Below are 113,776 nucleotides of genomic sequence, written 5' to 3'. Positions count from 1 at the left end.
AACCTTGCTTTTAGTGTTTTTTTTTTTCCTCTTCTTTATACACAACTCTAGACTCTCCAGAACACAGTGAACACTCATCTCTCTCTCTCAACCTCTCTTTTCCAGAGACTTGTTCACTTTGCTACAACAGAAGACACACGTTCGGTACCCAACATCGCAACGTCCTCCTCATGGGTACTCTGGCTCCCCCCCACATCTGGCATCTGACTCTCACCGGAAAGTGGCACCTGGCTCTCACCAGATAAAGGCATCTGGCTCTCTACATGCCCCGGGCCCTGACTCGCCCCCAAAATCTGGCCCTGCATCGCCGCCTGTGCCGGTATCTGTCCCAACCCCATAGCCGGCATTTGCATGTCTCCGGTCTGTGACAGTGGAAATCTACAATCCTGCGTCTCACTATCAGGGTTACATGTCATAGGTACACTATACGGATACGGAAAGTATGGCGCATAACCCTGTGGCCCCATCCCCTCTCGCACCCACCATCGAGCCACGTTACCCAGTTGGGTGAACCCTATCTGAGACAATGTCGGGAGCTCCGACAATGGAGAACTGAAAGGTCCGGCTGTGCTGGTCTGCCCGTGATCTAACGTGGGCACGGCCACCGTACCCGGCAACAATGGTCTATAAGCCCCGTCTGGGTGATGTGGCCACGCCGCAGTATATAACGCCATCGAATCATTGGGCGTGGTCATGGGGGGCACGGGTGGGCGAGGTGCCCGATATGCAGAAGAAGGGGGTCTCTGGTCCATGAATACCTGCGAACAAATTTAGACAGATTAATTATAATATGTTCAAATAATATATTTTTAATGAATATGCAAATTATACAACGAAATTTATTCAAAAAATTAAAATTTGTATTGAGTTCAAGCGAATTGTACAAACAATATATATATCAGTCAAGTGTATTGAGTTCAAGCTAATTGTACTCACACGACATACATCGGTCATTGTATCACGGGAGCTTCAATCGGATCAATGTCGGGCCTATCGTACTCGAATTCATCATTCGTACCGGGTAGGTCATCAGTGGCTAGTACGAGCGGTACGCACTCATGGTAGGTTGTACCATCCTCATTACTCCAATCCCCCTGGCCAACGTCGTACACGTTGCGCGGTTTGGTCCTAACCGCACAAACCCAATTTGGGTTCCTTCCATCTTCTACGTAGAATACTTGATCCACCTGAGATATAAGCACGTACGGCTCGTCCTGAATCAGTTCTCCCCTGTGGACGAGGTGATTGAAGTTGACAAACACTAGGCCATACTCGTTTATTGTGAATCCTCTGTCCATCGTGGGGTCTGCCCAATTGCACTTAAATAGGACGTACGTAGTCCTGTCATGGTACTCGACCTCAACTATATCGGTTAACTGCCCGTAGTACGTTTCGCCTTCAACGGTAGGAACACATACGTCGCTGTTCTGAGTCCTCCTTCCCACATCATGGGCAAGCGTGCGAAACAATTTTCCATTTACCACGTTGTTGTGCAAATTTTAATATTTATATTACTCGCAAGTGCACGAATCGTTTTGCAATATAGTATTATGCAAGTGCGAGGTCGATCCCACAGGGAATTGTGTTGCGAAAATTAATTTCTATTTAAACTAATCCTATTTTAACCTAGTTCCAAATTTAGGGGTTTTTGATAAAAGAAAACATAAACAAGAATAATGAAAATAAAGGGGTCTAGGGTTTTGGAATCCACACTCACCAAATCACAACAACCTAATCTCATGCTCATCACACATATTTTGAGGTTCTCACATACAAATCTTAGGTATGCTCTACATTGCTTCAAAAATCATTTAAATCATTCAATGAATCCGTTCATTGCACAAATAACAAAAGATATTAGGATTAAACCAAATCATCAAATGTATTAGTCGAACGAAACACAATGAATATCCAATGTTTTGATAGATGAAAAACCAAGCAATCAATTTAATGAAACTTATTCCACATCATCACTTGTATCCGGAAACCACAAGAGATATCAAAACATCATCTCAAAAAATCGAAGTAGAACAATGAGAAATCAAAACCCATAAACTCAAATAGCATAAACAAGCATGAAACTCAGTTTCTCTTCAATGGTGAGGTTTCATCCTCAACCCTAAATGAAATTTAGCTACACATGATAAAATAACTACAACCTAAAACATTAAATTAAAAGCATAAAAATTAAACACTTACAAATAAAAAATGGAAGAACTGTTAGAAATAATTAAATAACAATTATTTCTTTAACCTAACATGCGCAGCGGAAAACAAATAAGACAGGATTCAGGCTTACCTCTAGCCATATTTGCTCAAGCTTTTCCACGATCCATCTGAAGAACAAGAAAAAGATTATTTGAGGGATCTTCTAACCTATGCCTATTGCTTGATGGCTGTACTGATGGTGTACACAGGCACTCTATTTATAGGCTAGGTTAGGAACCCTCAAATGGTAAACACCGTATTGTTTCCTTCCATCAAGGAAACAATATCGTTAATTGATTTTTAAAATCAATTAACCGATTCCATATTTACGGTAATCTAAATTAATAGAAATAACCATAATACCGATTCCATATTTACGGTAATCTAAATTAATAGAAATATCCATAATACCGTATATGTTTATTAAAAAATAATAAACATAGTAAACACCGTAAATGTGATATAAAGACCACAATCAAAAAGGAATAATATATTACATTCTCCCACTTGGACTTTATAACACATGACCATATGGTATTAGGTTCTTTAGTTTTGGCCAATCCTTTTATGGAATCCTCCCACTCAGATAAGAAATGTTTCACACGAATCATGGCGGTAAAACCATTATAAAATTAGGTCGTCCCTTCCATGTATCACAATGTAAAACACTCATTATATGAGTAACTTATGGATAATTAAGCTTTATGAATGAACTTCCTATAAGTCATTCGGGTCCAACTTTATTTATCCTCATGGATAAAATAACAAATGTGCACAAAATCTTTATTATAATAACTTTATGTCTATAGACCAAAAAGAGACAAATCAAGCAAAAAAAATGAATTAATGAGTCTCATATATTCCGCATGACTTTATTCTTTATTTACCGGTAAACTTTAAGTCATGGGATCCGCAATCATTAATTCAGTACTTATATGCTCAATAGACCCTTTATGTCTCTTAATGTTATCTCTCGTACTGAGATACTTGATGTCGATTTACTTCTGCTTCTACTCTTTATTCTTATAAAAGAAGATTATAGTAGAATTACCGCAGAGTATCTTTATGGTCTAACTGTAAAATCGACAATATTAAGACTTTCAACAAAATGTCTCAACCATCATGCCTGTGTACTAAATTCATAGCACGCTATAATTTTAGCTTTCTTGGTAGACGTAGCAACCATAGTCTCCATACTGCATCTTTAAGATATATCTCTCAATAAAAAGATATATATCCTAAATAGACTTTCTACTATCTACACAATCAGCAAAACTCAAATCTGAACAACTAACCACCTTCAAATGAAAAGTGTATCCTTAGGTTAAGTTGTACTTCTTGGTTCCTTGCATATACCGCAAGACTTTATTTGCAGCACTTTATTGACTCAATATACTTATTGTCAGTCATATGGTTATGTATAATGCAGACACTTAAAACTTTTCATCTGCCCTTATTCCAATACATTTTGGGACATTAATCTGTATATAATTGGTCCCTCTTAATTGCTACTGAAGATGCAAATCCTTCATTCTAAATTTTTCCAAAACATTTTCAATGTAGGCCTTCCGAGACAATGCTAATATTCTTTATGTCTCTGTGAATCTCTATGTCAAAAGATATAAGAGGTTTCACCCAAATCCTTCATTTCAAAGTTTTGTGAAATGAACCTTATGTAGCAAACCTAAATCACCACTTGCAAAAACAATATCTACATATAGGACTAGAAAGATTACTGTACTCCCACTGACCTTAAGGTATATATGCTAATTAACAAGGTTTTCAGTAAACAATAAAACAATTACCTTGTAAAAAGTATATCACCGGTGAGAGATCTATCACAGCCCATAAATAGAATTCTTTAATTCGCAAGCTTTCTGACTGTTATTTATAAAACCTTTTGATTGTTTCATGTAAACTTCATCTTTAAGATCCCCATTCAAGAAAGTTGTTTTCACATCCATTTGATGTAGCTCTAGTTCAAAATGAACTACTAATGCTATGATTATCTTGATGAATCATTCTTAGACACCGGAGAGAATGTTTCATGATAGTCAATGCCTCCTTTGTGAGTAAAACCATTGGCTACGAGTTTAGCTCGACTTTTGAGCAATGGATTTATCTCTTACTTCATGGCACTGAATCACAATGTGGAGTTTTTCTCTACTCATAGCATGTGAAAACAATTTTGGATCATCTTTATGTCCAATGTCAACATCAGACTCTGGGAAATATACAATATAATCACTAAGAATTGTTGATCTCCTTATTCTATATGATTTTCTTAATTCTACTTCCTCTGCATTTTGCAATGGGAGAATAGACTTTTGAACCTGGTCTGTATGAGTTGGTTGTTCTATAAATGATTGTGGCTCAGGATAATCAATCTGATTTTCCCTGAATACAATCAATCATCCTCTATGAGGAGGAGATTTAGCCAACTCTAGTGCTTCCTCAAATTCTAATTTGTGTGAATGAGCACTCCAACTAGGTTCCGCATCCTCTAGAAATTTTACAATCAACAACTCTAGGCTTATATGAAGGATAATAGAACTTTAAAACCCTTTAAAGTTTACTAGATAGTTTATAAAGGATCCGCTAGTTGTCCTTGAATCTAATTTCCTTAGGTGAGGATTATAAATCCCCTCTTTAGCAAGGCAACCCTACATGTGTAAATAATTTAAACTTAGCTTCCATCTATTTCATAAAAGGTGTCTCAAGGACAACCTTAAATGGAATCCAGTTCAACATATACACAACGGTCTTCAAAGCTTTACTCTATAAGGGTAATAACATATTAGTATTAGTAATCATTCCCCTTTGTGTGTACCTACCTTAATACTCTATGCCTATATTAGATCTTATGATCTTCATATTGTTTCTCTTCTTCTTCCTTATAGATATTGAAAGCATTCAATACCCTAGCTTTAATATTTAAAAGATAGAGATACATAAACTTTATATGGTCATCACTAAAAGAGATAAAAAATATCTCTGACCATTTAGGCAATGAGTATGAAAAGGTCAACACCTTTCAATATACATGATCTCAAGAATCTCAAAATGCTATCTTTGGCACCTCTAGTGGTCTTGTTGGTATGCTTTCCCTTATGCAGCCCACACAAGAACCAAAATCAGTAAATTACCGACTTTTATTTTCTGTATAGAGATATATTTCAATCTCCAAAGCCATAACAAGAGCATTTTTAAATTCTCAAAGACTCTACTTTATGTCAACATCAATATGCAGAAACAAACAAATAATTTTGTTTCAAAAATTGGGATTTAGGTCAATTTTAAATAGACTTTAAATAAACCCCAACCAATATTCCACCAAAAATAAGAAAATTTTCAAGTTTAAAAATAAAATTGAAATTTTTAACAAGCCAAACTAGAAAATAAATTTCTAAAGGATTATGGAATATAAATCATTTTTTGAGGTAAAAAATATAACTGATTTTTAAAATTAACCTATAGATCCCAACAACCTCAAGTTATAAACACGTGTTATTTAAAAAAGACTCTGCATTTGTGTTGACAACGTGGATTGTTAAACCACAATCAATCCACAACATATTTGAATGAGTCACTAAAAGTGATTCACGACATATTAGATATATGAGATTATATGCCCTTAATTTTCCTTATTGTATGAGAAACAGGTATCTTGATTGCCATAATACTTTATTGGCATCTTATTCTTATGCTTTAATTGTTGGGCATGATTGCACTTATCGGTCTTTCCCTTAACATAAGTAATCATGTGAACACTTTATGGATTCTCTCATATTCTTGAACACACATGGTTAGAAGTTTGTTTACTAACCATTTATCCTTATGTGTATTAAAAGATAAAATTCTACACTTAGAAGAGAGAATTCAAAAAATGAAATAGACCAACAATGACTCAAAAATCTTAATCTTTAGGGGCTTAGGCTAAGCTATAATATCCTTCATTCCCATAATGAGATTATAAACACTTTATAAACTGTAAAAGGTTTGTCTTTAAAGCTTTTTTTCTATTAGGGTGCTGGCCAAGTTTTGTTTGAACTTACTAAATGTTCATAAACAACCTTTATAAAACCTTGGCTTTAAAACATTCAGGAATAAATCCCTGATGATTTTAGTGACATGAGATTTCATGAACATCTAACTTAAGTGATTAAATCACTCCCACCGTTCATGCTTAATAATCTCACGTGGCGTACTAAATTCCGCGGGAGTAGGTGGTTTGTCCACACGGAGCACCAAATTTTTAACACCCCAAATAAAAAAGCATATTAATATTTTTCAGTCAGAAAAAATATTGCCTTAAAGTATTGGAATATAAAACTACCAAAGTAGAGTAATATGAACAGCTGCAATAACCAAGAAAATAAATACTTTAATGCTATGAATTAACCTTATTTTAAATTAGCCAATGCCAATTTAAATAGTAAATTTCAACCTACCTGTGGGCAAAGGTTGCATCACGCATGAAATTTACTCTTCATCAATAAGACTAATAAATTTAAATATTGAAAAATAAAATTCTCTGTACCTGTGGGCAACTGAGAGAAATTTTACTTTCAATACCAAATTTGTTATCTTATTCTAATTAAGTCATAAAAATAAAAACTTCCCTGTGGGGATAAGTAATTAAATTTATGAATTAATAACAAGACGATGTTAATTTTTCTATATGAAGTTCACGTGTACGATCTTTATGCAATTATTATAAAATCGAGATGCTGTGACTCTCCCAAAATCATAATAATCACTCTGCAGTTTATGAACATCTAATAAAATTCTTTATGATGTTCTTATGTGTAATCCTGATGTAATTATCATTAAAAACCGGGATGCTGTGGCTCCCCAAAATCATAATGATAATTACGTGTGTGTAATCTTGATGCAATTGTCATTCAAAATTGGGATGCTGTGGCTCTCCCAAAATTATCATGATAATTGCTACTTCATTAACATCTAACAACTTTATAGATGCCCCTTTAATAGCCTCAGGAATATAACAAACCAATACTTAAATGGGGTAAACAGCATTTTCTAAGGTGCAAGCAGATGAGCTCCCAGGAAAGTGAGGGGGGTCACACCGGACACACTTAAATCCCAAGACTTTCCTTGCCAGAACTTTCCCCGACATTGCATTCTTAGATATTACTGTAAACACACCAGTATATATGGTATTGTTAATTATTCTTAGGTCTAGGCATCAAGCAATTTATATTTAAACAATATAAATTCAACAATTAAAAATGTATTTCTCAATTCATGTATTAAATAAACAATAATTTTAATACACAGTACTGTAAATAATAAAGGGAATAATACCTTAATGTGAAAGCATAAAACTAGGCTTAGCTCAATGGTTTGAATCTTGTCACTTTATGGACATGAAGGTCCCAAGTTCGAACCCCATATGAGCCAAATCTTTTATTTTATTTAAATGCTACTGTAATGGGCTACTATATTGGGTTGGGCTTCTGGGTCACAAGATTGCAAATGGGCTACTGTATTGGGCAATTAGGTTAACCCACTTAATCGGGTCAGGCCTCTAGGTCTATGTATAGTGCTGGCCCAAACTAGGTCAGCCCACTTAAATGGCCCAAAACTACATGAGTTTTAAAAAACCCTACCCGAAAAATATATCTAACCCAGAAACTTTAATGGGTCGAAACCCTACCCAGTCACCAACCAACCCGACCCGTAATGTTCCAGATGGGTTGAAAACCCTAAAAATGGAACCCTAGCCGCCACCCCTTTATGAAAATACCCATATCAAGATTACAACAACTCAAAATTAGGCAGTATATCACAATACACAGAATAGTGATAAAACAAAAATAGTTATATCAAATTTATGAGTTTTCACAAACAGTACGTGAACAACAAATATTCACAAAATAATCGCTAATGCGTTTCTATCATGTCAAAAAAAGACGAAATATTGCTCAAACAATATTGACAAACAGAAGTGAACAATACCAAATAGAATATACTTGATTCAATATTGAAAACGCATAGTAAAATTATACGCTAAACAAAATAGCACAGAGGATGGCTCTGATACCACAGGTTAGAAATAATTAAATAACAATTATTTCTTTAACCTAACATGCGCAGCGGAAAACAAATAAGACAGGATTCAGGCTTACCTCTAGCCATATTTGCTCAAGCTTTTCCACGATCCATCTGAAGAACAAGAAAAAGATTATTTGAGGGATCTTCTAACCTATGCCTATTGCTTGATGGCTGTACTGATGGTGTACACAAGCACTCTATTTATAGGCTAGGTTAGGAACCCTCAAATGGTAAACACCGTATTGTTTCCTTCCATCAAGGAAACAATATCGTTAATTGATTTTTAAAATCAATTAACCGATTCCATATTTACGGTAATCTAAATTAATAGAAATAACCATAATACCGATTTCATATTTACGGTAATCTAAATTAATAGAAATATCCATAATACCGTATATGTTTATTAAAAAATAATAAACATAGTAAACACCGTAAATGTGATATAAAGGCCACAACCAAAAAGGAATAATATATTACAAGAACAACTAGAAGAGAGACTTGGTGCGTGAGGGCTTTGCCCCATTCCACACACCCCTTCCTTCTCCCTTTTTTTTCTCTTTTTTCTCCCCTTTTATTTCTCATTCTGCCGGTTGGGGAAGGGAAGCAAACATGCATGTTCCCACGTGATGTTGCTGTCCACTTGCTGCAGGTTGGGGTGAAAGTGCTGCTGTCCAGCAGGTTTGGTGCCAGGTGGCGTGGAGATGAGCTGCAGGTGCTGCTATCCAAGCTGTCAAGTGCTGCAGAATGCTGTCCAAGTGCTGGAGAATGCTGTCCAGAAGTTGCAGGTTGCTGCAGGAGCTGCAGGTGCTGCTGTCCAAGCTGTCAAGTGCTGCAGAGTGCTGTCCAAGTGCTGCAGAATGCTGTCCAGAAGTTGCAGGTCACATGTATGTGCTGCTTTGGAGGATGGTGCAGGTCACATGTATGTGCTGCTAGGCGTGGACTGCTGCATAGAGAGAAGGTGCCGTGTGGTTTGTTGTTTACAGGAGCTGTCTAAGTAGTTGGAGATGTGCTGCCAAGCTTGGAGAATCTGTCCAGCAATTGCAAGTGCTGTCCAGGTGAAAACAAATGTGCTGCCCAGCTTTGGGGAGACAAGGAATGAGGCAAAAAAAATAAAATAAGAGAGATGGACCAACTTCTGGATTTTCGAGATGTTCCAACAACTAAAATTAAAACAACCATATCTTTTTGTATATATCTCCAAACGGGCTGAAACTTGTTGGGTTGGAAAGCTGACATCTTGAACTTCAATTTAGACCTAAGAAACTCTCAAAACGGATAGCATTTGGTCCTGACATGATAAGTCTAAATCTAGTAGTCTGCTGCATCCGAATTTCCTTGTATTTTGCTTGAATTATATCCTTTCTCTCTTATTGTCCTACAAAACATAAAAAACACTAAAACTAACCAAAGCATCAGAAAATAACAAAGCTAAAGGTTTAACTAATGTAAATTAAGGGGTCCAAATATGCACTTTTTGGCACTCATCAAATACCCCCAAACTTACATTTTGCTAGTCCCTTAGCAAAACAAAATGAAAAACAAAATCAAAGCATGAAACATAAGTCCTCTTTCGTGGGAGAAACGATTGCATTTAGCATATGCAACAAGCCTTTTAAACCCCTAGGACTCCCTAGTGGACGAATGAAGTCTCGTGAGGGTTTGCCAGAAATGATACCCACAAACATTGAAACATTGTGTTGTCAATAAGAAAGAATTTTTACCCAAACCATGGTTCATACGTCATTGGTATGCTTAAAAAGACAAACCCCATCATAAACATCAACAGTGGATCCAACATTAAATCACTCATTAATGGACAATAAAGATATCACATTTTCTCAAAAGTGTAGAGTGAAATTAACATGCAATCATGAGGTTTCATTTTAATCTCAGGATAAGTACCTCAAAAATCATTGGAATCCCTATCAAATGAAACAACCAAGGCAAGATATGCAAATTATTTTATTTTATTTTATTATTTTATTTTTTTTATTTTATTTTTATGTGTAGGCTGTGCAATGCTCGGCTCCCTTAAGCTTTCTAATTGACCCATGTAACGAGTGTTGGGCCAGTGGCTCCCAAACCAAATGGTCTTAGGGCACTAGATGTAGAAACATCCCTAAGGGCTTAATTACTCAAGTCAAAAAGGCTACGAAGCCAAACTAGCCATACAATTAACCAAATTGAAATTCTCACCTTTTGACGCGAACACTCAATGCTTAGTGAGGCAAGAGGCCCGGTTACTCAGTGAAAAACTCAAAATGATCCTTTTTTTTTTTTTTTTTAATTAATTTTTTTTTTAAATATCTTGCAAACCAAGGTTATTTATCAATAGGTCTTCTAACAATTCTCAAAATACACAATTAAGCAAAAATTCATACCCCACAAATTACATGCTAACGTGCTCGTGATAGTTCAACTCAAGTGAAATCTTACTAGCCCAAAAATAAGTCAAAAGACTCAGATTCCTAAAGACATGATGTGTTCAAAAACTTAAGCAAGCCGATGAAATGCAAACCACAGCTATGGCTTAACTCAAACTTGACAACATAATTTTTTATTTTTTTTTAATTAAAACATTTTAAGAACAAAAAGACAACTAAAAATAACTAAAAAAAAAAAAAAAAAAAAAATTAAACAAACAAACAAATGGACAGAATGTTTTTCCATACCCCCAAACTTGAATTACACATTGTCCGCAATGTGTAGTGTAGAAATACATTACCAGAAATACGGAAACATGGAGGTGTGAAAGGTCAAGGCGTTCCCCAAACTTAAACACCAAAACACCTGTCAACAAAAACTAACAGCAACATTTCTTATAGAAACAAACATCAAAAGGTTAATTGCTGTTAGAAATAAAAGTAAAATGAAAAGAAATAAAAATGAAAGAAATCAACTGTACAAAAAGGTAAAAGAAAATTTACAGCGCCTTCCCCGATCATGTGGATGTCCAACCAATCCCTTCCACCCTTTCTTCTTTAAGAATTGATATCCCTCGGGAGGAATGATGAAGGAATGAGCTTCAGTACTCATTTCCTTGTCGTTGGACGAATTTGGATTTAACGGGGGCGCTGTGTGCTCAAAGTGCTCCTCTCTTCTTTCCCCTCTGATGCTATCCACAGTTTCTTCACTCTCCAATATGGCAGGGACATGCTCATGATCAGAATGGCTAGCATCATCCTCATCAATCATGTAGTGCCCTTGAGCCATCGGCTGAATTTGAAGCTCTTCTTCCTCTATTCTGGTGACTTCAGCAACCAGATATTCCATCTGTCCTTCTATCCTAGCAATTGCTTGAGTGTTTTCCATAGTAGCATTCTTCATATCACTAATAGCCCGGCCTGTGAGTTCTATGAAGACCTTGAGAGTGTCTTCCAAAATGGACTGTGAAGAAGAGGCTGGATAAACGTAGGATGAAGGATGGGAAGATTGGTTATCAAACTGTGGATAATCAGGATAGTGCAGTTCCTGAAATTGGGGAGCACAATTTCCCATGGCTTGAGCTTGCCACGAGAAATCAGGATGGTCACTCCAGTCCGGGTTGTAAAAATTGGAATTTGAATCAAATCCCGGACTAGAGAGATTGGTGTTCATTTGCTCATAAGACAGATTGCAGAATTGTTCCCAGGAGGGACAACTACTAGCACTATGATAAGGATCAAAGCAATATGAACATGGTTCATGTGGGTTGAAACTGTAAGGGTAGTTGGTTGGAGCAAGTGTCCTACCACTAGGTGAAACATGTTGTGCAGAAGAATCACAATAATTATCAAAGTAAGAATCCATGCTTCACTTGCACCCTATAGCATGCAAATATCCCACAAAAGAAATGAACCAAGTGTTTTTTTTTTTTTTTTTTTTGAAAAATTAAAAATAAACTAACAAACAAAAACAAACAACAAAATAAGGTAAAACAGAAACAAAATATTTAACAAAAATGAACTAAAAACAAGCTGATTATTATTATTTTTTTTTTTGGTTTTCTGCTGCTTAGAAAATTCGCACAATCGAAGTAAGGTTTGATCGATCGAGTTTCGATCGATCGACTTTATGTAGGGCAAATGTTTTCTCGATCGATCGAAAATCGATCGATCGACTTGAGACTCGATCGATCGACTTCGCGGGGCATTCAGAAAGTGCAGAAACAGAACCGGGAACACAAACAATTTTCTCTTTTTTTTTTTTTTTTTTTTTTTTTAATATCAGAACGTAAAACAGAAAACAAGAAACAAAAATCTACCTAAACTAGTAGAAAAATAAAATCAATTCAAACAAAAATCAATTTCCACAAACAAAACAATTCCCCGGCAACGGCGCCAAAAACTTGTTGTGCAAATTTTAATATTTATATTACTCGCAAGTGCACGAATCGTTTTGCAATATAGTGTTATGCAAGTGCGAGGTCGATTCCACAGGGAATTGTGTTGCGAAAATTAATTTCTATTTAAACTAATCCTATTTTAACCTAGTTCCAAATTTAGGGGTTTTTGATAAAAGAAAACATAAACAAGAATAATAAAAATAAAGGAGTCTAGGGTTTTGGAATCCACACTCACCAAATCACAACAACCTAATCTCATGCTCATCACACATATTTTGAGGTTCTCACATACAAATCTTAGGTATGCTCTACATTGCTTCAAAAATCATTTAAATCATTCAATGAATCCGTTCATTGCACAAATCACAAAAGATATTAGGATTAAACCAAATCATCAAATGTAATAGTCGAACGAAACACAATGAATATCCAATGTTTTGATAGATGAAAAACCAAGCAATCAATTTAATGAAACTTATTCCACATCATCACTTGTATCCGGAAACCACAAGAGATATCAAAACATCATCTCAAAAAATCGAAGTAGAACAATAAGAAATCAAAACCCATAAACTCAAATAGCATAAACAAGCATGAAACTCAGTTTCTCTTCAATGGTGAGGTTTCATCCTCAACCCTAAATGAAATTTAGCTACACATGATAAAATAACTACAACCTAAAACATTAAATTAAAAGCATAAAAATTAAACACTTACAAATAAAAAATGGAAGAACAACTAGAAGAGAGACTTGGTGCGTGAGGGCTGTGCTCCATTCCACACACCCCTTCCTTCTCCCTTTTTTTTTTTTTTTCTCTTTTTTCTCCCCTTTTATTTCTCATTCTGCCGGTTGGGGAAGGGAAGCAAACATGCATGTTCCCACGTGATGTTGCTGTCCACTTGCTGCAGGTTGGGGTGAAAGTGCTGCTGTCCAGCAGGTTTGGTGCCAGGTGGCGTGGAGATGAGCTGCAGGTGCTGCTATCCAAGCTGTCAAGTGCTGCAGAATGCTGTCCAAGTGCTGCAGAATGTTGTCCAGAAGTTGCAGGTTGCTGCAGGAGCTGCAGGTGCTGCTGTCCAAGCTGTCAAGTGCTGTCCAAGTGCTGCAGAATGCTGTCCAGAAGTTGCAGGTCACATGTATGTGCTGCTTTGGAGGATGGTGCAGGTCACATGTATGTGCTGCTAGGCGTGGACTGCTGCATAGAGAGAAGGTGCCGTGTGGTTTGTTGTTTACAGGAGCTGTCTAAGTAGTTGGAGATGTGCTGCCAAGCTTGGAGAATCTGTCCAGCAATTGCAAGTGCTGTCCAGGTGAAAACAAATGTGCTGCCCAGCTTTGGGGAGACAAGGAATGAGGCAAAAAAAATAAAATAAGAGAGATGGACCAACTTCTGGATTTTCGAGATGTTCCAACAACTAAAATTAAAACAGCCATATCTTTTTGTATGTATCTCTAAACGGGCTGAAACTTGTTGGGTTGGAAAGCTGACATCTTGAACTTCAATTTAGACTAAGAAACTCTCAAAATGGATAGCATTTGGTCCTGACATGATAAGTCTAAATCTAGTAGTCTGCTGCATCCGAATTTCCTTGTATTTTGCTTGAATTATATCATTTCTCTCTTATTGTCCTACAAAACATAAAAAACACTAAAAGTAACCAAACCATCAGAAAATAACAAAGCTAAAGGTTTAACTAATGTAAATTAAGGGGTCCAAATATGCACTTTTTGGCACTCATCGCACGTACCTGTTGTACTTGACCGCTGTCTCCTTCAGCCCTCTACAACGCATAACCAAGTTGTGGCCCAATTCCTTCCTACGTTGATCGTCCAGGCCATCGACCTATGTTATAATTACAAATATTAAACATCACATTGGGTTATTATATTGAACCCGCATAAATTTATCCAATTTCAAAATTACAACTATTTCCTTACATATGCACGGTACCATTCGCAGAACTGCTCATGATGTTGTGCGTCAATAAGAGCCTCCGTAATGCGACCTCTAGTGCATGATCGCCTAAGCGCGTCTTTGTGCATCCTACATTCAGCGTATACAATTATGTAGTAATTGTTATTAATACTTTTATTCGAAAAGTCTCTGATGCAAAACTCATCAAAAAGATTCTAAGGTCTTTGCTAGAGCATTTCAGGATTAAAGTAACTTCCATTGAAGAAAGCAAGGACTTAGATTCTTTGAAGATTGAAGAGTTGGTGGGATCTCTTCAAACTTATGATATTCCCTACCCCCAGTCAAGAAAGCAAAATGGATGGCCTTCAAAGCAACTAAAAGCAAAGTCTCATCTGATAAAGACTCAGACAATGAAGAAGAGTTAGCCCTGATCACCAACAAGATCAATAAATTGATGAAAACTGATAAATTCATTGAAGGACTAAGGGAAACTCCCAGTGAAGTCGAGCCAGAAGAAGATCCAAAAGGTCAGAGATGTTGTGAGTGCTCCGGCTTTGGACACATGAGAACTGAATGTGCAAATCTTAAACAGGTTAAAGGGAGGGCCTACATTGTAACTCTCAGCAATGAGTCTGAGAAAGAAGAAGAATCTCCTGAAAAGTGTCTAACACGTGTGGCTCCACATGAAAACCAGGACGATCTTTACTACTCTGAGCATGGTGACGAAGAACTAAAAGAGGAATATTGTGTCATGTACATGGAACTCATGAAGCTGAGAGAGTCCAATCATAAGAAGGTGATAAAGCTGAACACGATGAAGACAGAGAGAGACACATTACTTCAAAAGATCACGGACTAGGAAGATAAACTAATGGATGCACAGTTACAGTTGGAGAAGTTCTCAGACAACAAGATAGCTTAGATGTTGACAGGTCAGAAGTGTTCATCTAGCAAAACTGTTCTCGGTTATGTAGCTATTGATTCCTCCAACATTGCTTCTACTTTCAAAACTGTGTTTTTGAAGCCCTCAAGTTCAGAGCCTCAGAATGACAAAGGTAAGACTATTATGGTTTCTTGTGAGAATGATAATACTACTCCTGCAAAGTTTGAGCATTCTACAGAGAGACGCCTACCTACATGTCATCATTGTGGGATGGTGGGACATATTAGACCAAATTGTGGTCAATTAAAATTCCCAAGAACTTGGAATAAGAAGAATGCGCCTAAGAAGGAGAAAGATGTTGAAGAACATTCCAAGACAAAATATGTTCCTCCACATACACTACAAGAAATTCGCCCATTAGGGGCAACACTATCAGTGTCGACTAAAAGTCGACGCTGATAGTCGACTATTAGCGTCGACTTTGGCAGTCGATGCTGATAATCAACTATTAGCGTCAACTATTAACACTATTAGCGTCGACCCCTTAGTTGAAGCTAATTGACCAAAAAAATGCACTATTAGCGTCAACTTTAGTGTTGACGCTAATGTGTCGTTGCTAATAACCTGGCGGAAAATTTTGCCTCGCACGGATGGAAAAATAGCAACAACATTTTAGTATTAGCGTCCACTTTCTTCGACGCTAATAAATAACTATCAGCGTCGACATTGGAGTCGACGCTGATAACCTATGATCAGCGTCGACTTATATGTGTCGACGCTGATAATAGGTCATTAGCATTGACTTTAGGGTCGACGCTAATGATTCTGTATAAATAATTATTTTAGCATCAGCGTCAACCAAAAAGTGGACGCTGATAATAGGTTATCAGCGTCCACTATAGATCGACGCTAATGACTACGTATAAAAAAAATTATTATTTTTTTTAAAAAAAATTGAAATGCATCAGCGTCGACTAAAAGTCGACGTTGATAATAGGTTATTAGTGTTGACGCCTGCAAGTTGACGCTAATAACCTATTATCAGTGTCCGCTTTAGGTCGATGCTAATAACCATATATAATTTTTTTTTTTTTTTTTGAAAAAATTGAAAAGTATTAGCGTCGACCTAAAAGTGAACGCTAATAATAGGTTATCAGCGTCCACTCCTACATGTTGACGCTAATAACATCTTATCAGTGTCCACTTTAGGTCGACACTAATGATCTTGTATAACAAAAAAAAAAAAAAAAAATCATATAAACTTATTGAACTTTAAAAAATAAAAATAAATAAATTTGAAACCTATAGAAAAAAAAAAATACTTCTTTTATATTATTAGTAAAGTTTTTCTATTTTTTTAATTTTTAAGTTTTGGGTTAAATTTTAATCTTTGGGTTTTAACGACTTTATTTTTTTTATAGCTAGCTTTTATTTTGTCTCATAAACGAAACTTCAAGTCAAACCAATCAAAACCTGCCACGTGGTCATATGTGTCATAAAAAAAATGAGGAAAATAAGAAATATATATACATATATACAAATAATAATAATAATAATAATAATAATGATGATGATGATGATGATGATGATGATGATGATGATGATGATGATGATGATGATTTAATAATAATAATAATAATAATAATAATAATAATAATAATAATAATAATAATAATAATAATAATAATAATAATAATAATAATAATAATAATAATAATAATAATAATAATAATAATAATAATAATAATAATAATAATAATAATAATAATAATAATAATAATAATAATAATAATAAGAATAATAATAATAATAATAATAATAATAATAATAATAATAATAATAATAATAATAATAATAATAATAATAAGAATAAGAATAAGAATAATAATAATAATAATAATAATAATAATAATAATAATAATAATAATAATAATAATAATAAGAATAAGAAGAAGAAGAAGAAGGAGGAAGGGGTGGCACAAAAAAAAATAATACTCTTCAAAAAATTAATGATTTTCATGTTATTAGTATTATTATTTTTTTTCTATTTTCTAATCCTATGAATGAATATTTTCTATTTCTATTTCTATTTTTTTAAAAAAAAAAAAAAAAAAAATTATGCTTGAGCATTAGTTTGATCAATAATGATAAGATTAGTCTGATTGATCCTCACACATCAGTTTGATTGATCGAACTTGACATGATAAGATCAATATGATTGATCCTCACGCATTAGTTTGATTGATTGAACTTGACACAATTGAAGGCTCAATCGAACATCCTATCTATCATAGTGCATTAGTCTTATCGATCGAACTATATGGATTTTGTATAATTTATGCTTGTGTATTAGTCCGATTAATCATTATAAGATCAATACTCAAATTACCCAAGTCAATGACTAATCAATGGCTTCTTAAAGTACACTTTTATAGACATGTGAATTAATTGATACGATTGAAGGTTCGATCAAATGTTTTATCAATCATAGTGCATTAGTTTGATCAATCAAACTCTAAGGATTTTGTGTTATCCTATTGTATTAGTCCGATCGACCGTAAGATGATCAAATGATTGATAGAACTTGAGATGATTTAAGGTTCAATTGAACGTTTTATCGATCATAGTGCATTAGTTTGATTGATTGAACTCTAAGGATTTTGTAGTATCATATTGTATTAGCCCGATCGACTATAAAACGATCACAAGGACAATGCAAGATCTATAGAGTTCGATCGAAAATAAAAATGAATTATATATATTTTATATTTTTCCTTATACACGGTGTATGTATATTAAAGGGATATTTACACCATTAGTCCCTGTGATATGCCATAATTACAAATCACTCCCTATAGTTTAAAAAGTTCATAAGAGGTTTTTGTGGTAAACTATAATTACAAATCGATTCCTAAAGTCAAATTCCGTTAAAATTTTTGAGAGATTCTATTAAATGTCATGTCAACGCCACATCAAACTAATAAGATGGCGACACGTGTCCATCTCGATAAAAAAATCTAAATTTATTAAAAAATAAATAAATAAACTTTTTTTAAAAAAAATAAAAAATAAAATAAAATTCAACAAAAAAAAAAAAAAAAAAGAAAAAAAAAAGGGAGGGGTGGCCATCGGGCCACCCATAGTAGGTCCAGGGGTGGCCCAAAGGCCACCCCCAGGCCATTCGCACGCCACCCCCATTCCCAAAGGGGTGGCTAGGCCACCCCTTAATTTTTTATTTTTTTTTAAAAAAATTAAGTTTATTTATTTATTTGTTAATAAATTTATATTTTTTTTTTATTAAGATGGACACGTGTCACCATCTTATTGGTTTGATGTGGTGTTGACATGGCATTTAACAGAATCTGTCAAAAATTTTAACGGAATTTGACTCTAAGGATCGATTTGTAATTATAATTTACCACAATGACCTTCCATGAACTTTTTAAACCATAAGGAGTGATTTATAATTATGGCATACTACAGGGATCAATGGTGCAATCATCCCTATATTAAATATGACTTTTCAATAAGTTTTATTTTTTGAAAATTTCAATAGGATTCTATTATTAAATATATATTAATATTTTTTTTTATTTAAACAAATTTTAAATTGCATAAATTAATAAGTTTTATTTACTATTAGCGTCAACTACAATTAGTCGACCCTGATAGTAGGAGTATCAGTGTCGACTTGAATGTAAAGTACATCATTTTGCAGGGGCGCGCGCGGGACACGAAATTTTCGTGTCCCGCGCGCACGGCCCATTTTTTTGTAAAAATTTTTGAACTTTTTTACTTCTTTTTTTCTCTTCCTTTCTCCCCTGCCCTTTCCATCTTCTTCCTTGTTCTTTTTTTCTTTTTGTCCCAACCAAGAGAGAGATTAGAGAGAGGCCAAGAGAAAGAGAGGCCGAGAGAGATGGAGAGGCCAGACAACGGCGCCTAGGTTGCAGTTAAGGTCCGTGGTCGCTTTGGAAGGTAATGGCTTGTTTTCCTTCTATTGTGTTTTTTTTTCCCCCTATTGGGTTAATTGGTAGCTAAGAAATAAGAAATTTGGGGGATTTTGGATAAATTACTGTTTTTCTTTTTCCCTATTGGGTTGATTGGTAGCTGAGAAAAGAAGAAATTTGGGGAATTTTTGGATAAATTTCTCTACTATAGCTGATTGGGTGTTATGATGTGGTTGTGTTCATCTGGATATTGCTTATTTGATTCTGGGTTTGATTTATTTGACCAAAGCCCTGGCAAAGACCCAGACACGAAAATCACACTATTTTCTGGTGCCTTACAAATTTAAGGTAATTTTAATGTCTTATGTTTTATGTTATTGTTGTTGTTTGTGAAGGTTGTATGTTCGTTTGGGTTGTGGGCAGTTCAGTAATCTCAAGCTTAGGTTCAAGTCGGTGTGGGTTTTAAAAATAGTGAGGTAATTCTTGATGATTTTTTTTTAATTGTTTTTATACAATTTTTGGGCGAAAAAACAAGGGGGCGAGGGGCTTTTTGAGCTTATTTGGGTTGAAATTAAGTGTTTTTAAGATGAGGAAATACTCTTTGTGTGATACTCATAATTTTGTTTTGATTGATTGAGTTGGCTCAGAATGCATAGTATTTTTTTCGTGTAGATTATCTATATATATATTCGTTGTTATATTCCATTTCCTATCATGCAATTGTCAGCTCCTCCTGCTAACCTTGAATATCGAGTTTGTCTGTGTGTGTGTTTTAGGATGAGTCTGAATTTAACTTGTAGGAAACACTACATAGTGAAGTTTGATATTAAATTTGTGTGTGCGCCATAACTTTGTTGCTAAAATGGCACACGCAGGGTGAGATCAATGCTGGGATTAAGGAGAGATCAACGCTGGTGACAGAGTGTGTGAGGATGATCTTGAAGATCAATGACATTGTCACTATGAGGTAGTTCAGTTTGCAATACGAAGAGCATTGAAGGAAAACGGTTGGCCTTGTTATCTTTTCCTATTGTGTGCTGTTTTAGATTGTTATTTAAAGAATTTTGGCATGCTTTTGTTGCTGTCTTTTGCCTTCAATTTGGATATTGTTTGATGTTTTGTGGAGACATTTTTGGTCTTTTATGCATTTAGAGTTGGTATCTAGTTTTGTTGGATATGGATTTGGCATAGTTGGCAATAAATATCTGACTCTGTTTTACATTGAAATGCAACATTGTTATGGTATTGGGGAATGAGAGATTGATGTATTGAGAAGGTCATCATTGGCCTCAATCTTCAGCCCTACTCTTCTTTCTAGTTGGATGCTTTTCATTTAATTTCTAGTGATGCATTATCCTGTTGGGAAGAGGGCTTTTAAAATTTGGACTTGAAATCATATGAATTATCCTAATGTGGTTCATGTGAGACTGAGACTATGAATTATCCTGTTTCTTTTGGTTTTGCAAATTAAAGTTTGGTCACTGTTTCATTCTTCAGGTATTGCCCTTGGATTTTGGGGGATGGGGTGACTTTACTCGAGAGTGGCTCTGTTTGGAAGAAACTAGTCCTTGATGCCAAGGAACGTGGGAGTTTCTATGAGGCCAATGGGGACAAGAGCTTGGCTCAAGCAATTACTGCTGCCTTGGTGGAGCTTGAAGAGCTTGATATTTTATTCAATAATGACTCTACTTTACAAAGAGGCTAAATGGAAGGTACATGGAATGTTTTGGTTGTTCTATGCCTATTTGATGTCGTAAAACATCTTTATCTAATATTTTTTCATCAATGACAGATGAAATTCTCATATAGATTCAAGTGAATCAAAGGATGGAAATATAACTTTATATAAAGATTTAATAACGTGGTTTAAATAGTAGACTCTTGGAATTTTTTATTTTATTTTTTTTTTTTTGTAATGGTTTGAACTGATCTGAATTTTTATGATGACATATTACGTACCTTAATTAAAATGCAGGTTTTCTTCAACAATGATTTCCAGAAATCTATAGCGAGGACTAGCAATGTAGAGACTCGTAAGGAAGTGCTTTTTCTTTTGGCAAAGCTTTCAAGTGGTTGGCGTCGGCCCCATAAGGTTGTCCATGATGATGATGGGACTAGTTCTCAACTTTTAGAGATGTACAAGGTCGATGGGCAGCTGAATCTGGTTTGGACTGTAGATATTCTCAAAGAGGATTCATATCACATTCAGGTTATGAAGGTTTGGGATGTTGTGCTGTTATGATATACCAAGACTAGAAAAGCATATTTGTAAGGATTTTGATTTTTGGAAAATTTTTAAATTACTGAAATTTAAAAATGTAGAATTAATTGAAGCATTGGCAAATCTAGATTTAAGAATCGGAGCCTATACAAATCATGGTTGGTTAAATTTTCGGTTGCACCCATTAGATGAAACTTAGAGACCAACTATAACATGTATATGGATACCTGATTAGCAAAATTTTTGTGGTTCTTGGCTCAATTTCAATTTCTTGACAATAATGAGATTAGTCTAGCTCTAGCTCTTTCACTTCCATATCCTTAATTATAGCAAAATTTAATACCAATGATTACCTTTTGTGTAATCATTACAATTGTTTTTTAATGATATGGTGTTGAAATACTGTATAATGTAAGAGTTTAATGTTAAGTTTGACAGGTAATTATATATATATTGGTACCGAAATCATTTTGACAAGTAATCTTATGTTAAGTTGGAACTGATCTTAAGGCTCCTGGATAATGATTAACCAAGTCCTGAGCAAGTTAATGATGTTAAAGACTTTTTGGAAGATTATGTAGACCGAAATCAAGTCTGTACTGCTTCATATTCAAGTTTATTCATTTTTCATTGTTGTTGTAAGTAATGAATTTACTAAAAGATACACTATTATTAATAAGCTTTCTGTTTAGATCACCTATATCGGATTAATTAACTTTATTTGTTATTTTTGTTTTTCTAGGAAGACTTTGATGAATTTAGTGATGTTGATGAGCTTTAGAACACTTTACCACTAGACAAGGTGGAGTCTCTTGAAGATCTTGTTGTAATTGGTCCTCCCAGTCTTGATTTGGAAGTGCTTTATTCAATTAAGCCTATTATGTTCTTTACATTTCTTTTAACTTGTCATTTTTGTCAGAGCTTTTACTGAGTATCCAAATTTTTTTAAAAATAAATAAATAAATAAATAAAAATAATAAATTTATAGTTCTTTTTTGCAAAATATCTCTCACAATGGTAGGGTTTCTAAAGTATAGGACATGATGTGATGCATTTGGACCCAAGACTTTGAAGGCATATGGTTGAGGATCCCATTTATGTTAATATACTTTTAGTTAATTTCTTTCTTCTGACCCCGAGGAATCCAATATAATTATCTTCGTTCGCAGGGGAACCTGTTCTTAGCTTGAAGACATCTTTGATGGCATCAGCCTCTCAAATTCTTTTAAGTGTTTCTATATATTTTTGACAAAGAAATTGAAATGATATAATGGACAGTGTTGAGCACTTGAGCTCTGAAAATTGTTAACTATATATTGAAGTTATGACTTTGGACCGTTAATAGCATTTTTCATTAGGTTTGATGCGCATAACCTTTTTTTTTTTTTTTGGGATGTTTTCTTTATTGACATGGTGCTTCCTTTCACTTATCACAAATAAAAATCATAATTGTGGGCATAGTTCCACTGATGGGTCCTAGTTGGGAATTATATATATAGACGCTAATGCCCTATTTATTTTTTATTTTTAAAAAAAAAAATTAGGGTATTAGTGTCAACCCAGTCGACACTAATAGCCAATTATTATTAATTTTTTTTTTAAAAAAAATTAGGTTATTAGCGTCAACTAGGTCGACACTAATAGCTTATTATTATTATTATTATTATTATTATTATTATTATTATTATTTTAAAGGTATTAGCGTCGACCTAGTCGACGCTAATAATCTAATAATTTATTTATTTTTAAATATTTTTAGAGTATCAGCATCCACATTAGTCGACGCCGATGATAGGCTATTAGCGTTGACCAAGGTGTCGATGCTAATAGTATACCTATCAGCGTCAACTTATGATATATGTGCTACACGTTTTAGCATCAACCAAATATAGCATTAGCATCGACTTATGTCGACGCTAATAGTCTATCATTAGCTAATGATCGACTGGTGATCATCAGGATCGGTCTTTTAACGTTGACTTTTTAGCGTCCAAAAGTCGATGTTAATACTCATTAGCGTCGACTTTTGGACTTTTAGCGTCCACTAAGAGTTGATGCTAATGAGAGAATTTCTTGTAGTGATAGGAGACAACCCACTCAAAAGTTTGTCCCTATTTGCCATCACTATGGGTTGAGAAGTCACATCCGACCCAAGTGCCCCCACGTACTTGTTCAAAGGTCTAAAGTGAAGAAGGAGTTGCTAAAGAAAGATTCTGCTAGTACCAGACCTCCCAGGAAGCATTAGGCTTAGAGGAAATTATCAAGGTATGCTCCACCAGTGCACAAAACTCCTATATGTCACCAATGTGGAGTTATTAGTCATGTCAAACCTAGGGGTCCTCAGCCTCAGAAGGACCCACCTAGAAAGACTGGACCTCATACAAGATATCCTGCTCCAAGGCGTCAGCGACAACCACAGAGGTTTGTTCCTGTAAAACAGGCCTGGTTGCCAAAGAAGAACAATTCTCAACATCATGAAGAAAAGCCGCAGAAGCCTAAAAAGGATCCATCCTATGAAGAATTACCCATTGTTGGCAGCTTTATGAGGAGCTTGATCAGATATATGGAACTGTAGTCGAAGGATGGTGGACAGTGTTAGTATTATTGGCCTCATTCTGTTTGGACAAAATCACTTGTATGTAAAGATGCTTCTATCAGGGATTCCATTATTCAGAGTGATGTCAGAAGATTCTGCACTGCTTTCAAGATCAAAGATTTTGGTTCCCTGTCAGCCATCCAAACGACAGTGCCATCCCGTCCGGACGTCCATCTATCTACTGTACCATTCGTCCGGACGACGTGCCTTACCGTTCGAATGCCAGTCAAACCAAGCATCATCCGTCCGGATGACGTGTATTTTTCGTCCGGATCTCTACTGTATCGAGAAGTTATTGTTCCAGTTGTATCCGTCCGGACGTCTCAGCAGCCCGTCCGGACGCCTCTCAGTACTCGACCAGCTTCAGATTCTTTCCAAGTTCAAATATGGGAAAACTGACTCAACCGTCCGAACGATGTGATATCCCGTCCGGAAGCACGTCTCCATAAGGCAAGAATCGCAATTCAAATATCATCGTCCGGACGTCAGTAAGCCTTGGTCCGGACGCTCGTGCAACTAATATGGAAATTGCTTATTCGACTTCAACCGTCCGGACACCTGCCTTTCATGGTCCGGACGCGCGCATAGCAGATATGAAAATTGCGTGTGGAAGTTCAGCCGTCCGGACGCTCTTCCCCCATGGTCCGGACGCGCGAAGCCTTATATGAAAATTACTTGCAGCGGACGTGCGACCGTCCGGACGACAGTGTCTCACTGTCCGGACGCAGCTCTCAAACATGAAAGATTTTCAACGAAATTCTCGAAAAATCCTGTAGCACTATTGTCCGTCTGGACGGCCCAGGTTCACCGTCTGGACGGCGTCCGTACATATTACAGCAGTCGCCCATTCTGCACCTCAGCATATAAATAGAGGCCCCTAGGCATTGAGAACTGCAATAATTCGGTATTGAATTCCACAAGTGCTAAGAGAAGTAATTTTGAAGAAGATTGTCGAGCTGATCAGTTTCCTCTGAAGCCATTACAAGTGTGCTATTGCTGTGCTACATCTGAAGTCTATCTTAGAGATTGGCTCTAAAGTAAAGGATTCCATTGAAGACCCCTTTAGGTAGGAGACCTGGTTAGGAGGCGTTCGTGTTGGGCTAAAAGTTAGAAAGCAAGGTACGACCACTACATCAGGGGTATGTGAGTGTTACTACTTTGTATCTAGTCTTATCTTCTGAATAGTGGATATTCTAGGTTTGGCTGCCCCGGAGTGGTTTTTCTCTTAATTGAGTTTCCACTTCGTCAACAAAATATTTGTCTCTTTTAATTCCGCATTTAATATTTTGTTACACAATGTTCACACACACTTGTATAAATTAGAAGTCCATTTATTTTTCAGACAAGATAGGCACACTCACTTCCCTATGGGGAGCAGACCCACCTAGTAGGTGAGGTCACACATGCCTAGGATTGTGGTTCCTAAATCCTAGTGCATGTCAGGTACACTTGCATTGCATCTTTTATATTGTCATATCTTGTTCATGCTTTGCATATTTGTTATGGAACCATTTATTCTATCCCTATAGTTTCTCTTGTTATCTTGAGAAAATTCTGCAGGCATTTTATAGGGATGACAGAAAAAGCACGTCGGACGGCTGTTTTTCTGTCTTGGTATAGGTACACCTCTCTCCCTAAGGTCAGGTTTGTCCTCACCTTACATACTTGGACTAGATTTCTCTTTTCCTATGTAACATGTTTTTGTTGTTTTTCTACTTTTATTTTCAAAATAAAAATTTTTTTAAAAAAAAATAAAATAAGGGATTTGATGCAAGGTTTCTTCTAAAAGTTTTCAGCTATCTCATGTATATTTATTTGTTTTGACAGTTCACTGTGCTTTGATTAAATATACATTCATATGGTTAAGTTTCTAAATCTGATATGTGCTGAATTTTCCTGCTGCATCTTTACTAGATAGTTGCTTTTCTCATACGATGAAAACCATGCACTTTCCAAAGCTCCCCCTAAGGTATTTTTTTCTCTCCTCTGACTTTAAGCTTTTGGAAATTCTAATAAGAGAGATTTTTTTTGTTAAGATGGTCAAACTGACCAACTCGCTAGTTGAACTTAGAACCCATAAATTCTAGTATTCTTTCTAAGTTGCAGCACCAAGTGATAAAAAGCATTCAAATCTGAATAAATATGGATAAAAAGATCCACTGCTTCTATGCTATAAATCTGTTCTTGAACTTGTCCCTATAGAAACAGTCAGTGACAAAATCATTGCGAAAATAGACGGTCACTAAAGGACGAAGTAAAAGAAAAGTGCTGCAACTTAAGGGGAGTGTATCAGATGAGGGTGGCTAGGCCCTAGTAAAATAAGTTTTGAACTTTGACTGATCTAACATTGATTTTCTCTCTTATTTAGAAAATCCGGGTGATTTAAGTCATATTAATGAACTTCTTACCTTATTGAGAAAGCCTTCACACACACACGCATTGCATGAGTTAAGTTTACTATTGAAAAAGTTATGTCTACAGGAAATTTATGCTCATTGATTACTTAACTCTTTTCTCTATGCTTGCGTATTTTTGACCAGCTATCTGACTATTTTCACAGGTTTAGATACATGTGTGCTGATTTCTCGTTGAAGACCTAACCTTGTTCTTTTCTCTTATTTTTTGATTTTGGTTATGGTTTTTCTTTATATTATGTTTACCCTTTGTCCTTTTGTGACAAAAAGGGGGATATTTTTTATTGGACCGGGAATGTATTTCTAAACCGGTTAGTATTTTATATTGGCAACATTCTGGTTGACAAAAACACTTTATGTAATGGTTGCTTCTTAACAAGGTCGGTTCGGTTCAGAGTCTTCATGTTATATGGACAGTGTTTATTTCAAGCCATGTGATTGGTCTCATGTTTCTAGAAGATGTCGATGAAGATTCCGTGTAAATTCCAAGTAAAATCAACCGGTTTCTGTGAAACCGTCCGGACGAGCCTTTGAAGGCGTTTGGACGCCCCGCAGTGTCTTACAAATAAACGTTGAAGATGTCCGGACGACAGAGCAATACTGTCCGGACGCTAAGTCAATCATCATTCAACAAGGAGTTGTATTTCAAAAGTTGACATTGTTTGGGGAGTCTCTGCAATCCGTCCGGATGACTCGGCAACACGTCCGGACGATATCCAGTAATTCAGATAACTCCAGATTTCCATTCGAATACGGAAAGGATTTTAGCAAAGACCGTCCAAGCACTCGGTAAAGTCGTCCGGACGCAAACCTGATAAAGATTGAATTACGCTATTTTTGAAAGGATATTGCAAAAATCCGTCCGGACGAGCCTATCTTCCGTCTGGACGCTTGACAGACAGAGTCCGAATCTCATCCGTTTTTAAGGTCTCTTGAAGCCTATAAATAGGAGGCTCTAGGTCTGTGTTTTGTACAGAATTCGACAGTGAATTCCATATTGCTTAGAGAGGGTGTTTAGGGAGATATTGAAGATCTGCTAACTCTCAAGCCATTGCCAGTGTGTGCTCAAGTGTTCGTGTGAAGTCTATCTTAGGGGTCAGCCCTAAGGTAAAGGAATCCATCAAAAACCCTTCAAGTGGAAGATCTGGTTGGAAAGCTTTCGTGTTGGGCTACACGTCAGAGTTAAAGGTATGACTACTGCATAGGGTTATGTGAGTACGAATGTCTTGTAACTAGCTTTATTTTTGGATAGTGGATTTCCTGGGTTTGGCTGCCCCAGAGTGATTTTTTTCTCTTCATAGAGTTTCCACTTCATAACAAATATCTTGTCTTATTTAAATTCCGCATTTAAGATATTTATTTACACACAAACACGCACACTTGGTTTGTTTTAGAAGTCAATAAATTATTTTCAGAGGCTGCCATTGATATCTCACACAATCCTGTGCAACATGACCGAACCAAACACGTGGAAGTGGATCGACATTTCATCAAGCAAAATCTTGAAAATAAGATAATCCGGTTTCCTTTCATCAAATTTGAAGACCAGTTGGCAGATATTCTCACAAAGGCAGTATGCAGCAAGAACTTTTACAACTCACTAGACAAGTTGGGCATGAAAGACTTGTATGCACCAACTTGAGGGGGAGTGTTGTGTTGGTGTGAGTTGTTATTGAGAGATTATAGGAAGATCCAGAGATTCTAGGAGAGATTATAGGCCGGAAGATCTATGATTTTATATCCCTTGTTACAAGGGTCAGCCGTGATTATAGCCTAAAATCTACGTAGGCTAAAATGGAAACTCTCTTGTATAAAATCACCCCGTAGTCATTGTAAACAATGTAGAGATATATATGAAATACCTTTTCTTCCATGACTGTCATCAGATTGGATGTCGGATATATATTAATTTTGGCTATTTTGAAGTTTGTTTTACAAACACAGGGATTATATTCTCTGGGCTAGGACAATTTTGAGTACAAGGAGAAAGACAATCATAATCTGAATATATAGTATGTGATCGTGATTCAGTATGGGTGGAAAGGCCGGCCTAATCCTCCATCGAATTCTTTTTGGAAAATAATATAATAGACTGGAGATTAAAGGGAAGGGTGTCTTATACAGCTTTTCGGAGTATCATAGATCATCTGAGGGGGTCAGTGCATGCGAGGTCTAATCTTTGTTTATGGCGCCTGATAATTAAGGAAAGTTTAATTGCGGGTTTAGTAAACTATAATCCGTGGAGCTGACACAATCTTTATTGTCTTCGGGACTTCCAGTTCTTGATGTACCTGATAAAGAATGATGCTCTATCCTTACTATCTTATCTCTAAAATCTTTTTCTTGAAAATCTCTAAAATCTTTCAGTATTGTTCTTAGTCTGTTACGTACTTAAATATCAATAACATCATTTAAAGTGGAAAAATGATTCTCTAAAGCATTACATATTTTTAGAGTAGGATGTCGTGGAATATTTTATGTTTCCTTTAGCATTCATTATCCATAAATTATCTAATACGATTTCTTTTAATAGTTTTGTGTGTCAGCATATTCAAAGTTTTATAAAAAGAAATATCTTTTAATATTTTTGTGTTATCGATCTGTTGTGGCTCCTATAAGAAATTCAAAAAAAATATTTTGGTCTAAAATTTTTGTATTGATACCTTTGCTGATACTTCAAATGGATAAAGTGAAGCCAAAAAGGGATTCCCTGATATAACTTTTGAGGTAATTTTTTTACCAATTAATACAAAAGTTGTTTTAATATATATTTGATTTCGATAGATATGAACATTATATTTGAAAGCTTATGGTCTATATGTAATCGTAAACCACTTGCTTGATATAATCTTTCTTGTTTTTTCATAATATTTGGGTGGAATAATTCCCTCTTGTATACAGTTTATATTAGCTCCCGAATCTATTAATGCGATAGTTTTAATTTTGAGTTCTTTATTAACAAGCGTAATTTCTGCATACCATTTCTGAAATATTATTATGTCTATTAAATTAACAAATAATTCATTGTCTTCTTGGACTTTTAAAATGGGAGCACTTCTAAACTTTATTTAATCACGTCATAGAAGATAAGATGTAAAGGTGCCCCAACCCTAAATTAAAGGGCAAAAGTGGATAATTGTAGTAGGAGGTTGATCGGTTTTGAGAGTTTGTTCATGTTAATGATATGAGCTAGTTTAACGGGTGATAAGGACTATATGGTTGATAATGATTTGATTTTGTAGTATTAAGTTAGGTTTTTTGGGATGACCGTGATGTTGGGTTTATGCTTTGATGATTTGATATTTTGGGTATTGATGGATTTAGTTGGTTTAGTTGATTATGTGATTTTAATGAGGAATGCGAAACAAAAGAAAGGAATATGAGTAAGGGTTTACAAGGATAGGGGTAGTAATAATAGTGAATTTGCTAGGATAAGTTAATAAAGGAATCACTTAATAAGCTAGCTAATGGTCAAAGTGATGAGATAGGAGTAAAATCAATGAGAGTTCAAGACTCTCTATCACACTTGAACCAATAAATAAGTTATTCTAGTAAATAGAATATAAGATTATAGTTTGATCTAAGTTATTAACTCATTAAATCATTAAGGTCTTATAGTCTAGATTACTCGGGCATTTATTTACTTAAAGGGTAAAGCATTAAATAAAATGATTTAAGATGATACTGTCGTATGATTAGAATTTGTCCAAAAATAACCTTAAGGCAATAGAGAATAATAATGATAAATTGGTAATGTTATAGAAATACATAATAGGCCGGCTTCAAATCGACTTGGTGAAGTAATTAAATAATTAATGCATTTACTTACGTACAATAAAAGTAGTTAAGTGTGTTAGAATTAAGCTTAGTTTTGATCTAACTAATACAATTGAAACTATATTTATAGAAGATAGAAACAATGAAAAACTTACACGTGTATAACAAAACTCAACTAACTAACTAATCTCTTAACAGACTAACTAATCGAGCATTTGAAAGGCCCTCTCGAGGGGAACGGAATATATTGATTACATTCATCTTGGTTAATAATGCCTGGAAAACAGGTCTGTGAAGAGCTTTAGTTAGAAGATCAACAACTTGATGTGCAGACTTGACATGTAGAGTGCGAATCATTCCTTGAGCAATTTTATCTCTAACAATGTGACAATCTATTTCTATATACTTGGTGCGTTCGTGATAAATTGGGTTTGCTGCAATGTGAATAGCAACTTGACTGTCACAAAAAACCAACGCTTAATGAGAATGAGGAAGCTGGAGGTCTTTAAGTAGAGCAAGGAGCCACAAAAGTTCACAAGTGACTGAAGCCATGGATCGGTACTCTGCCTCAGCAGAGGATCTAGAGACAGTATGTTGATTCTTTGATTTCTAGGAAATCAAAGAATCTCCTAAAAAAACACAGAAACCTGTAACTGAGCGATGAGTGTCAGGACATCAAACTCAATCCGAATCACAAAAAGCTTTCAACTTGAGATTAGAATCAGATGGGAAAAAAAAAAAAAAAAAACCGTGACTAGGAGAAGACTTCAAATATCTTAACACCCAATAAGCTGCATCCATATGTGATTTTCGAGGAGAGTCTATAAATTGGCTTAAAAGTTGAACTGAGAAAAAAAGATCAAGTCTTGTAATGGTTAAGTATACTAATCTACCAACTAGTCGTCGATAATTGGTGGGATCAGACATTAACTCACCATCACTACGAGACACTTTTAGATTTGGATCCATAGGAAAAAGAACTCATTTAGCACCCAACACACCACAATCCTCCAAGATTTCCAAAGCATATTTCCTTTGAGAAACAAATATTCCTTTGGCACTTCGAGCCACCCCCAAACCAAGGAAATACTTTAATGGACCAAGATCTTTAAGACTGAAAACACTATTAAGAAATGCAGTGAGTTCTGAAACAACCTTAACATTGTTACTTGCGATGACAATGGCATCTACATAAACAAGTAGAGCAATAAAAGAGGAAGTTTGTGTACGAGTAAACAGAGAATAGTTAGCCTTTGATTGTGTGAAACCACGAGAAATCAAAGTAGATGAAAACTTAGCAAACCATTACTGAGAAGCCTGCTTGAGTTCATATAAAGATTTTTGCAATTTACTAACTTTGGAAGCTCCTTTGCTGTCAAAAACCAGGTGGAAGCTTCATATAGATTTCTTCATCTAAATCACCATGAAAGAAAGCATTGCTGAAGTCAAATTGATGAAGGTGCCATTGCTTGGCTGCTATAAGTGCAAGGAGACAAATAATAGTAGTAAGTTGAGCTACAGTAGAGAAAAGTGTCATAGTAGTCCAATCCTTCACATTAGGTATACCCTTTTGCCACTAATCGAGCTTTATAACGTTCAACTTCACCATTAGCTTAGTGTTCACACCATTTGCACCCAATAGGATGTTTGTTAGGAGGAAGCTCAATGATGGTCCAAGTATTGTTGGCTTCAAGGGCACTGGAGATAAGAAGGAGATTTAGATAAAAGTATTGATAAGGTGATTTGTTGGAAAGATTTGGAGTAGGTATTCTATTGATTATATGAGCAGAAGTAAGAATACAATCTCCTCAAAATTGTAAAGGCAAGTGAGATTGAAATATTAATGCATGAGCAACATTAAGTAAATGTTGATGTTTCCTCTCCATAACTGAGTTTTGTTGTGGAGTTTCAACACAGCTTAACTGATGCAGGATACCTTTTGAAGAATAAAACTCAGGCATACAAAATTCAGTACCATGAAAGAAAGATTGAATTAAGTTTTGAACTTTTGATTTGGATTGTAATAAGTAAACCCACATGAAACGACTGAATTCATCCACTATTGTAAGAAAGTAGGAGCTGCCATTTATTGATTGAACCGAAAAAGGTCTCCAAATGTTTACATGAATCAATTCAAACATTGAAGTAGAAACAGAGGTGCTAATTTGGAAACTTAGTCTACATTGGCGAGCTAAAGGACAAACTGTACAGATATGAATGGATTTACAAGGAACAGATGAAATCAAATCATGCAACAAAGACATTCTGGACTAAGATAGATGTCCTAAACGAAAATGCTAGACATCGGCAGAACCTGTCTTAATAGAAGTTGAAACTAAAGCCTTGGCAGAATGAAAAACAGAAGATTGCAATGCAGGAAGTAGGCGCCTTGGATAATTGCGTTAAATGGAATAAGTCACCCTGCTCTCTACCTATTCCAATCGTCCTCCAAGTGTGCAAGTTTTGAATGAAACAAAAATCAGCAATGAAATTGAGGCAACATTTGATATCACGGATGAGTTGACTTGCAGATATCAAATTAAATGAAAAGGAAGGCATAGAAAGAACATTTGTGAGAATTAGATTTTCTGAGAGTTGGACTGTACCCATATGTTTATAACTTCAGCAAAATGAACATTAGGTAGTTTAAATTGATGAGAGACAATAGCAGTAATGGAAGTAAACAAAGATACAAACTAATTAACTAACAGACTAACTAATCGAGTATCTGAAACATGGTGGCAGTAGTATCCACTAATTCAGCACAAATAGTTCAAACGGATAAATGTGAGGTCTGTGTTGCTGCCGATTTGTGCTTAGTGGGACCGGTTAACTGATGTAGAGGACAACTGCAAGATTTAGACAGGCATCGAAACCACTTAGCACTCCAAGGAATTGTTTCTTGCCTTATCTTCTTGAGCAAGTACTTGTAAGTTCTTGTCAGAGAGACATAGAGGGGGAGATATGATAGTGCGAAGATACCGACTGGAAAGAAAGAAAGGGAATATAGGGCAATTCTCGTCCAGCTTTCTTTACTACATATCATGAGAACGATTGTTGCTGCAAATGATATCATCATCATCGACACAGAGAGAAACAGAAATGTGACGCCAAAGATCAGCTTATTAGGAAGAGAATACTTGAAGTCGTCCAAACGATAAGGCGCTGTGATGATTGAAAGAAATATAACCACTGACGTCAAAGCGCATGCAAGGGAGAGTACATCAGCTGCAGTGAAAACCACAAAGAAAGGTTCAGAGAGAAGGACTGGGACCCCAGTATTCTGATTTGGACCTCCTGGTATTGTGTAAGCTGCAGCAAAGGCAACTGTTGAAATCAGAACTGCCACGATGGAGCATCCTTCTGCTGTCTTCTTTAGCCATTCTTTGGCATCGTTTCGGAGATCCTTGTAGGTACTAGCAAATAAGCCTTCAGCAGTCAGATTATCGTTGTTCCGATGATCAACAAAATGGACTTTTGTGACCAACTTCACGCGCTGCACACAAAAGCACATACATGACAACCACTTTAATTAATGACCACCCGAAACCACGTACTCTAAAAAGAGGGATCAAGAGCACCTTTAATATGTATATATAAATTTCAGCGGAAACTTCACAAAATCTCTTTAAATTTCTTTCCGTTTTGAAACTATCTCATAAAATTAAAAAATTCTCAATATTCTAATTTGATGCTATATCCCCACTCCGCTATGGTTTTGTGTTAAATCAAACGACAAAATCAGTAAAATAACCTTTATGTTGCTGAAACTTTTATAAAATTTCAAATTTATCCTTAATTTTAAATTAAAAATTAAAAATACTTACGATAATCTCGATAACCTTTCTAAACGTCCTTCTTTGCAGGGCAATAAACAAATTTTTAATTTTGGTTTTTAAAAAGTGACCCAACGTGGGCAATGGCGAACCTACATGGGGGCTAGGGGGGGGAGGGGGGGCCTAGCCCCCCCAACCCCCAGAATTTTTCTCAAAAAAAAAAAAAAATCTAAAATAAATAAAATAAAATAAAATTTTACCCTTAATTTTGTTTACTTTTTTAGGTTTGCCCCTCCAAATTTTTTTTCTTTCAATTTGGCCCTCCCATATTTGCAAGGCTGGTCCGCCACTGAACGTGGGTCAAGTAGAAGTTCATGGGGGTGTTGTGAAGTTTCTCCTAAATTTAATTGTATGAGAAATAATTGAGAATGGAGTTATTGAAAAGAGAGAAAAAAAAAATGCACCTCAAACCAGAGCAGCTCCTCTCGCAATTCAAATGCAGGGCCTCGCAGCTTTTCAGGTATATAATCCTCTCTTTTTATTCCAACCATATGCAGAATGGTGTTCCCATTGCTGTCAATCCTTCGCACCAGCCACCTCATTGCTACTTCCATTTTCGAAACATGGTCGAAAACCTCCAACTGGCGGTACTGGATAGCTACATGCAATATAGTCCGCCGTTCGTTATCTATGTGCTCAATTGCCTGGGGATATATTTCCAGTATTTCTTTGACGATCTCTATGCAGCTTGACTTAGTTGCTAGAAACAATGGTGTAATTCCTCCCACCTCCACCTGTTTTGGAGAAATAGAAGAGGATCGCCCATCTCCACTACCTTCTTTCTTAGTAGATGGACCGACGTCTTTGTGCAGCTTCGTCTTACTCTGTTCAATTGGAGATCTAGTTAACTCCCATGAGGTATCTGTTTTCACTAATAACTTGGCAAGCTCCAAAGCTGATTTCTTGTTTAACTTTTCCTTCCGAACATCACTGCCCCTGGCCGAACTACAGTACATTTCGACTTATGAAGAGTAAAAGTCAGTAGGTTGTTGATACATATTAATTACACAAACACAATTCGCTAGCTGGAACTAAATTGAAAAAATATGGTTAACTCTCCATTTGGGAGTTATTTTAACATCAAAACTTTATTTTATTGCATCTAATGTTGTATATGATATATAATAAGTTATTTAAATTTTTTAAATGTTATGTCAACATATTCACCACATAGCATATATCATATATATCGTAAGACGCAATAAAATAAAATTAAAACCGTCTAGAAAAAAATCGTCCATAAATGTTATTTTTTTTTTGTAGTGATTATATATATCCTAAGATACAACAAAATAAAATCTTGACCATAAAATATCTTAGAATTAATGAAATAAATAGAATTCTGATAGCAAAGCATTCCCTACAAGAAAGGGGATGCCAGGATATCAAATAATTAATTGCTATATATGAACATCAGCCCTGACCAGCAAGTCCATCTCCTTTAATTTAAAGTCAGTAACCTATTACGTACATCTTGCTTTGCTAATTAATTTGTTCACTAAAGGAGTTCAACCGTATGCATAAATAACGAGAATTTCATATGTTAAAATTTTATATTATATATTTTTTTTTTTGTCAAAATAAAAACATTAACAATCCATTTAAACACAAAGCACTCCTAAAAAAATAAAAAATAATAAAAAATAATAATAATTTTCATTTTTATGTCATATCATAATTAACATTTTCTTCAAATAAAAACAAAAAATAATACTCCTCAAAACACATTAACAAATAAAGGCGAGCATCATGATATTTACCTCAATTTTTTTTTTCTCTCAAATTAAATGAAGAATACAACATATATTGTTACGAGAAGATGAAGGTCAAGAAAAGGGAAACACTAGTAATTTTCAAGTAGGTAGAGTTGATCGTACATACCAAAGCCGTAAATTCTCTTGGGGAGTTTGGGCACAGTGTGAAGAGCTGAAGGGATGCATGAGAGGAGCTGAAGAGCAGTCATATCATTACCGTCTCTTTCATCAATTATATGTCCGAATCGTTTAGCTATTTCAAGAGCCGTTTCTGTTTATGCATTTTGTGTGTGAAAAGCATACCGGTCACGCACACAAACTGAAATAAACAAATGAAAAACTCACACCAATAGAAGTAGGACTAACCGAAGTGTTGAGCAAGGATGGCGACGTGAAGAATAGTGGTCTTGTCCGTCCTCTGAATTAGTGGTTGCTGGCTGGCTTCATCATGATGTTCCGAGATTTTATCTGCCAGAAAGTTGAAGATGTCAGTCTTGCCATAGCGGGCTGCCCGAAAGAGTGCAGTTTCTCCAAGTTTGTTGGTCATGGTCAACAACTTCGGGGCTTTCTCTAACATCTTCGTTGCGACATCGACTGAGTTTTCTTGGTCGAGAGTAGCTGCCTCGTGAAGGATAGTGTTGCCGGCTTCGTTTTGGCAGATCATTTTGTTGAGATGGCGGGGAGGCAAGTCTTCGAGAAGGCTAAGTACCAAGTTAGCTTGTTTCGCGTAAGTGGCCTTGTGGAGCACTGTGTCGTTGTGTATGGTCAGTATGTGGAACGCATGCTCATCAAAACGTGCACAGAGCTCCATAACCTTCATCTCCGCGTCTTCGCTCAGCAGAGCGTTGTACAGCTCTCCGTTTAATTGATGATCTTTATCATCCTTCTCTGCTATGGAAGCCATGATCAGTTGAAGTGTTAAAGAGATTGATATATTGGATTTAAACGGCTAGGAATTTGCTCAGAGAAAGCAAAAAAGGCTAAGAATCTATTCTTTTGAAAAACAGAAGAGACTGATGATATATATAGATAATTGGGCCAAAACTTCATAGCTAGATTTCTCAGTAGTCCTCCAGAGTTTTAGAAAAAGAACGAATTCATGTGTGAATATATAGGCAGTACTCGGGGTGATTTTTCTTTCTAAAGTTAGACAACTTTCGCTTTAACATGTTGCTTTAAGAACATTAGAGACTGGAGTGGTGATTGCCTAACGCACTTCAAAAGTATATCATTATCATGTGAAACATGCTAAGACTACACAATTCAAAATTTTTCTCGAATTCGCTACTAATTAGAACGAGTAGCCAGTCAAAGGCATTTATCATGATAATCTTTCGAACGAACAAGTAATTTTGTCCGGACGATCGAGATCGAAACCTTATGTTTAATTTCGAGGTTTACTTGGTATAGGATTTTAGTTACTATATAAACTCTTTTATATATATATATATATATATATATATATATATATATATATATATATATATATATATATATATAGGCGTATTTAGCCCCAGTACCGTACGTATGTTGATTTTGCTTCAGTTCTTTTAATATATAAGAAAGATCGACTCAAAAGTTTTGAGTTTTATTTTTTCTTACCTCAAATCCTCAATTTTACATGAGAAGTGTCATTTGGTGGGCTACTTCTACACGTCTCTTATCTATTTATGAGAAAACTTTACTTGTAATCCTTGATTTTTCATCACTTTTGCAAAAATGTATCCAAATTTTAAAAATGTCAATTTATGGTACGTATCCATCTTTTAATTTTTTTCAATTTCAACTATCCGTTAAAATTTTTCATTAAATTCTACCAAAATTTCTCAAATACCCTTATGTTTATTTAAAAAAAAAAAAAAATAAAATAAAATAAAAAATCAAAGATTCAGGCATGGGTATTTTTGTAAATTTCGTTAAATTTTAACCGACACCTAAATCCTAACAATTTTTTTTCCTAAAAAAAAAAAAAAGAGGGGTATTGTGGAAATTTTGACAGAATTCAACGGAAAATTCTAACTGAAAAAAATTGAAAGATTAATACCCTAAATTGATATTTTTTAAAATTTAGATATTTTTTTACAAAAGTAATAAAAGATCATGAGTTATAAGCGAAGTTCTTCTTCTTTGTTTTTTTCACTATATATAACATCGATCGACAATACTCGACGGCAATAAATTTAAGATGAACATTATCAATTCGATTATGAATTAATTACAGTGAAAACCATCAATTGAAGAGAGAGAGAGAGTCAGAGAGAGAGAGAGGATATTTTGATGAGTTTGATGCATAGAGGCCGGCTTGATATCTAGCAATTTTTTTTTTTTTGTGAGCCCACTAAACCCACATTTTTTTGTCGAAGCCCACTAAGCACACCTTTCTTTTGTCGAAGCCCACCAAGTACCGACTTTACGTTATGAATTAACGAAGAACTCCTCCGGCGATAAGAATACCTCCTTGTCTCTCCTCGGCCCTCAAGTCTCCAGAGGTTTACCTTTTCTTTTATTTTTCCTTTCTCCTTTTATTTTTGTACATCAGCATCTGGAGAGGTTCTTCTTTCTTTTGTTACGGTGGTGTTATGGCTATTATTCCATTGGTTCGAACTTTGAACTTTGCCCCAGAAAAAGAAGAGAAAAGAAGCAGCTAAAGACAGTGCTGGAAAGAGCTTCATCCAGCAAACGTCCTTTACACTTCATTCTCAGCAAACAACGTTAAACACGTTGCTTTAGTTATGTGTGTACTGTGTAGATCAGATCCAAATCCTATAACTGTGAATGTTCTGATCATTTAATTAAAGGCATTTCCTTTAACAGTGCTGGGAATATTTTCTGATGTTCTTCCAAGTTGTTAGAAAAACATGGGATGAGAATATAGGTTGCTCTCCAATGGCCCCAGCGGTGGGGGATATTTTCTTTTTAGAGTTGGACCAGATTCCTTTCGCTTTAACGTCATTATCGATTGAATGAATATTGGTGATTGCTTATCCAAGCTGGGATCGTGAAACATGCCAAGACTTCGCACTTCCTTTTTTCTCCTTTTTTAAGTCATGCGTTATCCATGGATAAGCTGGCTGATCGATCGAGTTGATCAATTAATTGACTGAAAAAAATCTAATTATAAACAGTCATGTGCCTTGTAATTGTACCCTTTTTTGGGGTTGGTGGGAATGAATGGAAACACTTATTGAGTCGTTTCATATGATTGTGGACGGTTTTGGTCCTTTGCCCAAATCGTCTGGAATTAATTCTAGACGATAATTCTAGACAATTTGGTCCAAACTGTCTAGAATCTGAATTTTCTATCAAAAATTTTAGACAATTTTAAACCGTCTAAAATAAACTGTCTGGACTTTATTCCAGACGGTTTTTTACAATTTCTGGACGGTTTCAAACCGTCCAGAAATGGAGAATTTCTTGTAGTGATTAGGTAATATTTTTCAAACCGTTCGATGCAAAGAACGGCCTGGATTCTATATTTTAGAATCTACAATTTCATTTCTAATTGTAGAGGATCCTGCTTTCTTCTTTTATGCCGCATAAATTTTTGTGAAATACAAATAACTTAATTGTAAGGATTATATGATAGAAATACAATAGTGATTAGTTGGCAATGAATTGTACCTAATAATTATGGATTAATGATCGTTACTGCAGATTTGCATATGCAAACGAGGTAAAATATTGAAGACAATTCTAACAAACTGATCAGAATATTGCCATTAATTTGATTTTCACAAGATAACATGATATATTCGTCACAAAACTAACACGCACAAACATGATAACATAGAAATTGGAAAATTTTAGGTTACTTGAATGGGTAAAAGCCCGTTCCAAGTAATCTTAGAAGTATATATATATATATAATACAGTATATTGATCGTTCAAAGGACGATCTGTGACTGATTGAATTAACCTGATATATGGAATTGGAATCTCATTGGGTGTGACAGTTACCTGTCCGAATTTTTGGAGTTAAAAGGTTGAGGTGAGGATAGAAAGGAACATGACTACAGAAGTTAATTATGAGCTTGCAAGGGAGAGAACGTCCATGACAGTGAAAAGTGAAAACCACGAAGAAAGGGTCACACAGGACTCTCAACTGCAACAAACAAACTTTTCCCAAGAAGAAGAGGCGCCAGATGAACAGGCATACAAAAATTAGACATAGTTAGAACAACAAAAGCAAAATGCACACTGGGAAACATAAAAGAGGGGGAGAAGGCATATATATATCGTAGGCATAGCTAAACCTATAAGTACTACTAATGCTCAGTCTAGAGCACTGAACCAGACATTTCCTAGAAAACCTGATCGAGTCAATGCAACCCCCGCAGGATATCACTCACGGTAAACCAAGAAATATTGAGATGGAGCGGGAGGTACTGAAGCGCAAGAAAAATAGTAACTGCACAACAAGCGATTGTGTAAATTGGAATTGCAGCCCAATGTAGCCTCTGCCGTATCACAAGCATGAGTGTAGCAGCAAAAGCAACCATCATAGCCGCTACGGCAAAGAACACTGTAGTTAGGCCCAACACTGCTTCAAGGGAAGAGACCTCCTGAAATCTTGCTCTTGCATTCTCGATGTCATAATGGAGAGGATCACCACCACAGAAGTCAGTGAGAAGCAGAGCAATAACATGTCTGAGGTTGTGAAAGTGCGAAATGCAGTTGCCTTGAGGAGCAAGGGATGACCTGCTTTTGAGTTGGAAGCACCGGGGATGGTGTAGTACTGCATGCCTTTGTTGTTCGCATTAGCCATTCTTGGCCTTTCTCCACCAGTTGCTTATGTTCGATGGTGAATAATTCTTCAGCAGTCTGATTATGCTTATTTTGGTGGTGGAAGAAATATGGAGGCACAAGTTTCCGCACTCGCTGCAATATTAATTAGTTGATGAATGGAAGGAAATAAAAGTTGTGAAAAAGAATAAGAGGAAATACGGTTAGCTCGTGTGGTAAGTCATTTGGCCTTGATGCCTCATAAAATATCATATCTAAAGTTCAACCCTTTTTTAGTACAAATAATTTTTGAGGCCCATGGCGGAAAGCCGGAGTTTTACTCAATCTGTTTAAGGCCTTTTTTAAGGTCCTTTTTGGCCCAGGCCTGTCCCTCAGCTGATGCTTATCCTGGTACGCAGCTTGAAGCAAAATGCTTGATAACTGAGCAGGCGAATATTGAAGATGATCCAAGATTTCTTTCCTTCGATGTCTTGCTGCAATATGAAGTATGTTCTCGTCTTGGTCATTTATGACCTCAATTGCCTGAGGTTTACAATCTGATCTATATATGATCCCATATCTTGCGGCTGAAATTACTGAAGGTTCATAAGAATGCGAGTCCACTTTAACGGATGGATAGGCCGGTTTAATAAATTTTGAGGTCTAAGACGATAAGTTTAAGTGATGTACCTTTTTTATATTTAAATATTAATTAAATTAAATATATTTTAATATTTATATTTTTTTTTATTTAATATGTCAATTAGAGCACTTTCTTTTATTTGTAAAATGTATTTTAAAACTTTTTTTAAATAACTTATTAGATATAGAATGACTTATCATTTGATTCAAAGACATGAAATAATAAGATTTAAAGAAAAATAAAGAAAAAAATGAAAATAAGTTATATATGTAAAGATTGATGTGTAATATTAGAACATAATGCGGAAAAAAAAAAATGTTGGACATTGAAGACTCACCAAGAGTAATTACATTTATTATGCACAACGCAAACAATGAAAATTTATGTACTTTGAAGAATTTTCATGTTTTTCTAAACATTCAATTCAAATAAACATTGGAGAAAAAATTATGCATGTTGAACTAATTTCATGAATATAAAAAATGGTGCTTTTAAAAAAAGTAAATAAGTGAAACTTTTCAAGAATTTATGAATGTTTTTTCTGAATGTGAATAATGAGACTTTTAATTTATAATTACTTTTAATATGATTGAGGACCTTAGTTTGGAACTATTTATTAAATTTTTACCATATTGAGTATTAAAATTTGTTTTGGAAATAATATTTATTGTACAATTATTAAGTGCGGGCCTTTATTGCTCTTGGTCAAATTCACTTGCAAGTGTGTCTATTTGTGCTTATCTAAGACTTGCAATTAAACAAAAAAAAGGTAATGAGGCAACCGCCTCCAACTGAGGGTTAGCAGGCTACGACCTCTACCTGCGATGGTTTAACAAGTTGTAATGTTTAAGACATTTTGTAGTAATTAAAATATGAAATTTGAGTACATAATTAATTAAAATTAATTAAGTGAATTTAAAATGCAAGAGAATATTTTTATGTCCAAAGAAAAAAATTACAAAAAAGAAAAGAATTAAAGAATTTAAATAAGAAAATAAGAAAAATAATAAATAAAAAATAAATAAAAAAGTGGGCCGCACTGCCATAGCAAAATACAAAGGCCAAATGGCCTTTGTTCCAAATAGGCGTACAGCCTTTCAAAAAAATGGTGCAGGTTTGTTTTTTTTTAAAAGAAAAATGAAAACCGGTCCACCACTTTGAAAAAAGAAACTCGACACGCGTGATTTTTTTTAAGAGGCTCCGGAGAGCCTCTTTTCTGTTATTTCCGAAAAACAGGGGGGAGATTTTCTCAAATGCCCCTTTGATTTTTTCACCTTGAAACCTTCGTATAGAAGATCCAACGGTTCGATCTTCAATTCAATTTTGAAAACGTGATTCTTATACTAGGATTTACATCTTTACCGATCATTTTAAGGTAAAACACTAAACTCATGATTTCGTAATTTTAGGTTAAAATATTAAAATGTGAGTTTAATCTAGTGTCTTTTTTAGGTAATAGGTTACTTGAAATTTACTTGAAGCTACCCAAACCATAGATTTGGTTTGGTGAAAATTTGGTAAGTTTTTCTAAAACCCTAACTTTTGAGTATTTAATTTTAGTGGTGTTTTCATGTGATTAACCCTTAGTAAATACTATTGGGTTAATAGTATTGTGATTTGGAGTAGTGTTTTGTAAATTGGGTAAAAATATGGAAACCCTAATTTGATGGGTTAAATTAATTTGAGGTCTTAAAATGTCTAAAACCTAGATTGTTAATTTGTGGATTAATAATTGTGGTTATTGTGATGGTTAATCCCAAATTAGCTATAGGTTTTGTAAAAAGATATTAGTGAATATAATTTTAAGGCTAATATTATTATAGAAGTGTTAGTAAAAATAATTAATGAGTTAGTGAAATTAATTATGGGATTAGTGTTAATGGTATGAGTAAATATTTAAATGGTGATTTTAATGTCTAACCCCAAGTAAATACTTTGAGTTAGTTTTATTTGAGTTTAGTTAGTGTCTAGAATTTACAGGTAGATGTTTGGAACCCTAGAAATTCTATGGATTTTCCATGGGTTAGTGCTTGAGCAGTCTAAGAGCTAAATGTAAGTCTAATATTAGAAAATGTCAAGTAATGTGCAATGTATTATTTTTCAATGATACATTGTAAGGTGGTGTCTAAGGAACCTAGTGCTTAATATCCGCACAGCCAGGTGATATTCTACTCACTGAGAAACTATTATTTTTATATAATGTAGAATTGCAAAATATATATGTTGTTTTATAAATCTGAACCAACTGTATGTTGAATATATCTGTTCTGAATGATTTGAGTACTTTTGAATATATTGAAATTATGATTACGTTTTGAAGTATGTATATGATATGTGGAGTTTGGAATGAATGATGTGATTATATGATATGGTTGAAAACTTTGTAAACTGTGATTGCATGGGACCATAAATGTGATTTCAGTGTTAGTATAAAATTGGGGAATATGATGCATTACGTGCTTAACGGCATAACTTGGTTACTTGTGTGCTTAATTGCACAACCATGAGTGAACGAACTCTATGTTAATATGGGTGAAAGGACCCTATGTTAATGTGAGTGTTCAGACTCTTATATATATTGTGATGTGACGGAATGTGTTGCATGCTTATATACTGTAATTTTGCTAAACGTATTAGTTGCATGATTTAAATGCATTGAGTTTGAGAGTGCGTAGATGATTGCATTGCCCAGAGTTAGAGATGCCATTGTCTATGCAATACCACGTGTGTTGCTGCTTAAAGGCAATACGCTGTTGGCAGTAGGCACGGTGTTATGGGATGCTAATGTCTATGTAAGACCGTCGCGAGTTGTCGTTGTTCTTTAGCTAAGACATGCTTGTATGGTAGAGTCTCACTCTCGTACTCGCATGATCACACTGACATTAAAGGTAATAAGTTTGATGGGAGTAGGCTTAGTGTTGCCTAATTCAGGGAATATAGATGTCTTAGTACAGCTAAACTAAATGTCATGTCTTCCTACTTAAACGTACTTGTATGCTTAAGATTACTCGCATACATGTATGATTGAGCCACTGATCAAAAGTAATATATTGTAGATGAATCGATATGTAGAAGCTTCTAAGGTGGGATGACTGGAACTTCTATATATGTTTACAGCTACATAATATGTTTTAAATGTTTTCTATTAGTCGGTGTTTGGTATATCAACTATTGGGGTTTTTTAAACAAAAGTTTGTAAATTGGTAGCTGTTATAGTTTACGCGAGACTATAAAAGAAAAGTTGATTCTTTGTGAAAACCCAGTTTAATATCACTGAGGTCTCGGTATGTTTTATACTGAGACGGTGAACTCATTATTTCATTTGTGCCGATGGAGCAACCCCCGCAACCGCGCAGATATTGAGGCTTTGGTTGCAGGTTCTGTGGATATAGATAATGACTTGTCCACCTAGCGTATGAGATTCTATGATTGGAGCATATCACGATAGTCATAAGTCACGAACTCATGGGTAGTCCGAATTTTGGGTATTTGGTTCATTGGCTCATGTCCTACGTGGCACATTTATTTTGTGAGCATGTATTTTGAGTATGTAAATTAGAGTTTAATACTTTGTAAGATTTAACTAAATAGACTAATAAATGACTCTTATTGTTGATAACAGTTATGTATTAGATGGATTTTCGTTATTGATATGTGTTTCGCTGCATATTATATTTCTATTACGCTGTGTTAGATGCAACTCTGAACATCAGGTAAATGTTATGGGACGTGTATGTCATGTTGGCTGAGCGACAAGTAGTTGTGCCACTATGAAGATCCGTTTGTATATTTAAAAGGAAAAAAAAAAAATGGGGGGGGGGGGGGGGGCGCGGGGGAGGGTCGTCATAGCAATAAGCCATCCTTTCATTTGGGGTGGCCATCGAGTAAATGGGGTTGCCTGAAAGCCACCCCTTTGATTGGATGAACCGTGCGAGCTACTTATTCGTTGAGAAGTGGCCATTCGAATTGCACCTTTTGTTAGAGCTATCTACACGAGCCACCCCTCAATTTGGGGTGGCTGCACGAGCCATCTCTCAATTTGGAGTGCCCGCATGAACCACCCTCTTGCACCGCCACCCCCTTCCAATTCCTTCTTTTTCTTATTTTTTCTATTTTTTTAATAACTTAAAAATTCTTTTTTTATGTGACGTGAAACTTTTTTTTACGCTGTTAATTCCACTTAAGCAATTTTAGAGATTTTGAAAGAATGAGTGAAATTAGAAAACCTAAAAACTTAAGGAGTTAAAAGTCGAATTTAAAAACACAGTACATTGAAATTGCACGATTTTTAGCGAATAAATTTATATTTTTCCTTTTTTTTTTTTTTGGGAGCTTTTACAATGGTTTCCCATGTATAAAAAGAAAATAATTCTAGCTAGTCAAATATCCATGAAATTTCATTGAAAAAATATATGCAAACGAAGTAAAATATTGAAGACTATTCTAACAAACTGATCCATTAGATTGTCACAAGATAATTAACATTATTCGGCACCAAAATTACATGCACAAACACGATAACATAGAAATGGAAAATTAATATTTAGGTTTCTTAATAGGGTAAAATTAAAGCCCAAGTCATCTTAGAAGTGTATATATATCCCGGTCATATATAAAACTTTCTTGGTTTTTCAAAGGATCGACGATCTCAGACTCATTAATGCATTACCTTGATATATGGAACTGGAATCTCATTGGGACTTGTAAATGGGGAGCGTAGGGTTCTTTCGAAACCGACGGGGGAGACAAAAGTTGGGAAGAACCTTCCTAATTAATTTCCGGGTGAAATTGACAGCACTCAAGGACGCGACATACAAAGGGAACTGTAAGATTGCGAAAATGGAGACTGGAAGGAATGCAGCAGTATATATGAGCGTTCTAGTCAACCGCCTCTTCAAATGAACGATGAGCACAATTGTTGCAGCAAAAGCAAGCATGGTCACCGCCACTGAGAAGAAGAGGAAGGTGAAGCCGAGTGTAAGTTTCCGAGGAAGTGAGTGACGGAAACTTTCGAGCTCGAAGGGTGAGGTGAGGATAGAAAGGAACATGACTACTGAAGTTAATGAGCTTGCAAGGGAGAGAACGTCCATGACAGTGAAAATCAGGAAGAAATAGTCGTACAGGAGGACAGGAACCCCAGTAGATTGATCGGAACCTCCAGGCACGGTGTAAGCAGCAGCAAAGGCGACCGTGGCAATAAGTACCGCCACAGTAGAGCAAGACTCGGAGGTCCGCTTCAGCCATTGTTTTGCCTCCTTGAGAAGTTTTTTATGGGTTCTGTCGAAGAACTCTTGGGCGGTCTCGTCATGTTCCTTGCTAAGGTGCATTTCATAATGGGGGGGCATTATCCTCTTCACACGCTGCATAAAATTAAGTAGAAGGTTATATTTATGACAATAACGCTATCAATAGGCCGAAAGTGAAATATTTAATTGAAATATAATAAAATGGATAGAGATTTAGTTAATTTTCGAATTCAAGACTTCTCATCCAATACCATATTATCTTAAAAACTTAAGATGATATGAATAAATGAATTTAATTATTTAGTTTAATTTATATATTACAATCAATGTCCAGATCAAATCTCATCATATAAAATCAAATCTTGTAATATATTATGACATTATTAAAGTGTTTTGAATAGTATTTTTTTTTTTTCTTTGGAAAATAAATATGAGTAATGTTAGAAGGAGAACTAAAGTCTTTCTTGTGTCCTCTCTTTGAAATGATTATTATTGAATTTTAATCAAATGATGATTTTAAAAGCCATGAAACATTTGAGACAACACAAGAAATACTAGAGAATTACTCACCAAATATTTTAAGAGATGCGCAATTTATACATTCTCCCCAATTTCTCCTCACATCATTCCACTTTTAAAAATTACCGTTAGACATGCAGGGCAAGGGCTCATATGATAAACCCACATGAATCCACATATCTAATGATAATTTTTGAAAGTAAAATGTTAGAAAATGAATAGAAAGAAGAAATGAATCATATTATAATGTACATTGTTAAGGTATTTGTGCCGAATCAACAAAAAATTAAGCTGTAGACATTTATAATGCCAGCCGATATTATTTTGCTGTCATTACTCTTATATATATACCAAATAACCATGATATGGAAAAATCTTTGAAATGTGGCCTAGCTAGTAACGGTAAAGAAAGAGGTGGTTACCTTTAACCAACGCAACTCCTCTTGCAAATGGAAAGCAGGACCAGAGTGGGTACCTCTAGTCTGGAACTTCGTGACTCCAACGTGGTGCAAGACGGTGTAGCCTCTCTGATCAAGCTGCCGGACTAATCTGAACATTGCTATTTCCTTGCTCTTTACAATGCGAAAGATTTTCAATTGACGGTACTGAATGGCCACATGCAATATGTTGTGTCCCATATCGCTTACGTGCTCAACCGCCTGGGGATACAGTTTAAGTATCTCCTCCACAATCTCTACTATTCCTGTGCTCGTTGCTAAGAGCAGCGAAATAGGTTGTCCCTCTTCGGGCGGAGTTCGAGGCAATTCTTCCGGCCATGACCGATCTGGTGTCCCACCACCATCTATTCGATCGAGCTGCCTTTTTTTCTCCTTTAGTTTTTTGGCCGCCTCTTCTTCTTCAGCGCGAGCTGCGGCCTTCCTTATTGAGATCCTATCCTCCACTTCTATGTATTCACTTTGCTCCCACGATAAATCTTTTGGTATTAGCAAGTGGGCCAGTTTGAGAGCTGATTTATGTTTTATCTTTTCTTTGGATATATTCTCCATCACTGGCCATCCTGATTAAGTTCGAGATGAGAGACAGTTGTGAATTTTTATTTTTTTTTAATAGTAATAAAGAGTGATGGGTGTGATATAAAGTATAAAAAATTTGTATGAAAAAATAAATAAGTTTTGTTTTGTAGTGTGTTTTTTTAAAAAAAATAATAAAAAAAATTATTGATGTAATATAAAAAGTGTTTTGAAGTTAAATTTTTTTTTTTTTAATTAAAAAAAAAAAGTGTTTACCAAAAGAGCAAGGGAAAGAACGTACGTACCAAGACAAAGAAATCTCCAAATTGATGCGTAAATCTTTCTTGGTACTGCCAAATATATATATCTCTTATCAAACTTAAATTAAAGAAAGATTAATATACTAGGAAGTAAAAAGGGCACACGCGAGATTGTGACAAGCTATTTTATGATCTTACATTTTACACATATAATGGTATAGAGTAATATTTACATATCACATAAACATTTCATAAATATTTTATAAAATTAATATGACAAGGTTTATTAGTAATTGGATCCTTTAAAAAAAAAAGAAAAAAAAAAAACTTATCAAGTATTAAACCTTTGTCACATCATGTTATGTGTTCGGAAATATTCTCAATAGTGAATAAATAGGCTTATTAAATTTATGTAAACTCGTTAATATATGAAGCCTGAAAGATTAATAATTAAGATTAAGGCTTATCAAGAGACAACTTCAATAGAAGCCCAAAAATATTTCGAAAGTATCAAATTCCGAGATATTAAGGTTGTACGTTGGAGATATGGATCCCGAATATGTTGGGGAGGAATCTTAAAGTTAGAAAATCAGTTCTCACCCAATCCATAACAATAGTTGAGATCTCATCTATAAATAAGTACAAACCACCAAATATGAGACAAATGAATTTTTTATTATAAAAACTTAATCTAAATTCTTTTTTAAAGATTTATTTAGGCATCGGAGTGGGTCCGACTACTATCCTCGACGAGTTCTTTTGTTAATATTTATCATTTTACAAGAGTGAATAAAAGCTTTTACAAAAACTTAATTGTATTGCCGTACCGAAAACTATCCCGTATCATGATATCCATATTAAGTGAAATGAGGAAGCATGAATCTTTTGAATTTTTAATTAAGATTAGTACATCAAATTTTGCTCATAAACGTACGACTCCAGCTTTGTGTACCTGAAATAAGTTTACGCACCACCATGGAGAGGCACTGCACACAAATTAAAAAGTCGTTGCTTGAAGGCTGCTTGGGTTGATGATCAGATTCATGAGTGTCTCGTCGGCAGCTTTCTTTCTTTTCAGTGTCCTGAGTTGGAACGCCTGGATATATAACAGCAACGACACCATCAAGTTGCCAAGAATTTGGCTTGCTTTATTAAGTATAATTGAAATTCTTTAGATGGTTGAAAATATTCAATTGCCGGCCTCACCAAAATGAATAAAATAATATATAATAAATAATATTATTTAGTAGACTAATATACTACGTACTTCCATACAACAAGAATGACGTAGCAATAAAAAATAAATTCTAAATTTTTTTATTTTTTATTTTTACAAATACTAATCTAATGACTGATTTTTACTATTATATCATCAAATTGTATGATAGTATTATACTAAATAGCATTACTCGTTAAAATTATAGCCCCAAAAACATAACAACTCATATATAAAGGCAATGCTAGATACCACACAAACATTTCACAAATATCTCAAAAAGCGGATGTAGTAAAGTCTAGTAGTCATTGGATCAACCATTGTCATCTATATATATATATATATATATATATATATATATATATATATATATATATATATATATAGAGAGAGAGAGAGAGAGAGAGAGAGAGAGAGAGAGAGAGAGAGAGAGAGCTTGTCACGTCAGTTTTGTGAAATGTTTGTATGGTATGTAATATTACCCCATATATAATTATAAACAAGAGGCTAATAGTAGACCGTTATAAAAATAAAATTAAAAAAAAAATACTTAGAATTATAGGACACTGAAATGAATTTAGTTTGGACAACATACATAAAACTACAGAATAGGTGAAATGAAGATCATTCATGCATTTTATAGACCAAATTTTATTTTGTTGCATTTTACGATGTACACGTCAATTAAATAACGTGACAAGATATATATCATATATAATTACTATTAGATCTGTCAAATTTAATATGAACCATGAAATGAATACTTTCGATCAATTTCACTCCTGAATTCCACTTTGAACTTTCATACTATTAGAATGGGCAATTGCAAGAGTTATAGATTTGATGATTTTAGATTCTTTGGGTGAGGCTTTTGATATACATATTTATGCACCATCTTAACCTAGAAGCTTAAACCAGTAAACTGATTTAAAACAAATTATTTATATGTATTATGTATATCAATCTAGCAGATATCACTTGTGACGTCCCACATCGCCTGGGAATGAGGATATGCTTATATGTATAAATGCATCATTTATAACACAACGCGTTTTAAAGTCGTGATGGTCATGAACCTATCAGAACTCCGCAGTTAAGCGTACTTCTGCGAGAGCAATCCCAGGATGGATGACCTCCTGGGAAGTTTGGTATGAAGAGCCAAAAGCGGACAATATTGTGTCATTGGAGGTGGGTCGTTACATCACTCTTTCCACTATTTATCGATGCGATAACAAATTAAAACTCACATTTAACATTCTTTACCTACATAACAAGTACTGTATATACTAAGAGTTGAAGGAAGGATCATACAATGATAAATTAATTTCTTGAAAAATCCACAGTTGCTGCTACTCTTGAATGCTAATGGATTGCTTGAGAGGAGCTGAAGTCCTATCATCCCACGTCGATCTTTGTCGTTGACCAAAACTTTATACCTATGCGCTATATCCAGTGCAATATCTGTACGTTTTTAAAGTTCAAACAGAAAAGAAGTAGTAGGAAAAGAGAATGGATATATAAGAACATTCCCTATTGCAGCAAAATATATATTAAGCATTTTGTTCGAATAAAGAATTGATTCAACGGATGTGGTTAGCAAAAAATACTCACCAAAGAACTCAGCAAGAATTGTTATGTGAAGAATTGTTGTTCCATCGTGCCTTTTCAAATGATCGAGAGCCTCTTTCTGATTCGGTTCCAATTCTTTTTTGTCAAATATATCTGCTAGAAGCTCGAACATCTCACGCTTGCCATAATGGGCTGCTCTGAAAAGAGCTGTTTCCCCAAGCTTGTTACGCATATCCAGCAAATCTGGAGCTAATATTAACAAATCCTTGGCAAGGCACGTCATGTTGGTTGTAGCAGCCTCATGGAGGACGGTGTCCCCCATCGCATTTTGTTTGCTCAGTAGAGGTACTGTTCCTTGTTTACATTTCTTCAGGATTTCTCTCGCGATGCTCTCGTGTCTCATGGAGATTGCCGCGTGCAGGATGGTGTCGCCGCGTGGTGTTACAGGCCTAGAAAGATCTCCCATTATTGCTGGACATAATTGAGTTTTTACTTCTGCCATGTTCCCATGCAGAATGCTTTTATAAAGGGCCCTCATCGTGTCGGGAGTGGTTTCCGCTCGCGCCATGAGAGATAAACACAATTCCTGACTCCTGAGTTTGGCCGCAAGGACTCACTCATTCAAGAATTAATATATATAGTTCCATGTACGGCCTAGCTACTGGATAGTTAGGACCGCATCAGTAATATACTAATTAATATGTATTATTCACTTCTTTGTAATATTCCTGACCTTTTTCTTTTGAAAGCATCAAGCAAAGAATTATTTTTTCTTTTTCTGCTTTCAGAATCTCAATTTTCAATCATTTAAGGGCATCCCGACAATATCTTTTCTTTACCTTTCTTTTCTTTTCTTTTTTTTTTCTTTTTTTTTTTTTTGAGAGTACAGAATATTTTTTGCTTTGTGATCTTTCTGAACTAACACTCAATTTGTAATGTCGTCCCAAACTGCTAAAACTTCTTAACTACACCTTATGTTCAAAAAAAAAAAACTAAAAACTAAAATGATCCTAAATTTTTTTAATAAGACAATAATTTCCCTATAAATTCTATAAATAAAACAAAATAAAAAATTAGGCCAGAAGAGGCGGTGGTTCAAAAACCATTCCCAAATGGCCAAAAAAAAAAAAAAAGAATGAGGGGTGGTTCAGCCACCCCAGATATGTCCGAACCACCATACCCATGCCCATTTGGGGGTGGTTTCGGCCACCCCCTCTTCCGGCAATCCCCTTTTTAAAATTTTTAATTTTTAGTTTTATATTTTTACTAAGGGTATTTTTGTTATTTGAAAAAACTTCGTAAATTTTTTATAGTTTTGATGGACATTGTATATTGAAGGTTGGTTTGAGACTTTCTTTCTTTTTAAGGAATGAAGTACTATTCCCATTGGTAACTCTTAAGAACTTAGGATCATTGATCCATCTTAGTTGATAAGAAATAAAGTGAATTTAATATATATTAATACATAGAAATTATAACATTAAATGAGAGATAAAATTGAGTCATATCTTCAGCGGAACAAGAATTTTAGGCACCCGCTGGGGGGGGGGACAAAAAAAAGAAGGAAAAAAAATAATTAATTTAAAGGACATTTTAAATTTTTTGGGGGGATATTTTTGAATTTTGGTTGAAAAATAAAAGAGAGAAGGAAAGAGAAATAAATAATAATAAAAATAAAATAGATTGAAAAATATTAAATAAATCCAAAAAATAAGTCTCGTTTGAACGAGCCTGCCACGTGTTATATTTAGCGCATCAGATCGTGTGTTGAATCGGAAGAGCTTGATGGTTGGCAGAGAGCCATCAATAAGACCAACCTTATTCTTGGTAGTGAGAGCCGTAACCATTGAGCCGCTCCATGTATGATGTACGGTAATTTTTCAACATTCAATAGTTGATCAGAGACCAATAAAGACCTGGACTATCTCATGAGATGGAGATGGAGATGGAGTGCATGAGAAGAATCATCACTTGTTATTGCAGCGGATTTAGAAAGGGAAAATGTAACACTCCGGTCCCATATTGGGAAGAGATGAATAACTCATATAGAGTGAGTGATTTATATATATACTCATGAATGATAAGTCTCACATTGCCTAATTACAAAGTAAAATTGAGCTTTATAAGTAATTCTAGAAAAAGCTCTAAATTGACTAGTCCTTTTGGGATAATAGTGCAGATATGGCTAGCATTTTTCCTAGGTCGTTACAATTGGTATCAAAATCACTTAGTAACTCCAGGTCATGTGGTACTAAAGCGCCGCATGACATGGCTCTGACGAGGACGTTAGGGGTTTAAGGGGGGGGTTTGTAATACCCCGGTCCCATATTAGGAAAAGATGAATAGTTTATATAAAGTAAGTAGTTTATAAAGATACTCATTGGTGTTAAGTCTCGCATTGCCTGATTACTAGGTGAAATTGGGCTTTATAAGTGATTCTAAGAAAAATTTTAAATTGACTAGTCCTTTTGGGGTAATAGCGCAGATATAACTAACGTTTTTCCTGAGTCGTTACAAAAATGCCATGATTATTAAAAAAAAATGCTCTGATACTATAACTCTATAAGAAATCTATGTTGCAAAAATGAAAACAAAGAAAACAAGTATGGAGGAGAAGGAAGAAGAAGGGTATCAAGATAGATGCATGAAATGAGAGATAAGATTTGATATATATATATATATATATATATATATATATACACGAACCGAGCTTGGGCGATTAGTGCCTGTCCGAGCTCAGCTCGTTTGAGCTGTACAAGAGCTCAAGCTCGACTTGAGCTCGTGATGAACTTTGGAATCCTAGCTCGGCTCGGCTTGCCAAGGGAAAAACCTTGTCCGAGCTCGAGCTCGAGCTTGTCGATTATCCGAGCCGAGTGCCTTATTAAGCACTCGGCTCGGCTCGACTAATGGGATTGAGAGAGAGAGTATTTCGAGATTTCAACGTCGCAGACTCGCAAAGCTTCAATGGCGAACGGCTAGCTTCTCATCTACATCATTAAGGTTTGCATGTACAGCTACTCTCCCAATCTTTATATAAACTATAAAGGAATGGTTTTCTACTTTATGAGTAAAAAGAAGGATAAATCTAATGAAAATAAAGATATGTTCATTAGAAGATAAAATAGACATCGAAAGAAAAAATGAGAAGAGCAAGTAAAGAAAATGGAAGATTCAAGATTGGGAAAATAAAAGGTTAAGAAAAAATGAGAAGAATGAGAGCTCTGCGACTGCCGAGTATGGAAATGGTAAGGAAAATGGAAGATTATATTCAAGATTCAAGATTGGGAAGAAGTGAAAAAAAGCTGCACAATTTGAAGAAAAAATTTCTTACATGCTAATGTAGCAAACATTTATACTAAATGTTATCTTGACCGTTGAATATAATCATCAATTGTTTGGTTGAGTTTAAGCCGTCGAATCATATTAATGATAGTGATCTCATGACCGATTCACACACAATATAATATTGCTTTCAAAATATTGCATTACAGCTGTTTTCCATATTTAGCATTACAAACGGCCACGATTCATGGATAACACGATCCTACGGTCGAGCAAAATTTTTGAAACTCTCAAATCGTCTGACTCACCTCCTAGCCCTCCTCGGTAACATGAAAGAGTAATGATTCACTACCACCTAAATATACAACTTTCCACCACCTTGTCTATGTGGCAAGGTGGTCCCCCACTTTAATTTATTTTTAAAAAATAAAAAAACTCAAAAAGTAGTGGGGGACCACCTTGCCACATAGACAAGGTGGTGGAAAGTTGTATATTTAGGTGGTAGTGAATCATTATTCAACATGAAAAGCCATGCGCCCATGCTGCAACTTGGAATTTGGAAAACAAGAAAAGGCTCAAAATCCATGTTGCTCCTCTGCGAGTGACACTTATTAAAATAAAAATAAAAATAAACTCTGCCAGTGACGCACGTCACGCACGCCAGTCCAAACTGGATAAAATCCTGTACACGCAACTTGTGTTTGATTAGGTACAGCAGAGCGAATCAGACAAATCTTAGGCATTGATATCAATTAACTATTGGATGGTTCAATAATAGTCGTTGAATCTGATGAATAGCATGCATTCAAAACACAAAATAAATTTTAGTGTCAGTCGTGCTCTACAGCTAGAATGCACATTAGCCATCCAACGACTAAAATTGATTAACAAACTAGTCTAACACCTAATTATGATCTTTAATTAGTTAATATGATGAAAATTGATTAACAAACTAATCTAACGATGATCTTTAATTAGTTACTATGATGATTCAAAGTTTTTTAAAAAAAAATAAACAAAATTCTACTAACTCTCTATGCACCGTTTTCTCATTTATGCAGTAATAGCAATAACTTATAACTTTATAAATTATAAGCCTATATTTAGTCAAATTTTTTTTTTTTAGAAGTATAAGCCTATATTTATAAGCTAATTAAAGATTTTAAAGAAATTATTATTTATACTTAAAAATTTTAAAGAAATTATTATTTATACTTAAAAATAATTAATTCTAACTTAAAACTTATAAGTTACATATTGTCATACTGATATAATTATACATTTATACTTAATTAGTTAATTTGTTAGATGTTAATCATAAATCCATAATTACTAATTACACATTTATACAAATTACACTTAATCATAATTCATTAATTCATAGCCTCACGAGTAAAAGCCTACAAATTATTAATTATATTTAAACTAGTACATTAATAATAATAATAATAATAATAATAATAATAATAATAATAATAATAATAATAATAATAATCATACTTAATCATTATTTTATACTTAAGCTAAAAGTATAAAGTATGTATCAAAATTATCTAAGTAATTAGATACTTTTTGTTTTTAACAGATAGCATGTGCTACCATATATTGCTGAAAAAGACTCAAAGGCAATTGCAGATAATAAAGGTACAAGACCAACCTACACTCTAAGCTAGAAACAAATCTGACTTGAAACAGCTGCCTAAACAATACACAAATATTACAAAAACATCGTTTGGGACACTCTTTACAATTAAGCACAAACTAAACAAAGAAAATAGGGCCAATCTAGCTACTAAGCCAACAAATAGTCCAGTAACATTTAACCATTACAAAGATAGACTGTAAACAGAAACAACAAAGAAAAACCTAACATAACACCAAAACGAAAACCAGCGCCGGGAAGAAACCGTCACGGGCGCCAATGTGAATTGTACTAGATACTTAATCATTATAATTTATATTAGTTACTTGGTGTGAATAGTATACTTATGAGTTATGACTTATGTAGTTATGTGACTATGTCATTATGTGACTATAATAATTTATTGTTATAACTTAATTTTTAATTATATATAGTTATGAATTATGATCATATGATATGAAAATTATGAATTATACTTAATTCTTTATCCTAATTTCCTTAGTATCTAATAATAACATTTATATGACATAATATAACTAGATAATCATTATCATTATAATTAAGATACATTAGAGATAGAACCATAGGATTATTATATTCTATAATAAATATACATCATATCACCTATTGTTGTTAGATCATAGTACATTGTTAAAACTTATATCACACTTAATTATACAATGATACAAAATAAGTATTGTTGATATAATTATTACATTATACATTGTGCCATATGACATAAGATTTAATATCATATAAATTGTTAGATTGTACTTAAATTAAATCAAATGAATTGTTAGATCATATCACATATTGTTGTTACATCATAGTACATTGTTAGAACTTAGATCACACTTAATTATACAATGATACAAAATAAGTATTATTGATATGATTATTACTTTATACATTGTGCTATATGACATAAGATTTAATATCATATAAATTGTTAGATTGTACTCAAATTAAATCAAATGAATTGTTAGGTCATATTACCTATTGTTGTTACATCATAGTACATTGTTAGAACTTAGATTACACTTAATTATACAATAATACAAAATAAGTATTGTTGATATGATTATTACATTATACACTATGCCACATGACATGAGATTTAATATCATATAAATTGTTAAATCATGCTTAAATTTAATCAAATGAATTGTTAGATCACATCACCTATTGTTGTTAGATCATGGTACATTGTTAGAACTTAGATCACACTTAATTATACAATGATACAAAATAAGAATTGTTGATATGATTATTACATTATATAATAAAGATATAATGTACCATGTCACCTAAGACTTAATATCATATAAATTGTTAGATCATATGTATTTCATATAAATTCTAGTTATAATACAAATGATCATATAATCTAATAATATGAATTATTAGGATTATACTTAATTTGTGATTATAAGAAACAAATTATTGATTTTAATGCTAATCAGTTGATTTGGAATTATATCAATTACATTGTCATTATATATGATATGATAATTTGAATAATATGATTAAATATCAATATTTTTATTAAATCATACGATTAACAATTTATTGTTAATTCAACAAAAATTAGATACTTAATTATTAGACTTAAAGTCTTAGTCTCTTAGATCATATAATATATAATCATCTTAATTATTTTTTATCTTTAAATTATATATTATATAGATACTTATAGATATAACTAATAATTAAATATTGTATAACAATAATTAATTATTGTTAATTAATAAGTGATATACTAAATATCAATATATATGCATATATTTATTAATAGATATGTATATTAATAAATATATACGAGTCGAGCTAATACGCGAGCCAAGCCTTTTTATGAGTATGTTCGCGAACTTTAAACGAGCGAGCTAGGTTTTATACGGGTATGTATCGTTTAATAATCAAGTATTCATGTCCACGAATAACTCATTTAATAACCGAGTCACGCACGAGCCAAACCTTATCGAGCCGAGCCTGAGCGAGCTCACGGGTAGTTTTGCTTCGTTTACATCCCTAATAATCTTATTTAATGATTGAAACTAATCATACAATGTCTAGAGAGAGAGAGAGAGAGTCCAAAATGAATGCTATCATTTACAAGAATACAACTATCAAACAAAATGTACGTAAGTGCATGCTAGCTCCAAGGAAATGATTTTTCAAAAAAAAAAAAATTGGCATTTGCGCGTGGGATAGAAATTTCTTACAAACTGGTTTGTAAGAAATGACATACAATCCACATATAAGAGTGACATATGTCCTTTAAACATATGAGAATCACATGTTCTTTTATTAATGTTATTAAAAAAACACGTGAGAAATACATGTTATTAAAATACATGTTAATCTTATACGTGGAATTTATAAAACAAATATTTTTAATATATTAATTCCATCATATTAACCTACAAAAATCAATTTTTATTCACAACATAAAAAAATGAACCTAAAAATTTGAGGTCCGGCAATTTGAGAATGAGAAACACAAACTCAAAAAATGGCTTACGGTTAAAAAAAAATAAGAAAAAAGGAAACCATTAATTTTACGGAAATTAAAAAAAAAAAAAAATCAGTCAAATCAAAAATGTTTCCAGTTAACTATTATTTTCCGTCCTACCAAACACCAGAAAATACAAAATATATTTTTTAGAAATAATTTTAGGCTGAAACAAAAGAGCCTAAATGTAAGTTAACTACTTGACTATCTAACTTAATTACCAGCTTAACTAAGGGTATGTTTGGAATTGCGATTTAGTAGACAAAAAGTGTGATTTTAAACTAAATCGCAAAAAATGAACAGTTTGAAAATTGCGCTTTTAAAAAATTACGATTTGAACGCAGAAAGCTACTTTTTCAAATCGCAGGAAAGATAGTATTTTTTTAAAAACACATAATTTTAAAAACTAGCCAAAAATTTTAAAGACCAAACTATAATTTTGCCAAACGCTTAACTGCACTTTTAAAAGGTACTTAACATTCAAAGCTTCGTCAACATTATTCCTACACGCAAGGTAAGCTTTCTTTCTCTGCAAGACGTCGATCAGCCCGGCGGCTAGCGCTTTCTTTTTCTAAATGGCAGTGCCACATTAGTGTGTAAGCTTCACTTTTTAATTGTCTTCGTGAAAAAATGCAGCATAAAACTTTTTCTTTCTGGTTGTAATTGCTTACCTTTGCTACTCAACTAAGCAAAGTAGATACCATTAACTTTCTTTAAACTGCGAGAATTCTATGGAACAAAGCATGCATGATTGCTCTCATAGCTTGAGAGAGAGAGAGAGAGGTTGTTGCAAGAACGTCGAAGCATTGTCAAGCAGCCATGGAGAAAGACTGTGAAGCTTCGGGTGTTTCAAGAATGTCGAAGCATTATCAAGCAGCCATGGAGAAAGACTGGAAAAGGTTGGAGGAAATTTGCTTAAAAACCGGAACCGCGGATTCTCCTATTACAGTCGCCGGGGACACTGCAGTGCATATTGCAGTGCACAGTGGCCGTGTGGACTTGGTCCGTAAGTTGCAAGAAATTATACCGACCGGGATTCGGGTGACAAATAATCGTGGAGATACAGTACTTCATGAGGCGGCTGTAGTTGGAAACGTTCCCATGGCAGAATTCTTACTGAGACATGACAAAGATCTTCTTGATGTTAAAAATAAGAGAGGTGAAACTCCTTTGTTTAGGGCCGCTGCATCAGATCAGATAAAAATGGTCTCTTTTTTAGCTGGGAAAGCCATGGAACGTGGCACCATGAAGAATCACATCAGGAAAGGCGCGACCTCCATTATTCATATAGCTGTCTGCAGCAGATACTTTGGTAGACTTTGTCTCTCTTTCACTTAAAGCTGAACAATAGAATCAAATTTCTTAAATCTCAAAAATTCTCTCTTATCTCTCTCTCTCTCTCTCTCTCTCTCTCTCTCTCTCTCTCTCTCCCCATTACAGGTACAGCTCTGCATTTACTGCAAATCTACCCATCGCTTCAATCTGCGAGGGATCAAAGTGGCATGACATGTCTTCAGCTGCTAGCTAACATGCCATTTGTTTTCCAGAGTGGATGCCCTTTGACCAAATGGGAGTGGCTTCTCTTCCATTGTATGTGATCTGACAACATATGTTACTAGCTAGCTAGACTCAACAACTAATTTGCATATCACGTCGTACGTGGCCAATTAACTGAACTTGCATTTTCAATGCAGGCCTTCCAGTTAATGTCGATGACAATGGGGATGGCAAACATGATGAAACTCCGGAGGTTGGCTGTGGCAGGAGTTGCCCCCGAAAATTCTGCCTTTGGGTTGACAGTAGTACTGGCCAAGGTAACTGATACGGGGGAAACTTTGCTCCTATTATGTATGTTAGCTAAATGTGATTAGAAATATTTACGAAATAATTACCATTAGTATATTAGCTAAAACCTTAATTTCTTAGTAAAATTATCCATATATATACATATACGAACTAGAAATTAACCTAATTTGACCAGAAAACTCCTCAAAGTGCTAAAGAAAAATAAAACCATATTCTAGAAAATTCTGAAAATTACAAAAAAATTAACAAACATCCTATCACAAGCAAGACATCCCATATCAAATATTCAAGATTAAGTATCAATACAATAAAGTTTCTCTTTTATAAATATTTGGAGAAATTTCACAAAACTCTCATTAACTTTTACTCGATTTGAAACAATTTTTCAAAGTTCAAAAACTCTCAATTTCATTCATCAATCTTTGAATTTGTTGCAATGTCCCAATTTCGTTAGAATTTTCTGTTAAATCATAACACGGATGCCTAAAAAATTACTAAAATATCCTCACTTTTTTTTCATTTAATAATAAAAAAAATGGGTTGACCCATGGGCCACAAGGTGACCTAAGGCGGGTCCTTTGACCCACACTGGGTCACAAGGTGACCCAATTGTGGTTCTAACATGACCCACGTTGGGTCAACTTTTTTTTTTTTTTTTTGTAAAATAATAATAATAATTTGAAATTAAGGGTAAATTTAAAAATTTATAAAAGTTTCTTGAGCATAAAGGTCATTTCACCCTTTTTGCCATATGATTTAATGTCAAATCCTAATGTATGGAGAGCATTGCATCAAATTAAAAATTTGAGGAGTGAAATTGAAAGTTTTTAAAGTTTGAAGGAGTAGTTTTAAATCGAGTGAAAATTAATGGGGGTTTTGTCATGAAGTTTTCCCTAAATATTTCTAATAACTGATGCTATTAATTAGGAAATTGTTAGTCACATCAATGTTATACTCGAAAGAACTGGCCAAAGTCTTTGTTAAGGATTACGTCGCACGATGGTGCCTCAATGTCAAATGACATTATTAGGTTGGTTTTGATACTATTTTCATGACCTAAAAAACTGCTAGCTACACCTGCACTCTATTTAACTTAGAGTTAAAGTTTCTTGACATGACTTATAAAAGCTAATTCTACATAGTACGCGTACAATTAAGATTTACTGATTTAGCACTCATGCAATGCCTACATAATAAAATACGTGCACAATTAAGTAAGATTTAGCACTCATGCAATGCCTTCACAATCTCTACCCCGTCAAATATGGGATTTATATTGAACTAATTCTGCTCCTCTTCTTATTTGTATTGATAGTGCTCTTCTTTTTATTAAACGAATTCTGCTTCTCGATCTTCTAGATAGTTTTAAATTTCTCTAATCATGTAAGTTACACTACTTGCAGCAATTTCAACAACATACTCTGCTCTTTGGAGGTGCATAGCTCAAAGTATGTTCACTATTGCTACTCACTTCTGCACATCAAAACTTACACCCCGGCATAAATGTATAAAATGCTAATTATAACCACCATTATACATAAATCAATATTAAATCTATATTTGCTTTGAGTAATGCTAGAAAGAATACTCATACATATATTCCTTGCATCCTCTCAAAATTTATGTGATTTTTAAAATTATCATTGTATTTATAATAAATTATTATTGAATTTTGATCTAATGATAATTCTAAAAATCACATCAATAACCTTGTGTAAGGGGGCGCTCGGATATATAGTCAGATAGGTGTCTAGGCAACCTGAATTCCACTTGCTTGGGCTGGCCGTGTACCTAGCTATCTTAATCTGACCACTATACAGGATCTGGTGGATCTGATATTTGATTCTTGTGGAAAGCTAATTAATCAACATATATATCTTATATATCTTGCTCTCGATCGTGGACTGTTAAAAGGATTTCCAGACATTAGTACGCTCTGGGACAAAAAAAAGCTGCAGAAGAGAGCGGTAAAGCTTGCTGGACTACTTCTAGAAGCTCCTGATCAGTACGAGACATGCATGGGTACAAACCTTGGGGACAAACCTCCTGATCTCTCTTCGTTTCGTAAGGACATGGATCATGATGATCAAGTCAAAGGAACAGATAAACCGGAGGACATGCCTCCACTCATCACTATCTCATCTTTGGAGTCTCCACTACTTTCAGCCGCAAGGAATGGGATCATAGAGATTGTAGACATGATTCTGACCAAGTATCCTGAGGCAATTGAGGCCATAAATGAGCGAGATGAGAACATATTTCATGTTGCAGTGAGATATCGAAGGCAGAAAATCTTGGATCTTCTCCAAAAATGGCCCGCTCCGACAAAAAGGCTTAGGAGGAGGTTCAACTGCGATGGTGACAGCATTTTGCATCAAGCTGCATACTTGAGAGAGCGTCAGCTGAGGGACAGGCCTGGGGAAGCCCTTCGCATGCAGTCAGAGATGCAATGGTTTGAGGTCGGTCCTTATTGTGCTTTCATTTTTGGTTAATTTCCTTCCATTCATCAACTAATTGATCATTTAGAAACTTGGGAAGAATATATGGTCAAGACGGTTTAGAAAGGTCTTGATCGATGAAGCTGATAGAAATTGAAAATTTATTCATTTCTACTGTATTCTAACAACTCTCCTTACTCATAATTTGTTCAGGGCATAAGTACTTGAGATGTAGGGCGAACTTTTTGACACCCTTTTGCATAAGAATCTAATTAGTTTTCTATGAATTAATGCAGCGAATTCGGAAAAGTGTGCCTCCACATTTCATCAACCACCTTAATAACAATAATCAAATTGCTCATAAATTGTTCACCAGCGAACATAAGAAACTGATGGAGGATGGCCGAAAATGGATAGATCAAACAACAAAGGCCTGCACTATTGTTGCTGTCCTAATAGCCACCATTGCTTTTACCTGTGCGTACACTACCCCCGGGGGTTCCAACTCAAAAACGGGCCAACCATTGCTCCTCAACGAAACTCCATTTCGCACTTTCACAACCTCTGACACATTATCGCTCTGCTTCTCCCTGACTTCTGTGGTATTGTTCCTCTCCATCATGACATCAGAAATGGATGAAAAAGATTTCAGGAGATCTCTTCCATTGAAGCTGGTGTTGGGACTAACTACATTATTCCTTGCCGTTGCGTCTATGATGGTTGCTTTCGCTTCTACGCTTGTGCTTATGGTAGGGAAGAGGCTACATTCTGCTGCAACTCCAATTTACACTGTCGCTTGTTGCCCAGTTGCTCTCTTTCTTGTGCTTGAATTTCCTCTCTATCTCAATATTGCTTGGTATACGATGAAGGATATGCGGCAGAGTTTCATTGAATGTCTTCCTTTTGGGAAACGATTGTTTCGGAGCTCCGAGCAGTACTAGCACTTAGGGTGGTTAATTTAGTTATGCCTACAATGTGTGTGTGTGTGTGTGTGTGTGTTTTTTTTTTCTTCAGTGTGCATTTTCCTTTTGTTGTTGTAACTATGTCCAAAGTGCATGTTTGTTCCTAAAAAAGAAACTATTGTTATTCACAGCTAAGAAACCAGCACAGAATCAAACCACGCACACACATTAGGTTTCACAGCTACTCTATCATCTCTTAACAATACAGAACTACTACAGATCCAGTTTCTTGGATTTATCACCATAGGTCTACCACATATATATACTGTATTTGGTGAAGTAGAATGCTAATAAGAATATAAGTTTGCTCAGGGCGTTAAGAGGGAGCTGCCTTCCCTGATGAGCACGAACACGCTGCCAGCATCTCCCCTTGAAATTCGAATTTCTTCATCAAGGTATGTGGTAAGTAACCATGATTCAGCTTTGCTGTTTGAGATAGAGAACTTCACTGGCGGTTGGCTGGAAATGGTCTTCACAACGGATGAAGCTGTCTCTTGAACAGAGGTGATTAAGCCCTTGAAGGGTGTGAGGTCAATCTTTTGTCCAAGAAATTCCACATTTTCTGGTATCACTATCGAGTCAGTTAATTGGGGAGTCCCAATTATACCTTCATCAAACTTTATCTGGAAGAAAAAAAAAAAAGGGGGGGGGGGGGGAAGGACTAATTTAGAGCAGAATCCAAAGCTTCAAAATTGTCTAATGTGTGATAGGATCTAGATGTGTTGTTTGAATCAATTTAAGGAAGAGGGCATGAAAAACAAAATGTTTGACTACAGAAGGTATTTGGAAAATGAACAGGTGGAATATAATTTCGTTTCGCATCCTTTGGTTCATGGTTCTTTGCAGAAATTAGAACCCTAAATGCAAGAAGTAATTCAAAGCTCTGGGTTTCTGAACTTGTAGGCACAATTAGTGAGTGACAAGAAAGTATAAAAGTAAAGAATAATGCTATTCTTTATGCCCATTTCATATCAATTGACATTAATTGTTTTAAATGGCTTCCCATATAAAAGTGTTAGCCACTTAAAACATGCAACGTCAGCCGTTGTAAGTTTGGTATGATAAATGAGTGTGAAGAGTTGCATTACTCAAAATAAAAAAGAAAACGTAAACAAACCTGCACACGCTTTGGACTTCGGACTTCAAACTTGGCATTGGTACTAATTGAAGTTGTAGCCAATGGCCCAGCAAATTGGACAGAGTTCTGGACGGTAAAATTCTCCGAGTCAATTGTCTGTGATATTTCCTCCACCTTTACTAAGGGCAATGAACCCCTCGACAACAATGGGAACAAACCTGCAAAAGATGTGTACCTGCTCCACACATAAAGTTCAAAGTCACCACATATAAGCTATTCCCCAAGTACTAGAGGAAGGAACATGAGTATACTTAACAGAAGAAACAAAAAAGTTAGGGATTTAAATCTCCTCTCTGTTTCAAACTTCCAAGGACTACTACAACCCATTTCTCAGCAGATTATATGATAATATAACAAGAAACTACTTCATGCCAAATCAATTTCTATAAGAATCTTTGAATTAATATTCTATGTCAGAAATAAAATTGCTATGAGAGCAAGAAAGGCAAAGACATAAATACCAAGAATTATGAGAGATTTTTCTTTCCCTCTTTTGGTTAAGAACAAATAAATGAGTTAGTTAGACAAGAAAACCCACGATATGAGAGTAAAGATGCACGATTCTTGTGTTGATCATTGTGATCTTGGCTAGAAAGTTTGCACCCAACCCAAGTCCTGTGGATTTTACCTTTGGTGGATGACGAATCCCACTAAAATGGCCAAACTAACAAAAAAAAAAAAAAATACAACAGAGTACAAAGCAGCGTGCATTATATTTGTGTCTTGTTCTTCTACCACTACAAGTACACACAAGAAGTCTTTTCCACACTGAATGGTTGTAGTATATATGGACGTCTTATGAAAACTCCATATATTTTCATGTCTATATTGATGTATGCTATAATGCCTTTAATTAATTGCACAATTTGTCCAACTCAATCGGCCGGGGACCATGCCTCGTGGAGCGGAGGTCTTTAGTTCAAATCTCCCTCTTCCCCCGTCTTGTGTGGACATATTAAAAAAAAAAAGAATTACACAATTTTAATTTGGTCGACCATGCATTTCAAAGCTTAAGCTAATAAGAAATTATGAATTTAATTTATTGATCGTTATTCTAAAACCCTTCACAGGGTTCAACACCTTTAACAACAAGATTATGACCAAAAAGCTATAATATAATACTCAATACCATCAACAAGTTTCCCCCTTTGCTCATAAAAAACCAACTCAACCAAGCATAAGGTTCAATCAATAAGATTAAGAGTTTTCAATTCTAATTTTTCTTCGTTTCCTAATTAACATGTTCTTAGCAAACAAAACAATAAACTTACGCGAGAATCCATTTGCCATTGAGAAGAGACAAGGCCTCAGTCGGCGCCGGCGTCGGATTCTTCGCCTCCAGCTGCGTGATGAGCTCCACGATCTCTGCTCTGGTCTCGCTCGTCGCTTTCAGCCCCCGATCCGTCCCGTAGAACGAGTCCACCAGCGCCTTCTTCAGCCTATCAATCTCGCTAGGCTCCGCCGGCTTCGCCTCCTCCACCACCGCAACCGCCGCCGCATATGGACCCTCCTCCTTATCCGGGCCCCACTCGTCATCGTTCACCGCCCGGACCCGGAAACTCCGTCGCTCCCGGATGAATTCCCCGGCCCGAATCCAAGATTTCCCAATTCGTTTCGGGCCGATTTTGACCGAATTCGGCGCGGAAATTGCTGGCTTGGAAGTAAATTGGGTTTTTGATTGGTTTACTGAGAGGGTCTTGCATGGGAATTGGTTCAAGTGAGAAATAGAAGCCATTTCGTTCTGGTTTCTTGTTTTGGTAAGGCAGAAAACAGAGAGATTTGTGAACGCAGGACTAAAAACAGAGGAGGAAGAACTGAGTATTGGAGTATAGTGAATTGTTAATTCCACGTGTAGTTCGGATATTCGTTTCAAATTGTTTTGAGTAGTGTTGCCGCATTCACACATTGAGGGCATTTTTGGGTAATGCTTGGGTATGGTTCTTTAAACCATTTAAATATAATTTTAAAAAATAAATTTTTTCGGTATCCACAATTTTAAATATAGTAAAAAATAGTAAAATATAATACAAAAAAAATTAAACACCCAAACAAACCTAAATATTCCAGCAATTTTGTTATTTGAAAGTACTAATACTCCGTTTGTTTCGATATAAAATGTTTTTCGTCATAAAATATTTTTAATGAAATTATTTTTCAGAAAAAATGATTTATTTAAAAATATATTTTGGCGTTTGGCTCTTACAAAAAATCATCAGTGACAAGATTTCACTGGCTGGCATGATTCCGGCTACTTCCACTGAATTTGATGATCGGATACCAAAATTTTGGGATCTTTGAGGGTAAATTCGAGCTACCAACATACTCCAATGCTCGGCGATGACGGATTCCCACAAACATGCGTGCAAGAATAAAGAATTTAAATCCATAAAACGATTTACGGTTTTCAAAACCATAAATTATTTTTCAAAAATTAAAGAGACTTTTACGGTCAAACTGAAAAATAATTTCCATTAACCATAATTGTTGGTTGCACCAAATACAGAAAAATAGAGAATATTTTTCAAAAAAAATTTACGACCAAACAAACTGAGCATAAATATGAGAAAGTTTCGATGGGATTCAATGCTCGAACATGTTCAAGCAATCCACTCATTTGATTGAACATATGAGTTCCATAATTATTCTTTTACATTTGTTGTAAGCAAAATTACTAAATATCCGAATCCACTTAAATCCAAAGATTTGAATATGTGTAGTCCAACCTAAATTGTCAGGTCATATAATGTGTTAATATCATATGAACTTTTACATCAGTTTATAAAAAATTATAATAATAATTATAATATCTCAAGAATTTTCTTGACTTATTTTAATCATATTATATGTTTTATTAATTGAAGTTCAATGAATGGTTAAATTCACTTCCTATTAATAATCATAATGATGATTTTAGATTAGGGCCTTTGTTTCAACATATACTTTCAGTATTTGATTATGGTCATATTTTAAAGCCTTTATATAAAACTTGTTAAATATCTATTTGTGCATTAGTCAAATGACAATTTTGTCCCACAAGTGTTGATCTTTCTAAACGATGACGGATTTGTGTCTTGGAGGAGAAGACACATGGGTTCTCAGATCACTTGGACACTAATTGTTGTACATATTTTTTTTGACACGTGGAAGGTCATATGAGGTGGACAATTTTTTTTATTGCATTCAAACAAATTAAAACTCTAGAATCTTCCATTTTGTAGGATTCTAATTCCACAAATTTCACAAAATATCTCAAGTCCAGCTTGCCATGAGACCAATAATGAAAAATAAAATAATAATGAAAAAGATGTTTAGTGTATATTGCATTTTGGTTGACCAAATATGACGTGCAACTTTGTTCATTTTGTTTATTATTAATAATTATATTGCATTACAAAAGAAATGTATTAAAATATTGTTAGAAAGTGCAGTCAACGCAGGCCGCTAGCACAAGAAATTTATAAATTTTACAAACAGTGTGCTCATTTTGTTGTAATTATTAATCATTTATTAATTATATTGTTCTGACTTGGTAATTTAATAGAATATTATGCTTGGGCCGGGCCTAGGGAAAGCAAGAAAACAGGAACACCAAAATAAGCTGAGCCACGTGCATAAAAACATTTTAAAGTTCAAGCCCATTTAGAATCTTGTTTGAAGAAAGAGAAAACGGCCTTATGGAATCTTGGGCTGGGCCATATTGCAGCTGCACTTCTATATCTTTTGGGCACATAATTGTAATAGCCCATCTTATATAAAATAGGATTTTTATTTTATTTTTTTTATTTTTAATAATAATTGCTGAGTTAATATAAGGCATGAAGGCTAGCCGAAAATGGATAGATCAAACAACAAAGGCCTGCACCATTGTTGTTGTCCTAATAGCAACCGTTGCTTTTACTTGTGCCTACACCACATCGGCAGTTGCAACTCAAAAACAGGCCAACCATTGCTCCTCAACGAAACTCCATTTTTCGCACTTTCCACAACCTCGGACACATTATTGCTCTGCTTTTCCCTAACTTATGTGGTATTGTTCCTCTCCATCATGACATAAAAAAAGGGACGAAAAAGATTTCAGGAGATCTCTTCCGTTGAAGCTAGTGTTGGGACTAACTACATTGTTCGTTTCTGTCGTGTTTATGATGGTTGTTTTTGCTGCTACACTTGTGCTTATGGTAGGAAAGAGGCTACATTCGAGTGCAACTCCAATTTACACAGTCACGTGTTGTCCGGTTGCTCTCTTTCTTGTGCTTGAATTCCCTCTCTATCTCAATATTGCTTAGTATATGGTGAGGGATATGCGGTAGTGTTTCATTGAGTCTCTTACTTTTGGGAAACAATTGGCTCGAAGCTACGTGCAGTACTAGCACTTAGGGTGGTTGTTAATTTAGTTATGCCTGCATTTTCCTTTTGTTGTTGTAATTATGTTCGAAGTGTTTGTTCCTAAAAAAAGAAACAATTGTTATTCACGGCTAAGAAACCAACACAGAATCAAACCACGCGCACACGCGTTAGGTTTCATGGTTATTCTTTCATCTCTAACAATACAGAAGTACTACAGATCCAGTTTCTTGGATTTATCACCTAAAAGATTTAGGAGAAGAACTGGTTTGGTTGCATAGCCAAAACTAGTGAATTGTCTTTTATTTATAGAGCAACACGTACAAAGGTTTTAAGGTAAGTAAGTACTAGGTTTACAATACCGAAAAACATGATGAAATACATGAAATCCAAAAGAGGAAAGAGCTAATGATCCGGGAGACATGGAGCATAGGGGATCAACAGGAATCCAGGAGAGAGTGTGAGCTATAGGCTTCTAAACTGCAATGTAGTTGCTGCTGTAAGGTGGCTGGTCAGCAGAAATTGTAGAGCTCCGTTGCTGATTTTCAGGCTAGTTTTAAGGAGAGGTGAGCTGCTGCTTTTATCCTCTAACATCACCATAGGTCTACTAATATATATATATATATATATTTGGTGAAGTAGAATGCTAATAAGAATATATGAGTTTGCTCAGGGCGTTAAGAGGGGGCTGCCTTCCTTGATGAGCACGAACACGCTGCCAGCATCTCCCCTTGAAATTCGAAGTTCTTCATCAAGGTATGTGGTAAGTAGCCATGATTCAGCATTACCGTTTGAGATAGGGAACTTCACTGGTGGTTGGCTGGAAATGGTCTTCGCAATGGATGAAGCTGTCTCTTGAGCAGAGGTAATTAAGCCCTTGAAGGGTGTGAGGTCAACCTTTTGTCCCAAAAATTCCACATTTTCTGGCATCACTATCGAGTCAGTTAATTGGGGAGTCCCAATTATACCTTCATCCAACTTTATCTAAGATGATGAAAAAAAAAAGGAGAGGACTAATTTAGAGCAGAATCCAAAGCTTCAAAATTGTCTAATGTATGATAGGACCTAAGATGTGTTGTTTGAATCAATTTAAGGAAGAAGGCATGAGAAAACAGAATGTTTGACTGCAGAAGGTATTTGGAAGATGAACAGGTGGAATATAATTTTGTTTCACATCCTTTGATTCACGGTTCACTGCAGAGATTAGAACCTTAAATGCAAGTATTTGGATCCTCTCAAGTGAGAGTGTCCAGTTCTTGTAAAAGAAATTGCATAATTGTCCAACAAAATGTGAAAAAACAATGTAATAAAATGAACTGGAAGATCTGTTTCCTAAATGCAAGAAGTAATTCAAAGCTTTGGGTTTATGAACTCGTAGGCACAATTAGTGAGCGACGAGAAAGTATAAAAGTATAAAATACTGCTATTTTTTATTCCCCATTTCAAACTAACTAACGTAAAATGTTTTAAATGGCTTCTCATACCAACTACTTATATAAAAACAAAAACAAAATTAAAAGTGTTGGCCACTTAAAACATGTAACGTCAACCGTTATAAGATTGATATGATAAATGAGTGTAAAGACTAACCTTACTAAAAATAAAAAGGAAAGTAAACATACCTGCACAAGCTTTGGACTTTGGGCTTCAAACTTGGCATTGGTACTAATTGAAGTTGTAGCCAATGGCCCAGCAAACTGGACAGAGTTCTGGACGGTCAAATTCTCCGAGTCAATTGTCTGTGATATTTCCTCCACCTTTACCAAGGGCAATGAACCCGTCGACAACAATGGGAACAAACCTGAGAAAGATGTGTACCTGCTCCACACATAAAGTTCAAAGTCACCACATATATGCTATTCCTCAAGTACTAGAGGAAGGAACATGAGTATACTTAACAGAAGAAACAAAGCACGCTGTTTCATGATGTAGTTAGGGATTTAATCTCCTCTCTGTTTCAAACTTTCAAGGACTACTACAACCCATTTCTCAGCATATTATCTGCTAATATAACAAGTAACTACTTCTTATCAAATCAATTTCTATAAGAAGCTTTGAATTAATATTCTATGTCAGAAATATAATTGCTATGAGAGCAAGAAAGGTATAGGCATAAATACCAAGAATTATGAGAGATTTTTCTTTCCCTCTATTGGTTAAGAACAATTAAATGATTTAGTTAGACAAGAAAACCCACAATATGAGAGTAAAGATGCACGATTCTTGGGTTGATCATTGTGATCTTGGCTAGAAAGTTTGCACCCAACCCAAGTCCTGTGGATTTTACCTTTGGTGGATGATGAACCCCATTAAGATGGCCAAAAGTCAGGTCATGAACCCAAAAACTCACCTTATGTTAAATAACGGTTGTCCTAAAAGCTCAAATTATTAAGAATTCCCCCATCGTACATGCTCATGTTAAATCATGATTGTTCCAGTTTTTCAAACTTAAGCAAATAAAAAATTACGAATTTAATTTATTAATAGTTATTTTAAAACCCTTCATGGGTACACCACCATAACCCAATAAGCCTATGACGTGTTCCTACCAAGGTTAGGTTTGGCCTTACGATTATACGATATTGCAAGATAAAAGTGGGAATTTTTAAACAAAATTATAAAAAGTGATAGTGTTGTAAGGGTAATTTGAGCTTACGATTTTAAAAAATGTTATTTAAAAATACTCATTTTAAAATGTTCGATTTAAAAAAATAATTTTTAAAAACGCAGTTAAGTGTTTGACTTTTAACCTTTAAAATTCAAAACTTTAAAAAAAACATCTCTTTGCCAGAGATTTAAAAAGACAATTTTATCAAATCGTACTTTTTTTAAAAACGTAATTTTTTAACCATTCATGTTCTTAGCAAAGAAAACAATAAACTTACGCGAGAATCCATTTGCCATTGAGAAGAGACAAGGCCTCAGTCGGCGCCGGCGTCGGATTCTTCGCCTCCAGCTGCGTGATGAGCGCCACGATCCCTGCTCTCGTCTCGCTCGTCGCTTTCAGCCCCCGATCCGTCCCGAAAAACGAGTCCACCAGCGCCTTCTTCAGCCTATCAATCTCGCTCGGCTCCGCAGGCTTCACCTCCTCCCCCACCGCAACCGCAGCCGCAGCCGCAGCCGCCGATGGATCCTCCTCCTTATCCGGGCCCCACTCGTCATCGTTCACCGCCCGGAACCGGAAACTCGGTCGCTCCCGGACGAATTCCCCGGCCCGACTCCAAGATTTCCCAATTTGTTTCGTGCCGATTTTGACCGAATTCGGCGCGAAAATTGCTGGCTTGGAAGTGAATTGGGTTACTGACAGAGTCTTGCATGGGAATTGGTTCAAGTGAGAAATAGAAGCCATTTTGTTGTGGTTTCTTGTTTTGGTAGGCAGAAAACAGAGAGATTTGTGAACACAAGACGAAAAACAGAGGAGCAAGTAGCGAGTGTGGGATTAGGATGTCGACGATTATTCTTTTCGAATTTGAGAGTATTTGGACAAATAAATGCGAGGGACTTACCTGATGAATTAAAAATTAGTAATTATATAATTATTTTTTTATTATTAAAAAAATATTAAAGTCTACGTAATTAAGGCTTTAATTATGGTAAAAAATTATGACAAAAAAATTAGTGCTATTTAATTAGGGCCTCAATTATTATAAAAAATAAATACAACAAATTAAATTTCAAGATATTAAGAAAAGAAAAAAATAGAATAGAAGGTTACATTAATTATACCTTTAAAACAGTTACTAAACTCATAATTTTATATAAACTTGAAACTAAGATTAAGTTGTCTATTAAAATAATTTTTAAAATAAAATAAATTAAACTCTAAATATTATTATGTAGCTTAATACAAAATATAATAACAAAACTGAATTATGTAAGTCATTCGAGAAAAAGAAAAAATAAATATATATATATATATATATATAAAATGTCTTATCTAAATTTATTGTGTTAGATTTAAAAATTTATTCCGCCGGCCCTAATCATATTTTTAAGCCTTTATATCAAACTTGTACATATATATTTGTGCATTAGTCAAATGACAATTTTGTCGCACGAGTGGTGATCTTTCTAAACGATGAAAGATTTGTCATTCATTCATTTGTGTCTCGGAGGAAAAGAGAGATGGCTGCTCGGATCACTTGGAGTTGGGACACTAATTGTTCTACGTCCTTTTGACAAGTGGATTACCATTTACCAAGTTGGCGGATTGTGAATGATTTTGTCTTGGAGAAAAAGAAAGCCAAAGGAAGGTCATTTGAGGTGGACATTTTATTGCATTCGAACAAACTCTAGAATCCTCCATTTTGTAGGATTTCCGATCACTGCCTTCTTGTCCGTATCTGTCTTTCGGTTATGTTCGTTGCTTTGTGGCCACGGCAGCCCTCGCGGTTGAGTGATGCTACATATTATTTTTTTTATTTTTTTTTCTTTTTAAAATTAAGCTAAATTCCAAGCCTCGTCGGCTATCAAGCAAGTGAACAAACAGAGCTTGGTAGAATTTTATTTTATTTTTTAAAAAATCTTAAAATAAAATAAAATCCTAAACTTTCTGTTGGTTTCCACAAATTTCACAAAATATCTCAAGTCCAACTTGCCTAAGTCCATATACTCTTTAGTGTATATTAGAGTAATTCAAAACGTCATACCATGTTTTTTTTTTGTGCCATTGTAAAAATAACGTGGCTTTTAAAATCACTTTTTAATTTATAATAAGTCACTATTGAATTTTGAATACATGCCGGTTTAATAGATTGAATTTCTTCCGATCGACCTAGTTAATTTGTAAGAAAAATTTCTTAATAAAACTTATATTATAGGATGTAACACTCATTTGAATTTATATTATAGCGTTAGCTACGATCATTAAAGGATCACATATCTCTAAATTATATGCATTTGAACCCAAACTATGTATAAATTTTTATGTTTCGCCCTTTTAGGTTCATCTTGTCATTTTTCTAGCATTTGCCTCTCAATAAATTGCAGATTTTTATATTAGATTAGCTATAATATCATTTGTTAGGATTAAGAAGTAATAATAATTGCTTTATACCCTACAATAATTAGTCACTTTTAGGTTCATATAATCACTTATATAACTTAATTTTGCCAAGTATATACTCAATATATAAGACCCTTTTCTTTCATAGATAAGATAGTATGGCAATGACAGAAAAGCAGCACAACAAAAAAAAAAAAAAAAAAAAAAAAAACAATACTGAATGCAACATAAATATAGAGAAATAGAACTACAAGTGAGATCTAATGGCAAATTGACACTATCACGTGAGCATGATGAGATCGTGGTGAGATAAAAATGTAATTTCTAACAATATTACTTTCTAACATAAATTTTACACTTCATAATTCTATATATTACGAAGATCTCAACTTTTATTGAGTAATTTTTATCTCATCATTATCTTACTCTACGTATCTCATTCTGTTGACATACGTAGAGTAAGATAATTGGTACTGTTACAATATTATGTCAGCATGATAAGATAAAGTGTGGTTTTTAGCATAATTATTAAAAAAAGAGGGGGGGGGGAATAGTTACTATTGCATTGAGGCATTGTTTATTTGTTTGTACCAAACCTAATGATGAGTTTAGATTTGAGCTATGAAATACTAACCAAGTCCAGCTCGAGAACAGACAAAGCTAATCAAAATCTGAAAAATTATTTTAAAAAAAATTGGAAAAATTGCAGATTTGGATGACTTTTGGGAACCACATATATATATTGTGTGGTTGGTGTCAACATAAAAGTCTTTATTATTGGTTGGAGACCATAGAACAACCAGTGCCAATCATGCATTGACCCCAAAAAAGATATTAACAGGGTATAATAACATGATTCCCAGTAGAAAAATTGACTTTTAGATTGTCATGATCGACATAACTTGAATTAAGAAGAGCCTTTAATCATGCATGGTAGGATGAGTATGATGATGATAACATGCCTACTTTATTTACAATTGAATCCAGTACCAGAAAGAGGGTCCAGTATGTTAATTGTGATACCGAGTGAAAAGAGAAAGTTTGAGACCCATTAGATTATAAATCACGTTCTCCAATCAATAATTACTGTTTGTTAATTAATCATTTTCCCTATCAGATTGAGAATTGAAAGAACATAAAAAATGAACATAATAAAGCAAATTAATTTCTCATTTTTTGGCGCAATCAGTGGGTTAACTTTCGTTTGAAGGGAAAAGAACATAAAAAATGAAAGCAATTTTTTTATTAGAGAACTGTCACTTACCAAATGTAAAAAAAAAACAAACACTTTTTATTCTTTATAAGATATGCTCGTGACTTTGAAATGGATGTGTTTTGAAAAAGAAATAATATTTAAACGTAATAATTAAAGTAAATAGTTTAGATAGAGAGTAAAATATAAGTGCTTTGAAAAAGTGAGAACTTGAAATAGAAAAATGTGATTTTTAACTAAAATTATTGAACCACGCCGAATTTAAATTCTCAAATAACAGTTTACTTGATTCTCGGCATGAGTGCCATGAGGTACGGGGATGTGAGGGAAACGTGGAATATTTAATTGCCGGGGTCCAAAGATGTGCCAATAGGAAAATGACATGTGGTAAGCGGTTAGAAGGTATTATGCTTTTCTTTTTTAAAAAAAATAAAATAAAAAAATACGAAAAAAGCTACAAGAACCCGATAAGGATGATCTTTCATCTTTTTTTAGCCTCCATTCTCATTTTCAAGATTGTTTATTAACTTAAGCATTAGAGTTATTCTTCGTTGGCACGTTATGACAAACTCTTTTGTTGTTTTTTTCTTATTTTCCTTGCAGCCACATTTCACAATCAGTATTTTGACACGCAATTAATTGTATTAACAATGCACCTCTAATGAAAAAAAAAAAAAAAAAAAATTGGAACATATTTGAAATTAGTCTTACTTTGATATATATATATAGACAAAAAAATGGATTAACTTTCATGTCGGGCTGAGCACCATCTCCTATTGGCGGATTTTAGCCCTACCTCTGACCTTGTATTTGCCCTCCAATGAGGGCGGTTTAATTTTGATAACCACATGTCCGTTCACAATGGTGGAGATTGGCTGTCTCCACTCCAACCGAAGGGTTTTTCTTTATGGATATGATGCATGCACACCAAGTGCACAATTCCAAAACACATTAGAGTGAAGTCTACACATGTGAATTCTTATTGTAATTCTAACGTTTCCCTTTTCTTTAGGTCATGTCCATTTAAACACTTTGTCAAAGCGTGCCCATGCAGCAGATTTTTTTTATTTATTTATTTTTTGATAATAAAGAAAAAATGAAAACCAAGTGTGTACACAAAGACAAAGTGTTCAAAAATATTCCTCTTGAAGAAAAATCGCACTCGTCCGGATAAGGAGAAAAAAATTCGGCCAGCTGGTTTCGTTTATTGATTCATGAAAGAGAAAATAGCATTATTCAACTTCTTCCATGGGAATGGGTTCTTAAAACTTCAACTTTCAAACATCAAAAAACCATTTACGTACAGATCCCATCACAGATTGGAACTAAAACCAAACACCCACCTAAAGACTCCGGTGAGCCTGAACATTAGAAATAGATACACTATACTTGCATCATCTAATAATATTGTTAGCCAATGTTAGGTAATAGCCGACCAAAAATGGGGGAAAAAAAAATTGTTTGGTCGTACTGTAATATGATTCTATCTACTTGTTCAAAATGAGAAATGCCACATGGCAAAACCTAGGTTCACGCGCCGGCTTCAATGGTTTTTGACTTCGTTTTAGAGGCCGGCGAACAGCTTCTACACGGAACGAAAGCTACAAAGCTACTTATAGTACTTCTTTAATATTAAAATTTAAAGTTGACAAAAAAGTAAGAAAAGAATTTGCTTCTCTTGCTCTAAGTTTAAGACAACCGAGAAGAAAGAAGAGAAGAAATTCTGGAAACTGGAAAGTACCCAATTCTCTCCCTTTTGTTCTCTTCTTCTCCTTCTATTTTGTTCTTTTCCCTTCTAAGACTTTCAAAATCATGACCTCACAGACCCAGACCCAGTATTTATTAACCTCTCAACTATGCCAAATACTGTTTTCTTTGGACCCCATTGCTCCCTGTATGGTATTGTCACTTTCGATTCTGTGAGTTAAAACTTGGAGGTGGGGTTTTGCTGGTCCATGAAGCTCACGGGATTTCTGTCGACAACCCGACCTTCAATTCACTCACTCTGATCCAAACCTGTAGGTCTTATTAATAATCCACTCACGAAAACCTTTCTGTGTGTTTTTATTCCTTTTTTTGGCTTCTGGGTTTGCGTGAAAATGAGTCAACTCGGTGTGGTGTTGCAGGAATCGGTGATAAGAGAAAGAGAGACGAGAACGATTCTGTGTTTTCTGAGGGAGGAAATGGACGGCTTGGATGGAGCGAGGAGGCGGAGGAGTCTGAAGGAACGGCTGGGATTGAAGGGGATGGGCTGTTGCGGGGCCAACTGGGGATTCCGAGCCACCACATTGAGAGGCGACGACGAAGACGAAGAAAGTCAACGAGAGCAGGTGGTCTATGTGGGTCAGGCTCCGCCGGAGATAAATTCGGACCCGGATTGTACGGAACCGGTTCAGGCGGGCTCGGGTATGAACTTGGCGGCGGCTTTGGCGGCGGAGCGACACTTCCGGGCATCGTACGAACCGGACCGGGCATCGGATGAACCGGAGGGAATGGCTGCAGAACCCATGGGTAATAACCGGATGGGTACTGGAACCGCACCGGGAACACCGTTGAGGGTGTCGTTGATGAGGCTGCTTGAGGAAACAGCGGACGGTGGAGATCGGGGGGAGGCGATCGAGAAAGAGAAAGGACCCGGGGAGCTGGGCATTGATTCGGTGTGCTGCGTGTGCATGTTGCGGAAGAAAGGGGCAGCGTTCATCCCATGTGGGCACACTTTTTGCAGGGTGTGTTCGAGGGAGCTGTGGTTGAATCGAGGCTCTTGTCCCCTCTGCAACCGTTCGATTCTCGAGATCCTTGACATCTTCTGAGATCATAGGCCACAGTGCCTCGTGATCCCTGTGAGTGTCTTTATTGGGAAGATTTTTTTTTTTTTTTTTTTTAAAGGAATTCAATAGGTCTATATATAATTCTGTGGAACCTGAATTTGATGAATTTGTTGTTACTTATCGTTATTTACGTGAAAAATGTCATATTCATTTCTATTTTCTTAATGGCTCTTTGACTCTTGGAATGTGCTCAGAGTGGAAGGGAAATATTAGGATAAGCAATTCAATTTGTGATTGTGTGTTGGGTTTGTATCGTATCGAGATAAGGATATAAAATTTTATAAGCCAATTTTAATATGATCAATTTAATTAAACAGGTCAGCCTTTTAATTATAATTCGTTAATTTCGTGTTGGATTTGAATAGTGTTCGTAGGTCATGTAAAAAATTGTTAGTCTTAAATGTTGGGCGTCGGATTCGGATCATGTCAAGATATGTGTAGAAGACTATATATATCAACTCTAACCTAATCTATGTAATTAAACGTGTCAGACGTTTCAATTTTTGCCCATTGATTTTGCATCTGAATACGCAAATTGGGTCAAAAATACCCGCTCTAAGAAAACCACAAAACCAAACATTAAAAAACAAAAACAAAATTGACATGGTCTTGTTTTGTTGCCTTAGCCCTAGACCCTAGTTTAGGTTTTATTTGCCAATAAGGAGGCCCAAGTTGAAGAAAGTAGAAACCACAATTTGCAAACTATCCTTTTGACAATAATTATTTTGAGGGAGGGAGGCCCTTAGTTATTTTAGAGGGATAAATCTCGATGTTCATAAAGAAAGAATTGTTTATTTTCTTGTGTATAAATCGACAGGCGCTGCTACATCTTTCAAGGGAGAAAATTAAGTCCCTTTTGATGTTTTTAAGACCTAAAACATGTCAAAATGACTTCATATATATATATATATAAAAACCTTACGATGAAAGAATCACAAGAGTTATCACCAGTGAGTCGGTGGACAGAAGTAATAACAAGAACTATTTTTGTTAAAAACTTGTATAGATGAGTAATAGTGAAGTGACAAGATGACACGTATCACATGGTTATTTCACTATATATGTATATCACATAAGTGAACATTATCTGTGAATACTCACCGAATATCAATGGCCATAAATTCATGCACATAGATAAAATGGTTGTATATATATTTAAAAATTGATAAAATGTGTTGATTGTACTGAAAATATAATCTCAAATAATATTCTAATACGTCTTTTAATTAATATTTTTGTTAAATAATTTAATACGTTTCTTCCCGCGTGAATTTAAACTCATTTTCAACAAGTAAGACCTAACATCTGAACTATTTAACTGAAATTAGAGATTGAATTGCAAAGCCAAGTTGATATACACTTAAAAAAAAAAAAAAAAAAAAAAAAAAAAAAAAAAAAAAAAAAAAAAAAAAAAAAAAAAGTTGTTGCACAAGAGCTTTCACATTAAACTTTGGGCTTAACATATTCCTACTCCTTGGAATGATGCGAGATAACTAGGCATAACTAGAGATTTGGGCCTTGGAACATTAATGCTCTAGCCTTACCCAAAATGAAGTTAAGCCCATTTGGGATGAGTATTTAGGGTTTGCCTATTTGGGATGAGTATCTTCGGCCTAGAAGACCTTCATTATTGAATCTCGATCTGCAATTTTTTAACTGGGCTTGTTCTGATATGGTATATATGGGGACCTTTTTCTTGGTCCAGAGTTCAGTTATCATAAATTTTATATGCCTATGACTCCCTCTCTCAAACGAATAAAAAGCCTTCATCTTTAAAGGTGGAGGGTTTGGTTCTCGAACACATGTTAACTTAATAGATTGATTGAATCTTGAGGGGAAACAATTCATGTTTATGTATTGAGACATAGACATAAGACTATATAAATCATCACTAACCCGATCCGTTTAATTAAACGGGTGGACCCATCAATTTTAACTCACTAATTTTATGTTGAATTTGTATTTAATTCGCAGACCGTGTCAAAAATTATCGGCCTAAGTTAACTTAGTAGGAGAAAATTTCCCATCCCTGTTTGAGTGAAATCTTCTTTGTTTTCCTTCAGTTTTGGTCTTACTGGTTTCTTTTCTATATATATGTGTGTGTGTTTGTGTTTTAAAACATGACCTTCAGTTGGGGCACATGCATGGTAATAGATCTGAGAGACCAGGGTTACAGTCCCAGACGAAAGGATGAGGACCCTACAGCTGCAACCCTGTTTGATGCTCTTTTGTTTTCTTTTGTTGGTCTTGCTCACTGGAAAGTTAAAGTGCACTGAAGAGGAAATAATTATCGATCCTCACATCATCACAGATTACGTCTCATTTTTGTTTTCAAATCCCCCCATAGATCGACGTACAGCTCAAATGTCACGAAATTACAGCTCCTGCTAGGTTGCTACCTTGCTCAAGTTTATGCAAGCCTCTCAGAAATTGACACCCCCCCTCTCTTTAATAAAACTACAGAATACTCTGAATATAATCTATACCCCAACGGCAACATATATAAAGCTATATTGCTATCTGTACAACGAAAATTTCCTTTGACAAAAGCCCGAGCTTTGAGTTAATTCCCTGCAGAGAATACGATGAATAACTTGTTCTTCTGAATCTCGAGTATAGAAACTTATAATAAAATAAAGAGATAAAAACATAGAGATTAAAGTGGTTCAGTCTATGACCTACATCTACACGTTAGCTCTATAACTCTATTTATAAAACTTTACATGTGACTTAAATAATTTCAAATACAAATATATCCCTTAGATTAGGATTAACAAATCCATTAATTTATGGTAATCAAATCATCTAAATTTCTTGTTTAACTCAAAGGGTTTCTATCCTTTAACATGGAGTGCCCCATGTCTAATCTCATTTCTATTCTTCCACAAATAGTAAATTGTAGCCACAAAAGCTTATAAGCGGCACAAATTAGGTTTTAAAGTCTTCTTCTTCCACCACAGGAGCTGAAGTGACTGTACATTCATTAACTAATAATGCATGTATGCATGCGTGCGTGCGTGCGTGAAAAGTGAGCATCATGATAAGCACGAGCTTTGTTCCGAGCTGCAGGAGAGAGAGAAGGTATGTAGCTTGTGATGAATGTGGGCATAATTGAAAAATGTGATTGCGAGTGAGTGAGTGAGATTGACATGGATGTTTTCTTGTTACGTGCAAGGCATCTGGATCAGACGGAAGGGAAAGCTTCTTTTTGTAGGATGAGCGAGTGGGGGAGGGTGTTCGATTTGCATCGGCAATCCTCTTTTGTTCCTTGTTCCAATTATGTGGCCTCAGCTGTTTAATAAAAACCAAAAAAAAAAAAAAAAAGTACACTGCTGCGCCGATCTCTTTCTCTTTTTCTGATGCTGATGCGCCAGAGACCCTGGCTGGACTGGATACTTTGAGTTTTGGAAGGCATGTTTTATGCATATAAATAATTGCAGTTTGCAGAATAATTGGTGCGGAATTGCTCACTAGATTCTCAAAACTTTTTTGGTACATTGGGGGGCCATATATAGGCCCAATTACAATATGATTAAGAAACTACAAAGTCCTGTCTCAAATGCTGTACTCTCAGCCTCTTTATACTGGAATCAGAACCCTCTCTCCAAATTGGATTTTATATAGGACATTCCATTTTTTACAAAGGCTTGCGAATTTGATACGATTCTCTTTTGTGATTTGACTCATTTAATTAAATAGGTCGGATTAGTTAAGATTGACCTATTGAGGGTTATACTAATACATTAACACAACCCGAATCCAACATATGAATTGGGACCCCTAATTTTGTAGATCTAATGTTGTATATGTAACAATTGATGTAGCACCATTTTCATTGTTAGATATAACAAATAAGTTATTGGCTGTAAAATGGAGAGGAGCCTATTCTCAAACTAGGACAATCTTAATAAATGGTAAATCATTATTATAATAAGGGATAAATGCATTTTTTTTTGTCCCAGTAGTTTAGAGTTTTTAATAACTGCAAAAAAATTGAACTCATTTTTATTCAAGTTTGAGCATTTATACTTTTCTTGGTCTATTTAAAGGCATTTAAAAAAAATTGTTATTTTTATTTTGCATCAATTATGAAACAAAATGATCGAGTAACATGATTATCATGATGCAACTCAACTAGGGAAATCAAATAACTTCTTTCATTAGTCAATGTGTAATCATGCCACTCAATTAAGCTCGTCCGGGATGCCGGAGTATATCACAGTGAGCTCATTATTACAATTAAGAAGCAAGTTTCATGGTCCAAATCATATCTAATTTTATGGAAAAGATCCCCTAAAACTCAATTTTTGAACTACAATAATTGAGATTCCGATTCTCAATAATTTTTATATATTAGCATTCTTAAACGTATATTTAGGGTGCGTTTGAGATTGCGATTTCGTAGAAAAAAAAAATGCAATTTTAAACTAAATTGCAGAAAATTAACCGTTTGGAAACTGCGTTTTTAAAAAATTGCGATTTAAAAACGCAGAAAAGTACTTATTCAAATCGCAGGCAATTTGGTGTTTTTTTAAAAATGCAGTATTTTAAAAGGCTAACCTGCGATTTTAAAGGTCAAACTGCAATTTTACCAACGCTTAATTGCGTTTTTAAAAATCATTTTTTTAAATCGCACATTTAAAATCACTATTTTTAAATCACACTTTTTGAAATCGCAAACCCAAACGAACCCTTATTGTCTAAGTTGTTAATCTGAATAACAAAAATGCAGAGATTTTTATCCCATGAATTGATTTCAAAGTTCTCTCATAAATTGGGATAAATATACTATTCAACCATTAAAATAAAATACAGTTTAGTATTTAATCAAGGTATATGAATGGGTTCAAAACTAGCTAATATATACATACATTATTTTTTTATTTTTTTTTTTGTCCAAAAGTAAGTCTTGCCATTGACAAGGGTTTCAACTCACCACCGACATAGAGTGATGTCAACTGAAGATCTATGAGAGATGGTCCCATCAATTTTCCTTTTGCTTTTCTTTTCTTTTCTTTTCTTTTTTGCTGAGATTCCGTCAATCTTCTATAGGATAGAACATGCATGGCGTTCAATCTAATCAGATAGAAGTCTCTGCCCCTATCCTCCGGGAGAGCAGAAATCTAGTCACAACAACTTTATATGTTAATTAATTTGCATTTTTGCATAATTACAAGCTTAATTGATATTCAGTCTCCCATAATTAACATGCACCTTGGATGGACCCACATATGATTTATCCATGCATTCTCAATCATATATATAACCGAAATATTTATTGGTAAAACCAGTAAACCACACATTCAAGAGGAAAAAAATATAAATTTGTCATATATATATTAATAGTTGATTTCAAATTACATTCCCATCAATATTTTAATCTGTCGCATATATTAAATCTCATATATAGAAAGAAAAGGGATTGAGATCCGTGCAACCCGAATAATAAATAAATTCAAGTAGTTTAAGAGAAGGAAGTTGTGGGACTTATATTTCCCTAGTAAATGAGCCCGGCTTACATCTTAGGCTATTCAAGTTAGAGGTTCATAACTTACCTTGAGGTTCATAATTACTTCTTATATTTATCTCTTAGGCTTTTTCTTTTTTTTTTTTTCCTTCTTCTTCTTAGAGACATAAAATGTTTTCTATTGAAAAATGTTTAAGCAAAATAATTTTCTTTTTTTTCAGCTTTTGGCTCATATAAAAAATCAGCGACGTCCGGTGACCTTTAGCAAACTCCGGTCAGTGAATTCTGGCGACGGCAAAAATAACCTACGAAAGAATGCGTGACTCAAAAAATAGTTTCGAAAATAAAAAAACAAAATCATTATAAGCATCTTAAAGAAGATTTTTCTAGTCAACCAAAAATATTTTTAATTTAACTAAAATTTAATAATTGTAGCAACTACCAAAACATAGAGAAAAAACTAAAAAAAAAAAAAGAGATTTTCCATCATAACAAATGGACTCTAATAACAGAAAATCTTTATCCAAACGAAAGGTATGATTTTGTGATCTTTGACCTGTGTACTTGATTTAGACCGTTGACTGCTAGCCATTTGATATCTGCAAAGTGGGCTCACATGAATCACTGTATCCATAGAAATATAGAATATTTTGGCACGCCGGGTCGCCGAGAGCATGCTTTTGAAGGAGCTTATCAAGAATCAAGGGATAGATTTGACTTGATTTGAGTGGGATCGCTTTCATTTTAGTTTCCCATTTATATTCGAGCAGCTAATTCGATTTTATTGAATGCTAAACAATTATAATATACGCACGCAATAATGTTAGAAGTCTTTTTTGTTTTTTTTGTTTTTATTATGTTATTCCAAAAATGACGTGACTATTAAAATCATCATTGAACTTACAATTAATCAAATTTTAATAAAATTGTGATTTTAAAAGTCACTTTATTTTTTAATGGACACAAAAAAAACGAAAAAGAAACTTCTAAAATTACTTTTAATCGATCTGAATTTATGTAGTTAAAAGAATCCACGATTTCATTTCTGTTGGGTTTGTACAAAATGGAGAACTATAGTACTTCATAAGAAAAATGTTTTGGGTACTATAATTTTTAAGGGAAACTTTACGGTCATTATAGTTTCATTCTCCTCATTCAAACCACAGAAAAACTTACAGCCCCTAAAGTTTTCGGTTGAAACGGACGAGGTTAGTTTTTGAAAGTGATCAATGTAAAATAAGGCCAGGGGTTATAGAGCAGCCAATGTAGTGGAATGTAAATAAGTCGTTTATCGGAGTTACAAAGATTTTGTAAGTAAAATCAATCAGTAATTAACTTAAGTCTTTTATAAATAGTAAATAGATATCTTCGGTGTCGGATATTGTTCCATGTAGGCCGTACATAGTAGTTTTACTTTAAAGAGTTAATTACTCAAAAGATTTTTACTTCGTTATACTAAAATCTCTATATTGGTTTCGTTTTATGCTTGTTTTGATTTTGGTTATGTATCGGGGATAACCTAAGTTTTTCTATAGCACTCTTTGTTGTTCTATTTATTTATTTACCTGTAAAATAAATTCAGCTATATATATATATATATATATATATATATACCAGCTAGCTGTGCAGAGGGAAATGGTCCAAATGGATACATATAGAGCCAAAAGGGTGGAGGGAGGGCTGGCTGAAGTGGGATCCACATCCACGACAACTAGTGATCCACGAAACATTGCATGTGAAGTAGGTACGTCCGTCCATATATATATAATAGGATTTTCCAGAAAGTGTTCTTTTAATTTCCCGGTAAACAAACACCAGCTCTCCAATCAAGTTGTGCTACATGTGTGAGAAACAATTCGGATGTCCTAATTATAACTCCTAATATTGCTAATGTATCCTTGATCCTTCTAATTAACGACGACATAAGATTTTCAATGGTGAACGATGAGGACCACTGAGAAAAAAGCTATAGGAAAGGAGATAGAAGATGGAAGTGCTATCTTTATCATTTGATAACTACAATATGGATGAGCTCATGAGAAATATCAGAACCCTGAATTATTGAGAGAATATTGAAGGTGATGAAACAGAGAATATTGCGTAAAGCTAACAAAAGAAAAATTCGTAGAATGTGGGGAACTTGATCCAAAACCTTTTATTGACAGTACTGTTTGCTCCTGTTGCACATGTGCTATGTTGCGTATAAGAGACCTATGTGCTCAAGCTCAACCCTCGATCATAGAACCGGATACACAGCCCAGTAATTTTGTTGTTTGAGTTACTAATAGTTTGGATAATAAATATGAAACAACTAGCTTTTATAGTACTCACCTGCCCGAACAAGTCTCGAGGCCGGTAACTGTTGTTACACAATAATAATGAATAATATGAAATAAAAAAGAGAGAATAAGAGAAAATCAATACAGATTTACGTAATTCGGCAATGTGCCTATGTTCACAGAAGTGTGGTTATATTTAGTATATGATTTAGGATTACATAATAACATACTTATAAGAAAACTCTAATTATATGGACGTATTTTAGAGAAGCCTAAAATACTATGTACCGTACCACTATATTGGTATTTTAGTATTATTCTTTATGCTTGAGAGAATAAGAGTCACTTGTTCCAACAATCTCCACATGTTAAGAATTCAAATCCGACGGAATTGGAACCAACCCCCACCCACCCACACCCCCCCCCCCCCCCCCCCCCCAAAACTTCAATGCTGTCCCCAAAAAAGGTTAAAAAATACCTCTAAATTACTTTTCTTTTCTTTTCTTTTTTAATGAAATAGGCCTTTTAACTCTAATATTTTACCCTCAAAAAATTATTTTTATTTTTATTTTTTACTTTTTCTTCGTGCACTTAAAATTTTAATTTCACTCCTAGGATCATTCAAGTACAGGAGCCATGCAAGCATTAGTTCGTTTAATTTTGATGTTGAGCTTCTAGTACGTGTGCAAAGTTCTCCTCTCTTTGGTTGAATAAATTACCAATTCATTAAGGAAAAAAAAAAAAAGAAAAAGAAAAAAGATGACATTGACATTAGGGAATTAGCATCGTGAATTAACAACATTTCAGATTTAACGCGTAAAATATTTAATTAAAATAAAATATAAATGACGAAGACAAAATTTAAACTCAATAAATTAATTCGCTATATATACTTATCAAAATATATATATATATTAACTTGCTGTATATAATAACATGTTAAATGTAAATCAATAAAAATCTTCATTTTAAGTATTTAATTAATATTCTAACCTAGCTACGTACACAAATCTCATTTGCCCTTTCGGTTATCCATATCGCATTGGTTTTTTTACTTTGTGGCCACTTTGATGATTCATTTCCATGAGATTAATTAACCATATGTTTTATTAGAAGAAAAAAAAAAATATATATATATATATATATATATATATATATATATATATATATATATATACACATACACAAATCTGCTGATGCAAAAAAAAAAATTGTAAAAAAGTTTCGTCAACATGCATGATGTACCCATGTGACATAAATAATAATAAAATAGCATTAGATTGGAAAATATAATTAAAATAGTATTATTTTGACAAATATTTCTACAAATTAAACAGCGTTAATTTATACAAAAAGTTCCTCTTTTCAACTCATAAAGTGGTCGCAATCGGCCTGAAAGGCATTCGATCATCTTAAAGAATAGCATAAATCCTCTTGATTATCGGATAATAATATTCCCTTTTAATACAGTAGTCTCCATTAATCAAACTTTGGACTTGTGGGTTTGTTCGGATCAATTTTCAAACCAATGACCCACATTTTAATTCTCTGCGTCCTGTCATTGACTAATTATTGATTTGCCAAAAGAAAGTCTTCAATTTAACTATGGAATTTGCATCAGAAACTATGGATCTTCAAGCTGTTTTATATACGTTTCAACAGTACTATATTACTGTACTAGATTCCAAAGACAATGATAGGTAATGTCGAAAAAAAGAAAAAAAAAAAAAAAAAAAAGAAAACGCCTCACAGTGTGACACCACAGCATTTGGTGAAATCATATATATAATGCGAGAATCAATAAGAAGATGGCCTATAATTGTGACAAGTGGCATTTCATACAACAGACAAGTGTACTTATTTTTGTGTAAAAACAGTTTTCTTTTCCTAAAATATAACTGTATTTTATTTTTGTGTAAAAGCAATTTTTTTTTTTTTTTTTCTAAAAAATAACTATATCATAACTGTTATTTGTGAACCAAATATCTAAAATTAAATACACAATTTAGACGTGGTAGTGAACTAATTCAAGATCAAAAGAAGTGTCTCTTTTTACTCCAAAACTTGCGCTCCATTACAAAACGTCTATTCAATTTTTATACACACTTAAATGTAAACATCGCATCGCATACATAAAAAAACCGTTACAAATTTTTACCATTTGTTCAATTAATATTCACAGCCTGTTTATTTCTTTCTTCTTATCAATGTCTCACTACTTCTTAAATTTTTCGTATTCTTTTCGTTGAAACTTAGAAAAGATCACGGAAAAGACATTTATTTTATATTATATTACTATTTTTCATCTTTTCCTTTCTTGTTTTTATTTTAATTACGTGGTTATGTTCTTCTGTTTTTATTAGGGTTTAACCATCCGTATAGAATCTCCTCTAAAAACTCTTATTCTTTGTTCAGTTCTTATTTAAGTTTCATTATTAACTTAAGTATCGAAAACTTCTCATCAAAATGGACGGTTTTTAATAATTATTTCTCTAATTATTTTATAAGAGATCCGTCGTCGATCGGTCCAACCGTCTGAAAAACAGGAGGGCAGGTGTAGCTAACACTCGTGAGTTGTCAGAGACTATCTGTGATTGAAGATTTCTTCTTTCAATTTTTTATTTTTGAAATTGACTGAAAAGTGAATAGAGAAAGTTGAAAGCTAAGAAGGAGGTCAAATTGTCGTCAAACTCAGAGGCCCATAGCTTTCTCTTGGTTGAAACTTGAAAGTGAAACTAAAGGCCCATTGTTTAGTAACATGCAAAAAGCAGATTAGCCACAAAACCAGTGGTAAAAATAAAATCAATTGCTCTTTATATATATATATATATACATTCCCATGACCTCTTTTCATTTAAATACAAAATAACAAATTTTTAATTTAATAGACTCAATTAATTAAGAAAATTTCTTTCAATCTAATTGAAGAAAAAAAAGAAAAAACTTGATCCTTTTTCAATGGCTAGGCTAAGCTAAGACACGGGCAATCATATTTGCTTCCCACTACAGATGATTAGTCCACAAATTACTCCATTGGTACCTTTTTTTGGTACATATATATATAAAACACATTAGATTACACAAAATCTTGCAACGTACTAGAAACACACTATAATCAGCAAAAGATAACTGAGGGTCACGTGCTTTTTTAACGCGCATATTAATTGCATGCTTTTTCCCGGCCTTCCTAAAATTCTGGCATGCGTTGCCTTGTCCAATCGTCCTTCCCTGGATGCATCCTCTCAAAAACCCTTTTTTAAGGCCCCACCGGTGGAAAAAAAAGAAAAGAAAAGCTTCTTTCTTTACAGATTTTCATTTTTGATCACTGACTTGCCCACACCTCTCTTCCTTTTTAGCTCCCACCTCTTTGACAACCTTTTATGGCATGCTTTGCTTTTGTTTTTGCTTGAGACGATAATGGCAGTGTTTTTCTTAATTGTTTTTGGGTCATTGATAATGCAATATCAATGTAATTGTTAATTAACCTTTGCATATTTTGTGATTTTTTTTTATTTTTTTAAATCTCTTATCCATCTTTACCCATAGTTTATTTACCATTGAATCGATCTGTAAGACTGATACAACATATATATGTCACGAGTTTGAATATTATCTCTGTTATTTACATCATATTTTCTCACTAATGAATAAATAATTTGAACCCACACTTGAGAAAGAGTGTGTCAAAATATTAATTAAATTATTAAAATCGACATTTTTTTATTAGCCTAAATTTTTTGAATGAGTAGTAGTAATCTAATAAACCATTTTTAGGTTGTTTTGGTTTGAGCTCATGCTGCTAGTTAATTGATTTTTTTATTTTTTTTTTATTCTCATTGAATTTTCAATAAATTCTTGCTTATCCAAGAAGAGAAAGAGAAAAGCATGGCAAAAAGAAAGGCGAAAGATATCATGAGCTATATGAAATACGTGATGGATATATATATATATATATATTTACTTGATATATATATATATATATATCATCTTCTCGGTCGTCCCCTACCTCTTTTGATCATTTCTCACTTTCTTTTGGTTGGTTACTATTGTATTCCCTCCTTTGTTTCGGATGAGAGAGAGAGAGCCCCTGTAGTCTGTGAGTCTGTGAGTCTGTGACTGACATCTTTGGTGGTTGCATATAAAATATGTGCATGTCTATGTCTATATATATCATAATATGATCAAGTTAATTATAATGGCAACATTTACTCAGGACATATATATATAGAGAGAGAGCACATGCAGTATTATAGTACTACTGGTGTCTGATGTTAACAGCAGCACCTGGCGAAAGAGAAAATATCCAAGTGGAGATGCTTTAATCTCGATCTCTTATTCTTCACTAGCTAGACACTAATAATATATCAGTGATAATGTTTTTAATTATTGTTAGCCACAAATATTATTATCAAAGGTTGTCTTCACATTATCTAGGGGAGACACCTAGCTTTACACAACCATAGAAGTTTTTTTTTTTTCTTCTTCTGTAGTTTATCGGTTTATCCTTCCTTGTCGACAGAGATATCTTAATTGAGCAAATCCAAACAAGGGAAAGAGGATGGCTCTGTGCGTACTGGAAAAAAGTAGCAGCCAACCTGTGGGGTTGATTAAGTCTCAAGAAAGCAAGGAAGTGAACAGCCACCATAGATGGTCCCACTCCCACCCAAACACCAAGAACAAAGATCATGGACATCATGGTCATTGGTCACACAGCCTCAAAAAACAAAGATGGTAGGGGTCCATCAATATGTGCTCACATTCATGCTCCACGACTCCTGTTTCTTTAACCTAAATTTGGAGATTCATATATATATATATAAAACTTTTAAAGATATTTATATACATGGGCTTCTAAGGGTGCCCTAAGGGTGCTTGTTTCTTTCTTTATATATAATTTCATTCCTTCCCCATTATATATATATACACTTTTTGTTCAAAGCTAGCCAACTATCCAAGTGCTTCCCTGGAAAGAAGGAATAGTACTGTTGTTAGTTCTCATAGGCAGATCGGATAGAAGAATCAACCAATTATTGTAGCTTGGCGCAGAAATAAAAAATTATTGCAGCTAGCTTGCCTACCAGGATCTAAGAAAGTGGTACAATTCTGCAAGCAACTTAGCCCCAAGATTTAATGTAAAGACGCCCAATAATCTATTCAAAGTATGCTTACGTCACAGTTCATGTAATTAAGTTGGGTGTGTTCGTCAGATTTTCTAATAATTTATTATCGGGATTGTTAATGATGGATGTGTAAATGAGAAAGAGCTCCTGAGTTTATTGATTTGTCCTAACAAGTCTAGGGCATCATGCCCTTGTAAATATTATTTTTTATTTATTGTTCGATATACTAGCATATGAAATGTATAATAATAGGTCTCAAAATTAGGAATTTATAATAGGACCTATCATTCATGTGAGAGAAAGAATTACTAGCTTATAAAATATTAAATAATTCTCATAATAGAAGCTACATATGTATGCTGACAAATATATAATTAAATGAAGAACTTTGAGTCATAATTTATGCTATCTCTCTCAAGTGAGTCAATTAGTATAAGTAATGATCAAGTGATATTCAAATCCTCTACCTCATGTGTTATTTATTTTCTCAATAATGCTATCAAACATTAGTTTACGATTCAAAAGTCCAAAAGAAGTTTTAGACAAAGTTTTCTTTTAAATGGAGTTGAAAAAAAATTCTTTCAATCCAATCTATTAAACTGACATATATCCTTAGAATATTTAATTTAATTCCCACATGCATGTATTTTATTTGGACGGTCTATTAAACTGAAGGAATGCTAGAACATCTCCTTGTGTTCTCCTGGAATAGCATAGATGTAATTTTTTTGATTAAAAAATTACATCTATGCCATCTAAAAGGACATAGATGTAATTTTTTAATTACATCTATGCCATTGCAGGAGAACACCAGGAGATGTTCTAGCATTTCTCATTAAACTGATATGTGTTCTTAGAGCATGTGAGAATCTTATCCTCTAAAGACAGATGCTTTTTTTTTTTCAAATGAAAAAAAAAAAAAAAAATCTTCCAACTTAATTAATTTAAATGAAAATTTTGCCCAGTTTTTTTTTTTTTTTTTAGATATATAGATATATATTTGCCAATAAGTAAGCTTGGCTCTACATGGTGAAAAATATTTATGGCTTTTTTTTTTTTTCTTTTCGTCTTGAAATTAAAGCCTTTTATAACTATTTAATTAAAATTCGTCCCTTTTTCTTTCAGAGTGGGGCAATCTTTCTTTTTTTTTTTATAGAGAAAGTACTTCGTAAGTCCCCACCACTTAAGCTAGTTTTACATCTTTGCCACTCCCTCCAGGCCTATAAATTGCCACCAGTGCCCTGTTTTCAATACAAAGTATAAGAAAGTGAGAGCAAGAGGTGGAAGAAAGAAAAGAGAGAATGGAGACTTTCCCAGTTATTAACATGGAGAAGCTTAAAGGTGAAGAGAGAGGAGCAACCATGAAATTGATAGAAGATGCTTGTGAGAACTGGGGCTTCTTTGAGGTACTAGAATAGTTAGATATTATCATATGATTCATATTACTATCTGCTAATATTCTTTTGAAGTTTGTCTGAAGCAATTATGTTTTGAAACCTTTGCTAACTTCTCTTTTGGTTGTTCTTTATAGTTGGTGAATCATGGGATTTCTCATGATTTGATGGACACTCTGGAGAAGCTGACAAAGGATCATTACAGCAAGTGTATGGAGGAAAGGTTCAAGGAAATGGTGGCAAGTAAGGGTCTAGAGGCTGCTCAATCTGAAGTCAATGACATGGACTGGGAAAGCACCTTCTTCTTGCGCCACCTTCCGGCCTCGAACATGTCCGAAATCCCTGATCTTGATGAAGATTATAGGTTACAACTACAACTCGTTTTTTTCTGAAAGTAGTTGTATAGCAGAATATACCATGTTAAGGGCCACCAAGAGTACTTATAGTTGTTCTGTGACCAATTTCAGGAAGGCAATGAAGGAATTTGTAGTGGATTTAGAGAAACTGGCTGAGCAACTCTTGGACCTGCTGTGTGAGAATCTTGGGCTGGAGAAAGGATACCTGAAGAAGTCCTTTTATGGGTCCAAAGGGCCAACTTTTGGCACCAAAGTCAGCAACTACCCTCCTTGCCCCAAACCAGAGCTCATCAAGGGCCTCCGCGCCCACACCGATGCCGGCGGCCTCATCCTTCTCTTCCAAGATGACAAGGTCAGCGGGCTCCAGCTTCTCAAGGATGGCAAATGGATTGATGTTCCCCCAATGCGTCACTCCATTGTCATCAACCTTGGTGACCAACTTGAGGTATACTTGCATTTACACAATTTCATTTTGTCCAAACGATTTTAGAATGTAGTACAGACGATGTAGTAATTGGGATGTCTTAGCATTTCCTAAGATGTTTCTTTGTTGTTCCTTGGTGAAGGTCATTACCAATGGCAAATACAAGAGTGTGCTGCATCGTGTGAATGTTCAACCAGACGGTAATAGAATGTCCCTAGCATCATTCTACAACCCCGGCAGTGACGCCGTTATCTATCCGGCACCGGCATTGGTGGAGAAAGAAGTTGAGAAAGGCCTAGTGTACCCGAAGTTTGTGTTCGAAGACTATATGAAGCTCTATGCCGGCCTGAAGTTCCAGGCTAAGGAGCCAAGGTTCGAAGCCATGAAGGGCATGGAGTCCACCGTCAAGCTGGGTCCTATTGCCACTGCCTGAACCCACCTCTCATGCATGACAGATAGCAAATGGGTTTTATGGGAGTGTTTATGTGAATAATAGTGTCCTAGCTATTGAGCCTGGCTGTTTCTTTGTTGAGTACTGAGTTTTAAGTTCGTGGTTTAGGTGTGCTTTAATTTGCTATATGCTTCTTCAATAGTTCCTGTGATGTTATGTATGTGCTGCTGCTGTTTATCAGATTTACTGTTTAGAATGACTTATCCCTTTTGATAAGAAATTGTCTCAAGATTCTGTTGGGGGTATAATGCTTCATAACATATTTTTGGAATCCAAATCAGAATCAATGCCTTACAAAAGGAAGGTGTAAATTAAATATTGCAGACCATCTATAAAGGGTAAAACTGGTTCCAAGCTTAAAGCTGCCCTAAAATGACCATCTAATTTTCATTCATAGAATCTTGAAGGTGGAATTATTGAGTTTAAAGAAACTCTGCTCTGGAAAAAGAGGACATTTCGGGACAAAGAACCGCTGAATGATTGTCCTGTTCTCTGACCTTTGTCTTCCATATGCCCATAAATGTGCTTTCCTCGCTAGATTTCAATATCCACATAAAAATTTTAGAAAACAAAAAAAAATCTGCAAGTGGAATACTAATAATATAAAAAAAAATACTATTTAGTAAACTGCAATACGACTAGGATGACCTAACAGTAAAAAATCAACTATTAAATTTTCACTGTCACGTCATCACAGTTATATACCATTACTCTAAAATATATATATATATATATATATGCAAAAACTCAGGGAAGTGTCACCATAAAGTAATTAAATTGAGATTCACTGTTATTAAGTCAGCCCGAACACTCTAATTTCACAAAGCCGGGCTAATAAGTAATATCCGTATCCTCATCCAAAGTAATGATTATGTAACACCTAATGGCACACAAGTAGGTAACTTTTGTTGATACCACTAAATCATTGATTACGGTTTCCCACCAATACGAGGGGCCCAGGTTCTGGTAAGCCTCATTCTATTGGATAGTTAGGATACAGAAAGCAGTAGTCATTATTAATTGAAATGATGTAAGGAAATAGATAGTGGTCCGTTTTCAGTATCCTTATAAACTATATCAAGTATTCTCCTGAGTGTCCGAAAGGGCAATAATAAAAAAACTGAACCCCGTATCAGCTGTACTGAAAAATACCTGGAAACCAGATGAGTATAAAGAAATCAAGGATTTCAGTAGGGAAGCAGGGATCACAATAGCCACAAGCAAAAACAAATGAAGAGACACTAAAGGGGCAAACACTTGAACCATAATTCTTAGTAAACACAACTGAAAAGTATGCTTCTGGATCAGGTGACTTAAAAGAACTACTGCTACTGCTTTTGAACCATAACTATATCAGTACACACTAAACACAACTGAAAAGTATGCTACTGGATCAGGTTTACTTAAAGAACCATTGCTACTGCTTTCGTCCGACTCGGAACACTAGATACAGAAACAACATACAACTGAGGCAGGGAAACAAATTCCTAGAGTGAAGTAGAATCAAATAATTCAGGGTATCTGTTCTATTTCTCGAAAAAGAAATAATCATCTCAATCAACAAAACAATGGGTACATGACCATGAGCAATGTTGCATCTTGTCAGCAAACCACCAACAGCGATTCAAAGAACCGGCCCAAAGGCTTTAACTTATGGGGTGTAAAATCTAATACAAATATCATGCCGCATGACTGATATAAAAGGCATAGATTGTCATAATCAAAGGAAAGTATGCAGATTATTAAAATTAGCAATTGTATGAAAGGCTTGTGCTATCAACACCCTGTTTCAGTATTACTCAACTAGTTTAGTTTCCATTGGTGACAAATGAAAGGATAGTCATGTAACAATTGAGTATCAATATAAAGATAACTCCATCAGAGACCAAACTAGACGGAGTTAAGATGAGATAAGACACGACTTAGATTGGTCATCATGTGCAGCAAAATCCACTAGGTGCATCAATAAGGAGTGACAAATCTTATCAGCCCTCAATAAAGTGGAATGGCAGATAGCAGGCACATAGTTGAATAAAGTTCAATCCAGCTCTGCTTGTATCTATCGATCTTAGCATGTTCTCAGTCAAAATCTAGCATGAACATACTAGCGTATTTTAAATATTTCAGCCAATAAATATATATACAGTGTAAGATCCACAGGTTATTTTTCAACTGACAAATGCGAGAACATCTAGTTTCAATGCACAATCCACAAATATATGTGGACATGTTCAGAACCCAAAAAATCTGAATCAAGGTAAGAGTGCTGCTTTAGTGATATCACCTACAAATACATCGTATGCACCAAAAGTAAAGTAACCATAAAAAAGGCCATCATTCTACCAATAAGTCTCTTCTTAAGCATTTTAAGTCACTTTCATAGATTACGTCCCATCATACTATTTTATTTCATACCATCATCCGTAAGTGCAAAGATGATGGATCACTGCCCCCAGGAGCTTAAAAAAATCATAAACTAAAATGTATGGGTAAGGACCACCAGCCAATATAACCAAGTGGTGCCTCTCCCCTCCTGTTCAAGTGACGAGCAAGTAGATGGATTTGATAAGAGGGGTGTTGGCAGATTGTCTTTTTTTTTTTCCCCACCATTTTCTGTTTGGGGTATGGTGGGGACGAGGGGATTGCGTGACTTATGTTGTGCTATTCCATTAAAAAGAACCAAATCCTTAGTGCTACAGCTCACCAATGAAACTAGTTGATGAAAACAGATTATGAATGTGCAATGCAGTGAATGAAATAAGTCCAAACAACGATATAGACCAAGTCCCACTTCAGAATGGCAAGGCCAAAATCAGACCCTTAGCAAATAAATTGTTTATTGAAAACTCATTAGTATTGAAACAATGTTAAATGTCACCTTGAAAATTATCATGGAGAACTCAAAGCACAAAATCTTTGGAGTAAACAGACACTTAATGTTGGCACCCGATTTTTCAAAAACAAAGGAAAAGAACTCTAGAATTCCACCATTTTGATATAAGAAAAGAAGCATTTCATTTCTCCAATTCAAACTCATGCTTAAATGAGAAAATCTGAAGGTAAGCTGCGTCACAGATGGATAGTATCTCTCCATATCACTTGCCCAATGCTTGATCAACTACTTCATTCTTAGCTTCATCAGTCACAACCTTTTTCTCATCCCTTTCAACTGCATCTCCATTAGAGCAGTGGTTCTTCAGAACTGTCGAAATGTCAGCCTCAGAAGCTCCAGCAAGCTTAAAGCGCTCAACAGCAGCATCTAGGTTTTCCTTCCAACCACCCATCCCCAATTTGCATTCAACTTGGGATCGCTCAAAAAGCATGTTACCCCAGAAGAGATGTATCTGTGATCTCATCACAGCTGCTTGTTCTGCTGCTTCATCTGCTAAAATTTCACCCTGACTGCTAAGGCTAGAGGGCTCACCTTCAGCATTACTTCCTTGTTTCTTCCTTCTTTTCAATAACTCTTCCTTCTTACTTGCACTTGGATCTTTTAGCTCATTTGCTCTCTGCTCCTCCAGCTTCTCCCACATCTCAGTTGCAGCCTTCATCTTTTCCTCTGCACTGTCAAAAAGTTTAAGAGTTTCGGCAGAATCCCAACTAGAAAGATCCATCTTCTTGGCAAGTGCAAATGACCAATGAAGTTTGGCCATTTCAAATTGCTGCTGCCCAAGAGCCAGCAACCCCTCATAAAAGTCCGGTTTAATCAGGAGTGCCTCCTCATACTTCTCTCTGGCCAGAGAATATCTTCCCTTAACCCAGTCATAAGCCACATGAAGTTGTGCTGCCACTACCTCCTTTCCAGCAGATTCATCTAAGGGAATGCGTTTCCTTGCTGCACACATATGAACATTTCCCCAATTGAAGAAAGCCAAAGCAGCTACCTCCTGGAACTTAGCAGCAGCCTTGTCAAAAAGACCTTGCGCTTCTTCACTTGTCACCGTCTCCTCAAGTGCCTCAGAACAGAGCTCCATCCCCAGCTCATGCAAGTCAATATGAGCATCTGGGTCAATGCCAACATGAGTGCGAAAAAGCTGAGCAAATTCAAACAACCAATCATCCATCTCCACTTCCTTGCTCTCAGGATCTTCTGCTACCGATTTCTCCTTCTGAGCCTCATTCTCTATCTTATTGATTCCTGTATCAGCAGGTTCCAACACAGATTCACCAAGTGATGAATTATAGCCACTTTCATCTCCCTTGTTTCCCTCGCTCTCCATATCCTTCTCCTCCTCTTCTTCCAATAAAGGTGGCTCCTGCTCGGGACCCACCTCCACAATATGCAATCTCAACATCCCGATTGAGTCTGTCTTATCTGTTTCAGGATCCTTTGGGATGAGGTTATCCACAAAAGACTCTGCCGATCTAAGTTCCCCTGAACAGGTTATAGTCACCAAATCACCATCATTATCCTTATACTTGATCAAAACTGATTTTGATGATGGGAACCTTTTGCCCACAATCTCCCTTAACACTCTGAAAGTGCATTTCACTGGCATCTGGGCAAGCCTTATGTCGTGATCATAAACAAGCTTCAACGGCCTCCACTGGATTGCAGCCTCTGGAGTCTGCCCACGCAATGACACCGATGAAAGAGATGAATTTTCCTTCCGGTTATCCTTGCTTGGATTGGCAGGTTTTGAAGAACCACTTGAAGGCTTCAACACGAGCTTGGGCAACTGTACTTTAGACTCTGGACCATTTTCTGTGGGTAAAACAGTTTGGGGCCTCTCTGGCTTATGATTTGGCAATATGACTGATCCCCCTGCTGTGGTAGTTGCCTTCTTTGGTACTGGTCGGGCAGGCAAACAAGGCCCTAAGCCACCAACTGGGGCACCACGAACTGCAGAAGCCCCGAGGGCAGCAGGTGACGGGCGGCTCTGGAGATCCTGCTGTGCCTCCTGGCGAGGACCCAATGCTGTCCTCAACCTCCGGGCAAACTCCAAAGCATCCCCATTATTTGGGTCTGCCCCCAATAACACCTGCACATCCTGCATCGCCATTTCATACTTCCCTATTGCCTCAAGTGCCTTAGCCCTCCTAAGGATAGCCCGGACGAAACGGGGCTGGACCTGAAGCGCCATAGTACACTCAGCAATCACTGCCTCATAGTCTATAGGCTTCATTTGCATCAAACAAGCCGCTCTATTGCTATGAAACACAGCTCGGTCCGGATGGGTTTTTGGAGTAAGTTTAAGAGCATTATCATACTGCTCGAGAGCACCCACATAGTCCTTACTTGTAAACCTGTCATTCCCTTCTTGTTTGAGCTCATGGGCTCTTTTCAAAAAGACCGAAGAGTCTAAATCAACGCCGCCATTAGCATTTGGAGCTGAATTATCCGCTGACACTTGGTTTGCACCACCCTTCTTCTTCCTAGCCCCTCCTGATTTCCCCATATAAATTATAAATCTCTCTCTCCCCCTTCCTCTCTTTCTCTCAAACACACAAATATATAATTATCTATTTTATCTAAATGAAAGATAAAGCAGAAAGCTTGCAGGATTTTCAAGAAGAATCTACGTTGAATGAACAAGGAGAGAGAAAAAAGGGGTACTTACAATTACAAATGAGGAGCTCAAAGTTGGAAGCTTTCTGTGAAGATTTTTCTTTCTGTGTGATTGGCCTGTGGAGTCCCAAAAGAGCCCCAGAAGATGGGTTGGGAAGAAGATGGATTGGTTGGGTATTTGTGGAAATGTTTGGGTGCTCTCAGTGTACGAGAGAGATGGAAATGGAAGATGGGGTTTTTGGGAAGTCACTTGGGATGAAACCCTAGATGGTGAGATCAGAATCTTATGCGATTTTGGACACTTTTGGTAATCGAAGATGGAGCCTACTTCTACCTGGTCATCCTCAGCCGTTCATCTGTAGAATGTTTGTTTCAAACTTCCATCGTTTACTACTTCAAACCCTTCCCCTTCATGGTGGATTGGTGGATATTTATCACATCAAACACGGGCCAGGGGATCCAAATGAATCCCTGCTCTTAAATTTGACGCGTGGCAGATAAAATTGCTTTCTGGAGTCATTGTTCTTTTTTAGATAATTTCCCCGTGTCATGAATTGATTTTGTACCCTTGCATGCGTACACACAGGGGTATAATGGAGATAATAAAGTGATGGGGGGTATTATAGGCTTATAGCTTTTATTATCAATTTCACATTCTCAGAGCAGATCCAACTTACATGCCGTAGTTTTTCACAAAACGGTACCGTTTTCGACTTAAAAAAATTTGTAAAATTCTTAATAAATTTAAATATTATAAAAATAATAATAATTAAAACAAAAATATTAAAACAAAAAAAAAAAAAAAAAAAAAAAAAACATAAAAGGTGGCCGGCGTTGCCTAAAGGGGTGGCCCATTATTGGCCAAGGGTGTGGTTGGAGCCACCCCTTTAACCGATTTATGGTGGATGAACCACCCCAGATCGGCTTTGGAGATGGTCCGACCACCCTCAAAAGGGAAAAAAATAAAAAACAAAACAAAAAAGGGTTTGGATTTTAGCGGGTGGTCGAACCATTCCCAAGGACATGTGCGTGGTTTTGACCACCCCTTACAGTCAATCTAGGGGTGGCTCCAAAACCCAAACCCTTTTTTGTTTTTTGGCCTATTGGGGGTGGCTGAACCACCCCCAAATCGGCTAAAGGGGTGGCTAGAGGCCAATAATGGGGTGGTCAGCCACCCCTTTTGTTTTTTTAATTTTAATATTTTTTATAATTATTATTATTTTTAAAATTATTAAAAGTTTTGCAAATTTTTGTAATTGGAAAATAGTACCGTTTTCCACTATAGCATGGACGCGGTAGTTTTAAACTACCACATGCAAGCCGAATCCCTCAAAGCATTCTAAATTAGTAAATAGCATATCTCTTTTATTTATTTATTTATTTTATAGATACATCTCTTTTATAAATTAGATCTATGTGATGGTATGTAATTGTAAATGATTTTTTAAACTATAAATGTTTTATAAATTCAGCATGCAATTCATAATTGTAAAATAATTTTTGAGTAATACTATAAAAGGTAGTAGGGTCATTCTTGTATCTTCTTAAATGTTATGTAACTTTAAAATTATTATTGAATCAAAATTTAATAACGATTATCTCAAATTAAATTGTGATTTTAAAAGTCGTATTAAATTTAGGAGAACAAGCCATTGTACTCATAATTTCTTAGACTTTACCATTTCACATGGGTATAAAACTTGAGAAATGTTATAACTCCTTTTAGTGTTCTACTGGTGTCCATCCTGAATGATATAAATGTAATAAAAAAATTTAAAAATTGCTTCCATGTCATCCAAAATGACATAAATGTAATTTTTTTTATTACATTTATGTCCTTCCAGATGGACACCAGAATAACACTAAAATGAACTTTATCATTCCTCATGAAACTTAATTATTTTTAATTATGGACCATCCCATCAAATTTTTAATGCAATTGTGGTAAATGCCAAATATAACGTTTTTAGAACACTCTAAATACCTTATTTTTCAATGTTTAGTTACTCTTCCTACTTATTTATTATATTCATTTTATACAGACTGTTGGGACGTATTTTAATAATTTTGACAATATCCATAAAAAATTCTAATGGTGAAGTATTTATTAAGGAGAAATTACAATTTATCCTCTCAAACTACCAGTCATTTTTTTATGGTTCCTCAAATTACTAAGGCTTGGATTCTAGCCCCCAAACTACTAACTCCTTTGAAAACGGCCACTCCGTTAGGTCTCCCTATCATTTTGGATGGAAAGCACATCACGTGCCGTGCACGTGACTTAACAGGACACAAACTCCCGAAAAATGCCCTTATGAAAAATTACAATTTAGCCCCCCAAATTTCTAGCCATTTTATGGATAGCCCTTTCGAACTACCAACGCTTAGACTCTAGCTCCCAAACTACCAAAAGTTTCAAAAACACCCAATTTGTCGAAATATGCATATAATACCCGTGCCACGTGTCATTTTTCAATTAAATAATAATAATAATAATAATATTTTTTTAAAAAAAAACTAAAAAAACTAAAACTTTATTTTTTAAATTGAGAATAATCTCAGTTGATTAAACATCGCGTCGGCCAGTTCGTGCTTGGGAGGATTGAAAAGTAAAACTTTGGGTTCTTCGGGGCATCAGAGTCGATGCATTTACGCAAGGCATGGGTTGTCAATTATGTTGCGCCACATCGTAGAGACGCACCAGAAGTGCATGAGTGAGTTGATGGGTAGTTGGAAAAAGATGTTGAACATCATGCAGCCCGGGAACTACCCTGCCCCCATGCTTATTTACTTGAGAGGCAGTTACTGGGCTAATACTATTTTCCAACCCTAGGGGGTGGCTCCCGCAGGCCACCCCCAAACACCAATTTTTTGTTTTTTATTTATTTGTTTTATATTTTCAGAGCTGCTATTGTGGACAGATCTTAGCCGTCTACCTTCACAGTTCTTTGTTGTAGGTTGTTGGATTGATAAGGTTATAAACTAGTAGTAATTTAATGGTTAGTAAATCCAAAAAAGTAATGCCCCATGTTTATGATTTAATTTTGCCATAATCTGGTGTATATATCAAATATAATATGTAGTTTTTTTTCTTCTACCATTTTAGATATATAAAAGCATAACTCTTTTAGGGTCCGTTTGAGTTTGCGATTTTAAAAAGTGCGATTTAAAATAACGATTTTAAAATGTGCGATTTGAAAAAAGTGATTTTTAAAAACACAGTTAAGCTTTTGGCAAAATTGCAGTTTAGCCTTTAAAATCGCGAATTTACCTTTAAAATTCTGCGTTTTCAAAAAAGCATCATCTTATCTACGATTTGAAAAAGCAGATTTTATGCGTTTTCAAATCGTAATTTTTAAAAACGCAGTTCCCAAACGATCTATGTTCTGCGATTTGGTTTAAAATCGCATTTATTGTCTACGAAATAGCAATTCCAAACGCACCCTAAGTTTATTTTATAAAAACCTTGATTAAATCGAATGAAAATGTAATTTGGATCACAACATTTTGGATAAAAAGATTTTATTAAAATTAGTCGATAGATTCAGTATGCAATATTTATTAAATAAAATTTGTTTTGGAGAATGATTTGTGTGACTCGCTGATATGACAAAAATTCTGTATATATATATATATATATATATATATATATATATATATAAACTTACAAAAAGACTAAATTTTTAAAATGATTAAATCTAATATTTTTTTTTTTAAAAAAAAATGAGTTCATATTTTTATTTCGAGAAAAGATAAAAAAAAAAGTAAAATAAAATTTTAATCAACTGAGATTATTCTCAATTAAAAAAGTAAAATTTTAATTTTTTTTTTTAGTTTTTTTTTAATTGAAAAATGACACGTGGCACGGGTATTATAGACATATCCATAAAATGGCCGGTAATTTGAGAGGCTAAATTATAATTTTTCCTAAGGGCATTTTTAGGAGTTTGTATCCAGTTAAGTCATGTGCAGAGCACATGGTGTGTTTTCTATTCAAAATGACGGGGAGACCTAACGGAATGGCCATATGCAAAGGAGTTGGTAGTTTGAGGACTAGAATTTAAGTCTTGGTATCTTGAGGAGCCATTTGTAGAATGACTGATAGTTTGGGGGTTAAATTATAATTTTATCATTTTTAAAAAAACAAATAGGATTCATTTGAAAAATATTCTTCCGATGAAAAAAAATCGTAGGGTAAGGGTGTTGTGGTAATTCAGCATTGAATGGCTGCTAGGGTTGGTGATCGGGTTCTCAGGCACTCTACTCTATATAAGACCTCAAAATTCTTGGAAAGGTTCAGCGCCTCTCTTCTTCTTCTTCTTCTCGTGTGAATTGGTAAATAGGGTTAGGGTTTAAGATGGGGTTGTATCATTCTTGGAATTGTGTGATAACCATTCATATTTTAGGGTTCTTCTTTTTTGTTTTGTTTCAATCAAAGCCTCTGTTCTGTTCAAGAGAATCGGAGACAGTTTTTGTGTCTCTGTGTTGAGAAGAACAGCGAGGTATAACGAAATCAACGGCCGAGATATCGTTTCAGTCGTCATTTTCTTATTGGCGATTCGATTGTTGCTCGTCCACATTTTTTATTCGATTGTTATTCTTTTTTCTCGATCTTTTCTTTTAATTTGAATCTGAAAGTTCTCAATAATTAATGGAACAAGTGCAAATAATGTGCCAAAAAAATAAATAGAAAAAGATATATTCTGATCGGAGAGCTGATATCCGTGCGGACTGCCGTATGGTGTAAACAACTTTTTTTTTTAAACACGAAATTTATATTACGTTTTGAAACTCGTATATGATCAGACAATCACATATAAACTGTAGATGATAGCAGCAGCTTTTTTTTAGGTTTTCTTTGAAGGTGAGAACTAAATTATTTTTTCTTTTTCTATTCAAATAAATTTCACAATAATAATTATTTTCTTTTCTTTTTTCTATATATTATTTAAATTAGATGTTAAGTGAAAAAGAGGAATATAAAGTTTTTTATATTAAAATAATATTAAGAAAATTACTTTTTTTTTTTTTTTTTCTCTAGATTTAAGGTATAACTTTTTGTTCTTTGATGTTTATTTAATTTAGGAATAACTTTGTTTCAAGGTGTTTTAGGAGTTTTTGTTATATTTTGGGAAATAAATTGTGTTAAGAAACCTGTAAGAGCACTATAAAAGAGATGAGGATAGGTAGGAAAGTTGTAGGTTGTAAAGAAATGGTATTTGAATAGTAAAGAAAAAGATAAGAGACTATTGTTGAGTTTAGTTGGATGGAAAAGTAAACATCAATTTTGTTTCTTAAATTTAAGAAAAATCAAAAGAAACAGCCCTAATGGATTGAAATGAAGGTTCAATTTCGTAAGTGGTATTAAAAATTATATTTTTCTCTTTCGAATAATCTTTTGGCATAGATATACTTATCAGAAATCTTTTGGCACAGATATTAATTTGACACAACTTTTGCCGAATTTGGGGTGTGCACCAAATGCTTTGGACTAAGCATACAAATCGCACCTTTATATATCTCTCTGTAGAGTGTAGGCTGTAGGTCGTGGAACCTAGACACGAGGAAAATCAATGAGTGAGGTTTCTTAAAAACGATTTGGTCAGTTACTAAAAATTAAATTTATCCATCAAATTGTGCTGCTAACAAACACAAGAGGGAGTGAGGAAGTTTAAGAAGACAGGATGGTAACAACTTCCACAATAACATAGAAATATTCACAAGGGAAAGAGGAAGAAGATGAAATGTTCGCACACAAACAAAAGCGAAGGCCTATATTTATGACTTCCAATTATAATAAGAAAACCAATGCAAGACACCAGCTAAGGTATCAAGGGGAGGATTCAAATAAAAAGAAAAGGAATGATATTATCCAACATCCACTGCCTCGCTTTCTATTAAGCATGGGCACTCTCCATGCTTTTCTTCTTTCTATTTGGCTATCTCTTTAAACATGAAAATGATATTGGCATGTGCTTCAAGCCCGAAATATCAAACAATTCTATGAACCTCTGATCTGTCACTCTGGCCTTAGCAGCAGCAAACCTCTGGTACTCATCGAAAACTGAAGACAGGCACCATCTTTGCAATCTTCTAAAGCATCCCACCAGACAACCAGTGCGGTGCTGCACGGTCAAATCGAATGATGCACAGATTGTTCCAAGATTTCAATCATATGAGAAAATAGAAAGTATAAAACAATCACAGTACCTTCCCTCGTTTGCAATGAATTAGAAGTGGGTGGTTCCTCACATCTGGCATGGAAGACAAGCAAAAATTTTGCATTAGCAGATTGCACAAAAGGGTTAAAGTTATCCTATATTTTGGGCATAATGTTTAAGTTCGTATGATACCAAGGAGAACTTTCAGTGCTTCCCGGATTGTTTCCTCTGGAATGTTTACAAAAGGCTCCTGCCCATAGTATTGGTTATCAATGTCAAGTGTTGTTTCGGATGCAAATTCAACCACCATACATAATCACATACAATATGAGGAAGAGCTTCCACTGATATCAGCAATAGTGATCAATGATTACTCACTCAAAGGAAGAAACAACATTAAGAACCTCTAAGGGGATAAGTACATCTCCGGTAACCCTGCACAAAATATGGTCACTACTTTTACAGAAACAGATCAAAAGCATAGCCGATCTTTTTCAACCAGAAGCTCCCCTGTTTCTAGGATTCCACAATTTACAATTCTATGATCCACTATCTATCTCGGATTCTCGATCAAATTTGTTTTCCCTACTAACAGTCATTTTTATTCAAATATGATAATTTATGATAATTATTAAAATATTAATTTAATAATTAAGTTCACCATTACTTATAATAAGCTTTAACTTCTGGATAAATAGTGATTTAGTCTCATTTCAATTAACATAGTTCCCGAGTTGTTTGATCTATTCGTAACAATTTCACAGTTAAAATTCAGGAAGCAGAGTAAACAATTCCACAGTAAATCAACCAAAAATCAGATCTTTATCAAATTACATAAACGAATTAAGCCTACAAAAGCAAAACCGAACCTTACAGCCATCGATCCCGAACTGGAAAAGCTTAATCCCATTAGCCTTCAAAAAAATGTTGTTCGCCTCCGGATAGGGCTCCGGGCACAAACATCTACCACAAACAACGAAACCACCACGCTCCCTCAAAACTCGAATCAAATCCCCAAAATTTCACTCGTAGCAAGCAAAAATTTCCGAAGAAGAAAAAAGGTTTATAAAAAAATTACACTCACATAATGGAACGGAGCTCTAGGGATTTCAAGAAGCCGAAGTTAGCGGAATCGGGGAAACCGGACCTGAATACGCCATTATCGACCATCGCGAAGTTCAGCGGCGGAACCAGCAACTCCTCCCCGTCCCGTTCGGCATCGTCGCCAGCAATCTGCGGAGACTTCACCGCCGTAGAGTTCCCGACGGTCAACGACGGCGAGTCTTCGATCGCGGTACACATATCCGGCCCAAAGCTCTCAATCTTCATGGATTTGGCGCCAAAAATTTGAAACGAAGCGATTCTGAGAATCTAAGAGGCTTTTGGAATTTTCTCTCTCTCTCTCTCTCTCTCTCTTTCTCTGTTCTTTTTCACGGTGGAAAGAGGAAAAGAGAGAAAGGATCTCCTGACGAAACGTGCTGTGGGCGATGAATGGGATTGTGATCCGGTTGGCTTTCGTAGAGGCCTTGTACGATAGAGACGTGGAGAGAAAAAGGAAACACCAAAAGATTGAAATTGAAAGAGTTGATGGAAAGGCCGAGGCGCTGAGCTGGAAAAATAGGCAAGTAGATAATTGTTATGGAAAATGTTAGATTTATAACACCAATACATATAACAATCTCTCATACGAGGGTGGGTTCTATATACTGGGCCCACCCTCATGTGAAGAGTTGTTGTACAGTTATTGTATTGGTGTTGTACAAGAATCAAATCCCAATTGTTATTTGTTATAAGATTAAAATGACGTGAAGTAAAAATTAACATTTAAATTTTTTTACAAGTTTTTATTGATTTAAATGTTATTTTTATTATCATGTCAATATTACAAACGTATAACAATCGTTTACTAAATAATATTATTTTTTAATTATTATTTATTATTTCTAAATTAAATAATTAAAAATTGTTCGCATCAATATTGATTTTTTTCTTCTCTTCAAATATGTCAAAATAGTAAATATTAGATAACATCACAATCATTTAAATTTTAATATATATATATATATATATATATATATATATATATATATATATATATATATATATATATATATATTAAGCCTTGAGAAAATTTAAAAATATTCCAAAAATTGAAGTTTATTAAAACATTAGTTTATAAAAACAATGATAAATTTAATCACTTTTTTTTTGCTTTGTTTGACAAATTAATTAAGTTTTATGCTCAATAATTGTTGCTTTTCGTTTTTATAAGTAGAATAGTTTTAGATGTCGATCTCGAATCTCGATCCAATTAGAAGTGGGAAAGCAAATAGCCAATGAAAATGTGATAGGTGTTTTTTTTTTTTTTTTTTTTTTGGGCCCCCCCCCCCCCCCCCCCCCTCCCTCCAAAAACAAGAAGTAGTAGATTATTGGGTGGGAAATGATTGTGATTTGTGAGAGATAGGCCAAAATGTCAACACCCTCGTTGAAACTTGAATGCCTTTGCTTGCTTTGATCGGTTTTGGAAGCTGAATCGTGACCCGAATCACAAGAATGAGGAATACACTGTAATTGCAAAGTAGGTGGATTGGTGCACAACAATTGTTACTCTTTTCTCAATTGAAAAATGATTTTTTTTTTTTTTTTTTTTTTTGAAGGAGTTTAAGGAGAGTGCAATTGGTACTAAACTGACCTGGGCCTTAAAAGGGTCATTTGTGGAGTGGGCCTTGGTCAAGAGATGTCAGCTGAAAGTTCAACTTTTGCGAATATCCGGACATCTTGGGAGGTCTGTTGGATCTTTTTTATTATTCGAATCTTAAAAGGTATACATTAAATTTTTTATTCGAGCAAGTGAATATTTTAATATTACTGATAAATTCTTCTGATTTTGGCAGTTAGCTCGAAGTCAAATCCTACCGCAATATGCTTCTCTATCTTGGACACGTACTATAGTGTTTCAAAATGTTGTTATTAAAGTAAGTTCAGGCACGAAGCATGATGTGAAATTTAGATAATCGGTGTAGTAAATGAGGATAATAATTTTTTTATATCACATCCATGTATTTTCAAAATGTTGTTATTAAATGAAATTCGGGATGTAAAATTTAGATAACCAGTGTAGTGAACGAGAATAATGATTTTTTTTATATCATATTGGTGTATTATTAACTTTACACCAAAATGTATAGAGTGTGATTCATGCATTTGATTCTCATACATATAAGTCTTACATGTATGAGTCTCACACCCAATGTATTTTCATGTAGACTTGATGTAAATCAAAGTAATGTAGAAATAACACATTCCAATGAACTATATTTCTCAGTATTGCATACAATTTAAATAGTTCGATGGTATATAGAGTCTATCTATCTAGATAGGTGTGGTCCCCTCATATTGAACAATTCGAATATCTTTTTGAACAAGTAAACTCCATCAAGCCCTCTCTCAAACTATGATGGAGCAGGGTTTGATGGAGTTCATCTATTAGGCTATATGTGGTCCCACAGTTCAAATTATCCAAATATCTGCTTGAACAAGAAGTGGATTTTATCCGGCCATCTATCATAAACTATGATGTAATATAAATTATGTAATATGGGCAGCTCGTTGCACCATATCTGAAATTAATAGCATTATTTTTTCAAATTGAGTTGGATTGAACCTAGTCTATTAAATTGATAATTGTCCACATTCTAACAAGCATTTTTAATAAGATAAACAGAGCTTGCATGTGAAAATCATGTACACTAAGGACAAACATAAATTTAATAGACTGAATTAAAATAATTTTCTCTAACTCAATTTGAAACAAATTTTTGTCCATTTAGTTATGAGTAAACAAATGCTGATTTACGTCATTAAGTTGTATGTCAATTGATCATGATTTTACTAAAAACCATTACTATTAAGTTATTTTAGGCTCGTGTGCAATTAGGAATGATAACGGGCTAATTTGGTAACGCTTCTTAGGGTGGCAATTTGTTTTTTAGCAAAAAAAATTAAGAAAAAAATATTAACAAACAACTCAAAATACAAAATATTCAAAAAAAAAAAAAAAAAAAAACTCTAAATTGCTTTTATATTTGCCTCACATTACAACCAAAAACCAAAAAGCACTGTCTAATTTTTTTTTTCCAAACGAACCGTTAACATTTCTGATTGCAGCGTTTGGTATTGGAAATATGACATAAGCCATTGAAAACTACACGGGTGATGGGATTATATTGGAATGAATTGGATGCCGTATAAATCGTTTCATGTCCAAACTAATGTTCTTTTGGTTCAAAAGATCACCTGGAATGTCTGGCCCAAAAATGAGGAGGGAGAGGATACTGCATGTGTCACACCTCGTAGAGGATCTTTCTCTAATTGCTCAGAAGAATAATGCCCCTTCATGCTGCAAGTACTAGTACTTTAATCGCTCCTTGACTATTTGCAGCCAACATTGTTGGGCTATCATTCTTCCAGCAAACAGCACTGATGAAGTAAGGTCCTACAACATTGTCACCATCTAATTCTGAAGAACCAAAACCATGCCAAGCCATTGGTTTAGAGATAGCCTGCAAGTAAAAATCAAAACTGAGTCACATTAGGATTGAGTTCCAAAATATACAACTCTTTTACGACTTGTAGACACATGTAATTTTGAAGGGCGTTAAATTTTTTTCAAGTGCTTGACGTGGTTCTACAAGTTGTAAAAGAGTTGCATGTGTAGCATTACTCATTTACCTTGTGATAAACGAACACTTCATTTGTCTCAGTGCCACAAGCTATGTACTCACTATTTACGGATAGACCCACAAAATTCTTCTCATTCACGTGGCCTCTATACGTGCGCAGCTGTGAAAATGAGGAATAATTTATGAATGCATAGTTAGTTTGGTTATCAACCTCCATTCAGCTCATGCTACATCACCCGTGTGTGTAGCGTGATAAAATGTGTGTAAACTGTAGTATTACTCATCATCATAAAGCCATATAAATTTAAATCTAAGGTGCCCCAATCCCATAAAAGCTACCATGAACAATTATTTGACTAAATAAAGAGAATATTCGACTTACATTTCAGCAAACCCCGAATTCTCTACAAACTCTTGTTCTACAGCTTTGACAACTACTGCCTTCAAATTTTGTGTTTGTTTAATTTAACAGTTTCAAAATGTGCGGTTAGAAAAACAATGATTTCAAAATACAATTAATGAAATTGTGATTTTTAAAAATGTAATTAAGTGTTTCGTAAAATTGCGATTCGGCCTTTTAAGATCATGCATTTTTTTTTTTTTAAAAAAAAAAAAACGCACCCTATATCTCTCCTCAAGAACTTCAAGAATATTCTCGAGGTCCCACAAAATTGAACATTTAGATATACACTAATCCAAGTCAATCAATCACCCAATATTGTTAATTTTCATCAGTCTTAAAATTTATTAGTTCAAACCTCAACAGTGAGAAACAGCAATGAAGCATAAGTGAATACATTATAAAGAGACTTGATTATGGAATAAGGTGATAAAAACAAGGTGGTAAGTGGATGAAACTCAAAATTGACATTTAAACCTAAGCAATAAATTATAGAGTGATGATACTTACTGGCAAATTTTCCTTCACATCCCACAAGCGCAATGTGCTGTCAGTAGATGCAGAAACAAGTTCATTGCTAGACAAGAATTTTACGTATGAAACAGCTTTTCTGTGCCCGCTAAACACATGCAGGGGTTGGCTGATATTTCTCAAGTCATAATAGTGAACGTGATGATCTACAGAACCAACCTGTAAAACTCCCTAGTATTAGAGCTTATATCTGGATTTCATCTAGATAGATAGCCAAAGTTGAGCCATGAGTTCTACGAAGTCTGAATGTCAATGGATGCGAGTCAGGGAAGTATGCAAAACAGACTACTGTTCTTTCATCAATATTGAAATAAAAGAAAAAGACTAAACAGTGAAGTTTTAGTACCACAAATTTCAAGACAATGGTATTTTAGATAAAACATGACTCAAGCAGCAAAGCTTTGATGGAAACGTACTGCCACATAAGTGCTTGATCCAGGATTATACTTGACAGAGCAAATAATCGCTTTCATGTTGATTGTAAGAACACTTGCTTCTTGATTTGTGCACCAAATTTTGACCTGTTAATCACAGATAAAAAAATAAAAAAAAATAAAAAATCAAGCTGAGACTACTTTTAAGCATGAACTCAATCAAAATAAGCTACAGCAATATTTTATGAGGTACCCTGAAAAAATCCAAACTTGAGATTTCACACAAGGGCATGGCAAGGACAATAATATGTCTCAACCTAAATGGATAATCCAGAAAAATGCAGCTTTCTCATATTCTGATTAAGGACACCAAAACAGACTATTGTGTTTCTATATATTAGTTATCATGAAACAGAAGAAACTCCCCTGGGGCTTACAAATGTCATAATAACATTCTTGATTTCTCAAGACAGTCGACACATTCTAAGGAGTCTAATTTCAAGAGGTACTGAGGATTTTCCAGACCAAAATTAACACTTAATGTGATTTTTATATCTATATTTCATCTGTGCTACCTTGAATACTGCACACTAAGGACCTAGTCTATTATCAAATTATTTCTTTCTTCTTTTCAACTCATATATTAATATACAGCTCACCAAGTCATACTGTATACCCCATATTTCTCCATTTCCAAGTACCTTGCAGTCATCACTGCCTGAAACAAGCATTGAAGGTTCGGTGCGTGAAAAATCAACACTCCAAGCTCGCTTTTCATGCTCCTCATATTCCATCACACTCTGGAAAGAAAAGTGTTCTGTTAAAGAACGTTCTATGACTAGATGATTAGACCAGATTTTGACAGTATATTTGTATATGCAGATCAACTTGTGAGAGCATGTACTACCCAGTGATTAAAAGAGAAAAAGAGATAGTATTACTACCTGACGATTGTTTACATCCCAAACAGTTACTATCCCTTCATAATCACTACTAGCAATATGGTTTTTTGTGTACTTATTCCAGCTCAAGCAGCTAAGTTTGGATCGTGTGGACATCTCTACAACAGGACAGTGAACATCTGCCGGTTCATTCACCACCTAGAAGCAATCACATAGGCAATAGATTACCAGTTAAATTAAAAAAATTAAAACATATCAAGGCAATGTTTTTTTTTTTGGGGGGGGGGGGGGGGGGGGGGGAGTGGGGGTGGTGATGGCAAATATTCTCAAGGGAATGTTGGTGATTATATAAATAAAAGGGTATATTGCTGTCTCCATTTCTTATTAGAACATAATAAATGCACCATTTAAGTCAAATGTTCAAGAAACAACAAAAACATGGTGGTAGAAATTAGATCCAGATCACACATTTAAAAATGTTATTAAGAAGCTACAAAAGAAATGGTTTGGAAGATTGCCATTCATATTCCTCCCGAGTCATTTTTTGCTGTCTGAAAGACACTATAGACTCCATCAAAATCCCAAATATGAAGTTAAACACTTACTGAGGAAAAGTCAAAAACCTTGATGCACCTTGAAACACCAGCAGTAGCAAACAACTCATTATCGCGATCGAATTCTATACTGCAGCAAATACAATGAGATTTGAAATTCAACACTTTTAACCTTTAAGAGAAGCAACATAACAAGAACTAAGTTGCATGGCTTTCAGAGAGAAATTGCAGAACTCTGTTTGATTGTTTTTAAGTTTTTACATGACTTGGTAAGTCATTTGCATTGCCATTTACAAATGTTTTGGCCATGGGTGCATTATAATTTACAAATTTATATATATATATTTGCAACATATTATAAATATGATAAATCGTTAGAAAATCTCAGATGACAAAGAGAATCACACTAGAGCTTCTGACCTAAGTGGTTAAATGAAATTGTACAAAATGCAAGAAATTTCAACTCACCTTGACACGATATTGGGTGTGTGAAAAATATCACCATGCCTAAGTTCAGCAATGACCCTCAGTCGACTATATCAAGCAACAACCAGATAATATCAGCAATTTAGCAAATAGTGTTTCCCAAAAAGGACTCAATATGAAAAACTAAAATCATTCCTCAAAAAGCCAGTACCTGTATCGGGTAAAGGTAGTCAGCACAGATAGGAAATCATCAAGACCTGGATTATAACCTTCTCCACTTATAGTATTTGTGTCCCTTTTTTCCTGTTTGTGAGATTGTCCATTCCAATTCCGCCTCTTTTGCAAATAACACTCTTGTAGGTCATTGAACTGTAGTGTAGCAAGAGATGATAACAAGAATCAACTAACTATATAAATAATTAAAATGTAATTATAATAAGCTTTAATTCAATAGCCTATTCATCTGAACCACAGATCAATTT

At 34.8% G+C, this 113,776-nt stretch overlaps 11 protein-coding genes and 1 non-coding gene across 16 annotated transcripts in view; 5 read left to right on the top strand and 7 right to left on the bottom strand.

Annotated features, from left to right (window-relative positions):
- Positions 1-19,150: 19,150 nt before the first annotated feature.
- Positions 19,151-22,900, top strand: LOC133869714 (uncharacterized). Of its 3 annotated transcripts, none has more exons than XM_062306784.1 (5): positions 19,151-19,381; positions 20,229-20,320; positions 20,851-21,065; positions 21,329-21,562; positions 22,317-22,397. In XM_062306784.1, exons 3-5 carry the CDS (start codon positions 20,925-20,927, stop codon positions 22,353-22,355), a joined length of 414 nt encoding a protein of 137 aa, XP_062162768.1. In that variant the 5' UTR covers positions 19,151-19,381; positions 20,229-20,320; positions 20,851-20,924; the 3' UTR covers positions 22,356-22,397. The 3 variants fall into 3 exon arrangements, with proteins under 3 accessions (XP_062162768.1, XP_062162769.1, XP_062162766.1); XM_062306785.1 differs by lacking the exon at positions 22,317-22,397 and adding an exon at positions 22,744-22,900 and having other exon boundaries at positions 19,152-19,381; positions 20,229-20,360; XM_062306782.1 differs by having other exon boundaries at positions 19,152-19,381; positions 20,229-20,360; positions 22,317-22,395.
- A 9,652-nt stretch (positions 22,901-32,552) lies between these two features.
- On the bottom strand, positions 32,553-37,020 carry LOC133869732 (ankyrin repeat-containing protein ITN1-like). Its single transcript, XM_062306810.1, has 4 exons — positions 36,318-37,020; positions 36,079-36,222; positions 34,602-35,158; positions 32,553-33,857 (listed from the first exon to the last, which is right to left on the bottom strand). Exons 1-4 carry the CDS (start codon positions 36,853-36,855, stop codon positions 33,135-33,137), a joined length of 1,962 nt encoding a protein of 653 aa, XP_062162794.1. The 5' UTR covers positions 36,856-37,020; the 3' UTR covers positions 32,553-33,134.
- Positions 37,021-45,738: 8,718 nt separating this feature from the next.
- On the bottom strand, positions 45,739-51,695 carry LOC133869491 (uncharacterized). Its single transcript, XM_062306515.1, has 6 exons — positions 51,140-51,695; positions 50,840-50,989; positions 49,265-49,408; positions 48,358-48,402; positions 47,504-48,099; positions 45,739-46,676 (listed from the first exon to the last, which is right to left on the bottom strand). Exons 1-6 carry the CDS (start codon positions 51,663-51,665, stop codon positions 46,008-46,010), a joined length of 2,130 nt encoding a protein of 709 aa, XP_062162499.1. The 5' UTR covers positions 51,666-51,695; the 3' UTR covers positions 45,739-46,007.
- Positions 51,696-59,285: 7,590 nt separating this feature from the next.
- On the top strand, positions 59,286-63,980 carry LOC133868375 (uncharacterized). The gene is made up of 6 exons (XM_062305262.1): positions 59,286-59,845; positions 59,974-60,123; positions 60,228-60,347; positions 61,743-61,787; positions 62,254-62,798; positions 63,074-63,980. The coding sequence occupies exons 1-6, from the start codon at positions 59,353-59,355 to the stop codon at positions 63,716-63,718; spliced, it is 1,998 nt and encodes a 665-aa protein (XP_062161246.1). The 5' UTR covers positions 59,286-59,352; the 3' UTR covers positions 63,719-63,980.
- LOC133868376 (plastid-lipid-associated protein, chloroplastic-like) lies at positions 63,908-66,700 on the bottom strand. Its single transcript, XM_062305263.1, has 3 exons — positions 66,149-66,700; positions 64,857-65,052; positions 63,908-64,362 (listed from the first exon to the last, which is right to left on the bottom strand). The coding sequence occupies exons 1-3, from the start codon at positions 66,610-66,612 to the stop codon at positions 64,048-64,050; spliced, it is 975 nt and encodes a 324-aa protein (XP_062161247.1). The 5' UTR covers positions 66,613-66,700; the 3' UTR covers positions 63,908-64,047.
- Positions 66,701-69,506: 2,806 nt separating this feature from the next.
- Positions 69,507-72,690, bottom strand: LOC133868808 (plastid-lipid-associated protein, chloroplastic-like). The gene is made up of 3 exons (XM_062305824.1): positions 72,104-72,690; positions 70,841-71,036; positions 69,507-70,202 (listed from the first exon to the last, which is right to left on the bottom strand). Exons 1-3 carry the CDS (start codon positions 72,565-72,567, stop codon positions 69,888-69,890), a joined length of 975 nt encoding a protein of 324 aa, XP_062161808.1. The 5' UTR covers positions 72,568-72,690; the 3' UTR covers positions 69,507-69,887.
- A 3,945-nt stretch (positions 72,691-76,635) lies between these two features.
- LOC133867774 (uncharacterized) lies at positions 76,636-78,423 on the top strand. 3 transcript variants are annotated; one of them, XM_062304534.1, is made up of 2 exons: positions 76,636-76,791; positions 77,563-78,423. In XM_062304534.1, the coding sequence occupies exons 1-2, from the start codon at positions 76,651-76,653 to the stop codon at positions 78,244-78,246; spliced, it is 825 nt and encodes a 274-aa protein (XP_062160518.1). In that variant the 5' UTR covers positions 76,636-76,650; the 3' UTR covers positions 78,247-78,423. The 3 variants fall into 3 exon arrangements, with proteins under 3 accessions (XP_062160518.1, XP_062160520.1, XP_062160519.1); XM_062304536.1 differs by lacking the exon at positions 76,636-76,791 and adding an exon at positions 77,077-77,458; XM_062304535.1 differs by lacking the exon at positions 76,636-76,791 and adding an exon at positions 77,078-77,454.
- A 13,961-nt stretch (positions 78,424-92,384) lies between these two features.
- On the top strand, positions 92,385-93,975 carry LOC133869516 (1-aminocyclopropane-1-carboxylate oxidase). Its single transcript, XM_062306544.1, has 4 exons — positions 92,385-92,536; positions 92,662-92,888; positions 92,992-93,325; positions 93,447-93,975. The coding sequence occupies exons 1-4, from the start codon at positions 92,432-92,434 to the stop codon at positions 93,735-93,737; spliced, it is 957 nt and encodes a 318-aa protein (XP_062162528.1). The 5' UTR covers positions 92,385-92,431; the 3' UTR covers positions 93,738-93,975.
- A 2,600-nt stretch (positions 93,976-96,575) lies between these two features.
- LOC133869515 (protein CLMP1) lies at positions 96,576-99,322 on the bottom strand. Its single transcript, XM_062306542.1, has one exon. It carries the CDS (start codon positions 99,152-99,154, stop codon positions 96,851-96,853), a length of 2,304 nt encoding a protein of 767 aa, XP_062162526.1. The 5' UTR covers positions 99,155-99,322; the 3' UTR covers positions 96,576-96,850.
- A 4,394-nt stretch (positions 99,323-103,716) lies between these two features.
- LOC133870007 (small nucleolar RNA snoR111) lies at positions 103,717-103,844 on the top strand. The gene has a single exon (XR_009900627.1). It is a non-coding gene; the product is annotated as a small nucleolar RNA snoR111 (small nucleolar RNA).
- A 1,167-nt stretch (positions 103,845-105,011) lies between these two features.
- On the bottom strand, positions 105,012-106,966 carry LOC133869601 (probable tyrosine-protein phosphatase DSP4). Its single transcript, XM_062306640.1, has 5 exons — positions 106,510-106,966; positions 106,295-106,388; positions 105,618-105,675; positions 105,475-105,518; positions 105,012-105,389 (listed from the first exon to the last, which is right to left on the bottom strand). Exons 1-5 carry the CDS (start codon positions 106,752-106,754, stop codon positions 105,204-105,206), a joined length of 627 nt encoding a protein of 208 aa, XP_062162624.1. The 5' UTR covers positions 106,755-106,966; the 3' UTR covers positions 105,012-105,203.
- Positions 106,967-109,529: 2,563 nt separating this feature from the next.
- Positions 109,530-113,776, bottom strand: part of LOC133867746 (E3 ubiquitin-protein ligase COP1-like) — a 7,215-nt gene continuing 2,968 nt past the window's right edge. Inside the window, exons 5-13 of the mRNA XM_062304514.1 lie at positions 113,506-113,663; positions 113,337-113,402; positions 112,920-112,998; positions 112,357-112,512; positions 112,114-112,212; positions 111,455-111,559; positions 111,018-111,197; positions 110,157-110,267; positions 109,530-109,987 (exon numbers count right to left, since the gene is read on the bottom strand). Coding sequence (XP_062160498.1) covers positions 109,820-109,987; positions 110,157-110,267; positions 111,018-111,197; positions 111,455-111,559; positions 112,114-112,212; positions 112,357-112,512; positions 112,920-112,998; positions 113,337-113,402; positions 113,506-113,663 — 1,122 coding nt within the window. The 3' untranslated portion in view covers positions 109,530-109,819. The remainder of the gene's footprint in view (positions 109,988-110,156; positions 110,268-111,017; positions 111,198-111,454; positions 111,560-112,113; positions 112,213-112,356; positions 112,513-112,919; positions 112,999-113,336; positions 113,403-113,505; positions 113,664-113,776) is intronic.

This window comes from Alnus glutinosa, chromosome 5 (assembly GCF_958979055.1).
Source record: "Alnus glutinosa chromosome 5, dhAlnGlut1.1, whole genome shotgun sequence".
Classification (NCBI taxonomy): Eukaryota; Viridiplantae; Streptophyta; class Magnoliopsida; order Fagales; family Betulaceae; genus Alnus; species Alnus glutinosa.
Note: the sequence above shows the minus strand (reverse complement) of the source record. Positions and strands in the feature narration are given on the sequence as shown.

Excerpts from the sequence above, each read along its gene's own strand:
- LOC133869714 (XM_062306784.1), top strand. The coding sequence starts at position 20,925 with ATGCCAAGGAACGTGGGAGTTTCTATGAGGCCAATGGGGACAAGAGCT. Across the intron at positions 21,066-21,328 it reads ACAAAGAGGCTAAATGGAAG|GTTTTCTTCAACAATGATTT; the intron begins GTACATGGAATG and ends ATTAAAATGCAG. Across the intron at positions 21,563-22,316 it reads AGGATTCATATCACATTCAG|GAAGACTTTGATGAATTTAG; the intron begins GTTATGAAGGTT and ends TTGTTTTTCTAG.
- LOC133869732 (XM_062306810.1), bottom strand. The coding sequence starts at position 36,855 with ATGGCTTCCATAGCAGAGAAGGATGATAAAGATCATCAATTAAACGGA. Across the intron at positions 36,223-36,317 it reads CATCCTTGCTCAACACTTCG|AAACGGCTCTTGAAATAGCT; the intron begins GTTAGTCCTACT and ends ATGCATAAACAG. Across the intron at positions 33,858-34,601 it reads AGGAGCTGCTCTGGTTTGAG|CGCGTGAAGTTGGTCACAAA; the intron begins GTGCATTTTTTT and ends TTTTGTGTGCAG.
- LOC133869491 (XM_062306515.1), bottom strand. The coding sequence starts at position 51,665 with ATGGCGCGAGCGGAAACCACTCCCGACACGATGAGGGCCCTTTATAAA. Across the intron at positions 49,409-50,839 it reads CAAGAAATTAATTTATCATT|GCGTTCCAACTCAGGACACT; the intron begins GTATGATCCTTC and ends TTATATATCCAG. Across the intron at positions 46,677-47,503 it reads AGGAGTTGCGTTGGTTAAAG|CGTGTGAAGAGGATAATGCC; the intron begins GTAACCACCTCT and ends AATTTTATGCAG.
- LOC133868375 (XM_062305262.1), top strand. The coding sequence starts at position 59,353 with ATGGAGAAAGACTGTGAAGCTTCGGGTGTTTCAAGAATGTCGAAGCAT. Across the intron at positions 59,846-59,973 it reads TGTCTGCAGCAGATACTTTG|GTACAGCTCTGCATTTACTG; the intron begins GTAGACTTTGTC and ends TCCCCATTACAG. Across the intron at positions 60,124-60,227 it reads GGAGTGGCTTCTCTTCCATT|GCCTTCCAGTTAATGTCGAT; the intron begins GTATGTGATCTG and ends TTTTCAATGCAG.
- LOC133868376 (XM_062305263.1), bottom strand. The coding sequence starts at position 66,612 with ATGGCTTCTATTTCTCACTTGAACCAATTCCCATGCAAGACCCTCTCA. Across the intron at positions 65,053-66,148 it reads AATGGCAAATGGATTCTCGC|GTACACATCTTTTGCAGGTT; the intron begins GTAAGTTTATTG and ends TGTGTGGAGCAG. Across the intron at positions 64,363-64,856 it reads GAAGTCCAAAGCGTGTGCAG|ATAAAGTTTGATGAAGGTAT; the intron begins GTTTGTTTACGT and ends TTTTTCTTCCAG.
- LOC133868808 (XM_062305824.1), bottom strand. The coding sequence starts at position 72,567 with ATGGCTTCTATTTCTCACTTGAACCAATTCCCATGCAAGACTCTGTCA. Across the intron at positions 71,037-72,103 it reads AATGGCAAATGGATTCTCGC|GTACACATCTTTCTCAGGTT; the intron begins GTAAGTTTATTG and ends TGTGTGGAGCAG. Across the intron at positions 70,203-70,840 it reads AAAGTCCAAAGCTTGTGCAG|ATAAAGTTGGATGAAGGTAT; the intron begins GTATGTTTACTT and ends TCATCATCTTAG.
- LOC133867774 (XM_062304534.1), top strand. The coding sequence starts at position 76,651 with ATGAAAGAGAAAATAGCATTATTCAACTTCTTCCATGGGAATGGGTTC. Across the intron at positions 76,792-77,562 it reads ACACCCACCTAAAGACTCCG|GAATCGGTGATAAGAGAAAG; the intron begins GTGAGCCTGAAC and ends GTGGTGTTGCAG.
- LOC133869516 (XM_062306544.1), top strand. The coding sequence starts at position 92,432 with ATGGAGACTTTCCCAGTTATTAACATGGAGAAGCTTAAAGGTGAAGAG. Across the intron at positions 92,537-92,661 it reads AGAACTGGGGCTTCTTTGAG|TTGGTGAATCATGGGATTTC; the intron begins GTACTAGAATAG and ends TGTTCTTTATAG. Across the intron at positions 92,889-92,991 it reads GATCTTGATGAAGATTATAG|GAAGGCAATGAAGGAATTTG; the intron begins GTTACAACTACA and ends GACCAATTTCAG.
- LOC133869515 (XM_062306542.1), bottom strand. The coding sequence starts at position 99,154 with ATGGGGAAATCAGGAGGGGCTAGGAAGAAGAAGGGTGGTGCAAACCAA.
- LOC133869601 (XM_062306640.1), bottom strand. The coding sequence starts at position 106,754 with ATGAAGATTGAGAGCTTTGGGCCGGATATGTGTACCGCGATCGAAGAC. Across the intron at positions 105,676-106,294 it reads TCGGGATCGATGGCTGTAAG|GAGCCTTTTGTAAACATTCC; the intron begins GTTCGGTTTTGC and ends TACTATGGGCAG. Across the intron at positions 105,519-105,617 it reads AGCACTGAAAGTTCTCCTTG|ATGTGAGGAACCACCCACTT; the intron begins GTATCATACGAA and ends CTTCCATGCCAG.